General features: G+C 41.5%; 14 protein-coding genes, 1 long non-coding RNA gene and 2 pseudogenes across 19 annotated transcripts in view; 7 read left to right on the top strand and 10 right to left on the bottom strand.

Annotated features, from left to right (window-relative positions):
* The window catches only part of LOC146635582 (uncharacterized), a 2,740-nt gene extending 2,378 nt beyond the window's left edge, over positions 1 to 362 (bottom strand). The window contains exon 1 of the mRNA XM_085350593.1: positions 272 to 362. Within this exon, the coding sequence (XP_085206719.1) occupies positions 272 to 362 (91 nt within the window). The remainder of the gene's footprint in view (positions 1 to 271) is intronic.
* A 43,533-nt stretch (positions 363 to 43,895) lies between these two features.
* LOC146635583 (tripartite motif-containing protein 16-like) lies at positions 43,896 to 45,572 on the bottom strand. Of its 5 annotated transcripts, none has more exons than XM_085347702.1 (2): positions 45,532 to 45,566; positions 43,896 to 45,396 (listed from the first exon to the last, which is right to left on the bottom strand). In XM_085347702.1, the coding sequence occupies exons 1-2, from the start codon at positions 45,564 to 45,566 to the stop codon at positions 43,896 to 43,898; spliced, it is 1,536 nt and encodes a 511-aa protein (XP_085203828.1). The 5 variants fall into 5 exon arrangements, with proteins under 5 accessions (XP_085203828.1, XP_085203813.1, XP_085203822.1 ...); XM_085347687.1 differs by having other exon boundaries at positions 43,896 to 45,337; positions 45,446 to 45,566; XM_085347696.1 differs by having other exon boundaries at positions 43,896 to 45,116; positions 45,234 to 45,566.
* A 6,359-nt stretch (positions 45,573 to 51,931) lies between these two features.
* LOC146635584 (histone H2B 1/2) lies at positions 51,932 to 52,349 on the top strand. Its single transcript, XM_085347811.1, has one exon. It carries the CDS (start codon positions 51,948 to 51,950, stop codon positions 52,320 to 52,322), a length of 375 nt encoding a protein of 124 aa, XP_085203937.1. The 5' UTR covers positions 51,932 to 51,947; the 3' UTR covers positions 52,323 to 52,349.
* A 1,337-nt stretch (positions 52,350 to 53,686) lies between these two features.
* On the top strand, positions 53,687 to 54,031 carry LOC146635585 (histone H4). Its single transcript, XM_085347832.1, has one exon. It carries the CDS (start codon positions 53,704 to 53,706, stop codon positions 54,013 to 54,015), a length of 312 nt encoding a protein of 103 aa, XP_085203958.1. The 5' UTR covers positions 53,687 to 53,703; the 3' UTR covers positions 54,016 to 54,031.
* A 3,778-nt stretch (positions 54,032 to 57,809) lies between these two features.
* Positions 57,810 to 58,230, bottom strand: LOC146635586 (histone H3). Its single transcript, XM_085347777.1, has one exon. It carries the CDS (start codon positions 58,218 to 58,220, stop codon positions 57,810 to 57,812), a length of 411 nt encoding a protein of 136 aa, XP_085203903.1. The 5' UTR covers positions 58,221 to 58,230.
* A 314-nt stretch (positions 58,231 to 58,544) lies between these two features.
* On the top strand, positions 58,545 to 58,951 carry LOC146635587 (histone H2A-like). Its single transcript, XM_085347802.1, has one exon. The coding sequence runs from the start codon at positions 58,545 to 58,547 to the stop codon at positions 58,929 to 58,931; it is 387 nt and encodes a 128-aa protein (XP_085203928.1). The 3' UTR covers positions 58,932 to 58,951.
* Positions 58,952 to 60,839: 1,888 nt separating this feature from the next.
* Positions 60,840 to 61,503, bottom strand: LOC146635588 (histone H1 pseudogene; annotated as a pseudogene).
* Positions 61,504 to 63,018: 1,515 nt separating this feature from the next.
* LOC146635589 (histone H2B 1/2) lies at positions 63,019 to 63,570 on the bottom strand. The gene has a single exon (XM_085347823.1). The coding sequence runs from the start codon at positions 63,553 to 63,555 to the stop codon at positions 63,181 to 63,183; it is 375 nt and encodes a 124-aa protein (XP_085203949.1). The 5' UTR covers positions 63,556 to 63,570; the 3' UTR covers positions 63,019 to 63,180.
* A 10,400-nt stretch (positions 63,571 to 73,970) lies between these two features.
* LOC146635590 (uncharacterized) lies at positions 73,971 to 85,071 on the bottom strand. Its single transcript, XM_085350186.1, has 3 exons — positions 85,002 to 85,071; positions 74,397 to 74,756; positions 73,971 to 74,158 (listed from the first exon to the last, which is right to left on the bottom strand). The coding sequence occupies exons 1-3, from the start codon at positions 85,069 to 85,071 to the stop codon at positions 73,971 to 73,973; spliced, it is 618 nt and encodes a 205-aa protein (XP_085206312.1).
* On the top strand, positions 75,653 to 90,584 carry LOC146635591 (uncharacterized). The gene is made up of 3 exons (XM_085347721.1): positions 75,653 to 76,315; positions 87,469 to 87,573; positions 89,737 to 90,584. The coding sequence occupies exons 2-3, from the start codon at positions 87,543 to 87,545 to the stop codon at positions 90,582 to 90,584; spliced, it is 879 nt and encodes a 292-aa protein (XP_085203847.1). The 5' UTR covers positions 75,653 to 76,315; positions 87,469 to 87,542.
* A 1,525-nt stretch (positions 90,585 to 92,109) lies between these two features.
* Positions 92,110 to 101,026, top strand: LOC146635592 (uncharacterized). The gene is made up of 4 exons (XR_014905119.1): positions 92,110 to 92,742; positions 95,321 to 95,425; positions 99,618 to 99,693; positions 100,410 to 101,026. It is a non-coding gene; the product is annotated as an uncharacterized LOC146635592 (long non-coding RNA).
* A 1,558-nt stretch (positions 101,027 to 102,584) lies between these two features.
* On the bottom strand, positions 102,585 to 105,165 carry LOC146635593 (uncharacterized). The gene is made up of 3 exons (XM_085347756.1): positions 105,093 to 105,165; positions 103,017 to 103,355; positions 102,585 to 102,778 (listed from the first exon to the last, which is right to left on the bottom strand). Exons 1-3 carry the CDS (start codon positions 105,163 to 105,165, stop codon positions 102,585 to 102,587), a joined length of 606 nt encoding a protein of 201 aa, XP_085203882.1.
* Positions 105,166 to 109,437: 4,272 nt separating this feature from the next.
* On the bottom strand, positions 109,438 to 112,285 carry LOC146635594 (ICOS ligand-like). Its single transcript, XM_085347767.1, has 3 exons — positions 112,217 to 112,285; positions 109,971 to 110,322; positions 109,438 to 109,732 (listed from the first exon to the last, which is right to left on the bottom strand). Exons 1-3 carry the CDS (start codon positions 112,283 to 112,285, stop codon positions 109,551 to 109,553), a joined length of 603 nt encoding a protein of 200 aa, XP_085203893.1. The 3' UTR covers positions 109,438 to 109,550.
* A 1,108-nt stretch (positions 112,286 to 113,393) lies between these two features.
* LOC146635595 (uncharacterized) lies at positions 113,394 to 114,928 on the top strand. The gene is made up of 3 exons (XM_085347747.1): positions 113,394 to 113,442; positions 113,546 to 113,905; positions 114,702 to 114,928. Exons 1-3 carry the CDS (start codon positions 113,394 to 113,396, stop codon positions 114,926 to 114,928), a joined length of 636 nt encoding a protein of 211 aa, XP_085203873.1.
* A 14,994-nt stretch (positions 114,929 to 129,922) lies between these two features.
* Positions 129,923 to 130,548, bottom strand: LOC146635596 (zinc finger matrin-type protein 2 pseudogene; annotated as a pseudogene).
* A 393-nt stretch (positions 130,549 to 130,941) lies between these two features.
* Positions 130,942 to 131,352, top strand: LOC146635597 (histone H3). The gene has a single exon (XM_085347790.1). It carries the CDS (start codon positions 130,942 to 130,944, stop codon positions 131,350 to 131,352), a length of 411 nt encoding a protein of 136 aa, XP_085203916.1.
* A 2,314-nt stretch (positions 131,353 to 133,666) lies between these two features.
* Positions 133,667 to 134,006, bottom strand: LOC146635598 (histone H4-like). Its single transcript, XM_085350187.1, has one exon. It carries the CDS (start codon positions 134,004 to 134,006, stop codon positions 133,689 to 133,691), a length of 318 nt encoding a protein of 105 aa, XP_085206313.1. The 3' UTR covers positions 133,667 to 133,688.
* Positions 134,007 to 142,223: the final 8,217 nt, after the last annotated feature.

Genomic DNA, 142,223 nt, shown 5'->3' on the forward strand with positions numbered 1-142,223 from the left:
GAGCAGACACACAACTTTATACAACATCAGAACTGTGAAACACAGCAATAAACGAAGCATCATTTCTGTTATAAATCCAAAGAACTTCAAGGCCCCCACAACACAGCCAGCCATGTTCAGTCGTTCATTCTTTCATAACTCTATATTGTCCTCCTGGTCGTTCTGGCTAGTTTCCAACAATTGTGAATTTGAGAACCATTTTTTTTATGTTTAAACAAAACAACCAAAAATGATCATAGATGAGTTTAAATGCTCAGCAGTCTTTGCTCACCTCTGCAGAGGACGAGTGTCAGAAGCAGCACAGCAGCAGAGAAGGCCGAGGGTCTGTGTGTGAAGATCACACTGATCTCCTGAAGAGCCATCACTCATTACTCTGAAAATCAATAAGCAAAACAAGCTTCCTGTTACTCTCTGCATCTCACAGGAAGCAGCCCAGCAGACTAATATAACATCATGTGTTTTATTCTAAATGTTGCTGTTTCTGATTCTTTAACAACATTAAAGAAATCTCACCTCAAGGTTCTCTGTGGCGCGTTTCTTCATTTGTCTACTCCGAACATCATCTCCAGACTGCAGATCCTGTACTGTGGATCAATGAGTTCCTCCACTCTGTAACAATAACAGGAAAACAGGTTCAGTTCCAGTGAAATTGTCACGGACCTGTGTCTGAAGGACCCAGGGTCTTTGAATAAGTATGGACGTGTATTTTTTGTGCTGCTGTCCTGCTTCCTAATGTTTGTGTATAGCTGGGTGTGTATGTGGGTGTGGCAGAGCACCTCTTCCTCAGCCCTGGTGGGGGTGTCAGCCAGGAGCCTGGCCACACCTGAGGACGAGAAACGCACACACACCTGAAGTTGATCAAGCCTCGTCTGGGAGCTATTTAATAGTTTGTCCGAGCGTTCCTTGACGCTGGACTGTTGCATGAGACTCCACATTAGTGTTGTTAGTGTCAAGTCCAGTGAGTGTATGCCCACAGTAGTTGAGTGTCCTGATAGCTGCTTCTATCGTTTCTTTCAAAAAGAGCCTGGAAAGCCAGCGAGCACGTGGAGAGCAGACACACGGGAGCGGAGAGCACGAGGCACGGACTTATTGGGGAAGAAGACACGGCACGGGAGTCAGGGGAATGCATCGGGATTGTTTGTGTGAATATTTACTGCACTGTAAATAAACGCACTGTTCACCGCAGCATTTGGATCCTTTGCCCAGACAAACCGTGACAGAAGTCACATTCAAGAAGCTGTTTCAGTGTTTAGCTATTAAGCAGTTTCAAAATAGTTTATATGTAAACAGACCATTAGATCATCACTGATTCAATAACAGAGAATGATGATTTTAAATATTCTGGTCAGGCTTGTACTGGGAGAAAAGATCAGCCTGGACCAAAACGTCCAGGCTGATCCCACAGATGCTGTGAGGCAGTGTGTGTTTGTTTGCAGTGTTTCTCTAAACTTTTCTGTCTGTGCAGGCTTCCAGCTGCTCACCAAAGCACACAGACCTTTTCTGTAGCACACATGCGTTGAATGCTGTAGTGTTGTTGTTGGTATTAATATTGGTGGTGCAGCTGCTGAAATGTCAATTATTGGACATATTTTACTGCATTTACCCAGCATAACTAAGGGAGGATTCAGGGTTACCTGGTCCAGCCCTAACTATATGCTTTAGCAAAAAGGAAAGTTTTAAGCCTAATCTTGAAAGTAGAGATAGTGTCTGTCTCCCGAATCCAAACTGGAAGCTGTTTCCACAGATGAGGGACTGACACAGCATCTGTTGTGCTGAACAGAGCTCATTAATATGCACAGCAGTCTCAAACTAGAAAAATAGCTGAAAATCACATTACAAATGAACAATAACTATGAGACACCAACACATTACTGGAATAAGTGATACTGAACATGAACGTCAGAATGAGGCACGAGTCTTTGGCATAGTGCTTCCTCTTGAATCGTTACTATATTTTCTTCTCTAACTTTGATTGACAGAGAGCAGAACAAATCTGATGATTTGATGACGAATTTACCCAAACACCTTCAAACTTTAAGGATTATTTCTGAGGAAGCTGAAAAGTCGTGTTAACTGATGATTGACACAGTTCAACACAGACAGGTGCAAACTCAGTTTAATCTATGCAAATTCAACAAATGTGCTTCATCTTCAGTCGTCTCAGACAGCTGGGCTCCTGAGTTTGTATCAAGCAGTCATTCTCAAAGGAGAAACTGAAATGATTCATGTGAGTTTTCCACCCACTGTGTAAACAGCAGACCAATCAGCAACAGTCTGTTGTCAGCTCAGTGTTTAACTCTATTTGACAAATATATTAAAGAAAAGTGTCTGATGGTGGTCCGTGAAACACTCATCAGAAACATCAATCTGCATATTCAGAACAAAACACTAACATCCAAAATAATTAGGTTACATTTATTTTTCTTAAGAAGCAGATACTGTGATACTGTGTTCACTTGTTAAAATGATCATCTTTAACTGAGATTATTCAGCAGGGTTGGGGTTAGGTTATGGCCTTTTATTTTGAAATTAACCTCTTTCCATATCAGTGTAACTTAAGCTCATAACCATAACTGAAAGCTCAGAGTTTCTTTTAAGTCACCTCGATAAGTCCAAAGTCTTTATAAACATAAATACAGCTTTTCTCACTTTGCTGCTACATTTGGAGCTTTGTGGGAGCTTTTAACAACTGACAGAAACATTTATCATCTTGTATGTGCTCACGGTTTGACAGAGAAACAACAGTCTGACTTTATTCGGTAACATGTAGAAAAAAATCCCTATGTTTTTCCATCACACATTTTTTTTTCATTATTAGTTTCTTGTTTTTTGAGTTCTCCAACTCAAAAAAAAACAAAAAACAAGACTTACCACAGATAAAGACCCCAGACTCCGACACAGTGATCCAAACTGTTGCTGTGAAAGTGAAACGAGTTTGTTGGAGCCGAGTAGGTAACAGGAACTTAGACAAGGATAAACATGTCACTGCAAACCAGACACTCAGGTCGGATCAGTTTCTAACATTCCTTGATGCAAAGCCTATTCATCAGGTAAACACTGATCATGACAAACACAGGGAAGGTTTCACTTTATTACATACTGCGTCAGATCAGTACAGATCATGTGTAAACCAAAAATTAGCTTAAAATGGTTTCAGCAGTTTCTTCTCATCTTCAACAAAAAGCTCACGTTTTTCCTAGCATTTGCATTTCATTCTGTCTGTAAACACAACAGCTCTGAAAGTTTTGAATGTATTCTGATAAAACTCTGTAGGCTGTAGCAGGATCATGTTATAATGATCCAATAAAGTTTGATTTACATCCACCGAGGTCTTCATGGTCAACTTTATGACTTGCTGTTAAAAAATTGACAAAAAGCACTGTGTAATGTCAACATTTACACGTATAAAGATTTAAAACATCATGTCACATTTTACCTCTGAACTCTCCCTAAGGCCAATAGATCAACCTGAAAGTCAAAGCAATTATATATAAAACTGTTTATTTAAAACTATATTTCTTACTGTGTTTGCTGGTGAAAGATGGAACTCCGACCTCTTCTTTAGGGTCAAATATGGTCAAACTTTCATAACATGTATTTTTATCTGTAATTCATTTTCTGCTGCCTCTATATCGGTGACGTTTTTGCATGACTTTGTTTACCATGTGCATTACTGTAATGCACGAAACAAAGATATTTATTAACAGAAATTGATATGAATTTTTCTTAAAACGGGGCGATCGTGGCTCAAGAGTTGGGAGTTCGCCTTGTAATCGGAAGGTTGCCGGTTCGAGCCCTGGCTTGGGCAGTCTCGGTCGTTGTGTCCTTGGGCAAGACACTTCACCCGTTGCCTACTGGTGGTGGTCAGAGGGCCCGGTGGCGCCAGTGTCCGGCAGCCTCGCCTCTGTCAGTGCGCCCCAGGGTGGCTGTGGCTACAATGTAGCTTGCCATCACCAGTGTGTGAATGTGTGTGTGAATGGGTGGATGACTGGATATGTAAAGCGCTTTGGGGTCCTTAGGGACTAGTAAAGCGCTATATAAATACAGGCCATTTACCATTTACCATTTAAAATCAAATGAATTCTGCACAGAAAGGACACAGCACAGCTGGAGCTCTGTGTGTTCAGCCTCTGAAGTCTGCAGGTGAACCAGCCTGTAGCTCCAGGTCATTTGCAGAGTTTCTGACCTCAAACAACAAACATCAGAGGTCTTTGTGATCAGATCACGGTCTGTGTTGGGTCTGTGTTTCCAGAAGCCCCGCTAGTTTAGAGACTTATTCATCACGAATGAAACAAGACATAACAGAACATCTTCAACCCACTAGCGAGGGAAGTTTTTGGTCAAGAACCAGCTCTTGGAGCTCACGCTCCTGTCTCCAGCCCAAAATCCTTCAAAGAGCAGCTTCCCTTGCAGCTATTTATTGACATGATAGTTACAATACAGAATACAACACAAACACCTCCCACCATAAAAGGGACTATGTGTGTGTATGTGTAAGCATATGTATGCATGTGCAAGAAAGTGTGTGTGTGTGTGTGTGTGTGTGTGTGTGTGTGTGTGTGTGTGTGTGTGTGTGTGACCTCCTGCTGACCAAAAGGGTCATAAAAGCAGGAAGCTTACAACAGAAGAAACAGATCTTTCAGGTAGGATGTATCTGCAATAAAACCTCCCCCAGCACAGAGTGGCGGGAGAGGTGGTCAGAGACAAAAGAATGTCTTGATCCTATAGATTGAACTAAGACCTTACAAATTTAAGAAACACAATGACACATTCAATGCACCGTTGTTTTTGGCAGTGTCAGTGTAGATTCATACACAGCTCCTCACGTCATTCACCTCCTATTGCAGCAAAAGTTCACAGTTAATTCATGTAAGCAGTTAACCTGCTTCTCATTGATCTCATACACAGTAAACTACAGGGTGGGCCATTTATATGGATACACCGTAATAACATGGGGATGGTTGGTGATATTAAAGTCCTGTTTGTGGCACATTAGTATATGTGAGGGGGTAAACTCCTCAAGATGGGTGGTGACCATGGTGGACATTTAGAAGTCGGCCATCTTGGATACAACTTTTGTTTTTTCAATAGGAAGAGGGCCATGTGACACATCAAACTTATTGTTAATGTTACAAGAAAAACAATGGCGTGCTTGGTTTCAACATAACCTTATTCTTTCATCAGTTATTTGCAAGTTTCTCTTTGTTCACAGCCATTGACATGTCGAAGAGGTTAACACGTGAAGAGTGGATCGAAATTGTGTTGATATCTGGTGAACGCAGTAACCGGGTCATTGCAGCAGATTTCAATGCAAGACACCATACGAGACCACCCATCTCCCATGCTACAGTTAGCAAACTGCTTGCTAATTTTCGTGAAACTGGTTCAGTGTTGGATTTCTCAAAATGTGTACGCAAGAAAACTGTCACTAATGAAGAAACATCAGTGGCTGTCCTAGCTTCATTCAGCAAGAGCCCACAGCGTAGCACTCGTCACATGTCACTGCAGAGTGACATGTATAAATATATATTTTAACTCAAAAATAGTTTTTAAATTTAATGTTGCTGAAACAACAAAATAAAAAATCTATCTTATCGAGAAATCACTCATCTTTGGAAAAGAGAGTTTATTACAGAGAAATGGCTCTTTCCAAAATAAAAGCTATACTATACGCTTCTTCTGGGCTATATTCTCAGCAGCATATTAAACATATCAGGTCCCCATAAGGAGAATCATGTGCTAACGGCTGTCTAAATGACTCGGGTAAAGTTAGTGGCATGCTTGTTGTTTTTGTCTGCTTCCACTTGTCTTTGCACTAGGATGATGTCGGCGTAAATGTGCAGTCATATTTATTGTGTTCCCACTAGTGCTGTCAGCGTTAATCTCGTTAAAATGACTTTAATGCCATAACGCGGCAAATCTCCATTAACGAGTTACCGCGGATCGCCCCGTGCGTGGGGCTGGATGACGTCAACACATTAACAAGCTAACTGCGCTAACACACTAGTTCCCACCAATGTAATTGAGCACTGCATGGCACATCCGACATACTGTTTTACTTTTGTCCATCAGGGTCATACTTCACATGAAAACCAAAATAGCTCCAAACGCCAGATCCGAATGAGGGAGGGGGAGGTTAAATTCCGGGTAGCGTTGAGGCAGTTGCCATGTTGCAATGAGCTTAGCTTCTGTCTCACTAGCTTGCGCTGCACTCAGTGGACATGTCTGTGTAGGTTCTGAGTCATCCAGGTCATCGTAGTCAAAGGAGCTTTCAAAGAAAAGCGTCTGGACTTCTTTAAGTTGCTTGAAGACGTTTCGCCTCTCATCCAAGAAGCTTCTTCAGTTCTAAGGTCAAATGGTGGGGAGTCCCAGATTTAAACCTAGTGGGAGTATCCCCACACAGAGGGACAAAAGGACCCCCTGATGATCCTCTAATCGCCTGAGCCAAGGTGTGAAAATGGGTGTGGGTCCCAATCAGCCAGGGTAAGTGGATCTGCGCTCGACAGTGCAGCCTATGCGGAGTAGTCGAATGCAGATACACTGAGCTCTTGACACAGACAGCATCGTCAGAAGAAAAGTTGATAAAACAAATTAAAAATTTGGTATTATTTGATACATATGCGTACCGAACTGAAAGCACTGTATCAAACGGTAAAAAAACGGTAAAATGTATTTTATATGTGTTTATATGTGTTTCAAATTGTGCTGCCTTTACACACAGACATGTTTCATGACTTTGCTTATGCATATTTAGCCCGGATGAGAATTTGGGAGCAAGTGGTCATAATTCCCATGGACTAAAAAGCAATAATCAAAAATGTGTTCACAGTTAAGCCCATGTGATGTAAATTTAGCCTGAATGTAATGTGCATTGTAATATGTCACAACAGTAAATGTAGTAAATTAGAGCAACAAAACTAATATGTCAATAATTAAGTGTGATTTCCTACAAACAATAAAAATGAGAATAAAGAAAAAAAGTTTCCATTATGATATCAGAGTTTGTTAGCTGTGATCCTTGAGCCGCAATAATGAACCAAAGCAAAGTCTCCAGAACACGAGAGCTTCATGTTTAACCAGAGGTGAGAAAAATCTGAAAACTAATATTTATTTCATTGAGCCAGGTCTTTTTAAAAAATGTTTTTGCTGCTTTAAAAGTAATTTCAAACTTTTTGATGCATTTGATGCACAGAGTCAGCTGTAATGTGATGCAACACTTCATGCTTTTGTTTATGATGTTGAAGAACTGACTTTTTTTTGTTCACTGTGTTAAAGAAAGAAAGAAAAAAAAACACACACACACTAAGCATGGAAACCAAACACATATTAATTCGAAGATAAAAAGCAAACATACAGGTATATTAAAAAATGCACAGTCTTAAAATAGTGAATAAAACAAATGCATGACAGGCAGCAACACTGTAACACTGTAGTGCACAACAAGCAATATAAACCAACCTGTAGCTCAGTTTTGGATCATCAGTTGTGACCAGCAGTGATTCTGACCTCTGAAAGTTCATAAATGTGAGTGTAGATAGACAGGATGACGTAAGTGCTGGTGCAGGAGTAGTTCCAGCTTTAAACACCGGGCAGAGCTTTCCACAGACATTAATTCAATTCAATTCAATTCAATTCAATTTATTTATGTAGCACCAAATCACAACAGCAGTGGCCTCAAGTAGCTTTATATTGTACAGTAAGAGGTCTTTATAAAAAGGCAACAGTACAATAATTAGTTTAAATTTGCCTCACTCTTTTCCTCACTGAAAGTTGAACTAAATTCCACGCTCGCCCCTGCAGGCATCCTTCAAATTCGGGTCCTCTACCAGAGGAGCGTCTTTTCGACATCTTCTTATTAAAACAGCTTCTCGAGCTCTTCTGAGCCCTTGGTATTTCTCGAGCTTCTCATGTTCCTTCTTCCTGATGTTGCTGTCATTCAGAACCGCTACATCAATCACTACGGCCGTCTTTTTCTGTTTGTCTACCACCACTATGTCTGGTTGGTTAGCGACCACTATTTTGTCCGTCTGTATCTGGAAGTCCCACAGGATCTTAGCTCAGTCATTCTCCATCACCCTTGGGGGAGCAATAACATGGCTGACAACTGCTCCATTCCATAGTCGGTTTCCGTAGCCAGTCTTATCACTGATCTCACTGAGGGGATTCAGGCCTATGCAGAACAGCAGTGGGGACAGAGCATCTGCTTGGTAGATTCCGCACTTGTTGGTGACTTGTGCTATGGATTTGAAGTTGGCTACTAGTGTTGTACGCCACATCCCCATTGAGTTCCTGATGAAGGCTCCTGTTAATCTTGTACAGGTCCATTCCAGGATCCATGCGTGGGTCATTGGCCTTCTTGTAGTCCAGGCAGAGCACAGGTTGGTCAGTCTGGTCTTGCTGGTGTTTTGCACTGGTATTCTTGCCAATCCCTTTCTGTGCCCCACTCATGTATTGACCCATATGTCTGTTCATCTTAGCCAATATGATGCCTGACAGGAGCTTCCACGTGGTGCTGAGGCAGGTTATTGGTCGGTAGTTGGATGGTAGTTGGATCCTCAAGGACCCCGGGACCCCCAGGACCCCGGATCAGGACTGTCCGGCCTTCGGTTAACCATTCTATGTGTCTTTCTTTAACTAGGAGCTGGTTCATTTGTGCTGCCAGATGCTCATGGAGTGCAGTCAGGATCTTCAGTCAGTAGGCATGAACCATGTCAGGGACTGGTGCTGTCCAACTCTTCATACTGGAGATCTTTTCTTGGATGTCTGCCATTATGATGGTTACTGGACCCTGTTCAGGGAGGTCGCTGTGGTCTGCAGTCAGATCAACTAGCCACTGAGCATTGCCGTTATGGGTTGTGTCCTTCTACTATATGCTCTTCATGTATTGCTCCGTCTTCAGCCTTGGTGGTGCTGTTCTCATATTGTTCCCCTGCCACTGAGTTGCCAGCTGTTCTATATAAGGCCTATATGTGTGTGTGTGTGTTTGTGTGTGTGTGTGTGTACTTTTGGGGGCTTTTTTAGCAGACGCGTGAAAACAAAAGTACAGAAACCATTTTACTGTGAATGAAAATGATAACAAGACTTTATTAAACAAAACATGAAGCCCCATCCCGTTAATATTGTTTTCTACTTGCCTTTAACTTTAATTCAAATCATTCTGGGTTTTTTAACAGCTCATGATATTTATATTTCAAATGAGTTGAAGGATATCAATATTGGACAGAAGCCCTGAATTCAAATCTTTTCTCTCTTTTTTATGTTGGGTGTTTTCCCCCTCTGTTTGTTCTCGACGCCAACTTACTGAACATCATCAAACTGAAGACTTCAAATCTGGTTTATTGCCATGATGTGTTATAAAGAGTTTCGATTCACAGTCTGAGATCTGCAACTTCCAGCTGTTGTTGTCGTCATGAGTCTGAGCTAGAAGTTTCACCTGCTGAGAGCTTCTTCCTCATTAACTTCCTGGTTTTGCTTGAGGCGGTCTGTTTAAAAATGAAAGACAATTCAAAGATTCACTGAGTTATACTGAACACGACAAGTTTAAGAAACTTTAAGCTGCTTTAAACTGTGACAGAGCAAATGATATTCTGACACAAACCATAAAAATTTGTTTTCATTATTTTATATTTACAACACTTAAAAGAAAATCCTGTTTTTCTGACAGACTTACGGGTTCTTTGCAATTCTGATAAAGCATAAATCCCCATGAGATCAGAGAGATACAGATGAATACAGCCCAGACGATTGCTAGCCGGCCTGAGAAAGAAATTCCTAAGGTACAAAAACAGTACAAACACAATTTAGTGTTAATGATATAAACGAGCACATTTTAAAGACAGGAAATGGAATTAACCATTAAATAACTAGTGTTACTGTGAGAGGTGAGCACCAGACTTTATTTACATGTTTCTGATGCACAGAGAATTTCATTTATCTCCACTTACAGTCTGGTGACCTCCAGGTTACATCGGGCCTTTTGCCCAATGACAGCCAGGAAAGACTCGAGCCCCCGAAACCCAGAACTGTATAAAACTGATATTTGACATTTTGAAGCAGAACCTCAGTATGTTTACCTGAAAGAGCTGCAGGTTTATGGGAGGATTTTACTTTGTTTTCCAGATTTTCAAAGTAGATCTAAGATGAAAACTGTTTGTATTGTTAGCCTGATGTTTCATTTCCTACCTACCATTACCTTTCATTAAGCCAACACTACACAGACTCAGTTTCACTTCTATAGAATGAGCCTAGTCTTGGATTCCTTTTAGTCTTGGACTAAAAGGAATCCAAGACTAGAAAACTGGTTTTGTGTTTCTGTTCTATATATATTTTTACCTGCTTCTTTGGTATCTTCACTCTGATCCGGCGTCTGAACATTTCCAGGTTGCTGAATTGTTTCTGTCTTCTCAGGCTTTGATTCTAAAATGAAACAAAACAAAACATAATATATGTTTTAATAATATTTTGTATTAACTTAAAAACGGATGTAATGTTATATCAGTGAATTAAGCTGCTCTTGGCTCTGTACATAGTTTTGTTTTACCACGTGGAAATTTACAAAACTGAAACATGAAAACATGAAGACACTAAAAAAAAAAAGTGTTGTGATCAGAGGAACAGTTTGTAGCTCTTCAGTGTTGGTTTCATCACGTCCTGATGAAGCTGCTCAGTAACAGTGTCACTGAGGTTGGACACTGTGGATTTCTGTGGTCGACTCAGACTCAGAGGCCTCCTTCAGGGATGTTACCTGGACCAGCAGCTCCATGAAGAATTAGCCTCACGTGTGTGTAATGCTGGGCTTACACTGTGCGATTTTTGGCCCATTTTGAGCCGATTTTTGAGTCGTGCGACCGTCTTGGCGATCGGCCCGATTTTGGCCTTTATCGTGCGTCGTGCATCGTGTAGTATACGTGGGGTAATGAGACGCGATTAACACCTCACGACCAGCTCCCGATCATCAATCGCTTGGTCGTGAGGATTTCCAACCTGTTTGATATCCTCGCGACCATCGTGAGGGTGTCACCGCAGTTTGTCACACTGCGCACGCGCAAACACAAATGTCAGGGAAAAAGGCGGAGCAGCACGGCAGTGCAGCGTGTGATCTGGACACAAGCGATTGTAGCCGCTAAGACTGGTGGACCTAAATCTTCACCACCACCACCACCACCACGTCTGGTATACATACAAGCCAAAAAGGGGAGTGGGTGGGTCAGCGCTCAGGGCACAGAAACTTAGCTGGCTTCAAACACACCATTTATTTTCCATAAAAAAAAAAAAAAAACACAGCCAGAGTCACAGAATACAAGATACAATTCCCCATATACAATAAAAATAGTGTTGCAATCCGCTAAAAACCCTGCCGGCAGAAATAACTATACACTATTAAAACAAGGCTAAAACATGTTTTCCATATGCTAAAATTACCCTCCCACAGTCCCTTAATCCCACAATCCAGCCACAAATGGGCGAATGGTCCTTATCTGAAAGAGACAGGAGAGGAACTTCTCTTCCGGGATGGGGAAACTTGCCAGCAACAGACCAGGGAGGAGGCTCCTATCACAGACGTGTCTCCTCCAGACAGTGCGTCGCCGCACAGTCCCGCCCCACTCCACACCTGAACACGGCCTCCCTCGTCTCACTGTCAGATGCAGGCAGAAGGGCATCCCTGCCCTGTTGTGCATTGCGGCCATTGCCACCCACTGTTGCCGTTCCTGCCGTTAGGACTAGATCGCCGAACGACTCGCGGTGCCCCACAGTCAGGCAGTAGTTCGTTCCACACACGTGCGGGCTTGCACGCATTCCTTTTTCTCCTGCTCACCCTTCGTGCATCGCTTCTTTCTTCTTTTGTCTCTGCGCTCACCATCCCCTTTAACAGGTCAACCTGGCAGCTGATAGGCCACCTTGGGGAACGCCCCCACCTCACAGGTGCCTACAATTGTCTGTTTAGTCCACAGTGGGTTAAAGGAACATGGTATAACATTAACACAAATATAAATATGAGGATAAAACCATGCAGTATAAATATCAATAAACAAACATGCAATATAAATATCCCAATAAAATCATGCAAATAAAATCAACACTATGTACCAATACACAGATTGATAAAACATAAAAACACAAATTTCCGCTGTGTGACACGATGGAGGTACAACTAGTAGAACTTTGGAAAGCTCATCCGAGCCTTTTCGATGTGGCATCACAAAATTATCACGACCACAACAACCGTGAAAATAGTTGGATCTACATTGCTGCTCAATCACAGCTGCCTGATCAATGTTTTTCATTAGCAATTTAGCAAAGTTGATGGTGGTGGTGTGTCTGTGTGAGTGAAAGACAGAGAGAGCGAGCGACAGAATTTCTGTTATAACCTTCATTTTGGACTTTATGGAGGCACAGTGTGAGCACTCAGGTCGCATCAGAGCATCGGGCCGTATAGTGTGAGACCCTGCATCGTGACCTACCAACTTCTGACCCCTGTGAGTCAATCGTGCAGTTTGAGCAGGAGCTGAATCGCGCGACTGAAAAAAATCGCACAGTGTCTGCCCAGCATAAGCCACAAAGACTCTTGTGTTAAAAAGTCCAACTTAAAGCAGAAATGATCATGTTTACAGTCTTCTACATCAACCAGTGTTGGTCTCCATGGATACTTTTACCATCATATCATCTCTAGGCTGTTACTGTACTCAGTAACAGCTGCTCTCTACCCAGTCTACAGGATATTTACACCTCAAGCTGCATTCGTAAAGGCACTAGCATCATAGCTGACCCGCGTCCCCCCTCCCACCAACTGTTTACTCCCCTTTCATCCAGAAGACGACTCTGCAGTATCAGGAGCCGGTTGTCGACATTGTGAATTAGCTTTTCCCCCCAAACAGTCCATCTCCTGAACACCATGCTGCCCTCCTCCACACTGGAGTCTCTTCTCTACACACTTCTTGGACTACACAACACGATACATAAAACTCTCCTCTCATATCCAATACTTGCACTATTCTGTATTGTACTGTTTGACTCTGTGTATTTAAGCTCATCCTGATTCTTTCTATTTCTTATTCTATTTCTATTAAGGTACCATACTGTTGTATTCATTCCTAGTTCCTCTTATTTCTGTATAGTCATATATTTAAATCTTTCATTTTATTTTTACAGTTTGCACCTTCGATGCAGGAGGACAATATTTTATCCCACTGTATACTTGAGTGTATATTGTTGGGTTGACAGTAAAACTCTGCTTAACTTGGTAACAGAGCTTTCAGTTGCTCTGCTCCTCAGCTCTGGCATTATTTTCCTCCTGATATCAAGAATACTGACTCACTTCCCTCGTTTGAGTCAGAACTTATAACCCATCTGTTTAAACTGGCTCACTCTTCTTAAACATTGACTCCGATATTTGTCTAATGCTGTTTTTAATCCTTGTTACTGTTTGTGCTTTTCTTTTCCTTTTTTGTTTTTGCCTCATTTCTCATCCTGATTGTAATTTGTAAAAATGTTTAACATATTTTCATTGGTGTGTTTTATGGTTTGTTTGTTTTTTTGAAAATCTAATTTCAGGCAAAAAGAATGAGATTTAAAAATAACCACAGGTTACTACACAGACCTACAATCCTAAAGGTGTCAGGGTCCTGGGTCTGTTACGCAGTGTTTTGTTTTTAATTCATATTCTTTGAGTTTTTCATGATTCAGATTCTGAGCTTAATCATTTGTATAAAGTGTGACTCTGCTAAACATCTGTATACTCACCTCTGCAGAGGACGAGTGTTAGAAGCAGCACAGCAGCAGAGAAGGCCGAGGGTCTGTGTGTGAAGATCACACTGATCTCCTGAAGAGCCATCACTCATTACTCTGAAAATCAACAAGCAAAACAAGCTTCCTGTTACTCTCTGCATCTCACAGGAAGCAGCCCAGCAGTCTAATATAACATCATGTGTTTTATTCTAAATGTCAATGTTTCTGATCCTTTAACAACATTAAAGAAATCTTACCTCAAAGAAATATTTCAGTGACCACTGGAAAAGAGTGCTGCTTCTTGAAAAACTTTCAAGTGCAAACAAAGATAAGAGAAAATCTCTTCAAGGATTTCACGTTCAGAGCTTCTTTGTGGTGCGTTTCTTCATGCGTTTCTTCGTCCCTCTGAGCAACATCTCCAGACTGCAAATCCTGTACTGTTGATCAGTGAGTTTCTCCACTCTGTAGCAATAACAGAAAAAATAGGTTCAGTCCCAATGGAGTTGTTTCAGTGTTGATCCCATTTATATTTAAGCCGTTTCCCAAAAATGAATTTTTTTCTTTCCTTTTTTTTGCTCTGACACAAAAAGACCCCACGCCCACAGATGCTGTGAAACAGTGTATGTTTGTTTACGGTGTTTCTCTGCACGTTTTGTTTTTACAGGCTTCCAGCTGCCTTTTCCTGCCCAGCACACCACACACAGCTCTTCTGTGGCACACATGCTCTGAATGTTTCAGTGCTGTTCTTCGAATTAATATTGATGGTGCAGCTGCTTAAGCGTCAGTTAACTTGAACATTTAATTGTATTTATTTATTTTTTTCAGCTCCATCCTGTTTTTGCTTTTGTGTGTCTATATATACCAACCAGTTCTTCCAACAAGGTGCACAAGAACATGGGGACAGCAGGGGAGTAATAAACATGAACCAGTGGGTTGATGGCAGTACTTGTAGGGCTGATTGTCACTCACCCTTTAAGCCAACTGTAGCCTGTATGATTATTTCAATTATGAAAAGATTATATTGACCCATCAGGTAAATGCCTGGTTTGCCAGATTAATAGTCCTGTCCTGAACATAAATGAAGGAGTGAGAGTCTGCTGGATGAACTTGATTCTTATCAGTGGAGGGATAAATACATTCCACTTAATGTACTTAATGATAGTGTACTAAACAGTTGTTGCTCTGTGGTTCGAGTGACTGACTAGAGTCAAATTCCTGAAATTGTACTGTCTGACTATCATATTTCCACAACTAATTAAAGCTGATACACCATGCTGTAAGGAATTCAACCAGTGCTTACCAGAGCTCATTAACTGGCAGAGCAGTCTCATACCAGAAAAACAGCTACAGTCACATTAAAAATGAACAACGTTACTGGAATAAGTGTTATAATACTGTAAGTCTGCACATTTATATTTGTGTGAACAGTGAGTCTTTGGGATAGTTCTCTCACCCCTTGAGCTGCTACAACATTTTCCTTTGAAAGCAGAACAAGCTCTCTAGCTTTCATTAACAGTGTAGAAATAAAACCTTACAGCTTAAAAGTCAACCGGGTCAAAAACCAGGATCTTTTCAAAGTCAGGGGAGGAAACTGACCCTGCCCCAAACAGCTGAAAAGCTCACTGATGATTGTCACAGTTCAACACAGGCACGTGACTACTCAGTTTAATCCTGGAATTATGTTTCATAATTTTAGCAAACGTGCTTCATCTTCAGCCATATCAGACAGCTGGGCTCCTGAGTTCGAAAGAAAAAACAAAGATGCTGCTGCAGTCAGCTCTGTGGTTGTCTCTATTTGCTAAATATATTAAAGAAAAGTGCAAAGACTCTGGCAAAGTTGGTGGTGATCCTTTAAATACTCACCAGGAACACTGTTCAGTTCATACACAACTAAACAATAGCATACAAAAGAATTGGTTTACACTTGTTTCTTTCTAAAGAAGCATCAAATACAATGTTCCATTATTAAATTGGTCCTGTATATTTGAGATTTTATTGGCTAATACCAAAACCTAACCAAGGAAGGAAAGAAATGGGCTGGTCTTGGGTAAAAGATCGAAACACCCTGTGAAGTCGTGGCACACAACGATGTGTCCCGCTGGTAAAGTTTCTGGGCTGCCTTTCCTTGTAACAGTCCTCCCTTAAGATTTTCTCCATTTAAAGCTATGCATTATCAGAGATTGTAACATCTAGTCCTATCACTGAATCAGAGTCACCAGGGTTGGAGTTAGATTATGATATTTATTATGAAGTTGACCTGCTTTTTGTTATAAGGTTCTTGTTTGTTCGTTCTCTGACTCAAAAACAAGACAAACAAAAATAAATAAAAAGACTTACCACAGATAAAGACCCCAGACTCCGACACAATTATCCAAACTGCCGCTGTCAAAGTGAAAGGAGTCGCTGGAGCCGAGCAGGAAACAGGATTAATGTGTCGCTGAAAAACCAGTCACTCCAGTCCAATCAGTTTCTAATATTCATTGCTGCGCATTCATTGGTTGCTTCATGAGATAAACACTGAGCACTACAGACACAGGGATGATTCAGCTTTATCACATATTGCATCAGATCAGTACAGATCATGTGTAAACCAAAAACAAACTCAACATGGTTTCAGCAGTTTCTTCTTACCTTCAACAAACAATACATCTAAAATGTATTAAGTATAAAGTAAGTAATGTGTCTAAAGATCAAATTTTTTTTCACTTGATATTCATGATGTAAACATTTATATGAATTTTACTTAAACCAAATGAATGTTGCACAAGTACTATATTATATTATATTGAATTCAAGATGGCAGCATGCTCTTTGTTTGTTACGTGTCCGTCTAATTAGTTGTTTTTAAAAGATTTTTTAATCTATCTCTTAACGTATTTCTTAACTAATTTTTTTAACGTATTTTTTAACCAGACAGTTAATATTGCATGGATTGTTTGGAAAAACGTGTGGTTGGTAGATGCTTTGGAAGTTGATGGATGCATCTTCCTGGAGCTAACAAGCCTAGCCTGGCCCTGTACCGTCCTCCTGGAGTTATTTGGCCTAGACCCGGCTCTATCCCATCTTCCAGGAGCTAACTGGCTAGGGTCTGGCCCTGCACCGTCCTCCAGGAGTCAATTGGCTTAGGCTTAGGCCTGGCCCTGTGCCATCCTTGTGGAGCTAACAGGCTAAGGACCAGCCTTGTACCATCTCCCATGAGCTAACTGGCTTAGGCCTGGCCCTGTGCCATCCTTGTGGAGCTAACTGGCCTAGGTCCGGCCTTGTACCATCTCCCATGAGCTAACTGGCTTAGGCCTGGCCCTGCACCGTCCTTCAGGAGCTAATTGGCTTAGGCCCGATCCAGCATCTTCCCACAGGAGCAAATTGGCTAAGATCTGCCCCTGCACTGTCCTCCAGGAGTAAACCGGCTTAGGCCTGGCCCAGCGCTATCCTTTTGGAGTTAACTGGCTTAGGTCTGGTCCGGTGCCATTTTCCTGGAGCTAACTGGTTTGCTTCACCCAGAGGTCTGTACTGTTCACTTCTGTTAAGTACTAAAATTGTGGATGATGGCAGTATTTACTATTCTAATTTGCCTCTTGGCCTTTTTGGACCCTCGGATAAGCAATTGCTTATGGACACATAGCAGGGGAACCTCTGAAAATGATTTTTATCTACAAGAGAATTTTGAAAAAGGAACACGCTCTATAATGTTGCAAAAATCAGAGCAGTTATCAACTCAGTTGGATCATGACATTAGTTTCATGCATGTTTTGCCCAGAGACTTATCTAAACTTCAGTCTATTCTGGCCTTGCATACTTATTTCATTTGCCCATTTAATGGAGGTTTCAGCTCGGGTTCAACATATCAAAGCATTGAACCCAAATCAAAGGCGAAACAGAGGTTGTTGATTGTCTTGCTTCTACTTTTGTCAGGAAATGTGCAACCAAATCCTGGCCCTGAACTGCAATATTCCCAGACTCCTTCTGATTTTAAAATAATGTCTGGTGTCAAATATATTCATCTTAATGTGCGCAGCCTACTACCGAAGATGGACATGGTCAAAATTTGGGTTAAATCTACAGATGCAGATGTTGTTATAATTTCTGAAACTTGGTTAACTAAATCTATTACTAATGAAGACATTAACATATATGGGTACAATGTATATCGCACTGATAGGCCAAAAAAAGGAGGCGGTGTAGCTATTTATGTCAAATCAAGATTTAATGCTTCGATTGTTCTGTCCCAATTGATATGCAAACAAATGGAGTTTTTGGCCTTGAATGTAGATATTGCTAATACTTTTTCGATAACCATTGCTGGGTGTTACAGGCCCCCATCTGCTTCAAAAGAGGCATTATCTTCATTAAAGCACCTTTTGGCTAAACTAAATTATACTGAACTACTAATGGCTGGAGACTTGAACTGGGACTGGCTAAATGCAACTTCTGGTGAATTTAAAGAATTCTGCGATTCAATTAATCTTACCCAGCTAGTCTATCTTCCTACCAGGCCAAATCTTAAATGCCCTGAAAAGTCTACATTAATTGATTTGGTTTTAACAAATGTACCTCATAAATTCTCTTAGCTTGGTGTTTTCTGTAATGACCTAAGTGATCACTGTGTTGTTGCTGTTTGCAGAAATGCTAAAATTCCAAAATGTAAGCCACGCATAGTGTGCAAAAGGAATCTTAAACAATTTAATGAACAGGCTTTTCATCATGATTTGTCATTAGTTAATTGGGAAAAAATCGGACTGTTACCAGATGTAGAGCTAGTTTGGACATATTTTAAGGAAAGTTTTATGGGAATTGTTAATAAACATGCCCCCTTACGGAAAGTTAGAATTAAAGGTCGAGAAAATCCTTGGTTTTCGCAGACACTCGCAGATAGCATACACAAGCGTAATAGAGCATGGGACAAGGCGAGACAAACAGATACTTCCACTGATTGGTCTGTTTTCAAACAGCTTAGAAATAAATGTACTTCTCTTATTAAAAAGGCCAAATCTGAATACTTTTTGTCTGTCACCACTGAGAACCTCAATGATCCACAGAAATTTTGGAAAGTAATCAAGTCTTTTTCCGCCAATAAAATGACTCAAACCTTTCCTAAATCTGTTGTAAAAGATTCAGTCTCAATTAATGATAAAACTGAAATTTTGAATTGTTTTAATGATCACTTTCTATCAGTGGGTTCCCTGTTTGCTTCTGCAGAAACTTTTTTAACAAATACTTGCCCAGAACTCTCTATGTTTTCTGGAGACCGTTTTAACTTTGTACCTTTTAGTGTTTATGAAGTGCATAAAGCTTTAAAGGCTTTGGATCACAGAAAACCTCCTGGTCCAGACTTGATGGAACCTTATTTTTTGAAGTTGGCAGCTGATTTTATTGCAGAACCACTCTCAATTCTATTTAATTTTTCAATTAAAACCAAATAAATTCCATCGGTTTGGAAATCAGCTTTCGTTTTGCCTTTATTGAAAAGAGGTGATCCATCGGTATTGACTAATTATAGGCCAATATCAAATTTGTGTGTTCTATCCAAAATCCTGGAATCTCTAGTTTGTGACCAGTTGAAAGAGTTTTTGTACTCTAATGATATTGTCTCCAAATTTCAGTCAGGCTTCAGGAAAAAACACAGTACTAACACTGCCACTATGAAAGTGATAAATGATATTATTGTGGCACTTGATAAGAAATTGTACTGTGCGTCACTCTTTATTGACCTCTCAAAAGCTTTTGACACTGTTGATCATGCAGTCCTAAAAAACAGACTGCTCAGCCTTGGATTGTCAGAACATGCATCAGCGTGGTTCTCAAATTATCTGAAAAATAGAACCCAGTGCATTAAACTTGAAGGTCTTTGTTCTAAATTTGTTGCTGTCCACAAGGGGGTGCCACAGGGCTCAGTTTTGGGTCCCCTTCTGTTCCTTTTATATATCAATGACTTGGGTCAAAATGTCTCAGACACAAATTTGCATTTTTATGCTGACGACACAGTTATTTACTGTTATGGATCATCTCTTGCTCAGGCCATTGAAACTTTACAGAAAGCCTTTGTTGCTTTCCAGCATTCACTTATTCAGCTAAAATTAGTTCTCAATGCTGACAAGACTAAGCTAATGTTGTTTTCCAAGTCAAAGAAGGTCCCAGAGCCTATTGCAGTGGTGTCCACCCTTGAAGGAAATGTCATAGAGATAGTTCATGAATATAAATACCTTGGTGTCTGGATTGATGACTCCTTCACCTTTAAACCACATATAGAGAGACTAGTAAAGAAACTGAGACTTAAACTTCGTTTTTTCTTCCGTAATAAACAGTGCTTTTCTTTTGCAGTAAAAAAACGTCTTGTCACTGCAACCTTTTTATCTGTGTTAGATTATGGTGACATTCTGTATATGAACGCTTCTTCTTCATGTCTTCTAATGTTGGACACGATGTATCATGCTTCCTTGAGGTTTATTACCAATTGTAAATACCTGACCCATCACTGTGATTTGTACTTAAGAGTAAAATGGCCTTCTTTGGCCATTAGAAGACAGGGGCATTGGTACACTTTTATTTACAAAGCTATGCTTGGATTGCTGCCTCCTTATATTTGTACTTTGGTCACAAGGACAAATAGTGGTTCTTACTCCTTGCGCTCAAATGATCAGCTGCTGTTGTCTGTTCCCCTTTTCCGCACAGAGCTGGGTAAGAAAGCCTTTGTCCACTCTGCGCCTTTTTCGTGGAACATGTTACAGAAAGACTGGAAACTAACTGAATTGTTGTCTTTAAATGTTTTTAAAACTAAACTCAAAGGCCTACAGGCTGCCTCAATAATGTGTAATTGTTTTGTGTAATTTTAACTTTGTTTGTTCGTATGTATTTGTCTTGAAATGTGCTGCCTCTTGGCCAGGACTCCCTTGAAAAAGAGGTCTTTGATCTCAACGGGACATTCCTGGTTAAATAAAGGTTAAATAAAAAATAAATAAATAAAATATGCAAATAAATAGAAATTAATTAATTAATTAAATAAATAAATTATTAATAATTATTATTACCGTAATAATAATAATAACAATAATAATAATAATAATAATAATACATGGAGGTCACCACATGATCACAACAAAAAATTAAGCTGACAACAGAGCCAAGTGTGGATTTATGTTCTGAGAAAAAAAGAAAATGCAGAAATATGAATAATGTGATTATTGTGGTTTACATGGGATTGTAGTTTGTGTTCTGTTTTCTAGAACAACCACAGCCAAACCCACCTACGTAAGTGTTCTGCAAAATCTGCCAATTAAAGGACTGGAAGATCATCACCTGGCCTTGTCATTTGCTTGAGGGCCATACTAGCATTTAACCAGTGCACACCCTATGATCAGCACCATAGAAAACTGAACCGTAGCATCAGAAACTAACATAACATTTGATGAAGAAGGTCTAAACATTAATGAAAGCAGCACAGAGTCAGGAGCAGAGAGGTCCTTGAAGCTGCAGATCAGACTGTAAAGATGAATTGTTGAGGAGGAAGAAGCAGATGTGAAGTTTTCAGTGTGACAGCATGTTGTCAGTCAGAGCTGCTCACAGTATAAATGTGGGACTAGAAGGAAGGACGAGAGCAGCCTGATGTGAACAGAAGGAGCTCTGATGTTTGTCACAAACTGTGCAGCCGGCCTGGAGCTACAGGCTGGTTTACCTGAAACCTTCAGACTGAACACACAGAGCTCCAGCTGTGAGCTGCTCATCAAACTCAACACGGGTTACTAAATACGGAACTTGGTGGTGCAGCAGATACTGGAAAACACAATTAAAAACTCCAGCCAGCCAGTAGATGGCAGCGATCTGCTAAACCAGGATCTGAAAAACTGAAGCTGTCAATTCAGCTCTGTGCAGTGGGCAATCATAATGAAGCACTTTATTTCAAGTTGTAGAGTCCTTCTACATATTTTTGGCAACCAAACAGGACCATGTTGAAAAGTTTTGAGTAATAAACTTTAATACATGTTTCAAAGCTTCACAAAGCTTCCTCTGACCATAACGATAGTGCATACGTTTTTTGTTTTTGTTGTTTTCTGTGTGTCACAGTAGTGGGTCTGCAACCCAGTGTTTTGTGTAATTTAATTTCATTCTCTGATTACTGTGTTTTTCTCCATGTTTCCTTTTTTTTTTTTTTGTTGAAAGTCTCTTATGTTCTTTCCTCATTGTGTTGGGTTTTACTTCTCTGTGGTGTCATTACATTTCTTCACGTGTTCTCACTTCCTCTGACGACTTCCTGTGTGTATTTAATCACCTGTCTTCCTCTGTTCATTGTCAGGTCATCTGTTGTACTTGCTGTGTGTGTGTGTGTGTGTGTGTGTGTGTGTGTGTGTGTGTGTGTGTGTGTGTGTGTGTGTGCATGCCATCAAAAATGAAAGCACATGATGAGTTTTCAGTTGAGCACAAAAATGGTTCTGAAGCTGAAGATGAACCTGTAGTTCCTGATTAACTGTTCAGGATTTAGATTGAGGTTATTGTTCCCTCTACATCAACTAGAAAGTGTTTTGGGTCAGTTACCCTTTATCTTAATAAGTGTTTTAAGTATTTGCTACATAAATAAAAGTGATGGCATAAGATGTAACTACAACTACAAAATGATTGCGCTAGCTTATGTGGTTGCAGTTCTACAAGGATTTAAAAGTAGTTGCGCAAAACGGAGCGTGCCTGCTCTGACCGGTTTTAAAGGGTTAAAAAATTATCAAATTTATTTCTGACATCTAGTCAGGTCGTCCCTTTCCTTTTAGCTCACAGATTAGCTATTATATTGACAAACGAATTGTTGTTGTTGTTGTTTTTTTTGTTTCCTCACTGCCAGTTGTATTTCAGGATTTTGAATACATCTGGCAGTATTAGCTAGCTACTGTTTTTAGTAAGCTAATGTGCTCTTCAGAAATTCTAAGCCGCTCAAACTGTGGACTCTAACTAGTGTTAGAGCAATGGCCTCTAACACTAGTTAGGTCTATGACTGGACTCTCATACATCACAGCACCACACACACTCTGTTTATTTGCACACTTCTTATAATTTCTTTCTTAAATTGTTCATTTGGACATCCTATTTTTTATCTTTATAATTTACATCGAACTCTTAGTTTAGTCTTTAATTCTTAGGTTAAATTCTTAATTTATTGTTTACATCTGTTAGACCCTTTCTTATTTAACTGTAATTTTTTTTTTGTAATTTTCTCTAAATTTCTAAATGTAAAATTTGTAATTTTGTAAATCTTGAACATTTCTGTAGTGTAGTTTAATGGTCGGGCATTGCACAGCAATGAGCATTTCACTGCATGTTGTACTGTGTATGATTATGTGTGTGACAAATAAAATTTGAATTTGAGCTTCAACATTTCAAGTCCTGAAGAGTCATCTATGTGCATGGGCAAGACAACCTGTTGCAAGTCCGACTGAGAATCAGGGTGAAGATTAAAGCGCATATTTTCCACAGTGTCTTCTCTTCATTGGCTCCCTGTTAAATCCAGAATTGAATTCAGAACTGCTCATAGAGGGTCATTGGATTGTTGGGGTTTCTTTGTATTATCTCAGAGCCTTTACGGTACAATCTGTCAGTCCACCCCAGGGCAGATGTGGCTACAATGTAGCTTGCCATCGCCAGTGTTTGAATGTGTGTGTGAATGGGTGGATGACTGAATGTAGTGTGAAGCGCTTTGGGGTCCTTTGGGACTAGAAAAGCGCTATACAAATACAGGCCAATTTACAATATAAAGGGTTTTGAGGCGACTGTTAAGCTGCATTGATTCATTCATAGACACTCACAATTTTATACTCTTCTTACTGTACTGATATTCATTCGTGTGTGCATATATGATCTAATAAATGCATCTAATTCAAACGGACACACTATAAAATGAGGAAGAAAGTATAAAGCAATGTGAAAGCTAGGCAATTATTGCCAAAAGCAAAAGAGGAAATATACTTGTCAATTTTCAGTAACAGTTCATCACCCTAACAGCAGCTCAAAGAAAACGCTAGTCAATCGAGCATTTAGCCATTTGTCAGCATTCTGATTTCATTCAGCACAATGGAGACTTTAGTGGGACTGTTGCTTTTGCTTCTCACTTATTCAGCCTCAGCAGGTATGTATGCTTACTACCCAACAGTTTTTACAGCTGCAACACTGAACACAGTATTTTTTTTTTCTAGTGTAAACATCAATGATTTTGTATATCCAAGGGAATTACACATCTTTAAAATGTGCGCAATATAAAGTAAATGTTTAAATGGATGTAGGGTCCGCAACAAGTAAAAAATATTTAATCAAAATATTTAGAATTGTGGATCAGTACCTTGATATTTCTCTCAATATTTCAACAGCTCCATCTGTCAGTGCTACAGCCGTCAGTGCTACAGCCGTCATTACTTCTGCTGTCAGTGCTTCTGCTGTCAAGGCTCCAGCTGTCAAGGCTCCAGCTGTCAGGGCTCTAACCATCAATACTTCAGCGGTGGATGGAAATACCAGTAAGAGCATTTTATTGAACTCAATTTGTATAATTAAATTTAAAAATGTTTTTAAAAATGAATAGAATGAATGAAAATAACATTTATCCAAGGGCGTAGATTTGGTTTTGGCATTGGTGGGGACGGATGATTCAACCACCGAACTCTGCCCTTTTTCTTTTTTTTTTCCTTTTTGTCTTTGCTTCTTGATAAAAAAAAAAAAAGGAGAAATATACTTGTCTACATATGCTTGTGAAATGCACTTCACACACGTACACACACGCTGTTAAGAGATATATTCTAAAACACTTCTTCAGCAGAGAATCAGAGAGGAGAAACAGACAGATTTTCTTGCTAGCAAGGGTAGCCTCCAGAGCTCACACACCAAGAGTGAGGCTCCAAGATTCGCAAATGAGAGACTACCCCGGTCTTTATTTATACTTCAGTGGGTGGTTGTTCCTTACATTGGAATGTGTGTGTGTGTGTGTGTGTGTGTGTGTGTGTGTGTGTGTGTGTGTGTGTGTGTGTGTGTGTGTGTGTCAGAGTGTGACCCCATAAACGACTTCCCTTAACCTGCTGGTCTGGAAAATCCAACAGTTCATCTATATGTAAAAAGGCACTTAGACTAAAACTGACACAGCTACGTTAATCCTACCGTAAAACAATAAGACAAGGTACAACCTTTCCCATGCTCCTAGGATGTGGGGGTGAAGTCAGAACACCCTGGGAAGTACACACCGTTGTTACAGACTTCCTAGGATGAGACATTCTTTAAATATGTCACCAACTATATACTTCTAAACACAAATGATTACATGCAGTGTTCTACCATATGCAAACTTATATAATTAAAAGATTATACTGACTACTAAATACAATTTTCCATTGACACACGCACAGTTGTTTGTCGCCAGATGCCACATTTATTTATAGTTTTCACTTGTTATGACCGACCACCGTCTGACAGCTCCGGTCTCAGCTGATTTCCAGCCTCCCCTCCGCTCCTCTCCCGTCTCACTATAAAAGGGAAGGAAACCATCATCAGTCCAAACGCCATCAGCTGTTCTCACCTGCGTCTCCAGCACAGCCCCGTTGAGCTCACTACACCACTCCTCCCCTGCAGCCGCGCCCGGGACCACACCTCTGCCACAATGCTATTCTGCATGCTTTTAAACCATTTACAATTACAATTCATAGTTTTTTTATGTGAACTATATAATGTTAAATTACTATTAAACAAATGACTGACTAAGTATTTTAGGCTTTAGTTTACTTCCACATTCCATATAAATCAGGTATCATACAAAAATAAAAATAGCTTCAAATACAGTCATGACAATAAAAGAATATGACTTTAAGGACTTAACAACATTACTTCAGTTATAATACACCAACATCTCTGACACATTAGCACTAAGGGAACACTTAATGACCTGGTGGTTTTTGTCCATAAAACTACTCATCTAAGATTACCACAAAGTAAAAGATCTCTTCAGCAAAATTATGCAACATTTTAGGCACTATTGCCCCGATCAAATTAGTCAGCTGGGATTTTTTTATTCTAAACATGAACAACTGTTACAGCAACAGACATGGACTACTGGTGTCCCACACAACAACTCAATGTCCACTATGTGAAGGAACCAAACACATGCCTGCTCCTCTCGGTAACTGAGATAAACTGCTGGCATATTGGTTTTACATCTATACTGTCCAGTCTCTCCTGGTGGACACACAGCAGCATTGTTTAATCTCATTTGAGTCATTGTTGGCCTTAGCCATCCTTTTAGTCTTCTGAGATCACTGCAGTATCTTTCATCCTAAGAACATGCGTTTTATCCTCAGATTAAAATTATTATTCTGTGCTTGATGTGCCTCACCTTTGGCCCTGGCTCTTCCCCTCTGACTGCACTAGGACATATTGCTACCTGATAAAATAACACATTGATTTGTGCCATATAAAAAGTGAGACATGTCAATTCAGATTATTTGTCAAATATACACTAATGAATCAATTTACATCAGCAGCCTAACAATTGTTATGATGATAAATACTAGTTCATCTATAGCACCAAATCATCAGTCAGTCACCTGCGTCTTGTAGCGTAGCTTCTGATTGGGCAGACCACCGTTTTACCTCCCTCGTGGTTACTTCTTCCCTCCGTATGTTTTGTTTATACTGGGGAATGAGGAAGATGGCGTTGTGATCAGAATTCCCAATGAGGGCTGCGCCCAGGTCCTTGTTTTGAAGCGAACTCAGCACATCATGTCCGAATGTGTGTGTGTGTGTGTGTGTATGTGTGTGTGTATATATATATATATATATATATATATATATATATATAAAAAAAACACCCAGCACGCCCCTGCGGGCGGTTTATCCTTCAAGCTCGGGTCCTCTACCAGAGGCCTGGGAGCTTGAGGGTCCTGCGCAGTATCTTAGCTGTTCCCAGGACTGCGCTCTTCTGGACAGAGATCTCCGATGTTGTTCCTGGGATCTGCTGGAGCCACTCGCCTAGCTTGGGAGTCACCGCACCTAGTGCTCCGATTACCACGGGGACCACCGTTACCTTCACCCTCCACATCCTCTCGAGCTCTTCTCTGAGCCCTTGGTATTTCTCCAGCTTCTCGTGTTCCTTCTTCCTGATATTGCTGTCATTCGGAACCGCTACATCGATCACTACGGCCATCTTCTTCTGTTTGTCTACCACCACTATGTCCGGTTGGTTAGCCATCACCATTTTGTCCGTCTGTATCTGGAAGTCCCACAGGATCTTAGCTCGGTCATTCTCCACCACCCTTGGGGGCATCTCCCATTTTGACCTCGGGACTTCCAGGTTATACTCGGCACAGATGTTCCTGTACACTATGCCGGCCACTTGGTTATGGCGTTCCATGTATGCCTTGCCTGCTAGCATCTTGCACCCTGCTGTTATGTGCTGGATTGTCTCTGGGGCATCTTTACACAGCCTGCACCTGGGGTCTTGCCTGGTGTGATAGACCCCAGCCTCTATGGATCTTGTGCTCAGAGCTTGTTCTTGTGCTGCCATGATTAGTGCCTCTGTGCTGTCTTTCAGTCCAGCTTTGTCCAGCCACTGGTAGGATTTCTGGATATCAGCCACCTCCTCTATCTGCCGGTGGTACATACCGTGCAGGGGCCTGTCCTTCCATGATGGTTCCTCGTCTCCCTCCTCTTTCTTGGGTTTCTGCTGCCTGAGGTATTCACTGAGCACTCGGTCAGTTGGGGCCATCTTCCCAATGTATTCTTGGATGTTCGTTGTCTCATCCTGGACTGTGGTGCTGACACTCACCAGTCCCCGGCCCCCTTCCTTCCGCTTAGCGTACAGCCTCAGGGTGCTGGATTTGGGGTGAAACCCTCCATGCATGGTAAGGAGCTTTCTTGTCTTTATGTCAGTGGCTTCTATCTCCTCCTTTGGCCAGCCTATTACCCCAGCAGGGTACCTGATCACGGGCAGGGCGTACGTGTTGATGGCCCGGATCTTGTTCTTACCATTCAGCTAACTCCTCAGGACTTGCCTGACCCTCTGCAGGTACTTGGTGGTTGCAGCTTTTCTAGCGGCCTCTTCATGGTTCCCATTCGCCTGTGGGATCCCCAAGTACTTGTAACTGTCCTCTATGTCTGCAATGTTGCCTTCTGGTAGTTCAATCCCCTCAGTTCTGACTACCTTCCCTCTCTTTGTTACCATCCGACTACACTTCTCCAGTCCGAACGACATTCCAATGTCATTGCTGTATAGCCTGGTAGTGTGGATCAGTGAATCGATGTCTCGTTCACTCTTGGCATACAGCTTGATGTCATCCATGTACAGGAGGTGGCTGACAACTGCTCCGTTCTGTAGTCGGTATCCGTAGCCAGTCTTGTTAATGATCTCACTGAGGGGGTTCAGGCCTATGCAGAACAGCAGTGGGGACAGAGCATCTCCTTGGTAGATCCCGCACTTGATGGTGACTTGTGCTATGGGCTTGGAGTTGGCCTCTAGTGTTGTACGCCACATCCCCATTGAGTTCCTGATGAAGGCTCTTAGGGTCCCATTGATCTTGTACAATTCTAGGCATTCCAGTATCCAGCTGTGGGGCATTGAGTCATAGGCCTTCTTGTAATCAATCCAGGCAGTGCACAGGTTGGTCAGTCTGGTCTTGCAGTCTCGGCTGATTGTTCTGTCTACCAGTAGCTGGTGTTTTACGCCTCTGGTATTCTTGCCAATTCCTTTCTGTGTCCCGCTCATGTATTGACCCATGTGCCTGTTCATCTTAGCCGATATGATGCCTGACAGGAGCTTCCATGTAGTACTGAGGCAGGTTATTGGTCGGTAGTTGGAGGGGACCGGTCCCTTCTTGGGGTCCTTGGGGATCAGGACCGTCCGGCCTTCAGTTAGCCATTCCGGGTGTCTCTCGTTAACTAGCAGCTGGTTCATTTGTGCTGCCAGACGCTCGTGGAGTGCAGTCAGCTTCTTCAGCCAGTAGGCGTGAACCATGTCGGGCCCTGGTGCTGTCCAACTCTTCATACTGGAGATCCTTTCTTGGATGTCTGCCATTATGATGGTTACTGGACCCTGTTCAGGGAGGTCGCTGTGGTCAGCCCTCAGATCCTCTAGCCACTGAGCATTGCCGTTATGGGTTGCATCCTTCTCCCATATGCTCTTCTAGTATTGCTCCGTCTCCAGCCTTGGTGGTGCTGTTCTCTTATTGTTCCCTTGCCACTGAGAGTACACCTTTGCTGGTTCTGTGGAGAACAGCTGGTTTATTCTCCTGCCTTCTATCTCTCTGGTGTACCTCCTCAAGCGGCTGGCCAAGGCTGTGAGTCTTTGCTTGGCAGTTTCCAAGGCCTCAGGTATGGACAGCTTGCTGTATTTCTTAGGCACCTTATTTGTCGCACCTTTCTGCAACTCCGTTAGTTGGCTAACCTCCCTCCGTGCTACTTTGATCTTGCCCTCTAGCCTCCTTCTCCATGGAGGGTACTGCCCCTTGTCGCTGTTCAACTTGTAGCCAAGCATCTCACTGATCACTGTTGCCGTATTGTAGATCAGCTTGTTAGTGTCGGTAATCGTGGTTGTAGGTATTGCCCGTAGTGCTGCATTAACATCATCTAGCAGACCTTCTGAGGGAACTTCACGTAATCTTGGTAACCGGCTACGCGGGAGCCAGGTTTCAAGCTTGGCCATGATCCTATTTTTCAGGTCAGTTCCTCTCGCACTCAACGATCCTTCTCCTATCGCACTTGGGGCTATGTACCCAATCTCGGGTGGGGGTGATGATATCTCCCCCCTGACCTGGCGTCCTGACTCCTCCTTGCCGTAGCATTTGTGTTGTACCTCGTCAATCTCTAGCTGTGAGAGCAGTCCCTTCTTTCGAATGTTGGAACACTGAGCTACTAGTTGTTTCGCCGTCATTGTGGATGTTGGGTATCGAAGAATCCATAGGTCCCTCATCCTATTCATGTAGCCCCTTCCGCCGGGGTTACTTGCATAGTAGCATTCCAACAACGCCCTGTTTTCGTCTCTTGCCCACCGATGCCTTCTTGTTCCAGTAGCCCACTTTTCGTCAGGGTGCCCTGGTTCCTCAACACCTGACGCGGACCTTGTTGATCCGGGCGACGTCCGAGCCGGCATGCCTTCATATTTATCTGTCTCGCTCATGTCTGCGGTAGGCTTGCTTAGCATAGGGGGCCTAGCCTTAGGACCCTTACTGGATACAGACGCCCCAGGCAGGAATCGAACTTGCGATCCTCTGTTCCAAAGGCGTGTAGTCTAACCACTACGCTATCCAGCTGCTGGCACTGTGAGCCATATATATATATATATATATATATATATATATATATATATATATATATATATATATATATATATATATATATATATATATATATATATATACATATATATATATATACATATATATATATATATATATATATATATATATATGACTCGTGAATCTCAACCCAGCAGCAGCGGTAACGTTTGCACGTCCTCTCCCGTTAATGCGGCAGGTAAATAATCAACTAACAGTGCATATTGTGTTAGCGCGATCTGCCTTATTACAAAACCTGCCATTACTGTGCATTTAGGTGACCATGATAAGAGAGACAGACAGAGTCTGGCTCAGATGCTGGCAGTTGTCGCTGCAGTCTACCGGTAGCGTCTCCTTTCAGGCCAGGATAGACGAATGTCACCGAGCAGTGACTAAGTTTGTGGTAAAAGGCTTGCACCCATTTGCCACAGCAGATGCCCCCGATTTTCGGTAAGTGAATGTGTTTAATTGTAGGCAGGGACATTACTGGATATTCTTGTGTAATTGCTACAGAATAATTTATGTTATACTTTGTTATTGCTACAGACGAATATTTATTTTATTATTTTACATTTACAATTTTTGTTTCCTGGGGACCCTGTGACACCCCGTTGAAGAGCCAGGCTGTGGATCTCTTTGTAAGGCTGTAAGGCTTTGTAAGGCCATGTTACTCCTAAATGTCTGTCTTGTTCAAAGAGAAGATATAAAACAAAGTTCTAAGCTAATCGACCTTAGTGTTCTCCTTTTTAAAAAAATAAGAATCGATAAGAGAATCAATAAAGAATCGAATCGTTAAACAGAATCAAAAATGGAATCGGAATCGTGAAAATCTTATCAATACCCATCCCTAGCTTTAAGTGACTTACAGGTTTCTTTGAAAAATACTTTCTTATATCCAGGTTCTTCCTTTTTGCTGCCGTCCTCCTCTCCTCCTCGCAGCGCAGGCTTTCTGCTGCTAAAGCTAAACAGAGCTCCCTGAAAGCCACAGCCAATCACATTGTCCATATTTGTCACATGAGGTCGGACTCCAGTAGAGAACGTAATTAAACTCTTTCTGCACCGCTGGGTGAATGAGACGCTGACAGATCGTTTTTTTCTTTCTATTGGGTTTGTTTTTCTTTACTCGAAGAGATCAAATTATTGGTGGGGACAATTCAATAATCGCTGAATATTGGTGGGGACATGTCCCTTCCGTCCATGCCAAATCTACGCCCTTGCATTTATCCATGTTTTACCAGTTATCTGGGTCGAAGTCCCAGGGGCAGCAGTGTAAAGCACTCAGCAGGGGTTGTAAATGGGAAATGGTGTGTGTGTTCGCAGAAGCACATTTTTTCCAAGTGCTTTCCTCACTATTATCCACATGCATCCATACACCGATGGATGCATCGGAGAGCAATTTGGAGTTAGTATCTTCCTCATGCCCATTTGGTATTCAGCCTAGGGGAAGCCAGGAATCGAACCACCATCCTTCCAATCGGTAGATGACCTGCTCTACGGCCTGAGCTACAGCCACAGAACAGAATGAAGGCTGAGATAACCTTTGGGGAAAACTAATTCCCCACTAACATCTAACCTTATTTAGTTATATTGTTAGACTACAAGTAGTTCAACAACAGATGAGAGTAAGAAAAGGATTTTAGTAGTTAAACATTTCTGACATTGTTTCAACAGCTCCAAGAAACATGTCAAAAAGTCTAAATTTACTCTGATTGTGGTATTTTTATTTTTAAATATTAATAGAGCAGTTATGACAACAAATTCTTCTTTTTGTGAAAAAATATTATTTTACTTTCAGTGTGATCCCAGCAGACATTAAACAGATGTAAGTGTTTCAGTTGGTGATCCAAAACCAACAGGAAGTTTAAGTAACTATGTTGGGAAACCACATTATTTATATATTGAGGCTAAATAAAAATAGCAATTGCAAAGTTTATTTATTCAAATAATTATTAAGGAAAATATACTTGGCATAAACTGAATGTATTCCAGTAAAGTAAATATTTAAACAGAAACCAGAATATTTGGTTTCATTTGATCCGATTCCAACAAGTATAATATTTGACATTGTACTTTTGCTACAAAATTACATAGAAAATTTATACGTAATCAGATTAATTGCATTTAAGTAAAAAGTTTATTTTCAAGCCATTTCTTGCATATATTTTTTAGGTTCTCAAGCTAACACACGCCTTGCCATCATTGCTGGCACTGCCATTGCTGCCGTTGTGGTCGTGATAATCTTCTATGTAATTGCCCGGAGATGTGGTAAGTTTATTCTTGCATTAGGGAGTTGTTGCTGTTGTTGCCGTTGTTGTGTGCTAAATGTGTGCATGTTAACTACTTTGTTATAAGTAGAATTAAACAAGCTAAAAAGGAAAAAAAAACATGCAAAAGATATACAGGATTATATGCCATGATATCAAATACACAAAATAATACATATTCATATTTTACCAATATCACTAATATGACAAAAATACATCAAAACAAAATCACTAAGTTATTTTGTGATTATTATAAGGTAACTTCTAAAAAGTATCCAACTGTGCTAACCTGCAACACAGTGAATTTTACCTTTAGAACCTGTACAAACTAAAATACATCGGCTTCTTTGTTGCAAAGTAATATTCACCTTTTGGCTAAATTTGACATTTTTAGCCTTTCAGATAAATCTCTCATTTTAATTGTGCTATGAATGATTATTTTTAAGCTTTCTGTTTATCCAAAATAACAAGCTACTATAAACTGTCCATCCACTTTTGACTGTCTGTCTGTGTGTGTGTGTGTGTGTGTGTGTGTGTGTGTGTGTAGGTGCAACGAACGAGCAAATCTTTGAATCTTGTGGCAAACCCTTTTTTAAGCTCGCAATGGCATGCTCTGAGCTGCTTCAAAAAACGGAATAAAAGGGTTTGATTTTTTGTCTTTTGGATACTAAAGATTTTTCATTCATACTGTTTTTAATAGCTTTTAGCACACTTGTTATATCTGTCTTTCTTATATCTCTTTTGAAAAAAAAATCTGTATGCTAGAATGTTGTAGTCAATCGATTTTCTGTTTATGCTTAAAAAATGTTCTGTTTAAAGATATTTATGAAATTGGGTGGTATGTATAACCTGCTTTTCTATAACTAATGAGCACTGTGGTGAAAATGGTCACTTCTGCTTGCATGACATGTTTCATCAAATAGACCAAATCAGATGTTCCTCACATTACATATGATCAATAAGACTGAGATCCCTCGGCTCAGACAAAAGCTTGTATGTGTGTTAGGATTTAGCCTAAACAGCAGGCACAGATACACAGAAATAGGAAGGTTTTTGATTTGATTATGTATAACAATGGGAAGAAGTAATTTGTGTTGTGATTGATAAACACTAATGTTCAAGTAAAGTTCAATAACGGGTGTTAAAAAGATAAAGATAGAATAAGTACTCAGAAATAAAAAAAAAATGCATTGAATGACGGAAGGGGAATAATAAATTTCTGTTTGAGATTATAAGAAATCATGAAATGCAGTTATGCATAAAATGGGGGGGGGGGGGGGGGGGTGGATGATTGTTAACATCAGATGTTGTTCGTATCATAAAAACCTCTGCAGTTAATGATTATTCGCAGTTTCCCTGGGGGCATTGTCAAAGTGAGCAGAAGACTGGAAGACTCTGGTTGACATAGTCTTTTTTTTTATACCCACTAGAGATAATTTTTTTAAACTCTTACATTTTGAATGTGAATATTATTAACTGATTGAGCTGTTTCATTTGTTGTTTCTAAATTGCTTAATAAAGTATCTTTTTTTGCGATTAAAGTACATTTTGTGGACATTTCATTCTTTTGACGTAAAGATTGAACTTGGGCATGATTATTAACATCTACTTTTTTAAGGTTCTTATAAGTTATTCTAGTGTTTTAAAACTAACAGATCCCTGTGGTCTATTTTAGACCGGGGAGGGGGGGGAAGGTTAATGAATTATGCTAATAGTGAGTAAAAAGTAAACAGTATAATACAGATAAATAAAAAAAACACTCCCAAAACAGAAAAAAAATTATTACAAATTATTAATAAAAGAACTATAAAAATGGAGGCAACTTTGCCTGTGGTAGAATGTATACAATGTATGAAAAAATCTTTGCTGCAGATACTAATTTTGTGTTTTAAGATTTATGAGTTTCATGCTTTCATAGTGGCACATGGAAGAACTGACATTTTCTCAGGTGGTACACACTGTAAAAAGTTTGAGAAACACTGATAAGGTAAGTGTATGTGTGCTTTTGGAAAACATTTACAGCTGCAGTATAGAATCTTTGAAACAAGCTAGCATAAAACATTTTTAGAATATAAAAAGAGCACTCTGCTTCTCTTTACAGCTCCTCACTCCACCAGGGAACCGTTTGGCATTTTCTGTGCAAATGTGATGTATGTACTGCGGCAGTCATAAGTTTTAGTAGAGTTGTTGCTGAACCACATAAAAATATATCATTAATTTTAAACTCCCCAATCAATGATAATGTTATGTTGGAATGTTGTTAAAGAGGGTCAAAAATGTTTCAACCCAGTTTGTTTTGCAGATTCTGTAAAGCAGCTTTAATATAGGAAGGACACAACTTCCAGATTGTACGAGTAAAATAAGGTTTTTTGTCTTTGTCAGTTTAAGTGATCTAGGTAGCTCTGTTTTGGAAGTTCAGTTAACGCTAGAAATGTGTTTTGGAGTTTGTACGTGCTTTGTCTCTAGGGGCCACCGTAAATATTTATATATAAACATATGTAAATAAAATCACTTGTTTTTACATTAGTAATTCCTTTTGTGCATAATTTTATATTATTGTTAATAATAAATTAATTAAAGCAACAAAACAACCTGAAGAGCCGGTTGGGAGCCGAAAGAGCCGGTTCTCTAAAAAGAGCCGGAAATCCCATCACTAATCGCTCTGGCAGCAACACCGCTAGAGCCAGAGCAGGGGGGAGCTGGAACAAACCATTTTGGGAGGGGGGGGGTTATCTATACATTTGTTGTTAAAATGTTATGGCTCAACCAGGTATTGTATGCTTTTTATGTTTTTAGTAGTGTGTCACACAAATGGCAAATATTGTCAAAAAAAGTAAGAAATCTTTGGGGGTGCTTAAAATGTGCTAAAATCGCCCCTGGTCAGAAGCGCTCCGTCTTCACTGGACTCAGTGCAAAAAGAGATACAAACTATTAAAATAATGGTAAATGGTAAATGGCCTGTATTTATATAGTGCTTTACTAGTCCCTAAGGACCCCAAAGCGCTTTACATATCCAGTCATCCACCCATTCACACACACATTCACACACTGGTGATGGCAAGCTACATTGTAGCCACAGCCACCCTGGGGCGCACTGACAGAGGCGAATAATAGAGAACAAAGAAACATTTCACGAAGAGTGAAAATAATATCACAACCAAAACCTTGATCTTGGGAATGTTGCTACCTGTAAACTTCATGTATTCAGTGGTTTATACAGTATGAACATTGGATTTAATTTTACTTTGTGTATGTTCATTTTTTTTTTTGCCATATTGAAATTAACCTTATATATTTTTAGATGATTGGTTATGTCTCCTACAGAAGAAAAGTTTAAAAGATGGATTTAGTCATAATTTCAACACATGCAGTGATAAGTAGGATGTATTCTAGATGTTGTGGTAAAAACTACAATTACGGACAAAAACTTCTACATGCATGGGCCACTTTATTAGGTACAACTGCACATTAAACTATACTGGTAGTCACTCTCAATTTGCCTATAAAAAATATAATTGCACCTGTCAGGGAAAACACTTACTGTGCAAAAAAAACCCAGACTGTTAAAACACATAAATAAAATAATAATAATAATAAATACAAATAAAATATATAATAAAACTTTTCTTCATAGTCAGCAAAGAACAAAAATTATTGGAAACATAGTCAAATTAATGAGCATGAGAGTACAGTATATTCAGCTTTGCAATATATATGAAATATATTCAGTTTTAGAATTTATATTCAGTGTTAAATTTAGCTAGGCTCAAAGTGTTAATTCTAGTTTATTTAAATAAACGACATACTCACATGCAAAAGTGGGGAGGCACCAAGGGTGGAAAGAAGTTAATGTAAGGTGGCACATGCCACCACTGTAGATCTGGCCCTGCTTAGTACATTAGATCATGTTTTAGCTACAAATTTGCTCTCTTGCTGGAACGTTTGGTGTTCATGAAATGTAGTAAATGTGTCTGTTTGTTTACCAATTTATGAATTCATTCATCCTATCATTGAAATAACCACATGAGAGATGATATTGCAAATTAACTGCACACAATAGCAGCAATTTTAGTTGTGCAATATTTCCCATCACTGCTTGCCTTTAGTTTCTCTAGTGTGTATACAAATGCATTGTAGAATAATTTGGGTTTTAGATTGTTACACTCACACTTGTCCATTTTCTAACCAGGAATAGGCTAAACATCTTATTCCATATTTCTCTAGTTTCCTGAATAGTAGATCATATCAGATCTACTGTATGAAAAGCTTTCTGTAGGTCAAGATAAAAACCATCGCAGAATTCATCATTTTATTGATTTTAAAAGACTATGAAACTTAGATTTACTCTCATCAACACAGCGTCAAAGCAGTTTGAGAATTATTCACAACGTTTAATCTATCAGTTAATTTCTGCCACAAACTCCCCTCCATCAATCTTACTCAGTTCACGAGACATCACACACTGGACTGACTGAGAGACATGAACTACTTTTTGTGCAGGTCTTCTTGTATTAAAACAATATTTTCTTCTATGTAAAGGAAGTAAATAAACAACAGAAAGGAAGAGAAATCCTGCCAATTCAGAAAATAGAACAAACTACATAATATGTAGTTTGTTCTATTTAAACTACATAAGACTGGCCACCTATAAAATCCAAATCTTTAAGAAATAAAAATAAATAAAGTTCCAGTGTTATTGTCGTTTAAGCAATGTGTTGGGGGAAAACTCTGTAAAAGACCCAGGAGAAATAAAGACACAATGAGACAAAGTTACTTTCTTTATCAAACGTGTACACGGGTGAGCTGCTAAGAACAACTCACACCATGCACAGTGGCTTGGTAATTTTTATAGGCACAGAGCACAGAGACAGTGAGAACAGGATAACAAATAATAAACAGATAAAATAAAACAACTCCATATATGGTGCTAGTCTCGTCAGCAGAGAGCTAGGGAAGATAAAACAATCTAAAACAATATGTCCCAGAAACAAGATGTGTTTGCTGGGAAAGTCTAAAAAGATAATTCTAAACTAATCTAACCATAGGGAGAGGGCAGACAAAAGGCATCTTTGTACATTTAAAAGAAGGTAAAGAAACATAGAATCATTTTTCCTGTAACATTCCCTCCTGTTTTAACTTATTTTAAATGTATACAACAATTGTCTGTGAAGGTTAGTTATTAAGTATCTTAAGCAATTTTTTAATTTTCAAAATGTCAGCATAGCAGAAATGGAAGTCATCTGGTCTAAAGAATAAAACAAAAGAAAATAATAAAAAGAAAAACATAGTAAATGAAAATCATAGTAATTGAAATAACAAGTGGAATAAACAAGAAAAAATAATAAAACTAAAACTACAAAAAATAAAAGATAAAAACCTTATATTTTAAAACGAAAACTTACAAAAAATAAAAGGATGAAAAGTAAAATGAAAACTTTATATTTAAAAATGATGAAAACCTAATATGTAAAATGAAAACTTCAAAAAATACAAGGATGAAAACCTTATATTTTAAAATGAAAACTTCAAAAAATACAAGCATGAAACCTTATACTTAAAATGATGCAAACCTTAAATTGAAAACTTTATATGTAAAATAATGAAAACTTCATATTTAAAATGAAAACTTCAAAAAATAAAAGCATGAAAACTTGCATAACCTACTAATGTTTTAATCAGTGCATGATCACTTGACAAGTCATTTTTAATCACCACGTCATTTATTAGCAGCTAGTACAAGTTCTCCTCTAACAGAATTGCAACGGGATGTTGTTCTTCTTCAGGCACGGCAACATAAGCAGTCATTGTAGTTGTTATCATCTGTGAAATCATTACTCTTAGGCATGGCAACACACACAACACTAATATGAGCAGTGCTATCATGATGAGACCTAGAAGGAAAAATCGCTTTGCTACAGCAGCCAGCCATGAACCGCTGAACAGCCAGTCCAGCCAGCTTTGTGCTGTAGCTGCTCCAGGTGTGTGGTCAGTGACATATTTTTGCAGAGCGGTCAAATTCTGCAAAGCTTCATAAATGTCTCCTCCAGTTTCGTATCCATCAGGGATAAAAGTGCAACATGTTTCCCCGATCAGCTTGCAAACTCCTCCTTGTGATGCTGTTAGCAGGTCTAGTGTCAGTCTGTTCTGCAGCACCATCGTTCTGATGGCCTGCTGTTCTCCTGCTAAGGCGGTTCCCAGGGTCTTAGTCAAGTTGATGTGTCGTAGCAGAGCATATCGGTTGATTTCCACATGATCCCGCACCTCGGCAACTCCAATGCCGGGGATCAAGCTCTGTAAGAATTTCACTCCTCCTCAGATGCGAAACTCTGGTTCCTTTACTGCTTGGTGCCGTCCGTGCACATCCTGTCTGGTAATGAGTCTTTGTTTGTAGTATCATTCGGTAGCTGTAGTTGGAGCGACAGTTGAGGCTCATCAGTGTCGCGTTACTGGCACAGGTTTCGTTGAGTGAACAGTCCATACACTTCCTCTCGTTCCTTGGTGGGCAGAAAGTGTATATGTATTTGCATAGCAGTCAGTTTTATTATTCAAGTAAGCTGTAGTGTTCATAAACTGCCACCAGAAATTAGTGGCATAGCCATGGGGAAACTTGGTGTACTTTCCTTTGTCATACAGTGTCTGCCTTTTCTCCATATAACGTGACTTGTTGTCCCTCACGGAAGCAAAGGTGAGGAGCCCGGCCATGGTCAGGGCCGCTGCAGTTGTTAAGAGCCACCACCTCATGACGACGGGACACACCCTCCTGTCGCGAGTAGACCCCCCGGCCAGGAAAGCTGACCCCTCCACCGGGCGAGATCACAACAAGTGGGCAAGCCTGCCGTCAGCTGTGTTTAGATGGCTTCACTTACTGGCTCTGATGGATGCAAGATGGTCGTTCCGCTATTTTGCAAGCTCCAGTTTTTCCTTTGGAGCACTTTGATCAGAACCCAGTCACCGGGCTGTGATCTGCAAGACACTTGATAGACATCATTACATTCTTCGTCATTTACAATCATCTCTTTATTTTCCTACAACTTAGACATACATTTTGCTACTGAAATTGTATCTGCCTTTTTCACTGGGTAGATTTCTGGCCACTTTGAGAATACATCTATAACCACTAGGGTGTATTTTTACCCTTGGCATTCATTTAGCTCAATAAAGTCCATGTGGATTGTGTGGTCTCAGGTTTCCCTGAGCATTACATTTTTGACACGTCATGCATGTTCTGACAAATTGTTTTGCTGAGGTTTCAAAATTTACAGTGTAGAATTTACAGTGTAGAAATGAGAGTATTGTGTAGAATTTACAGTGTAGAAATGAGAGTTGACAATACTGGTCAGTCCCCCCGTTGACAAATGCGTACAGCCATGAGTCACTAATGCCGCCATTTTGTGGGGGAATTTTGGCAACACTGGCTTGCCATAACACATCATTAAGTCGTTTGTCAGAACTGCACCGTGTTTTAGCCATTTTGCCTGCTCTGCTGTGCTTGCTGCTTTTTGTTCATTTTTCAACACATCCAGTGGAATCTGATGTGTGTTTACTGCCATCAATGTGATGTTTGCCTGTTGTGCCGCCTATTTTGCTGCTCTGTCAGCAAAATTGTTGCCTGTAGTAATGAAAGAGTCAGTAGGCGTTGTAAGAGGTTGGCATGCTGGTTTGCCAGTTGGTGTAATCATTCCTCTGGTTTTCCAGATTTTTTGCAAAATGATGCACAGCAGAGAAAACATACTGGCTGTCTATATAAATGGTTATTTGTTTATCTTTGTGTATTTCACATGCGCAACAATCTCGTGTGAAGTGACCTTCCTCTCCACGGTTCTAGCAGGCGTTGTCTCTATGTTATCTGCTGTTTCTGCGTGGCTGTCTGTGGCCTTGGTGTTTGTGACTTTGCTCGCCTCTCTGTTCCTGATAGCCACCTGAGAATTAGTGTTTTAGTCTGTTGTCAACAGTCAGCCTTATTTTTAAGTTACAGAATGCTTCTCCCTTTTTTTGTTTTTTGTTTTTTTGTTTGGGAGAATAGATGCAACTCTACATTTTCACTTAAGGCAGTTTTAGATAATTTCTAGTTCTTCAAACAATGCATGGATCTCACACATTTCAAACTTTCAAGTTACGGTTGTTTCCCATTTATACAAATATATATATATATATTTAACTTTGCATTGCTCACAGCTCATAGCTCACAGCTCTAAACCTAGGCATTTTTCAATCATATGCCTAATCACTATGTGTCACTGTGATTCTCAAGTATTGTCACAAGTTCGTTTAAATTCGTTTCCAAAACCAACAAAATAATCAAACAAAAACAAAAAAACATAAACGTGTCAGGACACAAAAGAAAAAAGAAAAAATGCTGCCACCCGAACAAGGCAGAAGTCTGCATATGTTGGCTTGTAATAGCATGCAGCTTGTAACATGGTAGACTAATGTGCCTGTGTTAATTCAGCTCCATATTATTGTGTGAAGTTGCACTGGGTTGGGAGTGGTTTTGTGGTTGTCACATTTTTGGTGAGCCAATGGCTGGAATGGGGTTGGACTAATTAGAGGCAGGTGTACTTGATTGCACTGATACACTGGTCTACATATAGCCCACACTACAAACACTGCTGTGTTGTTTTGTCTCTCTGTGCAGTCCAGGGCCTATTATATGCCACAGCCTAAAGGCAGCAGAGTTCCAGAGGCTTGAGTGACCACTGACTATATGCTTGCAGGGTGGTGGGTCTCCAAGGACAACTTCTAACCCTGTTAAAGGCAACATGTGGAGTGCAACTTGGCTGTGTGGCATAGCTGGCTCTGGCCTTGGGACTGTGTGTTTTTATACAATTCATAAGTGGGACACTGGACTGTTTTATCTTTTATCTCTTGATATATTTTTTGTCAACAAATTATCTTTTAGAATTTTATTGACTGACATCTTTTTGCCCACGACTGAGACGGTTGGTCAGACCTAGAGTCTTTCTTTGGGTGTGTTACAGCAGCTTCTGCTCTAAAAGAAACAAAAAAGAAAAAGAAAAGAAAATGTGGAACATGCTCATCAGCTTAGCAGTGTCTACATATTTAATTCAGCTTCTCAATCCTGTAGTTTTAGCTGTTCTCTACAGGGTTTTGCTTTTTGGTTGTTATTATAGGTGTGCTCTATATCTCAGCAATGTGTCATTCTAGGATGATAGGTTTCAAGCTGGTCAAGTGCCTCTATGCACTTCATTAGTTTAGTTATTCTCTGTATTGTCTTCATCTCACATGTCATTACACTGAGTTTCAGCAAACCTTAAGCTTGATGCAGACTACTGCTTAACAATTATCCACCTCACATCATAACCGATTAAGGTGCCTCTTCATATTAATATTATGTCATTGTTAATATTATCCTCTTTGTCTTATATAACAGCAATAGCATATTATAATATTTTATTAGTGTGTACCATTATACTACTACTGAGCCAATTTGTTAGTTAGGATCATCTTATTCAGCAAACAGATAATTTAGAATTCATCCAATCTGCGGTCACATTTGTTCTCTCTGTTGCATGGCGGACCAGGCAGTTCTATTATAATATATTATTTATATTTTATTTTGTATCCATCAAGGGCTTCAGATGACCTGCAGAATCATCCTTTTCCCAAGGTGGAGACAGTTACCTTTTCACACACTGTCCTTGGCTGAACAATGACACAGCCTTAATATACCTTATTTATTTTATTAAAATATTTTCGTGTGAATTATTTGCTTTATATTCATTTTATACATTGTGGGCATGGTCATCATGCCAACTGTGTTTCATTGATAATATCACTTTACAGGTTGTTATCCTTGCTATTATTAATTTCAAATACTCTAAAGATAATTTCTACTGTAATTTTCCCTTCATCTTTATTTCGTACTTTTTATATTTATATCTACTCAGTGGGGTCTGTTTTCAACCCTTTTAAACTACTTCAAACTACTTTGATCTCTAGTTTTCACCTAATAAGGGATTATTATGTTCTTCCTGATATGGGTGTTGCTGCAGATGCGGCTGCAGGAATGAGTGTTGGTTTACTAAAAGGATTGTGGGAACTGCACAGTGTCTCGTCTTCTGGTTTTACTAAACTGGCAGTTGAGTTCTATTCTTCTGACTGTTTATATTTTGTTTTCTTAAATCTCTCAGTTTACAGACACTGTTTTTGTCCGGCGTCTGGACTTTTCTTTTCTCACCACTGCTCGTCAGCAGGAGTGAGTTTTAATTTCACTTGCTTGATTACCCATCTTATTTATGTATTTACTTATTTTTGTTTAAGTAATATATACACAATACAGCTGCTATCACCTTCGCTGGTATTAGAGACGAGAGTGGTTGCTCACACGCCCTTCTACTTTCGGACTATTTCCAAAAGCGGTGTGAACTTTACGAGACGGAACTCGACCGTTCTCTCAACTCACCAGCACGTCAGTGAATAGCAGTAAAAGAAAAACACAGTAGGAGCAGCTCAGTCTCTTATTGGACCGTGAAAATTCAGCTTGCTCCGTTAGTTACAACAATACACACGCATACATTCACATTCACACTTATTCGCGCGATCGGAACCCTTATAATAAAGGGGAGCTGCCAGTCTTTCTGTAGACGAGCTACTTATTCCCTTGACCCAGCTGGGGGAGCTACCCAGAGCTCCAAACCTAACCCACAAGAGTGGGGAGCTTCCAGTCGACGAGCTCCAAGCTACCAGCCGACGAGCTACTTTAAACCCACAGAAGTGGGGAGCTTCCAGTCGCGACGAGCTACTTTCGCTATTTTAAATTCCCTGAATTTAAAATACGATTTTACGCAAGATTGTGTCAGTGTGTCTGTATCTACCTGGTCAGTGTCGCCGGGTCTGGTCCACCTCGATCGGGCCCCACCACCGTGGGTCGCTTTCTAAGAACGTTGGCCAAGACTCGAATTTAACGCCCTTGGTCTTTGACCACACACCTAGTGTGTGGGCTGTCGACAGACGAACAACGTGGACTGGTCACGGAGATGGGACACGATGGAGGCGCTCCGGCTCCGAAGGACCAAGAAATGTTGGGGGAAAACTCTGTAAAAGACCCAGGAGAAATAAAGACACAATGAGACAAAGTTACTTTCTTTATCAAACGTGTACACGGGTGAGCTGCTAAGAACAACTCACACCATGCACAGTGGCTTGGTAATTTTTATAGGCACAGAGCACAGAGACAGTGAGAACAGGATAACAAATAATAAACAGATAAAATAAAACAACTCCATATATGGTGCTAGTCTCGTCAGCAGAGAGCTAGGGAAGATAAAACAATCTAAAACAATATGTCCCAGAAACAAGATGTGTTTGCTGGGAAAGTCTAAAAAGATAACTCTAAACTAATCTAACCATAGGGAGAGGGCAGACAAAAGGCATCTTTGTACATTTAAAAGAAGGTAAAGAAACATAGAATCATTTTTCCTGTAACACAATGAAACCCTAAAACTGTTGAATTATTGCTTGATTATGTTTATGATAATTACTTACTTTACTTACTTTGGGGTCTAGTGGAAACTGTTTTGAAATAAATTTCTCTCATGTCACTCTGATCTGTTCACAAAGATTCAACAGAGAAAAAGTGCTGCATTGATTTGAATACAATTTCAAAGGTCTATTTGACTTTAATGAACTCTGCAGTGGCTCCATTTCCCCAAATATAAACTCCAGCATAGAGCGGCTGAGTGAATGTGGTCTGGACTCTGTGGAGGAGAGTCATGGTTTCAGAGACGCTGTAGAAAGACAGAATACCTGCTCTGTGATCCAGGTACACTCCTACTCTGGAGGACCGAGGACCTGAGAGGTGAGTTTGGACATTGTTGTGAATAAATGTATAACTGTTTGTGTAACAATATAATGCCCAAGATTTGTCATTGTTTCCAAATCCACATTCATTGCCCGTCCCTGCTCTGCTGATATTCTTGTATGCGACTGCTACACCAACTCTCCCTCTCCACTCCACCTCCCAGTAACAACGTCCAGTCGGACTCTCTCTACTCAGGACCTGAGGCCATGCAGTGAATCTGTCTGGATGATCAGAATAAGACTGTTGTTGTTTCATTCGTGTTACTTTTCTGTTCCCCTCAGATAATAACAGACGTCTGTTTGCTGTGTTTGGATCCAGTGTGATTTCACGTGAATATTTTAAGAATCCAGCTCTGGTCTTTGGCTCTGCTGGTGACAGTAAAACATCCTCTTCAGTGACTGTCAGTGAGATGTTTGTCCATTCCTCTCTCAGAATGTCCTGTAGTTTATCTCTGGTCTCTGACACAGCTGCTGTCACATCCTCAAAGTAGCTCAGAGGAAGAATATTGATGCTGGATGAGTGTGTAGACTCACTGAGTGCTGACAGTGAGGGGTAGTTGTGTAGAAACTGGTTGTGATCCTCTGTGTGTGAGAGCTGCTCCAGCTCGCCGTCTTTCCTCTTCAGCTCAGCGATCTCCTGCTCCAGCTTCTCCTGAAGCTCTTTGACTCGGCTCACTTCAGTTTCCTGCTGGGATCTGACCTGCTGCTTCACATCAGAGCTTCTTTTCTGGATGAGACGGATCAGCTCAGTGAACATCTTCTCACTGTCCTCCACTGCTTTATCAGCAGAGCCATTGATGGCCTCCACCTCCTGTTGAAGCAGCTTCACATCTTTCTCTCGCTCCTGGATTCTCTGCTGGATGTTTAGTCGTCTCACCTCGAGCTCCTTCTGCTTCTCAGTCCTTTCTGCTGCAGCTGGGACTGTTTCATGGCCTTTATGTTCATCCATTGTGCAGAGATAACAGATACTCTGCTGATCAGTACGACGGAAAATCTTCATCACCTCATCATGACGAGAGCAGATGTTCTCCTGGAGCTTCACGGAAGTTTTAACAAGTGTATGCTTTTTAAAAGCTTGAGATTCATAGTGAGGTTGGAGGTGTTTCACACAGTAAGAGGCCAGACAGAATAAACAGGACTTGATGGCTTTCAGCTTCCTCCCAGTGCAGACATCACAGGCCACATCTTCAGGTCCAGCATAGCAGTGATCAGCTGGAGCAGCTTGGAGTCCAGTCTTCTTCAGCTGCTCCACTAAAGCTGCTAACATGGTGTTTTTCTCCAGGACAGGCCTCGGTGTGAAAGTCTTCCTGCACTGAGGGCAGCTGTGGATTCCCTTCCTGTCTTCTTCATCCCAGAAACTCTTAATACAGTTCATGCAGTAGCTGTGTCCACAGGCTGTAGTCACCGGATCTTTCAGTAGATCCAAACAGATGGGACAAGAAATTGTTTCTTTGTCCAGCTGAACTCCTTTCTGTGCCATTGCTCCTCTCAGTTTCTCTCTGGCAGAAAGGAAAGCATTCTGACCTCTGATCTCATAACATACTTTTCTGTAGTGAATGGAGCCTGTCGGCTCTGAAACGTTACAACATGTTTGTTATACCCATCTTCAAACTGCAGATCTAAAGGGGAGGGAACAAGGAAATACATTTACAGTGTTTCAGGAAGAAGAGGGAGGAGTTATCAGGCTTTGACACATTCCAGGAAGTGGAGCAGTTTGACGTAGACACTGTTTAACCCTTTGAACATAAACAAAGGAAGCAGATCAGTTTTTACATTCATAATATACAAATGATGAGCAAATAAAAAAGCTGCCACATTGTAACACCATGGCACATATTATACCATGAATTGTTTTTCATTTCAAAAATGTTCACATTCAGACACAAAAATCATTAAATATCACACAGTTATTAATCCTTCAAATATGAGACATTTGGCTTTCAGACACAGAGCCAGTGACTTTATCTTTACTGCAAGTATTTTTGTGTTTTACACCGTTGAATATCAAGTTAAATATGCTGCAAAATGTGAACATTTACAGAATAAAAGTCAGAATGTGTAGAACAGGGGTTTTTTTTCCACTTATAAAATGTTTTCACATTCTTGTCTTTTAAACTCGCAGATACAGGAAAAAATATTTGCAATCAACTGATATTTTCACAGATATATTGAGAGCTGCAGACTTGCAATTCAAATTTTACTCTTATTTATTATTTTTACTACTTGGAACCACAACTCTGTGATTCCAGCCTCTCAGATCAGTGAATACAAGTGCTGGTGTCATGATCCGGGGTGTCGGTGGTGTTTTGAGGAATGTTTTCTTACTCTGTTCAAAGCTCAGGTCCTTCCTCCAGGTGAAGTTCTGGGTCTACATCTGCCTCTCTCCACATGCGGCTCATTGTCTGCAATCAGCGATGAAGTTTTAAGGACCACCTCAGAGTATTTATCAGATTGTCATCTAAACAGTAGTTTTAAATCAGCCTCCATGTTCTGCTTGCTCCAAGTGTTCCTCTGTTTAATTTCACCTTCTCATTATCCACTCACCTCCACGCTTATCTGGATTTCTTCTGTCACATTGTGTTCTGTCGCTCCGTTTCTCCCAACTTCCTGTGGAGAATCTGGAAACCCACCTGCCTGCTTTCCTGCTCACTGTAACCATCCATCAGTCCAGAAAAGAAGGTCTCCCTCCCTCCAAAACCCAGATTCACCAGCCTGCCAAGGAAGCAATCTTCTTTACTCTCCTTGCAATACAACTCACCTGCACTGGAAATAATACCGGTCTCCTCTGTTACAATGGATCCAGCCTCTCAGACGTTTCCTCCTTGTAACATTTTACAGCTCTCTCTCTGTATTTAATAAAATCAGCTTGAGGTTGAAACAGCCGTGACTTGAGTCTGCTTGTGGGTTCACTTTCATGCTGGCCTCTCGGCCCTGAAAGCCTGACTTCTCCCTCTCGAGTCACAAATTCACACATTGTGAGCTTCCACTTTGCAGCTCTTCTTAAGAGAAATCTGGTACAAAACTTGCACTTCTAGCTGAAGAGGGACAGGTGGTGGTGAGGGAATTTGTGTGGTTGAAAGCAGAGACAATAGGAATGGAGGTCAGCCAATCAGAATATTGATAACTGGTACGTATTGCAGCTCTTTGTATTGTGTCTTTCTGGGGGTGTCGATCAGAACAAGCAGCAGCCAATCAAATGCAGTGCAGTCATTTATTTCGTTGGCTCAGATATTTACACAGCACAGTAATGAAGGGCACAGCACAGGTTTTACAGTCTTTGTAATCTGTGAGTGTGCATTGAGCTTTGCTCTGAAGAGGAAATAAAAAACAAGAAATAACATTTAGTTTCATGTCACGTCTGTAGGTTTATATAACAGTTATAATTAATTAAACTAAAACTCGTACACATATTTCTGTGTTAAACTAAGTACATCCTAACTTCACAAAGACAAACACAGTCCAACATCACCATCTACTGACTACACGGGTTTACAGCAGAGTGATCATGTGACTACATTTGCACAAACATGAGTATCAAGCTAGTTGCAAACTGTCTGTATCAGTGTTTCCATTCTGAAAGATGTGGAGAGGTTTTAAAAAATAAAATACATATGAAATAAAATAAATTAAGAAATCATAACACTTTTAGATTCAAATATTTGATTGAATAAGCAATTCAAGATTTCCAACTTATGATGACAACATAAAGTCTATTCATATATTTTAATGACACAGTAAGTATGTTATATTACTGTGAACATTTAAATATTTAAAGACATAATTAAAGAGATCATCAAGAAATCCTTATTGGACCTCTTTTAAATGTAAAAATGCTGCAGATGTTTGGTAAAAGTAGATCCACAACGACTGCATCCCTGCATCTGTTTCTTTCCTGGTAAAAATTAAAGCAACAATAATGATGACAAAACAGTAAAAACAAACCAAAAAAACGATAAAAACAGAAATGCTACTCAAAACATAAACCTGCTTAACAGATGCTGATCAGTACGACAGAAAATCTTCATCACCTCATCATGACGAGAGCAGATGTTCTCCTGGAGCTTCTTGGAGGGGGCCACCAGCTTGTGTTTCTTTATTGGAGCTGCATCATAGTGAGGTTGGAGGTGTTTCTCACAGTAAGAGGCTGGACAAGATAAACAGGACTTGATGGCTTTCAGCTTCCTCCCAGTACAAACATCACAGGCCACATTTTCAGGTCCAGCAGAGATCAGCTGGAGCAGCTTGGAGTCCAGTCTTCTTCAGCTGCTCCACTAAAGCTGTAAACATGGTGTTTTTCTCCAGAAAAAAAAAGTTTCCTACACCCTACATTTAAATATGTATCACTCTGAACTTTGCCAAGATGTGTCACCCTCATTTAAATTGTAGAAGACTGGACTTTGGTTATATAAGACGATAAGAGAAAATAATGTATTTAGATTTACTGCCATGCATTTGCTCTTTTCTGCCAACAAGTAACACTGATAAACCCAGCTAAACAAACCATGCAAACAAACAGTAACATCTCCACATAAACTAACAACACCTGCACAGCAAATTCAAAAGTGTTAAATGTTTTGGTGTTAATAGTCTTCTTGCAAAAGTAGAGTTAATTTTACTCTAAGCAGAGTCACATTCTTTTAATGTAACTCTGAGGTGTAAAATGATAGTAGTTAAAATCGAGTGTTAAAAATGAGTGTTTCTCTGTCAAATCTGGAGGTGTTAAAATGGAAACATTAACTCTTGACCTCTTAACTCTGAACTCCTAGAGGGGCTATGACACCAACAGAGTAAATTCACAGACTCCGCCCCCAGCACGGCTCCAATCGAAGCTGAAGTGAAGCCGTTTCAGAACATTTTGCTCTACATATTTGAGTTGTTTGCCATGCTTGGTAAGTCATTTTTTCAAAGATTGCTTCAATTGTTATTATGAGCTTTTACTTCTGTGGCTCTTTGGAGTTGAGACAAAGCTGTGTGAAAGGCATTAGCCATGTTGCTCGCTGATAGCATAATATTCAGTTTTAGCTAGCTGAAAGGTATTGTTTGCGGGCAAATACCACAGCCTTGAAAAAAAGCTTGCATGTGAATTTTCAGTCAAATCTTTGGTCAAATACACCTAAAACAATGTGTAGAATGTGAAACGTTGGTATAATGGTGCTACTTGAAGCCTGAAAACGATCGCCCATAAAAAAAACAAAAACGAGCAAACAGCAGTAGCAGGCGTCCTGACTGGGTTCTACGTTAGCATAGATCCCTCCAGAGTTTTGTGCACACGGTTTAGGTAAAAATTAAAAAGGTTGAGGTTTTACATTTAGTTCAGTATTACCTGTTGCCTGTGTCTTTGTCTTTTGGGAAAATACTTTACACAAGTAACGGCTCAAAGAGGATTCCTTTTTTTTTTTTTTTTACTGTGCTGCAATTGTTTACTGGATTATTTGTGCCATTAATTAGTGTCAACTAATTTTTATTCGATCTCCGCACAGGATATGCTTGTGAAGATGGAATATGGGGGAGAGCAGAAGTGCGTTGAAGTTCCACAAAGGGATGAATGAAGGACATGCATATTGTATTGAAGAAATAAGTGATGAGATGCTGTTATTTGCATTTACCAGCTCACCTATGTCAGACCTTTTGATAAACAAAATTCTAATGAAAGTGAGAACATGTATACTGTTACATCTTTCAGAAAATGTTTTGAAATTGTGGTGCACAGTTCAGAATAAATGTTTTCAAAAACCATTGCATCTTTTTAGTAAATGTTTATTTCCAAAAGAAATTTCTAGAAGTTCAGAACAGTAACATTCCCGCTTTTTAGAATGAATTATATATATATATATATATATATATATATTTTTTTTTTTTTTTTTTTTTTTTTGTGTTTTAGTTATCAGTTTGTTGTTTGTTTTATGTTTGTTTGTCTGTTTGTTTATTTTTTGGTTTTGAATTGTACACTGTATTATGTTATGTAATTATGTACTATTTGTGAAAATAAAAAGGAAAAAAGTTAGAAAAATAAAAAAATTAACACTCTCTGGTGTGGACCCATATAGACACTTTAATAGTGTTGAAATCAAATCCGACAGTGTTAATTTGGACATGCTGGATTTGCTGTGTGCAATTAAATAAACCTTAAACCATAGCAATACCTACAACTGCAGATCACAACGTTTGCATCTTAACTAAACCCTTAAATACAACACTTAAAACACAAGACAGGAACTCCTAAAGCTGCCTGTAATAAACCACCTCAGGAGCTGCAGCACCTTCCTTGTAGATTTTGCAACTACTGCAACATATACAATGAATCACTGGAACTATTTCCACTGAACCTGCAAATGATAACGCTCCAGATCAACCGTGCAATCATCAATGCAAGAAGAGAACACTATCACTTCTGCAACAAAATAACTCCTAAAACCAGCAATCTTAACCAAAGGTTGTCCTGCATTTATCTTTACAGAATATCGTGACCTGCTCAACCTGTAAGCCAAACCAGCGCCCCACGCTTCTCATTTATGAGTTCTCAGTAGTGATTTTTTATTTTTCTGAACAACCATTGACAGACTCTGCCACACAGTGACACATGTCAATGTTTTGATCACCAACAATGCTGAGAGAACATAAAGGAAGAAGGTGCTAAATCTGGCAGCTTAGTGCTTGAAAGAACTTCTGCAACTAAACAAACTTTGGTCAGCTCAGTTCTTATGTTCAAAACTTAAGCTGCCATTTGGCAGCTTAAGTTCAAAGTTATGTTTAATGTTTTCACTGATCAATAATTTTAGAACTGACTCTGTGTGTGTGTTTGTTTGTTTGTTTGTTTGTTTGTTTATTTTACCGAGTTTTTATTAAATACTAAGGTAAAAAGAAAAAAAACAGTCTATGAGCAATACCTCATTAAGAATCATTCAAAGCTACATGTGCAGTACTCCGTACAGCTTACATCCTTAGAAAGTAACCACTTCAAGCATTAACCCTTTGAGGTTCACACCAAGAAAACTGCAATTTAAGAAATAATTCTTTGCATTGTTTATTCCTTTAGAACAACAGCAACAAAGTTTAGATATTTTTTAACCAACTCCAGCTTCTCGTGTTCCTTCTTCCTGATATTGCTGTCATTCGGAACCGCTACATCGATCACTACGGCCGTCTTCTTCTGTTTGTCTACCACCACTATGTCCGGTTGGTTAGCCACCACCATTTTGTCCGTCTGTATCTGGAAGTCCCACAGGATCTTAGCTCGGTCATTCTCCACCACCCTTGGGGGCATCTCCCATTTTGACCTCGGGACTTCCAGGTTATACTTGGCACAGATGTTCCTGTACACTATATATATATAGAGAGAGGGGGTTCAGTCTAATATGTGTGCTCCAGTGAGACATTAGACTTCAGTAAAACTATGCAGTTACCTAATTATGCCCAGTGTTTAATCTCCACTGAGAGCTAAAACTCAGTTTTAAAGCTGTGTGCTGGTGAGCGTAAACTGTGACTATCACCATGTTACATGGGCGCTACAGAAACATGAAACAAGGCAGAATTGTTATTAAAATGATTGCATTGTTGTCCGAAGACATTACTGCTACTAACACATCCATATCTGCCACACAGAGCTCTACATGTACTGCTCATTTAGAACAAATGACTGTCAGCAAACGAGGACACAATCACACAGCCCACTGTCTTTGTTAGATGCGCGCCTGTTTCAGCAAAGTTCACAAACTCCCTCCAACACAACGTCCGGCCCACTGTGCGGCTCCACCAATGAGATCCGAGGGCCCGCGCAGTGGTATTAGCATACAGCCTGTATAAAAAGCGCCGCTCTCGGTCAAACAGCTCATTCGTTACTGCAGAGTATCGAGGAGAGAAAATGCCTGAACCCGCCAAGTCCGCGCCCAAGAAGGGCTCCAAGAAAGCCGTGACCAAGACCGCCGGCAAGGGCGGCAAGAAGAAGAGAAAGACCAGGAAGGAGAGCTACGCCATCTACGTGTACAAGGTGCTGAAGCAGGTCCACCCCGACACCGGGATCTCCTCCAAAGCCATGAGCATCATGAACTCGTTTGTCAACGACATCTTCGAGCGCATCGCAGCCGAGGCATCTCGCCTGGCCCACTACAACAAACGCTCCACTATCACTTCCAGGGAGATCCAGACCGCAGTGCGCCTCCTTCTCCCCGGTGAGCTGGCCAAGCACGCAGTGTCTGAGGGCACAAAGGCCGTCACCAAGTACACGAGCTCTAAGTAAACTGACTGCATCTCATACGTCAACACAACGGCTCTTTTCAGAGCTACACACTAAACTGACGAGCAGAATTCCAACTGTTAAACATGCAGCTCACTGTTACAACTACTGTAATCGCGGATGTGCACCTTTGTGTCACTGGGTGCTATCAATCCGCTGTACCGACCCCCAGTCAACAAATGTGTTCCGGTTTTTACTTTGTAGTCACTTTGTCTTTCTACGAACACAATTAATGCGACTTTTTATTTAACACTTGGTTTTAGTTCAAAGTATACTTCTTCTGATATGCAAAGTTGAGCAGTCATTAGATTAAAATGCTTTGGCACAAAATTAGTAGCAACATTCATGTTGCAGCTTTTCATTGCATGGTCGTGTCTGTATCGTTTCAGTCGTCTGTATTCATCTTGTTGCAGTTTTCTGCTTCTGTGAGGTCCCACCTCCATGCACTTACACAATTATTTGCTAGACGGGTATTTCTTATAAATGATATCATATTAGGGAAATTTTCCTATACATATCTTTGACCTGGAGTAGAATTGATTATGAAATGGAAAGAAAAAATGCTTATGAACTTACAAATTAGCAACATGATCCGTTTAAGGTAACCCTTTTCCATTTTTATGGAATTTGGAATTAAGAGAATTTGTTCCACTGTGCGAAAAGGCTGGAGTGCAGAAAAACTGGTACAGATGCAGTTACAGTCTACCTGGGCCCCACCAACTATCAGCTAAAGAGAAGAAATAAATTCAATTGCTGCACATTTTCTAGACCCATCTGTGGGCCTGTCTGTTATATGCAGCACCATGCTCTTGCTTCACTGTTAAAAGTTATCAACTACATTTTAAAATATGCTATTAAACACATAATACATTTATAGATGCATATTATTATTCATGTATGAAATATTGAGTTCTATTGTTATTTTTAAAGCCTACACTGGCTGTTGTAGTGGAGGGACACATTTTATTCCAAGCTGAGCGCGTACTGCTATTTATTTTACCATGTATTTATTTCATTACTCGTTTCATAACCATTTTGATTCATGTACATTTGAACATATGGAGTTCTGTAGTGTTAAGGCCCTCCCAGCTGGAGGAGAAGAGTCAGTGGCTGCCCTGTGTCCCCCTCCTCAGTACTTTTCCACTAAAGCTGAGGTTGAAAGTTGCGATTTGGTGTGAGCCTCCCTTCGGTTAGACTTAATTTGTCATTAACAAAAGACAACATTTCCACATTTAGAGAGTAGAAGAGTGGGCGGGGCCACTGAGCTTCGAGCGGTCCAGCGAACCGTCTGTTTTCTTTTACGTCCGCCGAGCACAGATAATAACACGGCTCCGTGGGGTTGAGATTCATTCGACTTTGTTCGTTCAGACAAGAAACAATAACCATGAGTGGACGAGGCAAGGGCGGCAAAGGACTCGGCAAAGGAGGCGCCAAGCGTCACCGTAAAGTTCTCCGTGATAACATCCAGGGCATCACCAAACCGGCTATCCGCCGTCTGGCTCGCCGCGGCGGAGTGAAGCGTATCTCCGGTCTGATCTACGAGGAGACCCGCGGTGTGCTCAAGGTGTTTCTGGAGAACGTCATCCGCGACGCCGTCACCTACACTGAGCACGCTAAGAGGAAGACTGTGACCGCCATGGATGTAGTGTACGCTCTGAAGAGGCAGGGCCGCACTCTGTACGGCTTCGGCGGTTAAACTCCTTCACCCCAATCCATCAAACGGCTCTTTTAAGAGCCACCCACTTTCACTTTCAGAGCTTTGTTCTGCGATCTTGTTGGGGTTTTTTGTTTTGTTTTTAAATCATGATTCAGGCAAGTCCTGAAAGTTATCAAAATATCTGCCAGTATCCCCCAAGCAACTTCTGAAGTAATACGTTAAGTTATAACAATTACCAACTGAGATTCCTAAAATTAACTCTTCATTTTTCTAGAGTCTATAAAATTAAGCTGTTTATCATGTGTGCTTTCCTTTCTCCTTAACTGACAGAGCCACAAACTGAACTTAAAGTTACAGACCTATTCAATACCACTATTTCATTAAACTTCCCTATAGCAGGAGTGTAGACCAAAAGAAAACTGAAAGATTTCACTGATTAATCAGTTTATTTGTAAATGCCTTTCTGCCACAAATCCGCTTAAAGCAGAAGTACTTATTAGTGATGGGATTTCTGGCTCTGCTAACTAAAAAGAGCCAGCTCTTCAGGTTGTTTTGTTGCTTTAATTTATTAACAATAACAAGAAATTATGCACAAAAGGAATTACTACTGCAAAATAGTTTTTTTTTTTATTTATATATGTGTGCAGTGGCCCCTGGAGACAAAGCATGTACAAACTCCAAAGCATATTCCTAGTGTTAATTGAACTTCCGAAACAGAACTACCTACATCACTTAAATTACAGAAATGAAAGCATATGTGTATTGTTTGTGTATTTATACACAAGCACTCATATATATTCAAGTAATTTTTTAAAAAAAGTTCATTTACCTGCTACTACCACACACCAAATCCGGTCGTTAGTACTTCCTGGCTTGTGTAGCCACTAGGTAACAAAAGCTCAACACCGCGCCGAGCATCCTGGAGCACTTCTGTTGTGTTTTGTACGTGTTTTGGAGTTCGTATGCGCTTTGTCTCTAGGGTCCATCGTAAATATACTTTTATTTATTCACTCCTAATAAAATGTAATAAATCATATATTACAAAAACCAACTATTCAGTTCAACTTTTAACTATTTACATTTTCATCTTTTTCCTTTTAAACAAATTTAAAGTGAAACAACACCAAACACTGCAAACCACAACACAATTAAATATAAATTCTAATATGAAAACAAAAAGATGCATATATTCTGTCATATGGACCTGCATGAATAAACTTTCTGAATCCTTTATCATCTGCAACTAAAAATAGTTGTGGATGATTACTACACCTTTCTAATGTGACGTTGTTGTCCGTGGCTCTCTTTCCCCCTCTCTTCCTCCTGATCTGTTCCTGTGCTACTGAGATTGTGACTACCGCCCTCCCCTCCTTCCCAGCGCAAAGCACAACCCACAATCATAAGAAAAGTGAAAGAGAGAGAGAGAGAGAGAGAGAAAACAACCCACATCTTGCGATAAGGAGCCGGCTCGCATCGTTCACGTCAAAGATCCGGCTCTAAGAGCCATTTCGTTCGCAACCGACACATCACTAGTGCTTATGTAGTATGTCTTTTTTTTTTTAAGATAACCAACCCACCTTTGATCTAGTACAGCAGGGGTCCCCAATCCCAGTCCACGAGGGCCGGTGTCCCTGCAGGTTTTAGATCTCACCCTGGATCAACACACCTGAATCACATGATTAGTTCATTACCAGGCCTCTGGAGAACTTCAAGACATGTTGAGAAGGTAATTTATCCATTTAAGTCAGCTGTGATGGATCAAGGACATCTAAAACCTACAGGGACACCGGCCCACGTCAACTGGGATTGGGGACCGCTGTAGTAGAGGGTGGACATGCGTGGATGAAGCCCTATGAAGCTTTTGAAGCCTCTTCCTGATGTGTGCCTGAAATTTTATTTTCACCAACATGTCTGTTTAAACTGCAAACAAAATATCAAAGGCAACTGTTAATGCTCTGTGATGAAATGACCCACATCGCAAACAAGAAGTTTTGCCAGATTGTCTACGTTGACGTGCTTCCAGGTAAAGAAAAAAAAAAAAGAAAAAAAGGAGAAATATACTTTCCTACATTTGCAATTCTACATGCTTTTAAACAATTTAAAAAGTACAATTCATAGTTTGTGAATTACTTAATGTTTAATTACTATTGAACAAATGAACGACTAAGAATTTTAGACTTTAGTTTACTTCAGTCATATTCCATATAAATCAGGTATCATACAAAAATAAAAAAAAGCTTGAAATACAATCATGACAATAAAAGAATATGACTTTAAGGACTTAACATTACTTCAGTTATAGGACACTGTGTTGGTTCTGTCACCTGACAATAGGACATAGATGACAAGAATAAAATGGGTAGCTGCTTCAGTGTTTCTGTCAGTTTGTGCAGATCTTGATATTTGTCTCAAAAATGAACCCTATGAATATGTGAGTACCATTAGGATGAAATTGTGTCACCAACATGTTAACGTTAGATAACATTTTAACAGCCTCTGCAAACCAATAATAACATGTGTAGTTTAGAGTATTTTATAGCACATTTAAACAATAGGAGTCTACGCTTTATACGTCAGAGCACTTGGCCTATCATATCATCTAGTACAAAGCACTGAAATGTGATGAGCTTTGGAAAATAATTAATGAAACCAAAAATGAAGGTGTAATTAAGATAAGATAACTCTTTATTGTCATTGCACAGTCATACATAGTACAGTAGTACAATGAAATTGGAAAAACTGTCCTACGTCGGCACTACATATAACACAACACGACACGATATGACACATCACAACGTAACAAACAACACAACACAGTATATTAACTTAGTATAAAAAAGAAGAATAAGTGTATGTGTATTGCACACTGTTATTATTGCACATTAATTATTATTGCACCTTGTTATAAATATAAATATTATTGTTATCGTTCAATTCAATATAAGTATGCAAATGAAGATGAAAACCTTTCAATAGTTAAAAATATACAAGACAAAATATTATCTGAAAGCATGAGAGACGTGGTATGGCTCATCTAGCTCGGGCGCCTCCCTGTGAGGGCGGTGGTACAGTGGAGTTGTTTTGTTACCACCATGAAATGTCCTATGACAGACTGTGATGAAGATGAGACCCTAGAACATCTTCTATTGGATTGTTATAGGATAACTGAGATCAGGCAGAAGATGACAGAGATTGGCTATGATGTGGATGTTAATATTAAAGCAGTTAAATATGGTTTGTTTAAAGAAAAAATGTGTGACGACAAAAGGAGACTCTTTTGGTTAGTAATGTGTGTAATAAACACATATTTGGAAAACCCGTACCAAAGGAGTACTTGAACAAAAGATAAGTAGTGATGTGGTGAGTAAACATATCATTACAGACCTGCGGAGAAGACGAACAATGGACCTGAAACTTGGGAAAGTTTTCCCCTGGAACGAATTAAAACTAAGTCTTGTGAACGCTGTGTGGACTCAGATTTTCCTCCTTGTTGTATGTGCTCATGGTTTTGTATATGTAATTGTATGTGTATGTGCATTTTATATGTAAATAAAGTTAAAAAAAAAAAGAAAATAATACGTGAATAATTAGAGGAAGCCATTACAACAGCATACAACAATTCATGCTTTTAAAAAAAGAAAAAAAAAATTAAAAAAAAAAACGTTTTGTAATGGAAGTCGGTGAATTCCATGTTCATGCCGACTGTAGTTTCTACAATAGAAAGAGCATGAAGATATAAGTGCGAGTATGAGCTGCTACTACTGCTGGACCGAGCTCTTGGTGTGAGTGAAGTGGCTCTGAAAAGAGCCGTTGTTGGTAGCAGAGCATGCAGCTTAAGCTCTCTCTCCGCGGATGCGGCGAGCCAGCTGGATGTCTTTGGGCATGATGGTGACCCTTTTGGCGTGGATGGCGCACAGGTTGGTATCCTCGAAGAGTCCGACCAGGTAAGCCTCGCTGGCCTCCTGCAGAGCCATGACAGCAGAGCTCTGGAAGCGCAGGTCGGTCTTGAAGTCTTGAGCGATCTCGCGGACCAGGCGCTGGAAGGGCAGCTTGCGGATCAGCAGCTCGGTGGATTTCTGGTAACGGCGGATCTCGCGCAGAGCCACGGTACCAGGCCTATAACGGTGGGGCTTCTTGACGCCTCCGGTGGCCGGGGCGCTCTTACGGGCGGCCTTGGTGGCCAGCTGCTTCCTGGGGGCTTTGCCGCCAGTGGATTTGCGAGCGGTCTGCTTGGTTCTTGCCATTCTTCCTTACTTTTCTTTCCCTGTGATAAGAGCAGAAAATGTAGCGAACAGAGGAGACTCGCTGCTCTTATAGTGTGTGACTGGCTGTGACGCGGTGCCGCTCCGGCTCGTGATTGGTGACGGGCTCCACGTGGAGCACCGCCCGCCTCGGTGTGTGCTGCTGATTGGAGAAAAGTGCATTGATGTTGCGCGCTGCCGCAAGTCTCTCTGCGATTGGTGCGTGACGAAGCTGCGCGCGCTCTGCGGAAATATAAGCGAGGCTTTGAGCTGATCGGACCATATTTTCTCTTAGTCTCGATACTACGAAGAAAAGAACCTGTCAAAATGAGTGGGCGCGGAAAGACCGGAGGTAAAGCCAGAGCTAAGGCCAAGACCCGCTCCTCCCGTGCCGGGCTTCAGTTCCCCGTGGGTCGTGTCCACAGGCTGCTGCGTAAAGGTAACTATGCCGAGCGTGTGGGAGCCGGCGCCCCCGTTTACCTGGCAGCTGTGCTCGAGTACCTGACAGCTGAGATCCTGGAGCTGGCTGGCAACGCAGCCCGCGACAACAAGAAGACTCGCATTATCCCACGTCACCTGCAGCTGGCTGTGCGCAACGACGAGGAGCTCAACAAGCTCCTGGGGGGAGTCACCATCGCTCAGGGTGGTGTGCTGCCCAACATCCAGGCTGTGCTGCTGCCCAAGAAGACCGAGAAGCCCGCCAAGGCCAAGTAAACGCAAAGCGCTCGGCTTCACCAACAACAAAGGCTCTTTTAAGAGCCACACACTTCTCTCTGAGCAAACATCCTTCTTTCTGTTAGTGTTTGTAACAACTTGTGTCCTGGGAAATGTAGATTATGCATCTTGATTTACTTTGAAGTGTACGTTCATGTCATCTTAGTCACGGACTGAAATCCACCTTCAAAAAAAAACTAGAGCTGTGTGCGTTTGTTTTATTCACAAAAGAATAGACTAAACTTTAGGTCTTGATATAAAACTACAGCAAAAAGCTCTGTCTCCTGCGTTGTGGTGTGGGGTCGTGTTCAACCTCATTGCTCATCTTACTAATTAAGAATACATTGGATGTCACTAATAGCTTAACTGACTGGACACTCATGGTTCACTCGCTTTATAATTAAAACAGTTTCTAAGCTCATGGAAACAGACAACACGCAGTTCAAACCTTGTTAAACACAGGAAAATATAACAACGTGAGGTGGAGAGGGACAGGTGGAGGAAAATGTGCAGCTGTTTGCGACGTGTTCAGCACTGCTGCTGAATTTGGGACATTTTGCAAAGTCACATCTACGCTTAGGGTTTAGTGTCTATTGTGAGTAGAATAAAACAATTCGAAGAATGGAATGTGTTTAGGTTTACTTGGATAATAGGGGGCAGCTGGTGATCAGAAGAACAGGAAATGATTCCTAAGTGTGGGTTTTGTTAGAATGTCTTTGTCAACCTGTTTTAAGGACAATAGTGGATTTTTTTTCTCAAAGCATTTCATGCGACCTTAAAGCTCTCAAGAATGACATTAAGTTGCTGAACCCTGACCTCTGACGTGCCAAATCAGTTGGTTCAGCTATAAACTTTGGTGTGTAACTGTATAGTATGAAAAATGCATTGACAGTGGGGGTCTGCCTGTTATAAAGTGAGTGAAATCTGCCTCAGCCAAGAACAAGAAGCCACAGTTACTAACCTGGGAAGAGGACAGTGGAGGGGGACACAGGGCAGCCCCGGACTCTTCTTCAGCTGGGATATCCAAAGAATCGGTGAGGTCAAGAAGTAAACTCAAGACTATATTTTGAAATAATATATAGTTTTTTAAACCTACAAATGATTAACAGAATGGTTTTATTGTGTTATTATAGGAGTTGTGTCGCCAAATAACAACATAAATCGCCTTGAGGCGACTTATGTTGTGATTTGGCGCTATATAAATAAAATTGAATTGAAAATAATTTAATTCCCCTCATCCTTCACGCTACAGAGCTCCATGGTAAAATAAATAGCAGTACGGGCTCAGCTTGGAGTAAAATGTGTCCTTGAAATCACACAATATCAATTCAACTGGCCTAGATTTCGTCAGGTAAAGTTGTAGATTAGAGCTTTTCAAGTGGATTATATTAGCTAGGTATCATTAAAATATACAGTGTACTTCCAGTACAACAGCCAGTGTAGGCTTTTAAAATAAACAGAACTCAATATTTCATACAAGAATAATAACATGCGTCTATGAATGTATTGTGTTGTTTAATAGAATATTTTAAAATGTAGTTGCTAAGTTAAGTTTATTGCTTGTATTACAAAGGTGTGATTGTAAATAGTTGTTAATATTTGTATTCTTGTAGTTGCAGACTTGCTTAGACAGCACTAATGTGCACCATGATAAGATAAGATAACCTTTATTAGTCCCACACGTGGGGAATTTGTTTTGTCACAGCAGGAAGTGGACAGTGCAAAAGTTATGATAGTAATCCAAGTTGTAATTGTAATGAGGACAATGGAGGGGGGGGGGAAAGCGCTTTAATAATAAGGACATTATTGTGAATGACAGAGTGGTGAGTGAGTGAGAGGAAGGAGCTCTTGTGTGTTGCTGTGGTGGCTCTGAGAAGAGCCGTTGTTGAGTGTGAGAGTGGTGTCAGCTCACTTCTTCTTGGCTGCTGTGGCCGCCTTCTTGACTTTGGGCTTGGCGGCCTTCTTGGCGGGGGATTTCTTTGTTGCGGGAGCCTTCTTGAGCACCTTCTTGGGGCTCTTTGCTGCTTTCTTGGTGCTTTTGGGCGCTTTCTTGGCCGCCGCTGCGGGCTTCTTGGCCTTCTTTGGCGACTTCTTAGCGGCTGCGGGCTTCTTAGCTGCTGCTGCCTTCTTGGGCGACTTCTTAGCAGCTGCTGCCGGTTTCTTGGCTTTGGCCGCGGCGGGCTTCTTGGCTTTAGGAGCGGCTTTCTTTGCGGGGTTCTTGGCTTTGCTCTCAGTAACCTTCTTGTTCATCTTGAAGGATCCGGAGGCCCCGGTGCCCTTGGTCTGCACCAGAGTGCCCTTCGCCACCAGGCTCTTGATGGCGGTCTTTACGCGGGCCTTGTTCTTGTCCACATCGTAGCCTCCGGCAGCCAGAGCCTTCTTGAGCGCGGCTGCGGACACGCCGCTGCGCTCCTTGGAAGCGGCCACGGTTTTCACAATCAGCTCGCCCACGCTGGGGCCGACCTTCTTGGGCTTGGAAGCCGTCGTCTTTTTCTTCTTGGCCGCCTTGGCCGGGACGGCAGCAGGTGCGGGAGCTTCCTCGGACATTTTCCTCTTTCGCGTCTGATCGAGATTCACGGTACAGTGATGGCAAGTCGGAAGCGCCACGCTGCACTTAAACGCATCATGAGAACCGTGGAGAGTGAAGGCAGCGCGCGCAGCTCTCGCGTGTCTCGCAAAGCTTCATTTTGTGTTTCGTGTCTCGGGATCAAAGAGCTTAAAGTGAGTGTGTGAGCAGCACTGCAGGTCGACAGTGGAGCCGTCCACAGCGGGCTTGTGTCTCCTCGTACAGGCCTCGTGTCGGGCTCTCGTGCTTTCTGCTCTCGGTTCGTGGAGCTCCCAAAGCTCGGCGACTCGGTGCGGAGCTCAGCGCTGCTCGGCGGCTTCTTGGACTCTTTTCTCTGCTAAAACCGGTGGAGCCGCAGCAGAGCTCCGTAAAAAGCCTTTTCCAGCTGATACACATGTTTGTTCACGCACTCCGAGTTAAAAGCAGCATCTGGTGAGCGCAGCTGTGGGACAAAGTGACGCTGCGAGCTCCCAGCAAACACACCGATGCTGCTGCAGGCCCACGGAGCAGCGAGACTTGTGTGACAGCTGCTCACTTCTAACCAAAGCACAGTTTCACTCACATTGTTGTACAGAAGCTTCATTAGTGACCTTACAGCAGCTCGCTTCCACACTTTGGCTCTGATCTCTTAGTCTGCATCCACAAACTGATCACTGAGTATCTCAATGTGTAATACTCAACACCTGCTAAAAACACACAGCCATCTCACTGTTAATCACTCTTTCGCTATTAGTCAAAAATTATTTTATCCTTGTATCTATTCTATTTATTATTATCATAATATAATAAGGTTGTTGTTATTATTTGTTATTTATTTTATCCTGCTCTGCCCATGTGGGTGCATTTCCCAGCTCTGGCACTAATAAAGCTCATGCCCAGTATATCTGCTCCTCTTTCTGGAGGATTCTGTTATTATCCCACCTACTGAAAAATATGTGACCACAGTTTTTTTTGTGCATAAGTCAAATCCTGAACAATACCCCTGACCCACACCATCATGTGCTGACCAGTCACCAGAGTGTGTTTAGTGAGAGACTGAGATGACCAAAAATCCCCTCTGAACACCACAGGAAATCATTCCTACCTCCTGTACAACTCCTCCATCTTATGCACAGCACTTACTACAATAGTTGCATTATATAAAGGCAGATAAAAAGGTGGCTATGGAGCCATCAAATTAGGAGTTAGATTGAAGAAAGCTTTGATGGAAATTCCTCTGGGAATTGCAGAAAGCTGGATGTGAAGGACACAGCAGGGCCTGCCTGTGGCATAGGCAAATGCTAACAGTGCCATCCATCCAGGGGCACCACAAGTGAGGAAAAAAACAATTAAAATGCTTTGTTGATGCTAGTTTTGTGCCAAAGCATTTTAATCTAATGACTGCTCAACTTTGCATGTCAGAAGAAGAAAAGTATACTTTGAACTAAAACCAAGTGTTAAATAAAAAGTCGCATTAATTGTGTTCGTAGAAAGACAAAGTGACTACAAAGTAAAAACCGGAACACGTTTGTTGACTGGGGGTCGGTACAGCGGATTGATAGCACCCAGTGACACAAAGGTGCACATCCGCGATTACAGTAGTTGTAACAGTGAGCTGCATGTTTAACAGTTGGAATTCTGCTCGTCAGTTTAGTGTGTGGCTCTGAAAAGAGCCGTTGTGTTGACGTATGAGATGCAGTCAGTTTACTTGGAGCTCGTGTACTTGGTGACGGCCTTTGTGCCCTCAGACACTGCGTGCTTGGCCAGCTCACCGGGGAGAAGGAGGCGCACTGCGGTCTGGATCTCCCTGGAAGTGATAGTGGAGCGTTTGTTGTAGTGGGCCAGGCGAGATGCCTCGGCTGCGATGCGCTCGAAGATGTCGTTGACAAACGAGTTCATGATGCTCATGGCTTTGGAGGAGATCCCGGTGTCGGGGTGGACCTGCTTCAGCACCTTGTACACGTAGATGGCGTAGCTCTCCTTCCTGGTCTTTCTCTTCTTCTTGCCGCCCTTGCCGGCGGTCTTGGTCACGGCTTTCTTGGAGCCCTTCTTGGGCGCGGACTTGGCGGGTTCAGGCATTTTCTCTCCTCGATACTCTGCAGTAACGAATGAGCTGTTTGACCGAGAGCGGCGCTTTTTATACAGGCTGTATGCTAATACCACTGCGCGGGCCCTCGGATCTCATTGGTGGAGCCGCACAGTGGGCCGGACGTTGTGTTGGAGGGAGTTTGTGAACTTTGCTGAAACAGGCGCGCATCTAACAAAGACAGTGGGCTGTGTGATTGTGTCCTCGTTTGCTGACAGTCATTTGTTCTAAATGAGCAGTACATGTGGAGCTCTGTGTGGCAGATATGGATGTGTTAGTAGCAGTAATGTCTTCGGACAACAATGCAATCATTTTAATAACAATTCTGCCTTGTTTCATGTTTCTGTAGCGCCCATGTAACATGGTGATAGTCACAGTTTACGCTCACCAGCACACAGCTTTAAAACTGAGTTTTAGCTCTCAGTGGAGATTAAACACTGGGCATAATTAGGTAACTGCATAGTTTTACTGAAGTCTAATGTCTCACTGGAGCACACATATTAGACTGAACCCCCTCTCTCTATATATATATAGTGTACAGGAACATCTGTGCCAAGTATAACCTGGAAGTCCCGAGGTCAAAATGGGAGATGCCCCCAAGAGTGGTGGAGAATAACCGAGCTAAGATCCTGTGGGACTTCCAGATACAGACGGACAAAATGGTGGTGGCTAACCAACCGGACATAGTGGTGGTAGACAAACAGAAGAAGACGGCCGTAGTGATCGATGTAGCGGTTCCGAATGACAGCAATATCAGGAAGAAGGAACACGAGAAGCTGGAGAAATACCAAGGGCTCAGAGAAGAGCTCGAGAGGATGTGGAGGGTGAAGGTAACGGTGGTCCCCGTGGTAATCGGAGCACTAGGTGCGGTGACTCCCAAGCTAGGCGAGTGGCTCCAGCAGATCCCGGGAATAACATCGGAGATCTCTGTCCAGAAGAGCGCAGTCCTGGGAACAGCTAAGATACTGCGCAGGACCCTCAAGCTCCCAGGCCTCTGGTAGAGGACCCGAGCTTGAAGGATTGACCGCCCACAGGGGCGTGCTGGGTGTTGTTGTTTTTTTATATATATATATATATAGAGAGAGAGCGCCCACGGGAACATGGGCAAAAGGGCAAAAGTATTCATTTGGTGATTTATTATAATATGTAAATGCTGTTCTGTTTCATTTTAATCTGCTGCCGAGCTTTTTTCACCAATACCTACAGTAAATAATATAAATATATAAACAGTGCAAACAATTTCCAGTGACAAGCTATGCTGTAAACTTTATATTCATTTTTGCTCCAAATGTCACAGCAGCCTCAGAGAAAACATTAGAACGAGGCATCTTCAACATATGTTCATACAAGGCAGCTCAGTTTACCATAAGTTTTATGGGTGTGCATCTATTTCTGCATATTTAACAAAAATGTGCCCTTTCTTCACTCAGTGAAGTGATGGTTAAGCATCAGCAGCAGTTTGCTCTCAAGGTTCTACTAAAAAGTTACCGGAAACTCCACTGGCGGCATGTTATCTAATGTGTTAAACTTTTTTTTTTTTTTAAGTAACGAGTCGAATTTTGCAAATGTAGCGGAGTAAAAGTACCGTTTCTTCTTCATAAATGTACTCAATTAAAAGTAAAAAGTATCGTTCAAAAAGGTACTTTAAAAATAAATTTTTTAAAAAAACTTACTCAAGTAAATGTAACGGAGTAAATGTAACTCGTTACTACCCACCTCTGCCTATGAGCAAGCACTTTGGCGACAGTGGGCAGGAAAAACTCCCTTTTAACAGGAAGAAACCTCCGGCAGAACCAGGCTCAGGGAGGGGCGGCCATCTGCTGCGACCGGTTGGGGTGAGAGAAGGAAGACAGGATAAAGACATGCTGTGGAAGAGAGACAGAGGTTAATAACAGATATGATTCAATGCAGAGAGGTCTGTTAACACATAGTGAGTGAGAAAGGTGACTGGAAAGGAAAAACTCAATGCATCATGGGAATCCCTGGCAGCCTACGTCTATTGCAGCATAACTAAGGGAGGATTCAGGGTCACCTGGTCCAGCCCTAACTATATGCTTTAGCAAAAAGGAAAGTGTTAAGCCTAATCTTGAAAGTAGAGATAGTGTCTGTCTCCTGAATCCAAACTGGAAGCTGGTTCCACAGAAGAGGGGCCTGAAAACTGAAGACTCTCCCTCCTATTCTACTTTTAAATACTCTAGGAACAACAAGTAGGCCTGCAGAGCGAGAGCGAAGTGCTCTAATGGGGTGATATGGTACTATAAGGTGAATAGTAGTATAATTCATTCTTAATTCAGAATTATACTTTCTGTTACCTTTTCTCTCCAAACCTCTATGCTTGCTGATCACAATATACTTGATACCATTTCTTCATTAAATCATACATTTTAAAAGTAAGATTATCTGAAATCACTGACACTTTTGTGCCATCTTCACTCCCATCCCCCCATCCGACATTAACAAACACGCTCCAAGGTCGAGCCAAATACAAAATTAAAATCATCAAATTTTGCCAATAGGTGAACTTTATCTATAAGAGACTTAATAAAATTCACTCAACTTTTTGATGAGAACCTGGACCAGATGTAATTAGTAGAAGAGGGGCCTGAAAACTGAAGGCTCTCCCTCCCATTCTACTTTTAAATACTTTAGGAACAACAAGTAGGCCTGCAGAGCGAGAGCGAAGTGCTCTAATAGGGTGATATGGTACTACAAGGTCATTAAGATAAGATGGGGCCTGATTATTTAAGACCTTGTATGTGAGGAGCAGGATTTTGAATTCAATTCTGGATTTAACAGGAAGCCAAAACAGCAGAAATATGCTCTCTCTTTCTAGTCCCTGTCAGGACTCTTGCAGCAGCATTTTGGATTAGCTGAAGGCTTTTCAGCGAGTTTTTTGGACATCCTGATAATAATGACTTACAGTAGTCCAGCCTAGAAGTAATAAATGCATGAACTGGTTTTTCAGCGTCACTCTGAGACAGGATATTTCTAACTTTAGAGATGTTGCGCAAATGGAAGAACGCAGTCTTACACATTTGTTTAATATGTGCGTTGAAGGACATGTCCTGGTCAAAAATGACTCCAAGGTTCCCACAGCGTTACTGGAGGTAGCATAAAGGTAATGTAAAGGATCTCTTGTATACAATTGAAAATGAACTGGAAATTTTGAAGATATGGTTTGATATCAATAAATTGTCCCTTAATTTCAAGGAGACTGAATTCACGCTTTTTGTGAGTAGAAAAGAATATGAATGAATATGAATATTTCTACATAATTTACTTCAACTTCTGCTAGCAACACTACTGAGGTGACTATAGGTCAGGAGGTGGAGCAGGTCATCTACTCCATCTTAGCCTTCAGCTCCTGTCAAGTTAAACCGATTTTAAAACAAATGAAAATAGCCACCGGTGTATAAGGACCTCGGCCCAATAGCCAGAAATCCACCCAGGCAAAGCAGCAGTTCGGCAATCTCTAAATTAAAGCAGGACATCACTTACACTGAACAGCTGACCTCAGCAGGAATATCCCTCCCACCCTGCTTCATATCTAGGGTTAGGGTCACACCCTAATAAGTAACGGCAAGTGGTGGCTGGAGTCTACTACAAGCTTCTCCGCAGGAATAATGTACAGGACTCCAGCAAAATCAAGGCGATGGTATTTTCCGCTGTTTGGCATCTCAAATGCCTGGCTTGTTCACAAGAGGGACTGTGCCCTACTGAATGTGAAACCGCTCCCTGTCAAAAGGTTTTGTCTAGCAGTTTCCATCAAAGGTTGGTCGACCATCATCTTCTTCTCCACCTCAAATGTTGCCTCAGCAGAAACATTTCACCCCAAGACCTTCACATCCACAACAAGATGTGCGTTATGACAACTTGGGACACCTGCCACTTCACTCTGACAACCGAGGCCGGTGTAACCTCTGTCCAAAGGGAGTGTCAAGGTGAAATTGTCAGAAGTGCAAAGTGTTTCTGTGAAGAATGCCCACCAGCAGTGCTTTGTTGCATATCACCGGAAATCTAACGCCTCTAAATCTCAATGGCAGTGGGTTCTATAGCACTACAACTCTCTTTTATATGTTCAGTGTACTCTGCTGCGAAGTTGCAGAAGTTTATAAGTTTTATTAAACTTAAAAAAAATATTTTTTGTATTCTGAGTTTTGCCATGAATGAAAATCTCTACTGTTTGGTAGAGGACTATGTTTAAAAAACTATAGAGTTGGTTAAAAAAATATCTAAACTTTGTTGCTGTTGTTCTAAAGGAATAAACAATGCAAAGAATTATTTCTTAAATTGCAGTTTTCTTGGTGTGAACCTCAAAGGCTTAATGTTTGAAGTGGTTACTTTCTAAGGATGTAAGCTGTACGGAGTACTGCACATGTTAGCTTTGAATGATTCTTAATGAGGTATTGCTCATAGACTGTTTTTTTTTTTTTACCTTAGTATTTAATAAAAACTCAGTAAAATAAATAAATAAATAAACAAACAAACACACACAGAGTCAGTTCTAAAATTATTGATCAGTGAAAACATTAAACATAACTTTGAACTTAAGCTGCCAAATGGCTGTAATCGGTTTCAGCATGTAAATACAGTTGTGGCAAGAGACAGAAAACACGCTGCTGTTTGCACATATTCAGTCCAGTTTACTGAAGAACACCTCAGGCTGTCAGGTTGAAACAGTCGGTCGTGGTTTTGTAACATAAACACTGGACCTCCTCTCAGCGTCCCCGCTCTATCTGCTATTCCCAAACAGAAAGGCTCAAGTTTCTCTGTGACTGCAGCTGCCAGTTAAAGCTGACGTCACAGCCCAATTTAACAGCATTATGCTAGTAATTAGAATCAAACATGTGATAAAGGAGCGCCTTTGAGGACAAATATGCATCATGAGAACTGCTGATAATGAATGAAAAAATCTTTAGGAAAATTTATCTGAGGAGAATTTTTTTATTTTAGTCTGGCTCCAGTCCCATCTGCTATCATGAAGAAGGCGGGTGTTTAACCTATGCTGCAGCGAGACACCGGGTGGCGATATAGACTGGCTTCATTCTTTGGGAGCTATTAGGTCATCTACGGTTTTTTACAGTCACTGGTGCACATGAAGAGAATTTCATCTGAGTCGGTTGTAGAGGAAAGCCGGACTGTAGCCACCCTACAAAAAGAGCAAACTCTCACAAAAACATGATGACACTACACAACAAAGCATGCACTTATGGTGACTCTTGTGTTTAAATATGTTTTTGTACCTTATCGTACCATAAGTAGTGCAGAGACAACCCCCCCCCCCTTCTCTAAGGAACTGGGCGGGGGGGTTGTCTCTGAGGCACTGGTGAATGGGATTTACAAGACTTTATTTACAAAAGAGTGTAATAGCGATGGCTTGACCGTCAACTGTGAATCATGGTGTGACGTGACCTGTGAGAGATGTGTGATTTACTTGAAAGCAAGTATAAAACATGAACTGTAAAAAATAACATAAGGCACTAGAATAACTATGGACACAGGGATTCTGTGAGGTGAGGGAAAAGGGAGTTTTCGGGCCAGGGAACGAAACCAGAAGTTTCTGAATGCCTGCAATGAGAGGAGACAAAGTTCATAAGGTGTTTCTGTGAAGAACGGTTGTGAATGAATCATGAACTATAACTGTACTTATTGGCACAGGAGGGGTTAGTGGCCCGGGTGAGAGGATGAGGGTTCCAGCTAGTGATCATCTACAGGTTGCAGTGTTGCCAACTCCTCAGTAAGGAAAATCGCTTTTGGCTGTCCGAAAAGTCGCTAAAAAAAACATCACGGCCTAATTTTCATAATTGATCATGCTAATGTAATTGTAAACTACATTGTTGGAGAGAGAAATAACATCGTGGAAGTACATAGAGTAAAAGACGTCCTAAATGTAGTTTAGAACTACAACTTAAATTCCTTTCTAATGTCACAATTCCAAACCTTATCCGGGCCTAGACCGGCAAAGGTAACCCGAAATCGGCACTTTGGTGGCGTTACTTTGTGTGTGAGAGTGGGTGTTTAAACATAGTTTTAAACCTTGTGATCCACAAAACAGCATAAAACTAAATGAACTGACTGTGTTAGTCAGTGCGGGAGCAGCGGCTTTGCTCATGCGCGATTCATTTGCCTTTTGGACGCGTAGGGGTGAAAATTTCCTGCCCTGATAGCAGCTTGGGGAGGACTATCCGTCATAAGTAAGTCTCCAATAATACCAGAAAAGGTCGCTTGAAAAAAAAAGAAGAAAAAAAAAAAGGGGGGGGGGGGGGGGGAGTGTCTGAAAACCAAGTAAGAAAAAGCTAAGTTTGCAGTAGTGATCGATCCTAAAATATGGATTCCTCCGATACCAATCATTTATGTTCTAGAATCGATTCTCGCATTAAAATATGGATATTTTAGTAATTTAGGGTAAATTTGTAGTTTATCATTAACAGGAACACAGTGGAAAGAAACTATAACATTCGGATTGTCTACATGCAAAGGAACTACTTCCTCTTCTGCCTTTCATAGTTATGTGCGAAATACGGCTGTATAAATGTCTTGCAGCCGCTGGTGTGCGCACTCACAACAATGGTTGAGCGTAGTTGGACGTATTTTACCTCCACAAACAGCAGACGTCCAAATTCATGGGCTGCATCCTCCTGAGGCCGCATTTGTAGACCGATTACGTCACAGCGACGCGCAGAAGGCTGTCCAAATTCGTAGGCTCCTCAGAATGCAGCCGACAAATGCGTCCTCCTTTTCCCCGAATTTGAAGGATGGGTCGGGTGTGTCCTTCGTGGCCTACCATATCCCAGAATTCATAGCGCGGCCCAGCCAAACTCCAGTTTCCAACAATAGCGGCCGCTACTAAGTTTTAAAATTACTCATACTAATCTTTCTGGTTCACAAAATAAACTTTTAACATATTTTCAGTACCTTTGTAAACATCAAATATCTGCTCGGTTTATCAAGATATCGCATATTTGCAAAAGTGCTTTGACGTTTTCGGAGGCTTCTGCTACCCAGAAGCCTAGCTCGATAGCTAGCCGGGAGCTCGAGGGTTACTGATGCGGCCGAGAATGGCACATCATTTTCAGATCACCGCGGACTTTCGCTGCTCGGGTTAAACGTAATATATAAGTCACTTAGACAACCTAAAAATGTTATTGTTGGGCTTTTTTTCAGTGTTTTGTTTGTTCGTGAGTAAATCGGTTTGGCTGAGATTAAAGTTATTTGATTAGATTAGATAAAATAAAACGTTATTAATCCCCCGACTGGGTTCCTCCTTGGTTTTTACACAGCTGACTAAACGTCAAACAGAAAACTGATTAAACAGAAGTATGAGACAGTCGAGAATTTACGCCAGTGTCCTGTTATATTTTAGATAGCAAGGAGCAGACGGCTGAGTTTATTAAACTCCACCGAGACAGCGATAACGCTAATCAGAAGGCTAGACCGTCCAATTTCACGGCCGTTTACTTCCGGCCTACCCGACCTTCTGAGGACCCGGCCCACGTAGACCGCGAAGGCCGGGTCCTCAGGAGGATGCAGCCCATGAATTTGGACACGGCCTCTGTAATTAGGCGCCATTCTTCTTATTTTACGGCGCTGTTGCTCAATCGGGGGACGCTCTCTGTTGAGGAGAAAAGCATGAATTTCTTTGTATACGGATTATCCATTGTTTAAATGTCCCGGGCAGTCGAAAAGGAGGCAGAGCTGTTGAGAAATGCTAGGAGCTAACTGGGCGCTAACCGCATCATTCAAATATATTGAATGTCGCAATGTTGGCAAAGAGAGGAAGTGACGTAAGATTTGCGCATGCGGGGTACCGATCGGGTTTCCGGTACGGATCGGGTAGTGACACTCACTCACTCACCCCCTCCCTCCTGGCTCACAGCTTCTTATTCTTCTTGGTTGGCAACCAATGTTAAGGCGCATTACCGCCCCCTGGCGCACATTTCAGTGGACATTTAGATGAGAAAATATATATTTAACACATTTAAGGAGAATACTAATAAAAAAAAATAAACAAAATAAATGTTTATTAAGCAATTTTGATAGGAAATTGCTTAATTTTAGAAATGTTTTTGCTCTTTTTTGCTCTATAAAATAGTTGGGTTTTTTTTTTTTTTAGAATCATTCATCTTAGCAGTAGGATATACATGAAAAGAGAAACAAATTAAGTTTGAGTGAAAATGTACTTTTTTTTTTAACTCTCTGGTCAACTGACTCAGTGAATCAAATGACTCAAAAACCCGATTCACTTTGGTGAGTGACTCATTAAAACTCGATTCAGTAAAAAGAATCAAATTTACCATCACTACTGTAGTGTAGTTCACACCTGAACATAGTCCTTGTTCTAAGCCAGGCTCTTCCTTCCTGGCTCTGCTCTTCTCATTGAATCAAAGTAAGAAACTCCACGAGGACAGACTGCAGTTTTCTCATCTTTGCTCAGATCCAAAATCCAAACAAATCAAATCCACTGCAGGCTGTAACTGTCAGATTAACAGAATCCAGACTGTCCTTTAAACTCTGAAAACCTTGACAAATGATCACAAGTCATTATGTTGTTATCATGTTTTGCTGGGCGACCTTTAGAGTGAATTGTTGTTGTTTTTTTCACAACAGTCCTCTCACATTCAAACTCTAAGCTTAATTCTATGAGTCAGGCCAAGCACAAGCCATGTTTGTACAGTCCTTGCCTTCCACTTTGACCTAACAGTTTTTGCATGAAATGTAACTAGTGTTACATTTCAGACAGACAGAGTCAGGAAATCATTGTTTTAAATCCCTGAATTACAAAAGGGATCAACATTCTTTCCCAGTTCAGCTACTAAAGTTTCAACAAATCTGTTCTTTATCAATTATAATAAATTATTTGTAGACGTTTTGTTATCTGCAGCAACAACCTGATGTTTTTATGCTGTAAATGTTCTCTTTGAATAGTAAAAAAAATCCATATGTGATTTATTTTGCCTGCATTTTGCGTTTTACCGTGCAGACAGTGATCCTGCAGAGACATTAGTTATGGATGACATCGTCACTAAAGAGAAGCTTACAGTAAAAGACGCTGCTCTTCTTTTAGATGATAAATCTGTTTTCAGACGACTGTTTCCAGCTGCTGCTCTCTAACTGGTCCACACAGCAGCTCAGACCTGACATATTCACTGTAAACACACTGGTTTATATTCTGTTTGTTCTCCTCATGATGTTACCCTCATACAACCACACTTTGATGAGTGTTCAAAGGAAACAGGAAACACTGTAAAGTCCTGTTGTGCTGCTCAGAGAGTCACGGTCATCAGGCTGGAGCAGCTGAGCCAATCCTGTGATAAGCAGCTGCTGGTTAACCAACCAGAGAAAGTGGAGTTAGATCCAGTTTACACATCTGCTCAGTGAGGTTTGTTTGAGTCCAGCTCAAATTATTCAGCTTCAGTTCAAGATTATTCATGAAGCACCAGAAAACAACAACCATCTGAAGGCTCTTTTATAAAAAAAAAACATTATAAACAGAAAATCCCTGAAAACTGCATGAAATGAGTCAACAGGTCAGAAAGTTTCTGATGAAAACAGATTTATTGTTACAGAAAGAAAACGAAACAAGATTCCTGCTCATAGAAATAAATATATTACATACAGTGTGCAATAATAAAGTAAAAAAGTGTGCAGTGCTTAAAGCTAAATATAATAAACATTAGAAGCTTCTGTGATATAAACATGAGTGTTTTATGTGTTTAAAGTGAAGCAGCAGGTAGTTTGATATTAGCTCAGCAGGAGGTCGAGAGCAGGAAGTAGCAGCTACAGCTCACAGTATAAAGACAAGTTTAGTCTGATAAACTAAACTACTTATGAAGACTTCAGCTGGTGTTCATGAAGGTCGATGAGCGAGTGAGGAGCTAAAGGCTCAACTTTAACTTTGGGACAGTTTTCTACTTCTTAAAAACTATTATTATTGGTCATTCAAGATGGCGCCGTGGATGGCAGCCTTGGTACTGCGCTCTCTCGCACTTTTCTTGTTTCTGTTTATTATGTACATTCTGTAGTATTCATTCCACCTCATTTCATTTCTGTATTTTATGTATATAAGTTTAGATGAGTTATTTATAGTTGGTTTACACAGCTTTGTGTATGCATGTGTAGTGTATATATAGACGCACATAGTGTGTGTGTGTGTGTGTGTGTGTGCGTGCGTGCGTGCGTGCGTGTGTGTGTGTGTGTGTGTGTGATTTACATTGCTGTGCTTGAGAGCCACCATCTACCAGAACCAAATTCCTTGTATGTGTCTGCATACTTGGCCAATAAACACTATTCTGATTCTGATTCTGATTATTAAAACTATTATTATAACCTGAATGCTCAGTGTCACCTTGGAGAAGCTGGAAGAGAAGCAAGAGACTCAGATGAGGAAAAAAAGAAGCTCTAACACATTTCAAACAGGCTGCTGTTCAGCTCGAGGAGGCTGGTAGGAATCCTTATTCTGTTGTTGTTTATGTTTTCTGTAGATCAAAAAACCAACAACAGCAGCAACAAGAAGCACAGCGCAAATAGACAGACCGACTATCAGTCCAACAGATCCATCCTCCTTCCCTCCATCCTCTGTGTGTCCTCCTGTCTGACCTGCAGGTGAGAAACAGGTGTGAGGTGTCAGCTGTCAGGTAGGTGATGAGTGAAGAACAGAACAGAATCCATTTCCTCTTCAAACTGCTGTCAGACATTATCTACTGCACTCTGATCACATCACTCAGACCAGCTGCTTTCTACAAAGTCTCATCAACAACATCTTTAGAAACAAACATCAACAACCAGGAAGCAGCTTCACCTCTGATCACACACACACTCAACTCTGCTCACTCACCTGGAGGATCAACAACACTCAGGTGGATAATGCTGGTGGGAGGAATCTTTGACAGGGCTCTCTTCCTGCGCACAGTTCCTCTGTTGAACACACGACACTTGTATTTTCCACTATCAGCACTCGTCGCATTATTCAGAATCAAAGACACGTCTCCATCCTTCATCTGTCTGTCCTGCAGATCCACTCGGTTCTTAAAAGATGGATGCTGGTGATCTGGAAGGAACTGTCCACCCTTGTAAACAGCAACATGTTCTGGCTCCAGATCAGCTCTGCTCCACTGTACAAGTGTGAAGTTGTTGTTTGGAGCTCGACATGTCATCGTGGCGTTCTGTCCAGACTGACCCGTGATGGTTTTCTGGTCTGAAAGATGTAACAACAGAGCAGAGAGGAAGCGGTCACTTCAACATCAGCCAATCGGAGTGGGGAACAGACACAACTGCTCTCTGGTTTATGCTGGTTGAATCACACAAACGTGACCATAGACCTGTTAAAATCTGTTAAGGAATCACAGAATTCAGACGAACAACAAAGCGATAAATTCTTGATAAAGAACAAAGTCTAAACATATCTCAGTGCAAACAGAACAACTTGTGTTTAGCTCCCAGTGTTAGAAATCAAACAAAAACACAATTTGAAAGGATTTTTTTGTTTTTTAAAAAAAAGATGTTTTGCAAACACCTTTGAACAGCTGCATATTTGTTGTTTTTGTTCTTATGCTCAGAAATATGCAATGTTTTTCAGGTTATTATTTCAGGTTGTTTTTCTGGTGACCACAGAACGAAATTATGATAATAAGTTTATGTCTGTATAGGCTGTCAGTCAGAGTGGTCGCCCCATGATCGGAAAGTCGGGGGTTCAAGTCCACTGAACGGCTACCCTGAAGTATGTCTGAGCAAGGTACCGTTCCTACACACTGCTCCCCGGGTGCCTGCTCAGTGGCTGCTCAGTGCTTCACTGAGTGAACAGGTCAAATGCAGAAAGAGTAATTTCCCCACAGGGATCGTTAAAGTAAAATATACACATAATCTTAATATTGTGGACTTTAGCTCATCAAACATCTACATCAAGGTTTCTCTGTGTCCAGGTGATTGTAGAGCCAGGCTCTGAGCACGCAGATCACATGGATGACACGGGTGCATCCTTACTGCTGTAAGACTTTGTGGGTTTGTAGACATGAAGCCATGTTGTAGGTCCACCTCTGTTCACATAATCATCATCTTTGTGAACACGACATGAACTTCCTGGACATGTATTGTTGTAGGGTCTACCTTAGAGTATAAAGCACCTTGAGGTGACTGTTGTTGTGATTTCGCGCTATATAAATAAAATTGAATTGAACTTGTGTTGACCAGGCCAACATTCAATTCAACCAACATTCGTTAGTTTTTGCTCCTGATTTCACCATCAGCTCTTCATCTACTACACTGCTCCCTCTGAGAAATCAGTATCAGATAGATGCAGGTGACAGGGCTGACTAAATGATGCAATGAGCTCCCAGTTCAGACATCAGGCCCACGACTCCGTGCCAACCTGGGCGCGCTGTAGTATGTACCATACTGTACACTGCCCCCTATCGGTCATCGGCTCGCTCTGCAGGCACACAGGGAACGCGCTTCCGCTGCAATCTTTGTGAGCTCGCTACACGGTTTCTCTCCGTGAGAAGAGAAGCTGTTTGTGTTATTAACGTTTGTGTTATCGTTCGTGGACGGTGGAAAACAGCTTTGCTAGGAGCTTTAAACAATGATGCCCTTTACTCGAAATCGACGTGGGCTTAACTTTGGATATTGGAGCCTGTTTTTAATCGTGACGTCGACAAAAACGAAGCTTATCAGCAGCTTTCACCGTCTTCATGTTTGCTGACGTGTGGGATCAGGCACAAAGGAGCTGCTAGTATGTTTTTAGAGCCTCTGCATGTCGGGGTAAGTAAAACACAGACACGCAGAGTCATAAGAAGGTCGTGTTTCACGTCTGGTTGTAGCGCTGAAACATGGCTGCTGCTCTGGTTGAGCGTTGTGCCATTTATCACCGACGGAGCGTTCCCCAGCGTCGGGAGCGCGCACTGGTCAGGATCCAGGTTACTCCGCTTTCTTTACAACCAGCTAGTCAAGTAGTGATGTTTTAATTTGGTGACAAAGTTACAGTTGGATGTCGTTACATTGCCATAAAGTGAAACCTCCTAGAAAAAGAAGTTATAGTTTTAGGAAGTCTTACATCCTTGTTGTTGGTTCAGAGGTTGTTTCAGCAAATTGCTGCGGAAATGTTAAAGTTTGAGTGCATTCTCAAGTGAGGGATGACTTCTTATTGGAACAGGCGGAACGAAGCCCAAATATCAACAGGACCTATTTTCTTTTATCCCTGACCAGGGGCGGATCTAGAGAAATTTTCTTAAGGTGGCAAAGAAATCAAATGTGCGGCAAAATCAAAGTCTTTTTTTTCAAACACAAAGGGATGGGTTACATATGGTTAAAATGATTCAATATACATGCTATTCATATAAATATAGTCTACAACTTAATTATTTTCTGCAGTCCACGTAACTATACAGTTTAGATAAACACGTGAAATTTTGGGTTTATGTACCGTGTAGTCCGTATAATGAATAAATCTGTAGCCCAATAAATATAAAATCCAGAAAGCTTAACAACATGGGGCGATTTTTCCTTCCTGACTGCTTTGGAGAACAAGCTCGATGACCTAAGAGCAAGAGTCACCTTCCAACGTGACATGAGGGACAGCGACATTGTGTGTTTCACGGAGACATGGCTGACCCCACCGTGCCGGACCAGGCAGTGGCGTGTCTAGAAAATTTTTGTTGGGGGGGGCCAGGTAGGGGCACAGATTTGGAGAAGGGTGGCAGATGTAATTGGCAGATAATGTTTAAAAAAAATTATACCAACCATTAACCATAATTCAATAATCCTGTAAACCTAATAACCGAATGCGCTTTTAACTCTTATTAGAATGAGATTTTAACCACTACGGTGCAAAGTTTTTAGATACTGCGTTGATAAAGTACAAGAGATACAATCAGTGCTTTGTCAGTGTTTACTCAGCATTCAAGGACAGCAATATTTGCATAGCATTTTTACTGACATGTAGTGCACATATGTTTTGGGCAAAAACATTTTTGAATATTAAAATACGAACATTTGTAACAAACAATTGACAAATTAGCCAGTTCCAATGTAAAACTTTATCTGCCTGTTAAAAAAAAGAAGATAATCTTCTCACAAACTGGTGTTTGATTTTGAAACAGGAAAAAAGTGGGGAAACAAATGAAAAGACTAACATTTGAATAAAACCTGAAAGCAAGTAAATACTTTCTCTGCTGCCTTATGGTAAACTTTGGTAATATTGATGTATAAAGAACAACACTGGCTGATGATGAAATACAGTCAACTGGCATGGTGACACTGCCAGTATTAACCTGCAGGACTGGACTGGGACAGAAAATCGGGCATTTTGACTAGAGACCGGCCCCCCAGGTAGTAAAACCATAAAGACTTTGAATGAAAACAAATGCTGTTGTGACAGTGATGTACACAGTCTTGTTGGTATATGTATGATTTCTATACATTTTATGTCAGATAAAAACTTTGGTTGTAAGATTTAGATAATTATTTAATAAAAGCAAGATATTTTAAATGAGAATAAGAAAGAAAAGTATTTCTTTTTGCCCCCCTCTCCCTGTTAATGCCCTACCTGCCCCCTGGCAACACTTTGCTAGATCCACCCCTGCACAGTTACCAGCTGTCAGCTACATAAAAAAGGATCCTGGTGTTATTTGTGTCTCAGAAACAGTTCATCACTTCAACTCATTCATGTCACCTAAAAGGTAAACCTGTTTCTCCATCACCTGTTCAGCTCTGATGATTCAGTAAGGACATCTCCTGGTTTCATCTTCATGTTTCCCTCTCACCACATATCCAAACTGACATCATGACCAGCAGCTTTACAGCTGTGGCTCCAGCAAACATCAGCTGATACTAGAAATTAATATTAAATAAATTCTAACAACAGCTGATTAAGCTTAAATGTGCTGCTGTTGTTTAGCGCGACATCTGCTGGTTTCCTCTTTCTGGCGCAAAGTGGGCGATAAATAAACAAGAGAGACGATCAGCTGATCATTGATGAGTTTCATGATTGAAGTAGCAACAGGAGAGGCAGGGGGAGAGAATGAGAGAAGAAGAGGCAACTGACAGCGTAACGACATAATAACTCCAGCTTTGTGCCTTTTCCCATTCTAGCTAAAGTCCGGGACAAACTGTGTCTCTTCTCAGCTCAATACGAAACGTGTAATATTTTCTCTGAATGAGGGACCATTCCATGTTTTTAAGGAGCCGTTGGCAACTCTACTAACTAACCTTATGAATAAAATAAAGTTCACTATCAGTAACATCATAGAACCCACCCACCTAAAAACTCCATCAAGCTGGCTAGAACGCAGTACGAGTTATTGCAACTGACGGTAAAAAGTCAGCACAACTAAAATAAACTCCACCTAAACTTGGTTTATATCTGACCCAGATAGACTGCAGGTCATAACTTCTTACCTGAAGTTCAGTTCACCTGACACTCGGACTGGTGTTCCAGATCTACTGGCGTTTAGATCAACTGGCGTTGGTCGAACAGATGTGTGGCAGTCTTGCGTTTCAGGAGCTGCTACCGACAAACCAGCAAAAAAACGCCAAATGTGTCATCTGTGACACTTGTGAGGTTGTCTCAAACACACTCCGTCAGTCTTGATGCTGTTGAACAACAAAATGTCTAAAAATGTGGCAAGTTTACCTGGTGATATCCTCATGCGCGACGCGATCGCGAAAACAGCAAACAAGTAACACCACGCCGATGTTGTCCACAGGACAGCAAGAGTAAACGATCGGGAGACTCTTGTCGTCGTTATCGTTCCCCTCGCACGGTTTATTTCTCCGGTTTCAGCGTTTTTGCTTCACAGCTAAAGCGAGCAGTTTACTTTGTGCACTAACATGGAGTCGAGTCAACCAGCGCCACCTCTGGCCAAGTGCCACAGCCTACAGCCAGATCAACCTGTGACACACATCTGCACCACGTCTGAATTCGTGTCATGCACATTTGTACCTTTCAAATTTGTCTGTTTGTGCGTCATGCAAATAAACCTTTGAAAAGAATGAAATGACACTAATATTTCACTAGTGTTGTAACATCACATGTCGTTAGTGTAGTCTGTCTGCGTCTTTTCTCTGCGAACAAACATTTTAGAGTTGGTTGTTATATACAGTCTGCATAAGTGTGGTTAATCTAATGAACATTTGTAAGGAGATGGCAGTTACTGTGAATGTACAGCAGTTACACAGTGATTAGTAATAAACAGTCAGACAATGACCCTGACAACCTCATTCAATCTTGCAGATTGCACCTTCTGTGGAAAGTGGTACCACACGGTGTGTGTGGACTTCCCTTGTGCAGAAGGTGACTACAAATGTTGTGGGTGCTAAATAAACAGAAAAAACTGATCCCTGTTGTCTTTGCTTACTGATTGTTTTTAGTGTTGACAATCCACATTGCTGCCATTGCATCTTTCAACATGTTTGTGGGTAGATTTGGATGTACCAGGGGTAAGTGCAGCCACTCAGCCTCTACTCAATGTGATCATAGCAGCAGGTGTGTCACAAGTTAATCTAGTAGTGGGCTATGGTACTTGGCCACAGTTGGCAGCATTGGACTGACCTCCATTTGAAACTGCTCCAGCTGCTGTGTGATAGTGGATCTGCTACAAATTGAAGATCATAGGCAAGTTTTGGAAATGAACCCTTGTATCATGTTGAAGAACAAAAAAATGACATTGATTTTGTTGCAGGTCATTTTGACCCGTACTGTGTAAATCCACTCAGAATTGTCAAGAAACTGCAATGAAACAATAGCAACTTTATTTTCCATTAGATAAACATGTAGAACACAGACATACAACATAACTATTTTAGGAACAATTTGGTTTTTCGTTCTTACAAACACATTTCTTTTGAACTTGCCCAACATTCTCAGTTTTCCAATGTTCAACATTTACAATTTTGTCCTCATGATGGACAGAATGTAACTGTGTGCTTTCTGCAGATGTACTTCTTGCATTTCTCACAAAAAGTTCTTGTTTTCAAACAGGAATCTTCCTAACTAAGATTTAAAACAAAGGATTTCTACGTCTCCTCCAGTCTCACAAACAGATGACAAACCAAGCGACACACCTGAGTCACTGACTTTCTTATATCCACCCACTCTCACTGGCTGTTTATTACTAATCACCTGCTGTACATTCACAGTAACTGCCATCTCCTTACAAATGTTCATTAGATTAACCACACTTATACAGACTGCATATAACAACCAACTCTAACATGTTTGTTCGCAGAGAAAAGACGCAGACAGACTACGCTAACGACATGTGATGTTACAACACTAGTGAAATATTAGTGTCATTTCATTCTTTTCAAAGGTTTATTTGCATGACGCACAAACAGACAAATTTGAAAGGTACAAATGTGCATGACACGAATTCAAACGTGGTGCAGATGTGTCACAGGTTGATCTGGCTGTAGGCTGTGGCACTTGGCCAGAGGTGGCGCTGGTTGACTCGAGTCCATGTTAGTACACAAAGTAAACTGCTCGCTTTAGTTGTGAAGCAAAAACGCTGAAACCGGAGAAATAAACCGTGCGAGGGGAACGATAACGACGACAAGAGTCTCCCGATCGTTTACTCTTGCTGTCCTGTGAACAACATCGGCGTGGTGTTACTTGTTTGCTGTTTTCGCGATCGCGTCGCGCATGAGGATATCACCAGGTAAACTCGCCACATTTTTAGACATTTTGTTGTTCAACAGCATCAAGACTGACGGAGTGTGTTTGTGATAACCTCACATGTGTCACAGATGACACATTTGGCGTTTTTGTGCTGGTTTGTCAGTAGCAGCTCCTGAAACGCAAGACTGCCACACATCTGTTCGACCAACGCCAGTTGATCTAAACGCCAGTAGATCTGGAACACCGGTATGCCCGATGGCCAGTCCAGCTATGTTAACCTGCAACCAAATCTGCAGCTCCATACAGCAATGTTACGACTTAGATTATATCTTATAACTCATAACTCTTATGTTAGCTCCCCTCAGTAGCTACTGTCTGAAATATTCGACGGCTGCAATAATTCTTCAAGTGTTATTTTTTCCTTGGTATTCTAATTTCACCGAAGTTTACTAAACTCAACAAACTTAATATTACTTACCGGGACATTTATTCTGTCCTCATTTTCTTTCACCGAAAAATTGTTTCCTTCAGTGCCGTCCTTCGTGCTTGGCTCTCCTACCTTTGCTAACGTGATGCGCATAGCGCAGAAGCCGATGCTGCATTCACTTACACTCGGATATCTGAACTTCACCGTGAAAACATAATCGTACATTTGATATTTGATTGAATTTTATTGTTTTACCTTTGGGGTGGCACCTGGGGTGGCCAGTCTGGTTGGGGGGGTGGCCTGTGCCCCCCCTGGCCACCCCGCTGGACACGCCATTGGGACCAGGCCGTAACTCCGTCGGATTCATTCTTTGTGCTCCGCGCGGACAGAACGGCAGAGTCAAACAAAACCAAAGGTGGAGGAGTGTGTTTCATGGTAAACAGAAAGTGGTGTGATGCCAGGTGCATTTCTACTCTTTGCAGCGGCTGCTCGCCACATCTGGAATTCCTGAGCATTAAGTGCTGCTCTTTCTATCTGCCCCGTGAGTTCACCTCGGTCATCGCCACGGTGGTCTACATCCCACCCCAAGCGGACACAGGTATGGCTTTGTCCGAACTACATGATGTGCTGAGTTCGCTTCAAAACAAGGACCCGGGCGCAGCCCTCATTGTAGCAGGAGACTTTAATAAAGAGAACCTCGGACAAGTCATGCCGAATTTCTACCAGCATGTCTGGTGTCCGACGAGGGGGGATCGGATTTTGGACACTGCTACACGCAGTACAAGCAGGGCTACAAAGCTGTCTCACACCCGGCTTTCGGGAAGACTGACCACAACGCCATCTTCCTCATTCCCCAGTATAAACAAAACATACGGAGGGAAGAAGTAACCACGAGGGAGGTGAAACATTGGTCTGCCCAATCAGAAGCTACGCTACAGGACGCACTCAACGATGTAGACGGAGCATGCGCAGTCGACATCAACGAGTTTACGGAAGAAGCAGTATGTTTTGTCAATATGCTAGCGGAGGAGATCATCCCCACTGCGAGAAGCTTGCTGCATACATGCTACTACTGCACATTCACCAAATGTGTATATATATATATATTTATTTATAATGTTCTCCCCCTCTCCCCCCTTTTGCACAAGTCAAGGAGCGTTTATATAACACATTTCACTGTGTTATACTTGTATAATTATGCATCTGACGAATGAAGAACCTTGAATTTACACAAAATGTCAGAAATCTGCATTGCCATGAACAAAGATTTAAACCTAATTTTTCATGATTTCTTGTGTTCACCCTCTGAGGTCCAACATATAACTGGCCATTTTAACTGCTTTTGATTTAACATGTGTATTTCACCTTTAAATTGTTTCTTTTTCCCCGTGTCTTGCTTGGTGTCATTCTTCTCAGCTCAACCTCATGTGTCTGAATTTAGCTTTTTTTTTTTTTTTTTTTTTTTTAAATTGGCATACTGTATTAACACAACTCATCTGAAATCACGCAAAAAACATAAAATTCGAGTACTATTTTTTTTTAATGCAAATATATATTGTACATTTTGTAAACATTTTCAACTATTTATCTAAAAATGCAGCCAATACACCTGCTGTTTTTTTTTTTTTTTTTAATTTTCTACAACCATTTAAAAATACTACTATAACTAAAATGAGAGAACAATCAGGTGTTGCAATAAGTTTTAACACTGTCTGAAATAGAGACTGAGTGTGGCTGCAGCTTGTTGTTATGTCAGCTTAAATCAGTCATGTGATTTGGAGGTGCAGCGTGTCCGTGGACCCCAGAGGGTTAATAACGATAAATGTCTTATATCAGGATATGAAATTGTGATCATATCGTACAGCCCTAGTGTAGTCAATAGTTTTGTTGTGTGTGTCAGAACAATAAGGCGACTGCTGAATGTTACAGGTGTTACAGGAGTGATACATCCCCTGTTGTCAGGCCTGCAGGTATCAGGTTTGTGATGTTCTCCTTTATTTCATAGTGGACAGAAATTATTTTTTGGAGTGACACAAATAATTTGTGTGGCATCAGATTTGACGCAGAACAGCTGATTGTTCTGTAAATAGTTTGAAATGTTTATTTAAAACTCAGTAACTTTTTTGAAGAAGTAACTATATTATTATTTGCCCAACATCGGTCATTATTTACTGTATTTTGCAGACAGAGTTACAGGACTCTCCCCCAGACCACAGACTCATACTACAAGTCAGAGCTTTATAAAAAAAAAAAAAAAAGTTGTGTTTTCAAAATTGGAGTTCAAGTTATTTTTACTTTCAATAGTGTTAACATACTACACAAGTCATGAACGAGATTTTTTTTAAATTGCATTCTAAAGCAGTTAATTAAAAGTAGTCTAACATAAATGTAAATGTTGTAATGTGATTATTTTAATAAACCATGTAACTTGGATGGATTCGATGCCGGCGTGACCACAGTGCACACGCCTGCTGTTGCTCACAGCGGTCCAAGGGATCGCTCAGGGAGTTTGTGTGTTCGCTCAGACACATGAAACATTAGAGGGAACATTGGGTAACAGTAAGCAATAGATTCAGTTTTAGAACTTATATTCACTGATAACTGTAGCTAGGCTCAAAGTGCTATCTTACTTTAGTAAACAACATTGTCATGTGCAAAACTAGGGTGGCACTCGGGGTGGCAGGAGATTACTTTAGGGTGGCACATGCCACCTTCTAGATCTGCCCCCGACCTTGCCAGGGATTCTGGATGGGGACGACTCAGATAAACTTCAGTGATGTTCTCAGCAGGTACTTGATGCAAGAGAAAAAAAGGCTGTTACCTTACCAGGCTCTGATGTTTAAATCAACCACACACAATATAAGCAAACAGTGCTACAGCTGTGCGTCTCCTCGAGTTTTAGTACTTCTTTAGTGGCTTTGTTGTTCTCCTGACATAACGCGGTCAAGTGAACCGTGATTTGTGCAGCCAGGGGTGAAGCCAGCCGACCCGCCGCGAACATTAAGCCTCGCGGCGGTAGCGCTTCTCCTCCTTTGCTGCTGATGGCTAGCATAGCGCGACACGGTGTCGAAAAGTATCTTTCGAGGTTTTTTTTTATCCGTAAATTTCTCCCGTTGTAGGGCACTGCACGTGTTAATAGAATTATATTAGTACCGACTTCAGGTTTCCCAGACTAAAATCCCCTGTTATAAATGTGAAAGTAATTCGGGACCAGTCCGCTTTTGCCGGCTACTCTGGTTTGCACCGCCATGTTAACGTTATGTGTCGCTTCGCTATCGCTAGCCGTACTTTGAGCGAAGTGAATGTTTTCTGTTATGTGAGGTTTCAGCCGAAATATGATGTCCGGCGAGTCTCGGTGGCTCTGACGGCAAAGTAATTCAGCAGCAATCTAAGAGTAACATACTCACCTGTTGATGCAAACACGTTATAACGGAGGAAAAGAATCCCGAAGAGCGACGTAAGAACTCCGGTATCCATCTTGTCCGGTGTCCCCGCTGTGACGACGTTCGCTCGGGACGGTAACGGCGCCAAATACGGTTGTGCCCCGAACTGGTTTCCGGTATTTGTATAAAAGTGATTGGCCAACACTGCTGTAAATGACTTGTTGGTGTATAATATGTGAAATGTGTCAAATAACGTAGTATTTAAGATACTTTACTAAACAGCTCATTTCTAAATTTTATATATAACTCGTCATAAGTCATGTTCATTAAACTCTACTTGTTAGGTATTTTAGTACCATGGGAGCATTTACTGGATATTGTTTTATAGTGACATTATACAGGAAAACTCTGTCATTCAACAAGGTTGAAATACCACAGAGATCACTCCCTCAGCTACATTAGTTTCTTAATCTTTTAGACGCCTGTTGAAGGCCAAATGGTTTGTTTCAGATTTCACTAATGTAAGAACTCTTTGTTTTGTGCCTTGAAAATATGTCGCTGAGATAATCACAATTGTAGCTGAACTGATACACTACACAAAGGATGCTTCTTCACCCAAGGGCAGGAAGACGCTGCCTTATCTTGGTCTGTACTGGTTTAAACTGATAAATCTGCTGTCTCATGAATTTTACCCTCTATATAAACTGTTGTACTTGTGAATAAAGTTGAGTCACTTTGGGAAGACAATCTAAAGCAGTCTCTGTTTTCTTGTTCTCCCAAGCTGCTCCCGAGCTGCTCGTACTAACACGCTGAATGGCATGCTTGAATATTACTTGAGAATATATTTGACTGTGTTACAGACTAAGGTACATTCTCTGCTGATAGACGTCCACGCCTCGGAGGAAGCCGATCCACGGAGTAGGCCCTGGAAACAGTTTCCTTCACTACTTACCAATATAAGTAAAGACATTACACATAGAAATAAATAGAAACATTAGAAATTACTTCTTTAGAAGTTTAGAAAAAACTGATCATTCATAAATTCATAAATGCATTGATCGGCTCTGTATAAAAATGTATGTTTGGTATTATTATTATTATTATTATTACTTATAACTGTTCATTTGTTTGTTTGCTTTAGTTTAAGTTTTTTTTTAACATTGCATGCTAGTCAACAGTCAGATCCTTAAATGTGTTTATATATGTTGATAAAACAGAATTAATATTCCAGTCAGTTATTTTATACCTAATATTTTGTCTTCATTGTGTTTCCAGTCACATCATAATTGAGTTGTTGAAGACTTTCAGAAAGGACAGAATGAGACTGACAGGTGAAAATCGATGATGACAGCTTAAGGATTCACTGTCGTTAACATAAGTGCACTGACACTTAATAATAAAAACAAAACTGTAAAATTAGAGTCCAGATGAGAGTTACAGCTGACAGAAGTGGCATTATAACTTTTATTTATTATTTTTATAGTTTACATGTTGTGTATATTTAAAGTACCTAAATACATTTTTAAGAGGGCCACATGGTGACACTGAGCGTTTGCATCCACCACCTGGTCGGGGAGTCTCTGTGGGGGGTTTGCATGTTCTCCTTGTGTTTGTGTGGGTTCTCTTCAGGTACTCCAGCTTCCTCCCACAGTCCACAGACATGCAGTCAGTGGGGTTAAGTTCACTGGTGATTCTCAATCGCCCAGAGGTGTGAATGTGAGTGTGAATGGTCATCAGTACCTGGTACCAGGTATTTCTTTAGTACCTGCTAGGCCGGGTTTCCAAGCGATCTGAGCAGGTAGTAAACTGTGATGTCACCGATTGGCTGGTCGGTGGCATCGCTCGATGAGTCGTAACAGCGTCATGTGTCCCTGAGACAGACTGAAGTGGATGAGAGTGGATGGGTTCATTTTAGTTTAAACATCTAATGTGAATGTGAAGAGAAAGCAGCACTTCTTCTTCATGTATGCAAAGCAGAAACCGCAGCCTGTTATTTAAAGAAGTAAACAACATGTTTAAGCTTTTCATATATATGTTCATCTGTATATGTTGGCTTTGTACAAATATCACTTCTCTGTTCCTGACATCAGCATTATAAATCCAGGGATGGAACTTTTTTCACTAGTAGGATAAGAAATTGTTGGAGGACTGCTGCATTTTCTTCTTTTTTCTCCAACTCTTAATATTTACAATGTTTTATTCTTTGAGAAAATGATTCATAAACACAAAGTTTTTCTTGTTAGAAAGTCTAACAGGGGTACGCAGGTGATGCTGAAGAGGTTCATCAAATGGACACTGGTGTAACATTCATGATGTCGATCAGACGTCCATCTTGGAAATATTCTTTAAAAAAAACTATCTGTGTGTTTTTGTAGCAACTTTAAGTAACAGGGCGTTCATACCACGTGTTAGAAGAGAGTAACCGTTACAGTGTGTTAATAGTTGTATATATTTCTAATGTATCTGACCTCGACTCTCTTTGTACCAACAGGAAGGAGGAAGAGGGCGACTTTACTTGGTGTCAGAGACAGAAATGAGAAAAAGCTGAAATGAGTGAGAAGGACGATGAAGGAAACATCTGTGCTGTGTCTGCTCTGTAAGTAGAATCTCCTGCACTACAGAGCAGGTTTATTATACCCAGGGTATATTTCTGTTATTCAGATTAGTTGACGCTAACATTGGTAATCAGGATATTCTGTCATATGAAGCTGATATGAGTTGATAAAACTCACTCAGTTAACCCGGGGTTTCCCTCCCTGCACCTCCACATGTGCTGTTTTCACACAGTTATGGATAAATGTATCAACATCAAAGAGACTGTCTGCTGCTGATGAAGAGTGAGTGTGTGTTTGTGTGAGCAATATACAGTAATGTAGTACTAGCAAACCTAGTACTGTACCAGTACTCTGTTGCTTTAGTCGAGTTTTATTGTCAACCAAACAATACACACTCGGGTAACAGTGGGACAAAACATCGTCCTCCTTCAAAGGTGAAAAACACTGTAAAATGACATGAAAATATAACAAATTCAAATATACATGTTTACAACTATACAGAAGATAAACTGAGAATAAGTTCAACAGTATTGTGCTTGGATAGAGAGAGTAAGGATGAGGGCTGTTCGATATAACCATATATATCAGATGACGATATAAAAACGTCTATCGTTTCAGTTTACGCTATCGTTTGTTTCGTGGTGTCGCAAAATAAACTGTTTACGTCAATATTTTTTCATGGTTTTGACGGTCGCTGTAGTGGCTATATTCATTTCTTTCTCTTATATTCAATATAACCACACTACGGACGCACAAGCGCCTGTTTTTATGCGTCGTCGTTAGCAACAACAACTGTAAAACCATCGTGTGTCCGCTTGTTTATGTTCCACATAAACCTTTCACAATAAAGCTCAAGATCCTGTTGAGACTTTTCAAAATAAACTGAATCACGTGAAAGAGTATGCAGTGTTTACGGATGAGAAGCAAAACAGCTACAACTTATGTCTAAAAATGTATCGTTTCATCGGTTAAAACACTCGACTCCAGGTACACGACGTGCAGCTGGAAACACTTCAAGCAAGTCGAGCTGCCCGAGATTCACAGAATTTACAGAAAATGTTACATTTTTGTGATTTATATCGTTATCGGACGATAGATGTTTTATATCGGGATATGAGATTTTGGTCATATCGCACAGCCCTAGTAAGGATAGAAAAGGATGATAATACATAAATACAATAGTACACAGAATAAATGCACTGCTCCAAAAACAAAGGGAAAACTTACACAACACAATGTAACTCCAAGCCAATCACACTTCTGTGAAATCAAACTGTCCACTTAGGAAGCAACACTGATTGACAATCAATGCCACACACTGTTGGATTAGACAACAGGTGGGAATTATTAGCAAGACATCCCAATAAAGGAGTGTTTCTGCAGGTGGTGACCACAGACCTTCTCTGTGCTGATGCTTTCTGGCTCATGTTTTGGTCACTTTTCAATGCTGGCTGTGATTTCACTCTAGTGATAGATTGAGACAAAGTCTACAATCCACACAAGTGGCTCAGGTAGTGCAGCTCATCCAGGATCACATCAATGTGAGCTGTGGCAGGAAGGTTTGCTGTGTGTCAGTGTAGTGTCCAGAGCATGGAGGCACTACCAGGAGACAGGCCGGAACATCAGAAGGCCGTAGGAGGGCAACAACCCAGCAGCAGGACCGCTGCCTTCACCTTTGTGGAAGGAGGAACAGGAAGAGCACTGCTAGAGCAAAATGACCTCCAGCAGGCCACAAATGTACACGTGTCTGCTCAAATGGTTACAAACAGACTCCAAGAGGGTGGCATGAGGGCCCGACGTCCACAGGTGGAGGTTGTGTTTACAGCCCAGCACCGTGCAGGACGTTTGGCATTTGCCAGAGAACACCGAGATGGCAAGTTTGCCCCTGGCAATGAAAGCAGAATCACACTGAGCACATGTGACAGATGTGACAGAGTCTGGACACAGCGTGGAGAACCTTCTGCTGCCTCCAACATCCTCCAGCATGATGGTTTGGCAGTGGGTCAGTTATGGTGTGGGGTGGCATTTCTTTTGGGGGGGGGGGGGGGGGGCTGCACAGCCCTCCATGTGTTCATCAGAGGTAGCCTGACTGCCATTAGGTACTAAGATGAAATCCTCAGACCCCCCTGTGAGATCATATGTTGGTGCGGGCAGCTCTAGTTTCCTCCTAATGCAAGACAATGCTGAACCTCATGTGGCTGCAGTGTGTCAGCATTTCCTGCAGGACGAAGGCATTGATGCTGTGGACTGGTCCAGCTGTTCCCCAGACCTGATTCAACCCAGCACATCTGGGACGTCATGTCTCGCTCCGTCCACCAACTGCACCACAGACTGTCCAGGAGTTGGCAGATGCTTCAGTCCAACTTCCAACCACTCCATCCCTCTAGCCACTTCTGCCAACCACTCCATCCCTCTAGCCACTTCTTCCAACCACTCCATCCCTCTAGCCACTTCTTCCAACCACTCCATCCATCTAGTCTCCACTGCCAACAACTCCATCCTTATAGCCACCCTCGCCAACCAATCCATCCCTGTAGCCAACACCGCCAAAAGCTCTATCCCTCTAGCCACCCATGACAACCACCCCATCCCTCTAGCCACCCCCGCCAACCACTCGATCCCTCTAGCCATCCTCGCCAACCACTCCATCCCTCTAGCCACCCTCGCCAACCACTCCATCCTTCTAGTCTCCACTGCCAACAACTCCATCCTTATAGCCACCCTCGCCAACCAATCCATCCCTATAGCCAACACCGCCAAAAGCTCTATCCCTCTAGCCACCCACGACAACCACCCCATCCCTCTAGCCACCCCCGCCAACCACTCCATCCCTCTAGCCACCCCCGCCAACCACTCCATCCCTCTAGCCACCCTCGCCAACCACTCCATCCATCTTGTCTCCAACACTAACAACTCCATCCCTCTAGCCACCCTTGCCAACAACTCCATCCCTCTTGCCACCCTCGCTAACAACTCCCAAGACAACTCATTCCCTCCATCCTCCTTCCCTCCTGCCTCCTTCCCTCCATCCTCTGTGTGTCCTCCTGTGTGACCTGCAGGTGAGAAACAGGTGTGAGGTGTCAGCTGTCAGGTAGGTGATGAGTGAAGAACAGAACAGAATCCATTTCCTCTTCAAACTGCTGTCAGACATTATCTACTGCACTCTGATCACATCACTCAGACCAGCTGCTTTCTACAAAGTCTCATCAACAACATCTTTACAAACAAACATCAACAACCAGGAAGCAGCTTCACCTCTGATCACACACACACTCAACTCTACTCACTCACCTGGAGGAACAACAACACTCAGGTGGATGATGCTGATGGGAGGAATCTTTGACAGGGCTCTCTTCCTGCGCACAGTTCCTCTGTTGAACACACGACATTCGTATTTTCCACTATCAGCACTCGTTGCATTATTCAGAATCAAAGACACGTCTCCATCCTTCATCTGTCTGTCCTGCAGATCCACCCGGTTCTTAAAAGATGGATGCTGGTGATCTGAAAGGAACTGTCCACCCTTGTAAACAGCAACATGTTCTGGCTCCAGATCAGCTCTGCTCCACTGTACAAGTGTGAAGTTGTTGTTTGGAGCTCGACATGTCATCGTGGCGTTCTGTCCAGACTGACCCGTGATGGTTTTCTGGTCTGAAAGATGTAACAACAGAGCAGAGAGGAAACAGTCACTTCTACAGCAGCCAATCGGAGTGGGGAACAGACACAACTGCTCTCTGGTTTATGCTGGTTGAATCACACAAACGTGACCATAGACCTGTTAAAATCTGTTAAGGAATCACAGAATTCAGACGAACAACAAAGCGATAAATTCTTGATAAAGAACAAAGTCTAAACATATCTCAGTGCAAACAGAACAACTTGTGTTTAGCTCCCAGTGTTAGAAATCAAACAAAAACACAATTTGAAAGGATTTTTTTGTTTTTTAAAAAAAAGATGTTTTGCAAACACCTTTGAACAGCTGCATATTTGTTGTTTTTGTTCTTATGCTCAGAAATATGCAATGTTTTTCAGGTTATTATTTCAGGTTGTTTTTCTGGTGACCACAGAACGAAATTATGATAATAAGTTTATGTCTGTATAGGCTGTCAGTCAGAGTGGTCGCCCCATGATCGGAAAGTCGGGGGTTCAAGTCCACTGAACGGCTACCCTGAAGTATGTCTGAGCAAGGTACCGTTCCTACACACTGCTCCCCGGGTGCCTGCTCAGTGGCTGCTCAGTGCTTCACTGAGTGAACAGGTCAAATGCAGAAAGAGTAATTTCCCCACAGGGATCGTTAAAGTAAAATATACACATAATCTTAATATTGTGGACTTTAGCTCATCAAACATCTACATCAAGGTTTCTCTGTGTCCAGGTGATTGTAGAGCCAGGCTCTGAGCACGCAGATCACATGGATGACACGGGTGCATCCTTACTGCTATAAGACTTTGTGGGTTTGTAGACATGAAGCCATGTTGTAGGTCCACCTCTGTTCACATAATCATCATCTTTGTGAACACGACATGAACTTCCTGGACATGTATTGTTGTAGGGTCTACCTTAGAGTATAAAGCACCTTGAGGTGACTGTTGTTGTGATTTCGCGCTATATAAATAAAATTGAATTGAACTTGTGTTGACCAGGCCAACATTCAATTCAACCAACATTCGTTAGTTTTTGCTCCTGATTTCACCATCAGCTCTTCATCTACTACACTGCTCCCTCTGAGAAATCAGTATCAGATAGATGCAGGTGACAGGGCTGACTAAATGATGCAATGAGCTCCCAGTTCAGACATCAGGCCCACGACTCCGTGCCAACCTGGGCGCGCTGTAGTATGTACCATACTGTACACTGCCCCCTATCGGTCATCGGCTCGCTCTGCAGGCACACAGGGAACGCGCTTCCGCTGCAATCTTTGTGAGCTCGCTACACGGTTTCTCTCCGTGAGAAGAGAAGCTGTTTGTGTTATTAACGTTTGTGTTATCGTTCGTGGACGGTGGAAAACAGCTTTGCTAGGAGCTTTAAACAATGATGCCCTTTACTCGAAATCGACGTGGGCTTAACTTTGGATATTGGAGCCTGTTTTTAATCGTGACGTCGACAAAAACGAAGCTTATCAGCAGCTTTCACCGTCTTCATGTTTGCTGACGTGTGGGATCAGGCACAAAGGAGCTGCTAGTATGTTTTTAGAGCCTCTGCATGTCGGGGTAAGTAAAACACAGACACGCAGAGTCATAAGAAGGTCGTGTTTCACGTCTGGTTGTAGCGCTGAAACATGGCTGCTGCTCTGGTTGAGCGTTGTGCCATTTATCACCGACGGAGCGTTCCCCAGCGTCGGGAGCGCTCACTGGTCAGGATCCAGGTTACTCCGCTTTCTTTACAACCAGCTAGTCAAGTAGTGATGTTTTAATTTGGTGACAAAGTTACAGTTGGATGTCGTTACATTGCCATAAAGTGAAACCTCCTAGAAAAAGAAGTTATAGTTTTAGGAAGTCTTACATCCTTGTTGTTGGTTCAGAGGTTGTTTCAGCAAATTGCTGCGGAAATGTTAAAGTTTGAGTGCATTCTCAAGTGAGGGATGACTTCTTATTGGAACAGGAGGAACGAAGCCCAAATATCAACAGGACCTATTTTCTTTTGTCCATGACCTTCGCTGTCATCCAGTTTCTGGATGGGGAAAACTCAGATAAACTTCACTACAGTGATGTTCTCAGCAGGTACTTGATGCGAGACAAAAAAATGACTGTTCCTTAACCAGGCTCTGATGGTTAAATAATCCACACACAATGCGCGCAAACAGTGCTCCAGTTGTGCGTCTCCTCGAGTTTTAGTACTTCTTTAGTGGCTTGGTTGTTCTCCTGAGATAACGCGGTCAAGTGAGCTGTGATTTGTGCGCCGGGGTGAAGCCAGCCGACCTGTTACCCGCCGCGAACATTAAGACTCGCGGTAGCGCTTCTCCTCCTTCGCTGATCGCTAGCATAGCGCGCGTTACGGAAGTGCGACACCGTGTCGAAACGCCTGTTTCGAGCTTTTTTATCCTTAACTTTCTCCCGTAGCAGAGCACTGCACATGCTAATAGCATTATATTAGTACCAACTTCAGGTTTCCCGGATTAAAAACCCCTGTTATGACGTGAAAGTAATCCGGGACCAGTCCGCTTTTGCCCGCTACTCTGATTTGTACCGCTATGCTAACTTGACGTGTCGCTTTGCTGTCGCTAGCTCGGCAGGTAGCCGTGCTTTGAGCCAAGTGAATGTTTTCTGTTATGTGAGGTTTTAGCCGAAAAACGATGTTCAGCAAGTCTCGGTGGCTCTAACAGTGATCACTTAAACTGCACACAAATACTAAGACTAAGCAAAACACACAGAAAACTCACACCACACAGAGCCGCTTCTACTTCGCAACTAGCGAGCTAACTTGCGCTCGAAGCCCGGTAACCGGCGAGCTTCGCTAATCACGCTTACGTCCCGGTTGCGTGTGTTTAATATGCCAATAACGGCAAATCAATTCATCAGCAATCTAAGAGTTACATACTCACCTGTTGACGCAAACGCGAAATAACAGACGAGAAGAATCCCGAAGAGCGACGTACGAACACCGCTACCCATCTTGTCGCCGTGAAGACGTTCGCTCGGGACGGTAACGGTGCCAAATACGGTTGTGCCCCGAACTGGTTTCCTGGTTTCCGCATTAAAATGATTGGCCGTATTTACATTGTTGTAAATGACTTGTTGGTGTATATGTGAAACGTGTCAAATAACGCAGGATTTGAGATACTTTGCAAAACAGTTAATTTCTAAATTTTATATAACCCGTCATAAATCATGTTCACTGAACTCTACTTACCAATATAAGTAAAGACAATACACATAAAAATAAATAGAAACATTGGAAATGACTTCTGTTTAAATGATCAGTTTTGTAAAAACTCCAATAATCCATAAATGCATTGATCGGCTCTACTTTCTAAAAGACTGTATGTTTGTTATATTTATTAATAACTGTTCATTTGTTTGTTTGTTTTTTTTAAACATTGCAGTCAGATCCTTAAATGTGTTTATATATGTTGATAAAACAGAATTAATATTCCAGTCAGTTATTTTATATCTAATATTTTGTCTTCATTGTGTTTCCAGTCACATCATAATTGAGTTGTTGAAGACTTTCAGAAAGGACAGAATGAGACTGACAGGTGAAAATCGATGATGACAGCTTAAGGATTCACTGTCGTTAACATAAGTGCACTGACACTTAATAATAAAAACAAAACTGTAAAATTAGAGTCCAGATGAGAGTTACAGCTGACATAAGTGGCATTATAACTTTTATTTATTATTTTTATAGTTTACATGTTGTGTATATTTAAAGTACCTAAATACATTTTTAAGAGGGCCACATGGTGACATCCAGGCTTTGCATCCACCACCTGGTATTTCTTTAGTATCTGCTCGGCCGGGTTTCCAAGCGATCTGAGCAGGTACTAAACTGTGATGTCACCGATTGGCTGGTCGGTGACGTCGCTTGATGAGTCGTAACAAGTCTGACAGGGTGACAGGCAGGTGATGCTGAAGAGGTTCATCAAATGGACACTGGTGTAACATCCGTGATGTCGATCAGACGTCCATCTTGGAAATATTCTTTAAAAAAAACTATCTGTGTGTTTTTGTAGCAACTTTAAGTAACAGGGCGTTCATACCACGTGTTAGAAGAGAGTAACCGTTACAGTGTGTTAATAGTTGTATATATTTCTAATGTATCTGACCTCGACTCTCTTTGTACCAACAGGAAGGAGGAAGAGGGCGACTTTACTTGGTGTCAGAGACAGAAATGAGAAAAAGCTGAAATGAGTGAGAAGGACGATGAAGGAAACATCTGTGCTGTGTCTGCTCTGTAAGTAGAATCTCCTGCACTACAGAGCAGGTTTATTATACCCAGGGTATATTTCTGTTATTCAGATTAGTTGACGCTAACATTGGTAATCAGGATATTCTGTCATATGAAGCTGATATGAGTTGATAAAACTCACTCAGTTAACCCGGGGTTTCCCTCCCTGCACCTCCACATGTGCTGTTTTCACACAGTTATGGATAAATGTATCAACATCAAAGAGACTGTCTGCTGCTGATGAGGAGTGTGTGTGTGTTTGTGTGAGCAATATACAGTAATGTAGTACTAGCAAACCTAGTACTGTACCAGTACTCTGTTGCTTTAGTCGAGTTTTATTGTCAACCAAACAATACACACTCAGGTAACAGTGGGACAAAACATCGTCCTCCTTCAAAGGTGAAAAACACTGTAAAATGACATGAAAATATAACAAATTCAAATATACATGTTTACAACTATACAGAAGATAAACTGAGAATAAGTTCAACAGTATTGTGCTTGGATAGAGAGAGTAAGGATGAGGGCTGTTCGATATAACCAGATATATCAGATGACGATATAAAAACGTCTATCGTTTCAGTTTACGCTATCGTTTGTTTCGTGGTGTTGCAAAATAAACTGTTTACGTCAATATTTTTTCATGGTTTTGACGGTCGCTGTAGTGGCTATATTCATTTCTTTCTCTTATATTCAATATAACCACACTACGGACGCACAAGCGCCTGTTTTTATGCGTCGTCGTTAGCAACAACAACTGTAAAACCATCGTGTGTCCGCTTGTTTATGTTCCACATAAACCTTTCACAATAAAGCTCAAGATCCTGTTGAGACTTTTCAAAATAAACTGAATCACGTGAAAGAGTATGCAGTGTTTACGGATGAGAAGCAAAACAGCTACAACTTATGTCTAAAAATGTATCGTTTCATCGGTTAAAACACTCGACTCCAGGTACACGACGTGCAGCTGGAAACACTTCAAGCAAGTCGAGCTGCCCGAGATTCACAGAATTTACAGAAAATGTTACATTTTTGTGATTTATATCGTTATCGGACGATAGATGTTTTATATCGGGATATGAGATTTTGGTCATATCGCACAGCCCTAGTAAGGATAGAAAAGGATGATAATACATAAATACAATAGTACACAGAATAAATGCACTGCTCCAAAAACAAAGGGAAAACTTACACAACACAATGTAACTCCAAGCCAATCACACTTCTGTGAAATCAAACTGTCCACTTAGGAAGCAACACTGATTGACAATCAATGCCACACACTGTTGGATTAGACAACAGGTGGGAATTATTAGCAAGACATCCCAATAAAGGAGTGTTTCTGCAGGTGGTGACCACAGACCTTCTCTGTGCTGATGCTTTCTGGCTCATGTTTTGGTCACTTTTCAATGCTGGCTGTGATTTCACTCTAGTGATAGATTGAGACGAAGTCTACAATCCACACAAGTGGCTCAGGTAGTGCAGCTCATCCAGGATCACATCAATGTGAGCTGTGGCAGGAAGGTTTGCTGTGTGTCAGTGTAGTGTCCAGAGCATGGAGGCGCTACCAGGAGACAGGCCAGTACATCAGAAGGCCGTAGGAGGGCAACAACCCAGCAGCAGGACCGCTGCCTTCACCTTTGTGGAAGGAGGAACAGGAAGAGCACTGCCAGAGCAAAATGACCTCCAGCAGGCCACAAATGTACACGTGTCTGCTCAAATGGTTACAAACAGACTCCAAGAGGGTGGCATGAGGGCCCGACGTCCACAGGTGGAGGTTGTGTTTACAGCCCAGCACCGTGCAGGACGTTTGGCATTTGCCAGAGAACACCGAGATGGCAAGTTTGCCCCTGGCAATGAAAGCAGAATCACACTGAGCACATGTGACAGATGTGACAGAGTCTGGACACAGCGTGGAGAACCTTCTGCTGCCTCCAACATCCTCCAGCATGATGGTTTGGCAGTGGGTCAGTTATGGTGTGGGGTGGCATTTCTTTTGGGGGGGGGGCTGCACAGCCCTCCATGTGTTCATCAGAGGTAGCCTGACTGCCATTAGGTACTAAGATGAAATCCTCAGACCCCCTGTGAGATCATATGTTGGTGCGGGCAGCTCTAGTTTCCTCCTAATGCAAGACAATGCTGAACCTCATGTGGCTGCAGTGTGTCAGCATTTCCTGCAGGACGAAGGCATTGATGCTGTGGACTGGTCCAGCTGTTCCCCCAGACCTGATTCAACCCAGCACATCTGGGACGTCATGTCTCGCTCCGTCCACCAACTGCACCACAGACTGTCCAGGAGTTGGCAGATGCTTCAGTCCACGTCTGAGAGGAGGTCCATCAGGAGACCATCCACCACCTCATCAGGAGCATGTCCAGGTGTTGTAGGTCATACAGACACGTGGAGGCCACACACACTGTCGAGCTTCACTTTGACTTGTTGTAAGGACATTACTGTAGAGTGTTTTTCCTCTTTGAGTGTGACTCCAAATCCAGACCTCCATGGGTTGCTACATTGGATTTCCACTCATTCAACTATCTAAAGTATTTAATGAGAATATTTCATTCATTCAGATCTGGGATTCTTATTTTTGAGTTCCCTTTATTTTGAGCAGTGTGCAACACAGAGTCAACAGTGCAAGTGTTGGAAATGTCAGTCGTCTCAGGAAGGAGTGTGTACTATATTACTCTTTAGGACATTAGTCCTTCGCTACACCAACGAGTCCTCAGCAGCTGTTTATTTATTGATGGTACAACTTATTTTATTACAACACTGGTAGAATAAACAGTTTTTACTGAATAAAGTTACAAGTTTAAGAGTCAGTAACTCACTTTAAATATTGTTTGTATTTGATATTGATTGAGCCTCGTCTTCATATTTGCTGCAGCCATGATTGTGACCCTTCTGTTATAATCCTGACTTCAATAATATGAAAATTATTTAAACATTATATTTAGAACAATGTAAATGTGTGAAATGAAGAATACATTGAAATGATATAAATAATGTAACGTCAAAGATGAATTATTGCTATAGAAGATTTAATACTTAACTGGTCGCTTCATGAAGGCTGAATATGAAATATTTGCTCTGTAGGACATAACATAGCATCTATAACACTTTCTAACAAACAAACATATTCTAATAATAAACTAAACAAAGGAATTCACTTTCACTCGTTCATCAGTAAAGTCAGAGGTTGAGCTGGAGCTCGTGTCCCGTCACAGCCGTCACTCACACCAGATGTGAGAGTAGTGCGTTTGTTCTGTGCAGCATAACAAACTGGCTAATTAAAGTCTATATTTACACTTTTTATTTGAATACTTTATTTAATTCTATATGAGTAACAATAACAAAGTGAGCTGCACTGAAAACAGGAGAGCGTCTCAGTGTTCACAGTAATATTCACAGGAAATCTTAACACTTGTTAGACTTTTTAAGCCATGAGGAGGTTTTGCTAAACTCAGAATCTCCTCTAAGCTGCACTCTGACAACAGTCCAGCTCCATCAATGATCCCATTGTAGTTCTTATTAGTTACATGCTGTTTATAGTGAGTGGGCTTCTTTGCATGCTGCTCAGTGTCTTTGTCCCTTTGATGGGGTGTTGTTGTCACCCTGCTGGGTCCATAGGAGCCTCTACCAGGAGGCTGAGGGGCAGCGTTGGAGGTCATCAGTGTTTTTAGCCTGAAGTTAGCAGAGAGGCTAAACTTGACTCTTTGTTGCATTATAGAGACAGAAGTTTAAATAGTGTTTAACAGGACAATCGAGGCTAAAATGGTTTAAAAGATGAACTCATTAAAAAACACTAACAAATCTTCATGATTCAAATACTGAGAAGCTTCAACAACAAATATGTGTTCAAGCCAGCATGATGTTTGCTCCTGTAACTGATTGTTTTTCCATCTTGTTCTCTGAATATTTACCAAAGGGCTCCATAACTAATGTCATTCATTTTGTTTCTTATCATTGAAACTGTTGTAGAAAATCCACTTTGTTAAGAAAACAGAGAAGCGACGTCTTTATATGAGACTTCAGAAAAATGTTGTACAGGACAAACTGAACAACATCAGAGCGACATCACGACTTCCTGTAACTTTTCTCTGTCCAGCTAAACATGAGTACCTTCCATTTTCTCCTGCAGAGGATTCTGGGTAAAGTCAATCGTGCACTGACGTCCTGTGTGTGTGTTTTATTGTGCAGATGCAGCTGCAGTCGGCTCAGCAGTGAGAACTGAAGACGTCAGTCAAAGAGAAGGAAAAACAGTCAGAGCTGAGAGGTACAGCTGCTCTTCTTTTAGTACAAACACCATAAATCTGTTGCTCACAATCAAACTTTTCCTTTACTTTTAAGTTTGTGTCACTTTTCAAACCATCGTTACGAGTGCTTCCCAGAGACGATGAGTGAAAGAGCAAAGAGTAAAATATGAATCAAACTACGGCCACACAGACTCAAAGTGTCATGTGGTGAATAACTTCCAACAGCTGGATGAATAAGATGAGTTAAAGTTTATATATTAGTCTTTAACAAGGATTTAAAAGACGACACTGATGAGGCGAGCCAGATTTCTTCAGGCAGGTCATCCCAGGATCGAGGAGTCCTCACAGCAAACATTCAGTCGTCTTTAAGTGTGAGCTGGGAACAGTGAACGGGTTTGTGGCTGCAGCATCTCAGGATGTACACACTGACTGGGACACAAGCACCAGTTCCACTAAATATTCTGGTGCCAGTAACCTGTTAAGATGGAGCAATTTGATGTTATTTAATCAGTTTATTTTTCATCCTGCAGTTAAAATGTATCAAAACAAGATTGTGTGTCTCTGCAGATGCTGTGTGATCTGACACACCTGCACAAAATGTGTCAAAGTTCAATAAGTTACATTATTGTAACTGTGATGCGTTCACTGACATGTCCTGATGCTTTGCTGTATCTAAAGAGAACAGAGAGGCTCTGCTTTGTGCTTATATTCTCCTCCTGTGTGTTTGTGTGTGCAGAGTTTCTACCAGAGCCAAATGTCATCTACTCCTCACTGAAGTCGTCCACCAGTCCAACCACTGGGATCCAGCTGCTGCTCTCTAACTGGTCCACACAGCAGCTCAGACCTGACACATTCACTGTAAACACACTGGTTTATATTCTGTTTGTTCTCCTCATGAAGGAAACCTCAGAAGATCTGAAATGTGAGTGTGTGTCTGCCCCTCATTGGTTGTTTCTGTCTGATGGAAACATGAATTCTTGTGGCTAACAAACACACCTGTCTGAGATAACAAAGAACAAACATGAGTCGACTTCAGCCACAAAGTAAAACCTGCAGGAACGTTTGGTCAGTTTTTGTCTCAGGAGTCATAAAGAGAACATCTGTAACATGTGTCCTCATTCTCAGCCTGAGAATCCTGGAGACTCAGACGATCATTTTAACCTCTGCTTTATAACTAAAGTGCTCAGCAGCAAGTTTTCATGAAGTCAGACTGAAGTGAAAGAAGGACTCAGACAAAATCTCTTTAATGTGTTTATTTAAAGTTCATAGAGGAATGAATCACTGTTTATGTGATGTTTGATGTTACAGCTGTCTGTGTCACTGTGAGATATGAATGAATTTACATTTCTCTATTTTAACAGGTTCAAATGTGGTTTGTTTTATGATGGAGATACTTTACTTCATTAATAAACGTCCTTCATCTGCAATGTGTCTTTTTGAGTGAAATTGTTTTCAGCAGACACGTGTTAATGTTAGCGCGCCCTCCAGGGGAGTTGGACTGTGCTTCTGTTTCTGTTTCTCTGTGCATACTCAGTACTTATTCTTCACTGACCCACAGATTTGAAATCAGGTTGTTGTTCACATACAAACATTTGTTTTTTTTTCTCCAAGTTTTATTCTTTAATAAGAAACTTAACGTGAGTTTTCAATTTGATCCAGCCAAGATGAAGTGGTCTGTGCTGCCATCTACCCACATTAAAGTGCAACAACAGGCTGCCCACCTCTGAGTCTGCAGCACTGAAAACTTAATGTCTACACTTCACACACATCACACAGGATCAGGAGTGCTCAGCTCTTTACAAGAAAATCTCTGTCACACACTGAACACCACAAAAATATACAAACAAGTTCGCAAGTTTTATTTCATTACAATCATATACACTCACTGGCCACATTATTAGGTACACCTTCCTAGTACTGAATTTGGTCTTTTTTTTCTTCTTTTTTTTTTTAACTTTCAGAGCTGCTATAATTCTTCACAGCAGATTCAACAAAGTGCTGCAAACATTCCTCTGATGTTTTGTACTGAACTTCAGCACCAATGAACCCACAGAAAAAGTAATTGTACAGTCATCATCCTCTCAGAGTGCAGACGGCTTTGACTCTCAGTTACTCTCTCACACCTCAGTGCTCTGTGGATGAGGTCAGCGCTCAGCCTACAAATATGTACAGTACAGACTTTAAATACAGAAGTCCTGTTTCTCATCCATCAGTCATAACATCATCGTATAATCCACACTGATGTCTATATCACAGCCAATGTGGGCCACAAAAACAAAAGATGAAATTCTGAGGCCACATCTGGAGCTCACGGGGTGGAAGCAGCTTTCTGATACCTGAGAAACTTTCCTCATGTCTCTGTCTGCTTTTAGATGAAGTCCATCTACACTTACAAAGACTGTGAAACACTGAAACACAGAAGAACATTTAAACTGAGTTTGACCCGCATGTTTAATGTCAAACAGACTTTCTGAGTTACTGATTCCCACATACAGTGGGGCAAAAAAGTATTTAGTCAGCCACAGATTGTGCAAGTTCCCCCACTTAAAATGATGACAGAGGTCAGTAATTTGCACCAGAGGTACACACTTCAGGAACCAACCAAACCAAAGTTTCTTTGCTTTACATAAATCTCCAACCAAAACTTATCAGATGGTGTGGAGCTGTTACCATCTGGGTAATGAAATGTCACTCAAACAGCTTCTGATATTAAACTAAAATAGTCCACACAGCAGCTCCGACCTGAACACATTCAGTGTGAAACACACTGGTTTATACTCTGTTTGTTCTCCTCGTGATGTTACCCTCATACAACTATCTATCTATACGTATAAATGTGTCATTTTTATAGTTAAACGTTTTTAACTAGTTTAATGTATTCGCTCTCTCTCTTGTTCCATGGTGCTTTGCTTCAGACCATTTCCTTCTTTGCTTCTTCATCAGGAGGATGAAGAGGAGGATCTTTCTTGTGTTTTTTAGAGATCACAACTGCAAAAACAAGAATGATCACAGCAAGTAATAAAACAGAAGCCATCAGTCGACCATGATGACTTCTACCAACTCCATCCTCCTTCCCTCCATCCTCTGTGTGTCCTCCTGGCTGACCTGCAGGTGAGAAACAGGTGTGAGGTGTCAGCTGTCAGGTAGGTGATGAGTGAAGAACAGAACAGAATCCATTTCCTCTTCAAACTGCTGTCAGACATTATCTACTACACTCTGATCACATCACTCAGACCAGCTGCTTTCTACAAAGTCTCATCAACAACATCTTTAGAAACAAACATCAACAACCAGGAAGCAGCTTCACCTCTGATCACACACACACTCAACTCTACTCACTCACCTGGAGGATCAACATGAAGGTTGATGGTGCTGCTGATGGATGTCCATGAGAGTGTTTTTCTCACAAAGACATGACACTCGTATGTTCCAGTGTCACTGACCGTCACATCCCTCAGAATCACAGACACGTCTCCATCCTTCATCTGTCTGTCCTGCAGATCCACCCGGTTCTTAAAAGATGGATGCTGGTACTCTGGAATAGACAGATTGTCCCGGTACAAAAGAACATATTCTGACTCCAGATCAGCTCTGCTCCATTTTACTACTATGTTGTTGTTGTTTGGAGCTCGACATGTCAGAATGACGTCGTGTCCAGACTCAGCTGTGACGTTTTTGTGGTCTGAAAAGGAAACAGAGCAGAGAGGTTACAGATGAAAGTTTGATCTGTTCACTTCTACACCAGCCAATCAGCAAAGAGTTGTACACACTGGGTTCAGCACATTAGGCTAAATGTTCATCACACACACACAATATGAACCTGCATCTGTGAAACAAACTGTGTCCTGATTGTTCTCACATTAAGAAATGAATCAAACAAACATGTTGAGGTAGTCCGACTCGAATGTCAAGGAAGGTTGTAGGGAAGGTTGTAGGGAAGGTTGTAGGGAAGGTTGTAGGGAAGCAGACTACACAGAAATTTCAGGTTTGCAGAGGTGAGCAATTTATTTACAATGAACTCCGTTTAATGTGTAACGTAATGTGTAACGTAACTTAACAAAACTTTCCCCAAAAGTAACTCGATTAACAAAACCCATCAGTTCATGGACCTGGTAACACAGCTCACCTCTCCTCTGAATCTGGCTTTAAATAGGGCCATCAATTTCCCTCCAATTAGCCCAGCCTGCACCTCTCACTTAAACTGAGGGATCTAAAACTCTACACAGATGATTAAAAAGACACAAAACCTCCTCACACTTCTAATTGACACATTTACGTAACTAAATGGCTCCGTTTACATAAACAAGATTCAACAAACCCCTTCAGAACTTGAAACAAACAAAATGAAGCATTTCTATGGAAAAAGAAACCCCTCCGCTTGATGTCACATCAGCAGGACTTAAAACAACAAAATGCTAGGCAGGCGTTTCCCACCTGCACACCAGTTGGTGGCGATAATGCACCATTTGCACCAACCGGCAATAAACCCTATACAGAAGAAGGCGGCGTTTCCCACACGAAGACTGGAAAGAAACAACAAAGTATGAACAAATGACTTAATCTGTGATGAAATAAAATATAAAGAAACATGTAACTGGGTATTTGTCTCAATTTGCAGAATGTTTGTTTTGCCGGCAACAGACAAACCCGGGATAGTGAGTGCAGCAATGTTACTCAACAAATGGCAAATCAAAGCAAATAAATAGAAACAGAGAAACGTGCAAAAAAAAAAAAAAAAAAAGGTCAACTCACATGGGACAAAGGGAGAGCATTGCAACTGCTCATCCACTTTGTTACAGCACCTAATAAAATATATGACATATTTGTGAAATTTCATGTGTTATTAGCCTTTATCTGTGTGCCCAAACTTACTAAAATGCTCTCAAGGTGATGATGAGCTGTCATGTCAGGCATATGAAACAAACATACACATACCTGCATATACTGTGCCTTGAAAAGGTTTTCATACCCCTTGAACTTTTACACATTTTGTCGCCTTACAACCACAAACTCAAATGTTTTCACTGAGTTTTTCTGTGACAGACCAACACAAAGTAGCACAAACTTGTAAAGTGGTACAAAAATGATACATGGTCTTTAAAAAATAAACAAATAAAAACTCTGAGAAGAACTTTTAATCAATGAATCAATAATAAACCTTTACAGCAGTTTGTCCATGTTTATCTGACACCACTTTAAAGTTAATACAGTAATAAAATCTCTTCTCTTCACAGCTTCATTATACAAACTGTTATGTAAACGTGTGTGAGTCTAAACACTAACATCCACTTTCTAACACGACAGAAGAGGTTTGGTGACAGCTGAGACCTGCGTCCTCTGTGAGCAGCTGAAACTAAAGCAGCTCGAACATCTAACAGCGGGTAAGAAATAGATCGATAGGATTTAAAATAAAACTCACCTGCACAGGTAAAGCCCACGAGGGAGACAGACAGTAAAGTCCAGCAGAGCCACGGAGATGTTACAGCAAACATGTTTCATTAGGCACATTCAAAGTGCACGAGTGAATTAATGTGGGAGAGTGGAGCCGGCTGTTTTTGTTTTTTTTTTTCCTTTTTTCATGCTTCACGTCCGCGCTTGTTATTGGATAAGCCTGCTGTCAATTATTCACTGTTTCGCTAACACTGGCTGTGCCTCCCCGGTAGACGAGTGAGTCCTCCCAAAGGCGGAGTCACTCCCAGAGGTTTCGGTGTCAAACTAACTTTAGTGAAGTGAGCCGGAAACGCAGCTAGAGGTTCCACACATATCCACTGTACAGTTGTGACTCACGGCTTCAGGTTTCCTTAAAGTGCCCGCTACAGCATTGTTTGATAGACATGAAGAAAATCTTTCTTTTATGTGAATTTAAGATTAGCAAGTAAACAACAGTTAGCTAATAAACTTCATGACATCACACTTTAATAACATAATGAAAATCTAATATGTCAACAGTGAAATTTATCTCACTGCTATTTATTTATTTAAATCAAATTTTACAGCAGTGAAATTTAACTCTGTTTGAAATGCTGATCTTCAGGAAACATTAAAGGTGCTTTTATTTCTGTTTTCTATATTCAAATGTTGTTCTTTTAATATACTGGCACCACTACATTTATCTGAAAGCTGACTTATAAGAGTAAACTTTCAAGCTGTGATTAATTGAATGAAGACTGGACCGATATATGAAATATTCCCTTATTGTGAATCATTCCATATCATAACTGTTTGAACTCAGATTGAAAATAGACTTAAAAAGGCTGATTGTTGTAAATGAGTCTGACGGGTCACATTTACACAGCACGACTGTTGAAACTGAAAATCCTCATTCTCTCACCAGCAATCATTTCGGCACTCAGCAGCTTCTTGTTTGAAAATTATTTTAAAAGTTAGATTTGCAGAGATTCTTCTTGAACGTCACCTATAAAACACTCAGGATCCCTGTAGTTATATTTTTGTTTAATTTGACATTTATACTTGTATTTCTTTTTGTTTTTAATTTCATAAATGAAGCTGCATGTGAGGCACGACCCCTAGTGCCAACAGTGAACGCATCACTCTTTCACTCTCTCTCTAACAGCAGCTCTAGTTCACTCTGAATAGGGTGATGACATCATTGCTGTAACGAGTTTGTCGATCTGAAGCTTTTGTATTTGCTTCAGGGAAGCTTATCACTGTGGTCAGCATGTGTTACATGAACGGAGTGCTCAGTCACAGCTTGTATGAGTCGTACATGCTGTCTGACATTTGAAGACTTTTCCTAAAGTGACCAAAATGACAGATTTACACATTTATATCGTTCTACAGATGTTCCAGATGTTTACACATTGAAGCTGTTCCTGGTCACTTTTACCTGAATCTGTTCAGATGTTACATCTCAAATCAATGAGACAATGTTAGTTTTAGGGAAAACTGAGGTGACAGAGGTCAACTGAGAACCTGAGGTTGTCATGGGAACGGTCTTTGAAAATCATGGGAAAGTCTCTAAACAGTGAAACAGCAGAGGTCACACAGAGGTCATACAGAGGTCAGAGCATGTTTGGAGAGGTGGTGCTTTAGCACAGACCCAGTTTCTGTCCCCTCAGAGCAAAAAGGTTGCTGATTCAAATCCTGCTGGGCTCTTTGTGTGGAGTTTACACTCAGCTCCTCCAGAGTGGATTTCCTCCATCTCTGCTGTGTACATCCCACCCTGTACTAATGCCAGTACTAATCAGCTGCTGTATTCTCTCTAAAGGCCACCAGATGGCGATAGATGTGGTTGTAAGAAGACACTTTACTGCTGAGTTCATGGACTCAGTCACTTGTTTTCAGTCATATTGAATAAAAGATTATTTTGAAAATACTTGTATGTTTAAAAATGGAGGAATACCTGAGTGTTATTGTTGAAGTCAGAGTCTCCTTCACCAAAGAAGTGCGACCATGGAGACCAAGGTTTGGAAAGGCAAATTGAGTCAGATGGTTCATGGAGGGTAAAAGTACCTCCTCTCACTTCTGCAGACACAGTCAAGTCCAAATTTGTTGCCTTTTTTCTGTGCTTCACGATTTTTGTGATTCTTAGTTTAAAAGTGACTTTTTCTTTTACTTTTTCTTGTAACCGGAAGGTTGCCGGTTCGATCCCCCTGCTCTCGCTATCCTGGTCGTTGTGTCCTTGGGCAAGACACTACCCTACCACCTACTGGTGTTGGCCAGAGGGGCCAACAGTCTTATTGCACATGTGGGTTTGATCAGCTGCAAAAGTCTTTGTTGAGGAATCTGACAGCAGTGGGGAGGAAAGACCTGCGAAGTCTCTCCGTCCCACACCGTGGGTGCCGCAGTCTCCCACTGAAGGAGCTGCTCAGTGCTGTCAGAGTCTCTTGCATGGGGTGGGAGATGTTGTCCAACAGGGATGACAGCTTAGCCGCCATTCTCCTGTCACTCACCACCTCCACTGGGTCCAGAGGGCATCCCAGAACAGAGCTGGCCCTTCGGATCAGCCTGTTCAGTCTCTTCCTGTCCCCAGCAGAGATGCTGCCGCCCCAGCAGACCACACCATAAAAGATAGCTGAGGCCACCACAGAGTAACTGAAGGTTTTCAGGAGTGGGCCCTCCACTCCAAAAGACCTGAGTCTCCGGAGCAGGTACAGCCTGCTCTGCCCTTTCCTGTAGAGAGCGTCTGAGTTATGAGTCCAGTCCAGTTTGTTGTTCAGATGAACACCAAGGTACCTGTAGCTGTCCACAGCCTCAATGTCCATACCTTGGATGTTTAGTGGTTGCAGTGGAGGATGCTCGAGCCTCTGCCATTGCTGCACGTATTACCAGAGCCTGTTCTTTAAGAAAGAAACACTTGTGAACTTCTAAATCCTTCTTGCTTGTTGTCTCATTTGTTGTGTGCTGGTCTGTTACATTTTCTAAAACTACACTACACACAACTTTACATTCAGATTGAAAGTGTGCACACATGTAATGAAAACAAATTCCATTAAATCATTATTGTCATCTCCAATCTTTTCCTTGTGCAGTAATACAAGGAACGATTTGCTGTCAGCTCATTTTAATCTGATGTGTTTGAAAGTTTAGTGATGACATCCTGTCTGATGGCACTTTGTTTACAGACAGCGTTTTAATCACTATTTTAAAGACACTGTGTATGAATGTAACAGCTCAGTGCTGTCTGACAGCATTAGCATTGTTAGTTACCTTAAACAGGCTGAATCCACCGCTGCACTGTGAGGATAAAGACTCTGTGTCGCTCTCAGAAAACCGACATGCCACTAAACAGAGGAAATTCCCTTCACCAACTCAAATCAGGGTGGAGTCCACAGTTGTGCTGCAGCTGTAGTGCTCACACTTGAACATAGTCCTTGTTCTAAGCCAGGCTCCTCCTTCCTGCTTCTCCTCAGCTCCCAATCAACCAATCCTGTGATAAGCAGCTGCTGGTTAACCAACCAGAGAAAGTGGAGTTAGATCCAGTTTACACATCTGCTCAGTGAGGTTTGTTTGAGTCCAGCTCAAATTATTCAGCTTCAGTTCAAGATTATTCATGAAGCACCAGAAAACAACAACCATCTGAAGACTCTTTTATAAAAAAAAAACAAAACATTATAAACAGAAAATCCCTGAAAACTGCATGAAATGAGTCAACAGGTCAGAAAGTTTCTGATGAAAACAGATTTATTGTTACAGAAAGAAAACGAAACAAGATTCCTGCTCATAGAAATAAATATATTACATACAGTGTGCAATAATAAAGTAAAAAAGTGTGCAGTGCTTAAAGCTAAATATAATAAACATTAGAAGCTTCTGTGATATAAACATGAGTGTTTTATGTGTTTAAAGTGAAGCAGCAGGTAGTTTGATATTAGCTCAGCAGGAGGTCGAGAGCAGGAAGTAGCAGCTACAGCTCACAGTATAAAGACAAGTTTAGTCTGATAAACTAAACTACTTATGAAGACTTCAGCTGGTGTTCATGAAGGTCGATGAGCGAGTGAGGAGCTAAAGGCACAACTTTAACTTTGGGACAGTTTTCTACTTCTTAAAAACTCTATAATGGACGTTAAACATGAAATATGAAAATGTTTGTTGATGTTTTACACCAAAGAAAAAGAAAATACAAAAATTCATGAAAATCTTATTTTGGCACTTCTTGAAGGCACAGTGGTCTGTCTGTCTGCTCCTGTTTCACTTATAATAAATAATTTAAATTTCCTGAAGCACAAAAAAATCTGTTTGGAATAAATAAATGTTTAGTCTAATTTCAGATACTTAACATCAAACCTTGGATGTCATGGAAATTAATTTCAGGACATTTTCAAATGTCTTTACCCTGAATGCTCAGTGTCACCTTGGAGAAGCTGGAAGAGAAGCAAGAGACTCAGGTGAGGAAAAAAAGAAGCTCTGACACATTTCAAACAGGCTGCTGTTCAGCTCGAGGAGGCTGGTAGGAATCCTTATTCTGTTGTTGTTTATGTTTTCTGTAGATCAAAAAACCAACAACAGCAGCAACAAGAAGCACAGCGCAAATAGACAGACCGACTATCAGTCCAACAGATCCATCCTCCTTCCCTCCATCCTCTGTGTGTGTCTGACCTGCAGGTGAGAAACAGGTGTGAGGTGTCAGCTGTCAGGTAGGTGATGAGTGAAGAACAGAACAGAATCCATTTCCTCTTCAAACTGCTGTCAGACATTATCTACTGCACTCTGATCACATCACTCAGACCAGCTGCTTTCTACAAAGTCTCATCAACAACATCTTTACAAACAAACATCAACAACCAGGAAGCAGCTTCACCTCTGATCACACACACACTCAACTCTACTCACTCACCTGGAGAAACATTTAAGCTGATGGTGGTGATAGGATCAGTCTTCAGAAGAGCTCTCTTCCTGCGGTTTGCTCCTCTCATGAAGACACGACACTCATATGTTCCACTATCAGTAGTCGTCACATTCTTCAGAATCAAAGACACGTCTCCATCCTTCATCTGTCTGTCCTGCAGATCCACCCGGTTCTTAAAAGATAGATGCTGGTGATCTCGAATAAACTGCTTGTCTCGGTACAAAAGAACATATTCTGGCTGCAGGTCAGCTCTGCTCCATTCTACTACTATGTTGTTATTTGGAGCTCGACATGTCAGAGTGACGTTCTTTCCAGACTCAGCTGTGATGTTTTTTGTGGCCTGAAAGAAAAACAACACAGAGCAGCAGCCAATCAGAGTGAGGCAGAGCTTATGAACTAGACGAGAGAGAGAAGTGTACACACTGGGTCCAGCACATCAGGCTACATGGCCCACCAGACAGCTTGCACACATGCACACACGCCAGTGTATTGTTCAAAATACAGAATATGAACCTGCATTTTTGTGTAAACAAACAAACATTTTCTTAGAAAAAAAGATCGAGGGTGACATATATTTGTTGTTGTTTTATTAGCTTCCCTCTATGTGGCCAAACTCATTCAGACCATGTAACAGAAAAGTTGAGACGGGAGGCTGCAGACAGAGTTATAATCAAAGGTGTAGGAAGGAAAGTGATGTTCATCTGAGAACAGCTGAAAGAGTGGCTGATCAGTTAGTGTGAACACTGTGGGACATCAAGATGCTCTCAAGGTGATGATGAGCTTTTATTTCAGGCATATATGTGTATATATATGACCAACAGGACTCAGAAAGTTCGGGTCAACAACTCTCTTTCAGGTCTCGATTCCACCTCCACTGGCTCCCCCCAGAGCTGTGTGCTCTCCCCCCTGCTCTTCATCCTCTACACTGATGCCTGCAGATCCACACAGGCCAACTGTCACCTGGTTAAATATGCTGACGACACAGTTCTCCTGTCACTGCTGTCAGGCCCCTCACAACACCACAGGCCCGCTCTTCAGGAGTTTGTAGAGTGGCGTGACAGCTCCAAACTTGAATTGAACGTAGGCAGAGGGATCTGGCTGCTTCAGTCACCACCACCATCCATGGGAAGCCAGTGGAGGTAGATGAGGAGTACAAATACCTGGGAACCATCTTTGACAACCTTCTGAGATTCTCTGCCAACACAGAGGAGATTCTCAGGAGGTGCCACCAACGGCTATACCTCCTTAGGAAACTCAGCTCCTTTGAAGTCAGCACAACCATCATGATGACTTTTTACTACGCCTTCCTGGAAAGCATCATGACCTTCTCCATCACCTGCTGATTCCACCCCCTCAGCCTTCAGAACAGGAACAGACTGCAGCACACTGCATCAGTGTGCTCAAAAATCATTGGCCTGCCTGTCAGAATTCTGGCACAGGTTTTCAGCCAACACGCCCTTAGACAGGCAGCCAACATCATCAATGACCCCTCTCACATTCTTCACCCCGCATTTCAATGGCTCCCCTCTGGGCGACGCCTCCGCTGCACTTCCTGCAGGACTGAGAGGAGGAGACCCACCTTTGTCTCCAAAGCCACCCTGCTTTTTAACTCCAGCCAAAGGAGCATTTCCCACACCAGAAACTACTCTCTTCTTATACTGCCGACACTTTATTCACTTTTACTCAGTTATTTATTCACCTTTCAGTCACTTTAATTTTAAACTGCGTAATTTTAAAACTGTATATTCTGTGTATTTATTATCTCACTCTCATTGCCTGTTCTTATTGTCTTTCATGCTGCTCTGTTGTATGTTAATTTCCCCTTGGAGATAAATAAAGTCTTTCTGATTCTGATATGAAACAAACACACCAATATACACACACATACCTGCATATACAATGTCTTGAAAAAGTTTTCATACCCCTATAACCCTTCCACATTTTGCTGCCTTACAACCGCAAACTTAAATGAGGTTGTAAGGGAGGATGGGTAATGCAGTTATAAACTGTTTCTTTTACAGCAGACTCTTCTCTTCACAGCTTCATTATACAAACTGTTATGTAAACGTGTGTGAGTACATCTAAAAACTAACATCCACTTTCTCACACGACAGAAGAGGTTTGTTGACAGGAGACCTGCGTCCTCTCTGTGAGCAGCTGAAACTAAAGCAGCTCGAACATCTAACAGCGGGTAAGAAATAGATCGATATGATTTTAAAATAAAACTCACCCGCACAGGTAAAGCCCACGAGGGAGACAGACAGTAAAGTCCAGCAGAGCCACGGAGATGTTACAGCAAACATGTTTCATGACGCTAATGAAGCACACTCAGACTGCACGAACGGGTTTATGTTGGAAGACTGGAGCCAACATGTTGACACGCCTGTTATCTTGCCTTAGATTTGATAAGGCTGCTGTCAATCACTCACTAGCTCGCTGACACTGGCTGACACTTGAGGAGACCATCCCCCGGAAGTGTGGTAACTAACACTTCCGGGTTTAATTTTGATTTTGACTGTTTTGGCGGTACGCAGGTAACGGAGTTTATAAAAGTTTATTTTGTTATTAGCAGCCCCCCTTCTGCTCCTTTACGTTGGTTGCCAACCGCCGTTAAACACAAAGAAGAAGAAGCACCCCCCTATACCACAAGGTATAGTTATGATGTAAATAAGTATATGTTTAAATATTTTGGGTGAAAGATCTTTGTTTGCATTTGTTAAGTTTGGGAAGTTATTTTAGGTTGTAAACGTTTATGGTTGTGTTGTAAGATTTTAAATTGCACCGCTGTTTTTCTCTCTCTCGGCTATTACAGTGAGATTGAGGGTTTCTCGCCATTAAACCTAAAGATCAATTTGTAAAGTGTTGTTTCAAACGTATGTAATTAAAATTTTACAGCAGTGAAATTTAACTCTGTTTCAAATACTGAGCTTCGGGAAACATTAAAAGTGCTTTTATTTCCGTTTCTATATTTAAATATTGTTTTGATGCATTTTCAATCATCCAGGAAAGTAAATCTCCAAAAGTTGATTCTGTTCATCTGGACGTAGCGTTTTGTGGGAGAAACGTTTCGTCACTCATCCAAGTGACTTCTTCAGTCTCAGCTGACTGCAGGTTTCCCCGATCTTATAAACAGGACATTTGCATAATGACTGTAACCAGCTCAGTGAAGGAACAATGGGCTGGGAGGTCAGTTCCTTAATCTTACTGTACTCATGGCCATTGATCAGTGGGTTTTGGTCAGTGGTTGTTGATCAATGGTCATGAGAATTTGCATAATTAAGATTAAGGAAAATCTAAATTTGACTTTGATGTTCCTGCAGGTTCTCATCTGCCTGTTTTTGTTCCTGTTGTAACTGAACTTTGACCTCATGTGTTCATGACTCTTCACCTCTGTCTCCTCACAGGGAGAAGATGAACTGCAGGATCTCGCTGGTCCTCATCCTCACCTCGTGTGTCTCTGGTTAGTTACAGTTCACTTCATGAACTCCAAATTAAAACCACAACAACAGGTTTGTTCCAGTTCTCAGAGTGTCTGCTCCTCTCTCTCTCTGTCTCCTCAACAGGATCATTTGTAGTGAATGTGACTCAGACCTCCTGTCAGGCAGAGGAGAACCACAACATCACACTGGAGTGGACGTTCACAGTAGAAACAGGCAGATCCCCCACATATCTAAACATCTACTGTGAACTGATAACTGATGATAAACTCTCAGTTCTGTATCATGTCCACAATGGTGCTGAAGTCTCAGAGTCTCAGGATGAAAAGTTTTCAGGACGAGTTCAGGGTGACAAAGACGCCCTCAGAGAAGGACGAATCAGACTCCAGCTGTGCAAACTCAGGACTGAGGACTCTGGTCAATACAAGTGTCAAGTAAACACAGATTATGGCTTCAGCTCTGCGAGCTGCAGACTCAACGTCACTGGTAAGTTTTAACAAGTCAAAACTGAACAATCACTTTTATATTTATGGTCTGTTAAACTTTTATTTGCCATGTTTATGATTTATGACTGAAAAACATGATGTGTTGTGTGATATTATTCTGTTATTATATGTTACCTTATATATGTAATCAAAGTAGTTGAAGGATGATACTGCTGTAGATCATATTATACCCTTTAATATAGAGTGTGTGATCTGTATGTAGTTTAGTTCTCATTATACTTTTGAGTTAAAAGAACATATTCACTGATTAGTTTATTAGATAAGTGTGCATCACTCTGTATCCTTGATCTGCTGTGAATGTATTACATGCTTAATTGTTGAATCATGAAGAGAAAGGTTGTAAGCAGGAGACTCTGTGTCTAAGACAGGGGAGATAGACAGACCACATTCCACACCCCCACCTTACAGAAAGCAGAGGAACAACTGCCGAGGTCATAACTTAGGCGCCGTAAGAGAGAAAGAATGTTAATGTTTGGTCTTTTACGACTAGGTGGGGGCCACTAGAGACTATAAAAAGCTGAGCAACCCGTCACCATTTTGAGACTTGCTGTGACCCTCTTCAGGCATGTCTCCCCATCATGATGGTCCTTATGCTCTTAAGTGTTGAATTGTATGGAAATAAATGATTGTTGATTGAGCATAAATACACCGAGTATTGTCCTTCCTTCAGCCCAAAGATTCAAAGAATTGGGAGATTTCAACAGTTGTTCATGTCAAACATCCTGATGGTTCTTATTTTATTTCTGCACAAGTAAATATGTTAATGTCTTTTACAGCAGCTGCTGATCAACTCACATCCCAGAGACCAACTTCACCACCACAAGAAGAGAGAAAGGACTGGAAGATTATTGTAATTGGCCTGACAGCAGCAGCATTATTCGCTCTGATTGTGTGCACTTTACTTTGTGTCGTGCTTAGAAAAGTGCCAAATTTCTGTACAGCTGTCAAGTTTCATGAACTCTCAGGGACAAAGTCACTAAACCAAGATACGTCCTGCCTTTGACGTCTACTTGATCTAGTTGATACGAACTCTGTAAATGAACTGGTTCTATATGTTGCTTTCATACACTATTCAACTTACCTCATTCACACAAATTCACAAAAACATTTTTTGTATGTTTTTCTATGCAAGTCATTTTTGTATAACACAAATAGATCGAAATATATGTAGATATTAATAATCTATATTTTACAAACCGCATCTTCAAAAACATTGGCAAACTTTCTAAAACTGTAATAAAAACTAAAATCTGTTATTTGGTCATTCACTTCAACTTTGATTTAACAAGAAAATTAACAGAGAAACATTTTCAGTGTTTTCAATAACAAACTCATTTCTATTTGATAAAACATTAAAAAATCTATCAACGCAGTTGGGACAGAGGTAAATTTAACACTGGGTCATTTCACCTTTTCTTTTAATTTCACATCTTAATCTTTCTAAAAGTGAAGAAACTGGTTTTTACAATTTTATAAGTAAAATTCTTTCCTGATTCTTCTCTTCATGAGGGGATGGGAGCAAATGTAGCTCCTGTTTAAGCCAAAATCAGTAGTGCCTTCACATATGTGCAAATCTCTGTGTCTCCTTGCTTTAATCCTGCTGAACGATTGTCAGGGAACAAACAGTCTCTTCATGTCTGATAAAAAGATGGCTGCTGAGTAATAAAGTGAATTCCTTTCTGCTAATTTCAAGACCCAAAGATTTAATATCTGCTCTCTAAAGATGACTTGTTGACTTTTTGTACAGTTTAATAATTGATCTTGCATCAGCCCTGTTGAAGAAAGCTCAGCAGCGCCTCCATTTCATGAGGGTTCAGAGATGGAACAGGCTGCAGACTGACCTACTAGTGTCCTTCTATCGTGCCACAATCCAGAGTGTGCTGGTGCACGCCATCCCTGTGCGGTACGCTGATTGTACAACAGCCAATAAGAAGAGACTCTAGAGGGTCATCAAAACTGCAGAGAAGGTGATCGGCTGTCCGCTCTCCTCCCTGGACTCCATTTCCAGCTCTAGATGTCTCTCCAGATCCAGGGCGATTATGAAAGAGCACCTTCATCCTAACCACCACCCATTCAACATCCTGCCCTCTGGAAAAGGGTTCAGATCCATCAGGTGCAAAACCAACAGACTAAAGAGCAGCTTCTTCCTGTGGGCTCTCAGAACAATTAATGCAAATTAAGAGTGTGAGCAGATCTCTCCCATACAATCATACAAGCAATATGTTGCTGCTTTCTTGCTTTTGTGCAATATTTTGTTCTTCTGTTCAATACTTCAGCAGATGTCCAATCTCCATAGGCCCCTCCATTCTTAGTTATTATTTATTGTATTTTACTACAGTGAAATACTATATACTATATATATAGTTTTTCCTTTTAGGTCTGATGATTGTCCTGTGAGCAGCTGTGGCTCAGGAGGGTCGTCTACTGATTAGATCAGGACAGCAGTTTGATTCCTGACACCTTTAATCTGCAAGGACAAGAAACGGAACTGTGAGTTGGACCTGATGGATCCACCTGAGTGTGAAAGTGTGACTGTCAGGTTAAACACACTTAGATAAAGGCACATGAGAGTCAGTCTTGTAGTAAGAAAGTGCTTACACAGTAAAAAAAAAAATGGCTGCCGGTCCATGTAAGACTTGATGTTGTACGAGGCTGCTGTTGTCATCATCCTGATGACAACATCTCTAAGGTTAAGCATTACATACTGCGAATGGATCTTGAAGAACTTATCCATGCCTTTGTTATTTCAAAATTAGACTACTGCAACTCCCTTTACCTGGGCCTCCAGTCCTCCCTTCTTCATAAACTACAACTTGTCCAAAATGCAGCGGCGCGCCTTTTAGCTGGTACTAGAAGGTTTGATTCTATTACCCCGATCCTTGCTGCCCATCAAAAATCGGACTGATTTTAAGATTTTATTGCTTACATTCAAAATCGTAAATAATATTGCTATTTAACTGAACTTCTCAGCCTGTCTACTCCTAGGAGAGCACTTTGATAATCAAGTCAAATGCTCTTGCTGCAACCTAGGTCATGGCTGAAACCCGGAGGTGATCGTTGTCAGGGTTACATTTTTGGGTTGTCATTTATACTTAGAAACATATAATACTGTTTGGTTTGGCAGTTGGGAAGCTCATCTGTAAATGGGAGGTTGCTCTCGCTATCCTGGTCGTTGTGTCCTTGGGCAAGACACTTCGCCTACCGCCTACTGGTGTTGGCCAGAGGGGCCAAAGGTGCGATATGGCAGCCTCGCTTCTGTCAGTCTGCCCCAGGGCAGCTGTGGCTACAACTGTAGCTGCCTCCACCAGTGTGTGAATGTGAGAGTGAATGAATAGTGGAATTGTAAAGTGCTTTGAGGGTCTTGAAAAGCGCTATATAAATGCAATCCATTATTATTATCATTATCATATATGCTTAGAGGTATATAATCTATTGCATATTGATAGAATGTCTCAGGGCAGCACGGTCTTTACTGTTGTCGCACAGCAAGAAGGTCCTGAGTTCAATTCCACCATCAAGCCGGGGTCTTTCTGTGTGGAGTTTGCATGTTCTCACCATGTTTGCGGGGGTTCTTCCCGGCTTCCTCCCACAGTCCAATGACATGCAGTGGGGGATAGGTTAATTGATTAATCTAAATTGCCCATAGGTGTGAATCTGTGAGTGCAAATGGTTGTCTATGTCTCTGTGCATCTCGCCCTATGACAGCTGGGATAGGCTCCAGCGACCCAGGAAAGGATAGGCGGAAGTGAATGGATGGATGCATAGAATGTCTGATCCTTAGTAGTTGTTCACAGACACACACACACACACACTCACACACACACACACTGGTACTCTTTGTTCGCATATATGCCTGTGTCCAGTGCTTTGCTAGTTGCAGTAGAATTGTCTCGGCTGTTCCAGCAATAGGTTTGTGCCTAGATAAACCTTACAATCGTGCCTCTGCCATTGCTGCACGTATTACCAGAGCCTGTTCTTTAAGAAAGAAACACTTGTGAACTTCTAAATCCTTCTTGCTAGTTGTCTCATTTGTTGTGTGCTGGTCTGTTACATTTTCTAAAACTACACTACACACAACTTTACATTCAGATTGAAAGTGTGCACACATGTAATGAAAACAAATTCCATTAAATCATTATTGTCATCTCCAGTCTTTTCCTTGTGCAGTAATACAAGGAACGATTTGCTGTCAGCTCATTTTAATCTGATGTGTTTGAAAGTTTAGTGATGACATCCTGTCTGATGGCACTTTGTTTACAGGCAGCGTTTTAATCACTATTTTAAAGACTGCTGTGACACTGTGTATGAATGTAACAGCTCAGTGCTGTCTGACAGCATTAGCATTGTTAGTTACCTTAAACAGGCTGAATCCACCGCTGCACTGTGAGGATAAAGACTCTGTGTCGCTCTACTGTCACGTCTTATTCTTCATATGTCACAGCTGAAGATTTTACAAGTATGAATAACACGCCACGTGCAGAAACAACAGCCTGTACTCTGCAGCGCAACAAGAAACCAGAGCCTAAAGTAACTCTGGTGACGCGCTTTCTCTCTAACCAATCAGAGAGCTCCTTACATCACTGCATAGCTCACATTCCTCCGTCAGGTTGTTTCTACTGGAACGTCCTCAGCAGAACCAATAAAAGGAAAGTAAACTGCAAAGTAAATTTTTATTGATAACATAAAAATATGATCCCTAATTTGATTTTGAAGTTTACTTATTTTTAAAACTACATTAAAAAACATTTTGAAAATCCTGAAAAATATCAGAATTTTACTTTTTTGAATGGGGTTTTTAGTGAGTTATTGTTTTCCACCTTTTTCATTTGAAAGCAGTGCTCCACATTTCACATTTTTTGGATGTGAGTTGTTTCAAACTGTAGACACAGATCTGTCTGTTGAATTGAATCGTTCAATACTCGAGAATCACTTTACTGACTAATGAATCATGATTCACAAGCCCAACGGACTCACTGACTCATCCCTGTTGCTGTTAGCAGCAATGTATCTAGCTTATAATTAAAATTGTGGAGAAAAAACACAACATCCAGTATCTTAACAAAAAATTTCTGCTCTGAACTGGAAGAAAAAACCCTGAGTAGAAGCTCACATCAAGAAAATAGCTCCTCCGTTCACAGTAGCATCGCTCTGCTAACATGCTAACAACACATTTGAGCTACTCACCCCCTCCCTCCTGTGCTGAATCGTGGTGGTTTGCGATACATGTGGCAAAAAAGTGAGGTGTTGTGGCCATACTTGCCAACCTTGAGACCTCAGAATTAGGGAGACATTCAAAAGGACTGTTGGGGGTGATAAATACATTTTACAGTTTTTATTTATCGGCTAAAATACGTTAAATGTCACCATTATTATTGGCCGGCCCGGAAACAGCGGGACCCGGCCTTTGCGGTCTAAAGAAAGCCGGGTGCTGCAACACATTCTCACTCCCAAAGCATACCATTTTATGCTAGGTGACAAATCGTCAACATATTACGTTTTCTTTTTTTTTTCTTTTTTTTAATTCTTTATTTAAAGTAAACAAACTTACATATAAAATGTACATACACTTACAATTACATATACAAAACCGTGATCACACACCACTCATTAATGAAAAAGGAGAACAAGGAGGACAATCGAGCATCTGAGTCCACAAACCACTTTTAAAACTTACAGTTTCAATTCGTTCCAGGGGAAAACTTTCCCAAGTTTCAGGTCCATTGTTCGTCTTCTCCGCAGATCTGTAATGATATGTTTACTCACAACATCACTACCTATCATCTTTTGTTCTAACACTCCTTTGGTACGGGTTTCCCAAATATGTGTGTTTATTACACACATTACTAACCAAAAGAGTCTCCTTTTGTCTTCACACATTTTTTCTTTAAACAAACCATATTTAACTGCTTTAATATTAACATCCACATCATAGCCAATCTCTGTCATCTTCTGCCTGATCTCAGTTGTCCTATAACAATCCAATAGAAGATGTTCTAGGGTCTCATCTTCATCACAGTCTGTCATAGGACATTTCATGGTGGTAACAAAACAACTCCACTGTACCACCGCCCTCACAGGGAGGCGCCCGAGCTAGATGAGCCATACCACGTCTCTCATGCTTTCAGATAATAATTTATCTTGTATATTTTTAACTATTGAAAGATTTTCATCTTTATTTGCATACTTATATTGAATTACACCTTCATTTTTGGTTTCATTAATTTTTTTATAGATATTTTTCATATTATCTTGGAGAATATTTAAACTATAATGTTCCCATTGACTTGATAAATCACCAAACATAAGTCTGTGGTATGGAACACCCGCTCTGGCCCTGCCTCTTTTCTTTTGCCACAATTCCTCTTTCCCTCGAACCCACGGGGCACCCCGAGAAATTGCGCTTTGAGTAATTTTAATAAAAGGGATTCGCAAGACAATCTCTAAGTCTCGGGCTCCCAAACCCCCGTGCTTCCTACTCTTGTACATAAATTTTCTCTTAGTCACTTCTCGATTGGATCCCCAGATAAATTTAATGCACATCTTACTTATTTTCATTACGGTTGTTCTCGGAGGAGGAAGTATTGCAACAAGGAAAAGAAGTTTTGAAATTGTGTGTGTTATTACAATGTTAATACGTGTTTTATAATTTGTATCTTTATTTTCCCATTTCATAATTTCCATTTTGATTTCATTTTCTTTCTTATTCCAATTTAGTAAAAGAGAGTCAGTATTATCAATCCATATACCCAAAATTTTAATCTCACTACATAGAGAGATCATCATTTTAGGTTGTCTGGACTGATGTCCAAGCCACACCCCTTCAGTTTTTTCTTGGTTAAGCTTAGCACCTAATGCCTGTTCGTAGTGGTGTAATATCTCCATAACTGAAGACAGTTCGTTTTGGTTTCTGATTATCACCGTCACGTCATCTGCATATGCCAAAGCTGCGATTATATGGGATTTGTCAAGGACGTATCCCTTAATCCGCTTATCATCATTTATCCTTTTCAATAAGGAGTTAATTGCAAGGACATATAACGCAGCACTCAATTGAATAATAGAAATAAATTGGTCCGGGAAATTATAAGCTTTCATTACTTTCCATAAATAAGAGTGGGAAACAGAATCAAAAGCCCTCCTTTGATCTAAGCCTAGGATGCAGAGTTCTGAATCCTTTCCATTATAAATAATTTCTCTTAACATACTTAAATTATCCCACATCAGTCGTCCCTTAATTGCGCATGTTTGTTCTTTTTCAATGATAATATCTAATACACCCTCTAGTCTGGACATAATTATTTTAGCAAAGATTTTATAATCTACATTCATTATTGTCAGTTGCCTATAATTGTTAATGTCTTCTCTATCACCTTTCTTATATAATAAACACATAACTCCTTCATAAAACGATTTACCCATTGTTTCTCTTTCTATTCCTTCATTAAAATACTGAGTTAACAATTCAGACAGTTCTTTACTCACAATTTTGTAAAATTCAGAGGGGAGTCCATCCAGACCAGGTGTTTTATCGGTACTAAGTTGGTTAATTACTGACTCCACTTCGTCTCTTTTAATTTTTCCAATCAAAGTTTCATAAATGACAGAATCTAATGGTTCAACCTCACTCAAAAAATTGTTAATAACATCGCTGTTTGTAGCTATGGATGAAAACATCTCCGCACAATAGTCTCTAATTACTTGTCTTTTCCCCTCTTCTTTAAAAACAGACTTTCCATGTTTATCCTTAATTGAGACAATAAAGTCATTCCGACTTTTCTTTTGATTATTAAAAATCATATAATCACTGTTCCCGTGAAAGTCAGTACGTCTCAACATATTAAATAAAAATTCTCTATTGACTCGATCAATGTCCTCTTTAAGAGACATCATTTGATTTTCCTCCTCCTCTTCTTTCTCCTTCTTATTTCTTAAATATATATATCACATCTTCATTATATTTCACATTCTTTGCATGGTTTAATTCTCTCGCTTTAAATTAAAAAAAATGACACATAGTTTAAGGAGCTCCCAGAGTTCCGAGAAAGAAGTAGTAAAAATCTTAAGATGTAATATTTTCTTAATTTCAGATTTAACTTTGGACACAAGCAACTCGTCTGCTAACAAGGATGTATTCAATTTCCAATAGTTCAAAAATTCATGGGGACAAAACGATACTGTTGCCATAACCACCGTATGATCAGAAAAGTCTGTTAAAAGAGTGTCATATTTCAGACCTTGAACATTATGTGATATGTAGAATCTATCAATCCTTGTTTTAGTTAATGAATCGAATATAGTGTAATGGACGGTATGTGGATGCAAGTGCCTATATAAATCAGGAAGTGCTGCTTCCTTACAAACTTTAACCAACAATTTGCTTTCTCGCAATTCTCTAAATTCAACCTTGTATATTCTGTCAGTTGCTTCAGTAACAATGTTAAAATCTCCACACAGAATTATATTAAAACCAATCTCTAATAAATACTTAAGTTTTTTCAACAATTGTATCTTTTTCGTTCGTTCGGGTGCATTATAAACATTAATAATACGCAACCTTTGCCCGTAATAACAGCAATCAACAAGGAGGAGTCGTCCCGGTATTATGTCTCTTCTTTTGATTATATTCACCGTATCTTTTTTAAAGAAAATACCCACTCCGTCAGAGCTGTCTTCCCCTATCGATATTATTGAATGGGCAGTGTTCCACATTTTATTTAATTCACATACATCTACGTGTGTCTTTAATCTCATCTCTTGAAGGCACAAAATATCATAATCAAGTCTTTTTAAGAAATCAACCTTCCTTTTCCTGCTCTTATCTGATTGGAGACCTCTGACATTAAATGTTATTATTTTGATGTTACTCATAGGTTGACTAAAGGGGAGACCATCTCAGAAATATTACCAATATTACCAGACCAACTATTATCCTTCCGCTTATCTCTTCCAGAGCTAGAAGCAGAAACGCTCCTTTTTCTGCTTCCTCTCGTATCCTCGTTGACGAGCTCGTTGAGGGCCGGGTGACTTCCACTAAAGAAGGTCTTCCGTTTTACTTTCGTTTCCCCGGGCAGCGAAGCAAGAGCCAGAGATGCCGCCTCTGTGAGAGGGAAGGATCCATGGTCCTCGCTATCTCCGTCGTCATCAGGTGTCTGCTCGCTGTCAATTTCTTCGTCGTCACTATCGCTTTTATTCTCTTTTTTTACTTGACTGAGACAGTGGAGATGGTAACTCATTTTGAACAGGGCTAGACTGGTTATCCTGATCATCCACTTGTGGGTTATCCAATCCAAGCGAAACTGGGAGTGACAGTGAGGCAGCTGTCGGAGGAGGGAGGGGGAGGAGAGGGAGGGGGCTCTCTCACCTGGTCATTCACGGGGGGATCCATAACTTGAGAAGGATCCTCCAAGGAAGAGAAATCCATGGTGTCAGAAAGTCGGGGTTGTTGGGAAGATTTAAGTATATTCACGAAGGACTTGGGGCATTTAAAGAAAGTGTGCCCTTTCGCACCACAGAGGGAGCACTCACTTTCGTTTTGGCAAATTTTAGCCTTGTGGCCCAACTCACCACATTTCCAACATTTGACAGTGGGGCATTCTCTCGCCTGGTGGTCTGGACCTTGGCAGATGAAGCACCTCACCGTTTGGCCAGGATAAATAATCCTGCCATTATAGGGGCCCAACGAGATGGAATTAGGGATGGAGATTATATGTCCAGCTTCATCTCTACGCATCCGAACTTTGTATTTTCGGACTCCATACCAGAATCCGAATTTATCCACTGGCTTGACTGGGGGTTGAAGAATCTCGCAGTACCTTTTAAGAGATAGTTCGATATCTTGGTCTGGAATCCTTCCAGTCCAGAATTTAACAACAAGAGTCACTACCTCGACCTGGACAGAAGACTCCACTTGCCAGTCTTTCCATTTCGGATGCGATGCGTTGGAAAGAGAGATCTCTAAGAAGCGACGTAAAGGCGCCTCTTGGGTGAAACACAGCTCAAAATCCCGTTTACTGGGCAGAGCAATGAAAGAGTATATGTCCTGCACATTCAGCCATGATGTTTGCAATAACAGCTCTTCAGCAACATAATCACGGGTTGGGGGGTCCCCGTTTCCGATGTACTTAAGTCTCACCCATAGACTGCTGAAGTTTGAAGCAAACGATAATGGGGCATACGGGGGCATGATTACATAACCAACTACTCCTCCGGTTTTTCCGCGTCCACTCATTTTGGCAGCTTAAGTGATACTGAACCTTAACCACACAGCAGGAGACAGAGAGCATTTTGCTTTGGTTTTATTTTGACTTTATATTAAGACCCTCTATTTTGGTCTTGTGAATAAAACAAACACTCTGCTTAAGCACTCACAGTATTTTTTTGAAGGTGGATTTCAGTCCGTGACTATGTAAGATGACATGAATGAACGCACATTTCAAAATAAATCAATATGCATAATCTACATTTCCCAGTACACAACTTGCTAAAAACACATTAACATCAAGAAGAATGTTTGCTTAGAGAGAAGTGTGTGGCTCTTAAAAGAGCCTTTGTTGTTGGTGAAGCCGAGCGCTTTGCGTTTACTTGGCCTTGGCGGGCTTCTCGGTCTTCTTGGGCAGCAGCACAGCCTGGATGTTGGGCAGCACACCACCCTGAGCGATGGTGACTCCCCCCAGGAGCTTGTTGAGCTCCTCGTCGTTGCGCACAGCCAGCTGCAGGTGGCGCGGGATGATACGAGTCTTCTTGTTGTCGCGGGCTGCGTTGCCAGCCAGCTCCAGGATCTCAGTGGTCAGGTACTCGAGCACAGCCGCCAAGTAAACGGGGGCGCCGGCTCCCACACGCTCCGCATAGTTGCCTTTGCGCAGCAGTCTGTGGACACGATGAGCGGGTCTTAGCCTTAGCTCTGGCTTTGCCTCCAGTCTCTCTTTTTTTTAAAAACAAAAAAACAAAAACAAAAACTGTTTATTACAATTTGAATTTCCCAGCATGCCTAGGGGCTGATACAGACGGGGATCAAACTGTCTGAGCTGTGCTTTAAATAAAGTTTTACGTTTTGTGTGTTTGAATCAAAACTTTCTGTGAAGAAGCCCAAACACAAACCCGAGGAAATCAAACACCTCACTGCTGACAGCTACTTCCTGTCCGACCTCTGACCTGTTGTATTTACTGCTTGCAGGATTCAAGAAACACTTAATCAGCATCCAGTAAGCGGCAGGAAGCAGCTGATTACATCTGAATGGACTAACAAAATAAAAGTCTGGCTGTGAATAATGTTAGCAGAGACGGGTCTTCCAGCAGAATCTGCATGAATATTGAAGATACTTATATTGTCTAGATGGAGGAATAATCACACGTGGGGCATCGGCTTTCACCGGAACATCACACCAAAAGGTGACTTTGTTTATTGAACTCTCGCGTGCACTCTGCAGCATAACAGGAAGCATCCTTTCAAAATAAAATCACAACAGATGACAATGAGGGCATACCTATTAACTAGCTCAACACCCCCACTTGCACTCACATTGTCAGCTTTACATGCATTCCAAAAGAAACAGTTTTTCTTTACTATTTGTTTACACTCCAAACATATATTTCTCAAACTTCAATAACTTCCCCTTTGTTGCTGGCTTTGTCATAACATCGGCCACCATCAGACCTGTCGAACAATATTCCAATATCAAATTTCCAGCATTAACTGTTGATCTCACAAAATGATATTTGATATCGATATGCTTACACCTCTGTTAGTTAACAGGATTCTTTGCCAATGCAATAGTCCCTTGATTGTCCTCAAAAATCTTTGGTGGTCCCTTTTGATGCTCATACATGCTTTGCAACAGTTGTGTCAAGTACAAACATTCTTGTGTTGTTGCTGCCAAAGCTATGTACTCTGCTTCACAAGTTGACAAGGCAACAGTTGGCTGCTTCTTTGTTCGCCATGACACCAAAGTACCTTCTTCATTCAGGCTTACGCAGTAACCTGTAGTACTCCTCCTGTCAGTCACATCTGCAGCCCAGTCTGAGTCACTGTGACCTTGTACTCTCAAATCTTTGTCACTTTTCCTGTAGCACAATGTCTTGTCTTTTGATTGTTTCAAATACCTTAGAACATGTTTCACAGTAGTCCAATGTTCCACAGCTGGTTCTTTGAAGTGCTGTGACAGCTTACTTACAACAAAACTCAAATCTGGTTGTGTGCAAGAGGTCAAGTAAATAAGGCTACCTACTGCCTCTCTGTACATTCTGACATTGTTCATTTTCTCAGCATCATCATTGTAGTTCCACTTTTGTTCACAAGGAGTTGATCTTGGTTTACAGTCTTGCATTTGAAATCTTTCCAGTATGTTTTCTACATATCTCTCTTGTGACATTTTTACAGTCTTTGGTTTGCTCAAAATCAATACCAAGAAAATGTTTGAGTTTCCCCATATCTTTCATTTTGAATCTTGCAGTTAGCATTCCCTTCACAGTTTTCAGAACCCTTTCATCACTGGCTGCAATAATAATATCATCAACCCATATGATCATGATCACTTTTTCTTTTCCTGTTTTCCTTGTGTAAACACAATGATCTACAGGACTCTGCATGAAACCGTTCTCTATCAAATAGTCATGTAATGTCCTGTTCCAGTTTCGGCCTGACTGTTTAAGCCCATAAAGTGACTTTTCCAGCTTGTAGACCAGTTTCTCATCTGTTTTTCCTTTTACTTCATAGCCGTCTGGCTGCTCAACATAAACTTCAAAATCTATTGGTGCATGCAAGTATGCAGTTTTTACATCCATCTGATGCAAAATCAGGTTTTCTTGTATTGCACACTGCATCAATACTCTTATGCTTGTCAGGTTAGCAGTCGGAGAAAAAGTTTCATCATAGTCTATCCAAAAACAGTGGTTGTAACCTTTAGCTACGTACCGTGCTTTATATTTTTCTGATCCATCACCACTGTTTTTCTTTTGTTTTTTTTGTTTTTTTCTTCACATATACCCATCTACCCCCCACTGCTTTCTTTCCCTCAGGTAGGCTTGTTAGGGTAAAGGTGATGTTCTCTTTTAAGGATTGCATTTTCTCATCCATAGCTGCTTTCCACTCTTTACAGTTGGGTGACTTTACAGCTTCACTGAATGTCACGGGTGAGTTACTTATCAGTCTGTAACAGTAGTCTATGTTAGTCAGCACTTGATCATCAATGTCTTCTCCTGACTCATAATCATTTAGATAATCTGGTTTCTTTCTTGTTCTAGAAGGATACCTTCTGGAGTTTTCAGTCTCATCACTAAGTGGCATCTGACTGTTCACTTCTGGTTGGTTGTCAGTATCTGGTTCCTGTGAACTGGTACTGGGGCTTTCCCTGTCCATGTTTGGTCTCTCCCTCACCTGTATGTCCTCATCCTCAGATGTCGTATCAGTTTGTGTTTGCTTTTCCTCATTGTGTTTGGTTACAAACTTAACCAGCCTAAACTTTTGCACTTTAGCGCTGTCTGGGAAATAAACCTTGTATGCTGGGCTGTTTTTGTCATAGCCTACAAAAATCCCTTTTGTACACCTAGAATCCAGCTTACCCTTGTCTTGCTTGTAAGCATAACACTCACACCCAAACTTTCGCATTCTGGATAGATTGGGCTTCCGCCCAGTCAGCAAAAAGTAAGGTGTCTGTCCTGTCCGGTTGTTAAAGCACCTGTTTCTCACAATAGCCGCTGTTTGAACTGCATACGTCCATAATTCTTTTGGTATGGCACTCTCAATAAGCACGCACCTTCCCATATCAAAAAGTGTTCTCCAGCCACGTTCTGCTGTACCATTCTGGTGAGGGGAATATGGGGCTGAAGTTTCATGTCTTATTCCATGTTTGTTTAACAATACCTGGTAACTCTTTGCCATGAACTCTGTGCTGTTGTCTGACCTGATACACTTTACCTTCCCGTGTGGGGCTGTATCGGCCAAAAAGATTTCAGTTGCTTGCATTGTTTCACTTTTGTTTTTGAGAAAATATACAAATACTGCACCGGAAAAGTCATCGGTAAACAATAATGCATATCTGTGTCCATCTCGTGATTCTGGATCTATCGGCCCTGCTAGATCCGTATGTACCAGCTCGAGAGGTTTCTCAGCTCTTCTGTCAGGGTTTCTATTCCTAGTCTGGACAAATTTTCCCTGAATACACACCTCACAGTTCAAACTTTGGTTGTCAGTTTTCCCTTTGATTTTCATACCTTCAACCACATTTTGTAACTTCAGAATGTCACTATGATTGCAATGTCCCAAAATTTCGTGCCATGTCTGCACATCAAAACAATTATTACACTTATCATCATACTCACTTACGGTCTCAAGGTAATAAAGTCTGTTGTGCTCATGGATGTAGAACTTTGTACCGTCTCTGTGTTGAAGGACGTTCCTTCCTTTCTTAAAGATGATAGTGGCTCCATTCGTGGTGGCCGCTCTCACAGAGAAGATATTCTGTGGAAATGAGGGAATGCATAGAGCGTCTTTCAGTGTTGTTTTACACTGTCTCCCTCTGCTGTCAATCAAGCACACCTCTGCATCTCCTCTGCCTTCAGCCACTCCTTTACACCTGGTGCCATCAGCTAATTCCACACAATGTGTTCCCGGCTGGAAGTCGTCATTAAATTTCTTGAATGCTGTTTTATCATTCAGGATGTGTGATGTTGCGCCAGTATCCACCATCAGGCCTTTGGTCCTGATGTCCTGTCGCTGTTGAGGTTCCTCGTAGTCATCGCTCATCCGGAAGACATAGGTGTCGTCGCTCTCTGCGTTGCCGCCCTCCTCCGAGGCTGTGCGTGCTTCATCATTCCGTTGTCGTCTCCTGCAAGTCGACTCTCGATGGGTGTTGCTCCTACAGTGACCGCACCATTGTTTGTAGCGGCATGCTCTGGCCTTGTGTCCCCGCTGGCCACACTTAAAACAGACTATGTCTGACATGTCTCTCCTGTGGTCATTAGCAGCTGCTGCGGGTCTCGCGCTGGGTTCCACTCTCGCCTTCATGATGTTATCCTCTTGTTCCACTAAGCGCATTTTCTCAGTGTCCTCATAGCTGCGGAGTTTCGTTTTAAATTCTGCAAACTTGATTTCTGATTCACTTTGCGTAATGTGAACAGAAAAAGGTTTAAATGCTTCTGGTAAACTTTTTAACACCATCGCTACAAGCAGACCATCACTAAGTGTCTCTCCAGCATTTCTCAGGGCTGTAATAAATGTCTCTGCGCGTATGATGTACTCCGTGACGCTCTCAGTGCTTGCTTTCTTCAGAGAAGTCAGTTCAGTATAAAGGCTGATAATTCCTGGTTTACCTTTTCCCGCATAATAATCTCTTAATTTTCAGTGCCTCGTGTCCATCATCGGCAGCTTCTCTCATCACGAGCGATAAACTCTTATCATCCAGGAACTGTATTAACTCTGCAAAGGCCTGGGCATTCTTATCGTCGTCCTCATCACTTTTCAATATTGTGTCTTTTAGACCTTGTAATCTAAGATGTCCCAAAAATTTTGTCTCCCAAAGTTCATAATTCTCCTCATCTCCGTCAAAAACCAACCTTGCCCATCGGCCACTGGGTTCACCAGCACGCTTACTCATGGTGCTAACTTAGCATGCTAGTCCTCACCGAACACGCTGTACTTTGCGACTTTTCTGGTGGTAAACTTTCCCCTGGCGTAGCTTCAATGTTTTCCTGGGCCCATAACCTGTTAGCAGAGACGGGTCTCCCAGCGGAATCTGCATGAATATTGAAGATACTTATATTGTCTAGACGGAGGAATAATCACACGTGGTGCATTGGCTTTCACCGGAACATCACACCAAAAGGTGACTTTGTTTATTGAACTCTCGCGTGCACTCTGCAGCATAACAGGAAGCATCCTTTCAAAATAAAATCACAACAGATGACAATGAGGGCATACCTATTAACTAGCCACATTAATGCCACTCCGCCTAAGTCCGAACCTCCGCCTGATGTAGAGAGGGCGGGGCAGAAACCTGCTTCCTGCCTGAGAGAGGCGGAGCTTCAGTGGCTCTTCTTGGACGAGCCGAAGCCAGAGAAGCCCATCACTGCCGCCATCTCTTCGTCCTCCTCGAAGTCCACGTCCTCCTCCGCCCGTCGCTTCCGCTCCTTCTGCTTCTCCTTCTTGTACACCTTCGCCTTCTCCTCCTCCTCCCGCAGCTCCTTCACGCGCTCCTCGAAGTCGTACTCCTTCTGCTTCTCCTCCAACTTCTTCTTGTTCACCTCGAATCTCTTCTTCACCTGATCAAGAGACGAGCGCTCCACCCGCATCGACATGCCCAGGTTCCTCTGATGTTTTTTGCCGTTGATGTGATCCAGGAAGTTGATGGAGTCTTTGACCACACAGTCGCACACGTTACAGTAATACCCGCCCATCTCGGCCTGCGGTGTGGTCTTGGTGATGATGATGGTCTTCCCCAGCTTGGACTCCAAGTCCACCTTGTAGTCCCGGTGATGCAGGAGGTCCCGCTTGACCGGCGGCGCAGTTTTTCCATCTCGCCGCTCGTACTCCCTCTCCTCCACCAGACGTTTCTGGGCGAGGTTCTCGTACTCGTCTTTGTCCCATTTCCGACGGAAGTCGTTTTTACTCGACCCGCTGTCTGACGCCATCTTGTTTACTTTTGACCGGAAAAAATCTCCGGTCTTGCCGCAACCACTCATTTTGACAGGTTCTTCTCTTCGTAGTATCGAGACTAAGAGAAAATGTGGCCCGATCAGCTCAAAGCCTCGCTTATATTTCCGCAGAGAGCAGCTTCGTCACGCACCAATCGCAGAGAGGCTTGCGGCAGCGCGCATATTCAATGCACTTTTCTCCAATGAGAGGCACACACTGAGGCGGGGCCGTGCTCCTCTGAACGGTGCTGAGCACCACGTGGAGCCCCTCACCAATCACGAGCCGGAGCGGCACCGCGTCACAGCCAGTCACACACTTTAAGAGCAGCGAGTCTCGTCTGTTTGCTACATTTTCTGCTGTTAGCACAGTTAAAAGAAAAGAGACGAAGAATGGCAAGAACCAAGCAGACCGCTCGCAAGTCTACTGGCGGCAAAGCCCCCAGGAAGCAGCTAGCCACCAAGGCTGCTCGTAAGAGCGCCCCGGCCACCGGAGGCGTCAAGAAACCTCACCGTTATAGGCCCGGTACCGTGGCTCTGCGAGAAATCCGCCGTTACCAGAAATCTACCGAGCTGCTGATCCGCAAGCTGCCCTTCCAGCGCCTGGTCCGCGAGATCGCTCAGGACTTCAAGACCGACCTGCGCTTCCAGAGCTCTGCTGTCATGGCTCTGCAGGAGGCCAGCGAGGCTTACCTGGTCGGACTCTTCGAGGATACCAACCTGTGCGCCATCCACGCCAAAAGGGTCACCATCATGCCTAAAGACATCCAGCTGGCTCGCCGCATCCGCGGAGAGAGAGCTTAAGCTGCACGCTCTCCTACCAACAACGGCTCTTTTCAGAGCCACTTCACTCCTATCAAGAGCTCGCTCCTTTATTGTTTTTATATTAATGTCGTATTCGCACTTAAATGTTTTTGCTGTTTCTATACTAGAAACTACAGTTGGCATCAACGTTGAATTCATCATAAGTGTCTTAATGTGTGTGACTGGGTGGATGACTGAATGTAGTGTAAAGCGCTTTGGGGTCCTTAAGGACTAAATAAAGCACTATACAAATACAGACCATTTACTATTAAGTTCTCAGTCTCCCAGAGTAGCATTTCTAATTTTGATTGAACTGTCAGAGAAAACAGCAGCCTCAAGCCAGGCTATTAGTTTACGGAGGCTGTTAAACTTATGTCTAATGTTGGTGACTCAAGAATGTCATATTTATATTAAACCTATATTTGCATTTCAAGTTATAAACATTTACTCAACATGTCGTTTTTTTTTTGTTTGTTTTTTGTTCTTTATTGTAAAAAAATACTACTAGGATTTTAAGATCCATGTGATTTCAGTAATACTAATGCAGTATGTCAGTGAGGAAAAACCACTAAATCCAGTTGAGCTGAAAAGAATGACACCAAACAAGGCAAGGGGAAAAAAATAAAATGAAACAATTTGAGGGTGAAATACAAACGTAAACTCAAAAGGAGTCAAAAATGGCCGGTTGTATTGCAGATCTCAGTGGGTTAATCCAACAAATCATGAAAAATTAGGTTTAAATTTTTGTTCATGACAATGTAGATTTCTGACATTGTGTAATTTAAGCATGTGACAATGTGATTGTTTTCCAAAAAATAATTTAAACCATATGTAACCACCTGCATGTGTTTGGGGGAAAAAAGGCTTTGATTTTGCCACAACATTTAATTTCTTTGCCACCTTAAAAAATTTCTCTAGATCTGCCCCTGTTATAGATTAACTAGTATTTATTATCGTGACAATTGTCGGGCTGCTTTCAGTCATCCCAGTATCCTCGGCTGAGGCTGAAAGAAGCTTCAGTGCTCTCACAAGACTAAAAACATGGCTAAGGTCAACAATCATCATCATCATTTATTTATTTATATAGCACTTTGGTCTACCAGGTGTGTTTTTAAAGTGCTGTACAATACTAATATGCACATAGTAACAATGACTCAAATGAGATTAAACAATGCTGCTGTATGCCATGTCCACCAGGAGAGACTGGACAGTAAATATGTAAAACCAATATGCCACCAGTTTATCTCGGTTACCGAGAGGAGCAGGCATGTGTTTGGCTGCTTCACATAGTGGACATTGAGTTGTTGTGTGGGGCACCAGTAGTCCATGTCTGTTTCTGTAACTGTAGTTCATGTTTAGAAGAAAAAAAATCCCAGCTGACTGATTTGATCGGGGAAGTAGTGCCTAAAATATTGCATAGTTTTGCTGAGAGATCTTTTACTTTGCGATAATCTTAGATGAGTAGTTTTATGGACAAAAACCACCAGGTCATTCAGTGTTCCCTTAGTGCCAAAATATAACAGATGTTGGTGTACTATATCTGAAGTAATGTTGTTAAGTCCGTAAAGTCATATTCTTTTGTTATGGCTCTATTTTTATATGGAATATGGCTGAAGTAAACTAAAGTCTAAAATACTTGTCTGTTTGTTTAATAGTAATTTAGCATTATATAAGTCACATATAAAACTATGAGCTGTAATTTTAAATGGTTTAAAAGCACGTAGAATAGCATGTAGGCAGGATCGTCCCCCGCCACCTGCAGCTGGCCATCCGCAGCGACGAAGAGCTGAACAAGCTGCTGGGCTGAGTGACGATAGCTCAGGGTGGTGTGCTGCCCAACATCCAGGCCAAGAAGAATGAGAAAGCTAAAGAAAATCCAGCGACTGTCCTCAACCAACTAACGGATCTTTTAAGAGCCACTCACAACCTCTGAGAGTACACTTGCTTAAAGTAATGAAACTAAATATTTAATCCGAACTTATGTTCACACTAGAACTGAAGTGGGCCTGTTAGTCAGTGTGTGCAACACATTTAGCTGTTTTACTACATGAATACAAATCTGACTGACTTAAATTGTAAAGTTATCACCCAAACTTTTGTTTTATAAACCTGCTGTAAAAACAGACATCTGTGTACTAAGAGCATAAACATTCTCATTGTTTGTACTTGCACTAAAACTTAAAAACAAGACAGCTGAGCAGATTAAAGAAGTTCAGACTAATAATAATTATAGATCACTACAAACATGACTAAAATAACACAATCACAGAAGAAAGCTCTTAAAGTGAAGTGTGTGGCTCTTAAAAGAGCCGTTTGGTGGATTGGGGTGAAGGAGTTTAACCGCCGAAGCCGTACAGAGTGCGGCCCTGCCTCTTCAGAGCGTACACTACATCCATGGCGGTCACAGTCTTCCTCTTAGCGTGCTCAGTGTAGGTGACGGCGTCACGGATGACGTTCTCCAGAAACACCTTGAGCACACCGCGGGTCTCCTCGTAGATCAGACCGGAGATACGCTTCACTCCGCCACGGCGAGCCAGACGGCGGATGGCCGGTTTAGTGATGCCCAGGATGTTATCACGGAGAACTTTACGGTGACGCTTTGCGCCTCCTTTACCGAGTCCTTTGCCACCCTTGCTTTTTTTTTTTTTTATCATTTTATTTAAATATCAAAATTCACAATTACAAATACACATAATACAAGCACCATGCACAAATTATTCGCATCTTATTTTACATATTACAATAATAAAAGCTCCCACGGCAAGTCATTTCCTAATTTCATATCTCTCGTTTTTCTTCTTCTCAGCTCCGTTACAATGTTTTTACATACGGTGAAACTACTTAACACTTTTTGTTCTATAACACATTTAGCTCTTGTTTTCCATATGTGTACATTTATAACGCACATCGCCAGCCAAAACAATCTTCTTTTATTTTCACTCATCTTTTCTTTAAACAAACCGTATCTTACTGATTTTATATTATTTTCAATATTAAAACCTAGTTTTTCCATCCTCCTTCTTATTTCAACCGTCCTGTAACACGATATCAAAAGATGATCAAGAGTTTCGTCTTCATCACAATTCTCCATAGGGCATTTCTTAGTAGTAACGAAGCAACTCCACAGAACCACAGCTCTTACTGGGAGACGTCCGACAGAGATAAGCCACACTGTATCTCTCATGTTCTCGGATATTACTTTGTCATATATCTTTTTAACTATTTTCTGATTTTCTTCTTTTTCCACAGCCTTATATTGTATCATACCTTCATTTTTTTTAGATTGATTTTATTTTATATCTGTTTTGAGTTTAATTGTAAAATATTTAAGCCATCCAATTTCCACTGATCCACAAGATCCCCAAACACAAGTTTAAAGTATGGCACTCCCGTTCGGGCTCCCCCTTTCATTTTTTTCCACAAAGCTTTCTTCCCTTGGATCCAGTGGGTGCTCCGCTCTGCGGTAAAGTGAGCCGTCATTTGTGAGCCGCGGTCAAGCCAGCCGCCTCCTATCCGCCGCATAAATTTCCTTGCGCTTTTACACCAGTCTTTACGGTAGCGCCTTTTCGCTTTATATTCTGATTGAAAGCCTAGACTCGCGCACACACGCACGCGCGTGAACAGTCACACGCACGCGCGCACACAAATTACAATGGAACAGCTCAATACAGCCATCGTGACAGTCTGGTTGCATATTCAAAAATTCATTAAAAATCATTCTTAAAAGTTGATGCCAAGCTTTCAACACAATCCTCTTCTCGGACACCTACTTTACCTCTGGGCCAGTTTTTACCCAGATTTACTGTAATATTACTCAGAAATCACAGTAAACTCATATTCAGTGCAATACAGTCAATGCACTACAATTATGTTTATTTCAAAAATTCATTAAAAGTCATCCTGAATAGTTGAGGTCCAACTTTCAACACATCCCTCCTCTGGGACACCTACTGTACCTGTGTGCCAATTTTCATCCAGATTTACTGTAGAATTCCTCAGAAATTAAAGGGTACTTGTATTCAATGCAATACAGTCAATACAATAGAATTATGTCAATTTTCAGAAATTCATTAAAAATCATCCTGAGTAGTTGATGTCCAACTTTCAACACATCCCCCCTCTGGGACACCTACTGTACCTGTGTGCCAAGTTTCATCCAGATTTACTGTAGAATTCCTCAGAAATTAATGGAAACATTTATTCAATCTAATACAGCCAATGCACTACAATTGTGTCAATTTTCAAAAATTCATTAAAAATCATCCTGAGTAGTTGATGTCCAACTTTCAACAGATTCCTTCTCTGGGACACCTACTGTACCTGTGTGCCAAGTTTCAGCCAGATTTACTGTAGAATTACTCAGAAATTAATGGACATTTATATGCAATTCAATACAGCCAATACACTACAATTATGGAAATTTCAGAAATTCATTAAAAATCATCCTGAGTAGTTGAGGTCCAACTTTCAACACATCCCTCCTCCGGGAAACCTACTGTACGTCTGGGCCAAGTTTCAGCCAGATTTACTGTAATATTCTTCAGAAATTGCAGGGAACTTATGTTCAGTGCAAGAAAGGCTGAAAGACGACCACCACTGAACAAGACACACAAGCTGAAACGTCAAGACTGGGCCAAGAAATATCTCAAGACTGGTTTTTCTAAGGTTTTATGGACTGATGAAATGAGAGTGAGTCTTGATGGGCCAGATGGATGGGCCCGTGGCTGGATTGGTAAAGGGCAGATAGCTCCAGTCTGACTCAGACGCCAGCAAGGTGGAGGTGGAGTACTGGTTTGGGCTGGTATCATTAAAGATGAGCTTGTGGGGCCTTTTCGGGTTGAGGATGGAGTCAAGCTCAACTCCCAGTCCTACTGCCAGTTTCTCGAAGACACCTTCTTCAAGCAGTGGTACAGGAAGAAGTCTGCATCCTTCAAGAAAAACATGATTTTCATGCAGGACAATGCTCATCACACGCGTCCAAGTACTCCACAGCGTGGCTGGCAAGAAAGGGTATAAAAGAAGAAAAACTAATGACATGGCCTCCTTGTTCACCTGATCTGAACCCCATTGAGAACCTGTGGTCCATCATCAAATGTGAGATTTACAAGGAGGGAAAACAGTACACCTCTCTGAACAGTGTCTGGGAGGCTGTGGTTGCTGCTGCACGCAATGTTGATGGTGAACAGATCAAAACACTGACAGAATCCATGGATGGCAGGCTTTTGAGTGTCCTTGCAAAGAAAGGTGGCTATATTGGTCGCTGATTTGTTGTTGTTTTTTTTTTGAATGTCGGCGAGGATTCCGCACGGCACTCCCCTCCATTCACCTCGCGAATCTCCGCTCTCTTCCAAACAAAGTCGACGAATTACTGCTCTTAAACCGGACTAACAAGGACTTTGCACGCTCTGCTGCCCTCTGCTTCACTGAAACCTGGCTCAGTGAGCGAGTCCCAGACGCTGTCTTAAATCTGCCGGGCTTCCAACTTCACCGGGCGGACCGCGAAACAGAGCTCTCAGGGAAAACAAAGGGTGGTGGAGTCTGCTTCTACATTAATGAAGGTTGGTGTACTGATGTCACAGTGTTACAGAAACACTGCAGCCCACACTTGGAAAGTTTTCTCATCAACTGTAAACCTTTTTATTCACCGCGGGAGTTTTCTTCCTTCATGCTGGTCGGAGTTTACATCCCTCCACAGGCCAACGCGAACAACGCACTGTGCGAGCTGGCTGACCAGATTACTACCCTGGAGAGGAAATTCCCGGATTCCTTTACAATTATTCTTGGGGATTTTAACAGAGCAAACCTAAACCACGAACTCCCTAAATACAGACAGCATATAGTCTGCCCCACCAGGGACAACATCATACTGGATCACTGCTACACCACTCTAAAAGATGCCTATCGCTCTGTGCCCCGGGCAGCTTTGGGACATTCTGATCATCTTATTCCAGTTTATAGGCAAAAACTCAAACGTGCCAAGCCTGTAGTCAAAACTGTGAAGAAGTGGACTAACACAGCAAAGCAGGAACTGCAGGACTGTTTCGACTGCACTGATTGGACTGTTTTTGAAGCTGCATCTGAGAACCTAGATGAGCTCACGGACACTGTGACATCATACATCAGTTTCTGTGAAGACGTGTGTGTGCCAACAAAGACCTTTTGCACATACAACAACAATAAACCATGGTTCATTCCTAAACTCCAACATCTTCGTAAGGCCAAGGAGGACGCCTACAGAAGTGGTGACAGGGTCCTGTACAAGCAAGCCAGGAACACACTGACCAAGGAGATCAAAGCAGCTAAAAGGATCTACTCCCAGAAGCTGGAAGAACGGCTCTCAGCCAACGACCCTGCGTCAGTGTGGAGGGGCCTGCAGGAAATCACCAGCTACAGACGCCCCCCACCCCCTGTGGAAGCAAACAAAGACCTGGCCAACGAGTTAAACACTTTCTATTGCAGGTTTGAGACGGACAGACTCCCACGCCCCACCCTCCCCTCCCCAGGGACATTGCTTCAGACATTGACCCCCAACACACCTTCCACCCCCCCCCCCCCCTTCACCCTGCCCCTCCCCAATCAAGACTCAACGACCACCCCCACCCTCCCCAATCCAGACTCAACGACCACCACCACCCTCTCCATCCCAGACTCAACGACCTCCACCACACCTCTCACCCCCCTTTCCTCCTCCCTGAAACTAAGAATACACACTCAGGATGTGAGCCGACTATTCCAGAAACAGAAGCCCAGGAAAGCCCCCGGACCAGATGGCGTCTTCACCCTCCTGCCTCAAAACCTGTGCTGAACAGCTGGCTCCCATCTTTACTCGCATCTTCAACAGATCCCTGGAGCTGTGTGAAGTTCCCTCCTGCTTCAAACGCTCCACCATCATCCCTGTTCCCAAGAAACCCACCATCACAGGACTGGATGACTACAGACCTGTCGCCTTGACGTCTGTGGTCATGAAATCCTTCGAACGACTGGTGTTAGCCCATCTGAAAGACATTACAGGCCACCAGCTGGACCCTCTGCAGTTTGCCTACCGGGCAAACAGGTCAGTGGATGATGCAGTGAACATGGGGCTGCATTACATCCTGCAACACCTTGACCGCCCGGGAACTTATGCCAGGGTCCTGTTTGTGGACTTTAGTTCGGCTTTTAACACCATTGTGCCTGAACTTCTTTCCTCCAAACTCTCCCAGCTCAGCGTGTCACCAGCTACCTGTCAGTGGATCACTAGCTTCCTGACAGACAGAAAGCAACAAGTGAGGCTGGGGGAGATCACCTCTGAAACCCGGTCCCTCAGTATTGGTGCCCCTCAAGGATGTGTCCTCTCACCACTACTGTTCTCCCTCTACACTAATGACTGCACCTCCAATAACTCTGCTGTCAAACTCCTAAAGTTTGCAGATGACACCACTGTCATTGGCCTCATTCAAGATGGTGATGAGTCTGCATACCGGCAGGAAGTTGAGCGGCTGGTACTCTGGTGCAGTCAGCACAATCTGGAGCTGAACACTCTTAAGACTGTAGAGATGACAGTGGACTTCAGGAGACATCCCTCAACTCTGCTCCCCCTCACCATATCAGACAGCCAGGTGTCGACTGTGAAGATCTTCAAGTTCCTGGGTACAACCATCTCCCAGGACCTGAAGTGGGAGACCAACATCAACTCCATCCTCAAAAAGACCCAGCAGAGGATGTACTTCCTGAGACAACTGGGGAAGTACAGTCTTCCACAGGAGCTGCTGATCCAGTTCTACACTGCAGTCATTGAGTCTGTCCTGTGCTCCTCCATCACAGTCTGGTATGGAGCAGCCACTAAACAGGACAGGAGCAGACTGCAGCGGACTGTACGGGCAGCAGAAAGGATCATCAGCGCCCCCCTGCCCTCCATCCAGGATCTGTACCTCTCAAGAACCAGGAAACGGGCAGGGAAAATCATCGCAGACCCCTCACACCCTGCACACAGACTTTTTGATCTGCTGCCCTCTGGCAGACGGTACAGAAGCCTGCAGACCAGGACCACCCGACATAGGAACAGTTTCTTTCCCCTCGCCATCTCCCTTCTTAACAGTTGACCTGTCACACTGCTCCCACTGCCAGACTGCAACTGCACCTTATGTACATTTTGTAGTATTCATTCCACCTCATTCATTTCTGTATTTTATGTATATAAGTTTAGATTCGTTATTTATAGTTGGTTTACATAGCTTTGTGTATGTATGTGTAATGTGTATATATAGACACTTGTGTGTGTGTGTGTGTGTGTGTGTGTGTGTGTGTGTGTGTGTGTGTGTGTGTGTGTGTGTGTGTGTGTGTGTGTGTGTGTGTGTGAGATTTACATTGCTGTGCTTGAGAGCCACCATCTACCAGAACCAAATTCCCTGTATGTGTCTGCACATATACTTGGCCAATAAACACGATTCTGATTCTGATTCTGATTCTGAGATGTATATTTGTGAATGTGGAGATGTTATATTGGTTTCACTGGTAAAAATAAATAATTGAAATGGGTATATATTTGTTTTTTGTTAAGTTGCCTAATAATTATGCACAGTAATAGTCACCTGCACACACAGATATCCCCCTAAAATAACTAAAACTAAAAACAAACTAAAAACTACTTCCAAAAACATTCAGCTTTGATATTAATGAGTTTTTTGGGTTCATTGAGAACATGGTTGGTGTTCAATAATAAAATTATTCCTCAAAAATACAACTTGCCTAATAATTCTGCACTCCCTGTAGGTCTGTTGACAGAGCTCTGTACAGGTCTGCTCGAGCTGACCTGAAAAGGGGTCCCACCTGTCCAGCAACAACACATGGCATGGAATAATAGACATCATAAACCACAGAGGCAGAACTGTGAAAACAGAAAACCTGAGTGTGCAGCTAGCAGAGGACATAAACAGCTTCTTTGCCCGCTTTGAAACACCACAACAGCAGCATTCATCTGCCTCAGCCCTGCTCCCATCCTCATCCTCACCTGGTTCCTGCACCGCTCCATTCACTGTAACGGAGCACGATGTCAGATGAGTGTTCCTAGCAGTGAACCCCAGGAAGGCGTCCAGACGGAATACGTGGTAAAGTGCTAAGACCATGTGCCCACCAGCTCACCCTCATCTCCACCAGAATCTTCAACCTCTCACTGGATGAAGCAGCCATCCCATCCTGTCTAAAATCAGCCACAATCATCCCAGTACCAAAGAAGTCTCCTATCACCAGCCTGAACTATTATTGCCCTGTGGCCCTCACACCGGTAATCATGAAATGCTTTGAGAGACTAGTCCTTCAGCACACCAAGGATTACCTCCCCCCAGAATTCGACACCCACCAGTTTGCATACCGTGCAAACAGATTCACAGAAGATGCCATCACCCTCCACTCGGTGCTGAGTCACCTAGAACAGCGGCAGAGCTACGCCAGAATGCTCTTTGTGGACTACAGCTCACCCTTCCACCACTCGCCCATTGAGAGCCTACTAACTTACTGCATCACAGTATGGTACAGCAGCTGCACTAAGGCGGATAGAGCCACCCTCCCAGCATGTTTGCAATGAGTAGGAGATGCTCTGTATCTCACTGTACAACTGTATAGTGACAAAGGTATTGGGTTCTTTTCTAAAAATTGCTATAAACAGAGGAACCCAAACTGATGAAAAGTGGCGAATATTTTTTTTCAAATGACTATTTTTAGTGGATTTTTGATATAGAAGCAGAATGACAGAATGTTAAAAGAAGTTACTTTTAGTCATTCTAAGCTGGGCATTGCGTTCTCTGGCTGTTCAAAGCCATGGAACTTTAGACTTTCCAAGCAAATAATGATGGCCATACTGATGTTCTTTTCAGTACATTTTACTTTATGTTCATTTTCATTTTTATGATGTTTCTATTTTTACATAATTCCTCCCACATAGCAAAATTGGTATGGCCTGGATCTGTCCCACACAATGTGCTTACACATGGCCTGCGTACCGCAAAGAATGACGGCCCTATGGTGGCCCAGATCTGGTTTACCAGAGGTGGCCCACACATGAGCCAGCACAAGGCCAGTTGCAGACACACTGCTGGCCCTGTGCTGGCCCAGAACAGTTTCAGCTCTGGCCCCAGATGTCAGCCTAATGTGTACCTTAGCCATGTAAGCCATGTAATAACAACATGTGCTGGAACATAATAGTGCAAAAGTAACATGACGAAACTCTGTTCAGACAGTGAATGGACTGATTCTTATACAGCACTTTTTTACTCACCCATATTACTCAAAGTGCTCTATACAACATGTCACATTCACCCAATCAGGCCAAATGTGGCATGCCATCACATAAACAGTGCCATCTTACCATGCCAGAAGTCAGCCAGCAGTGCCGGCTTGACACCAGATCCAGGCAAGACCCGTCTGCTATGTGGGATGACTTGTTCTTTTGGCATTTTAGTTGTGGATTATGTTTGGACTGTGTCTCTTGCTCTTTCAGTATTGTTTCCTTGTGCTTCTAAGTGTCCCTTTGTTTCTTTTTAGGTTATGTAGTATGGGTTAGAGATATTTTGTATGTTGTTTTTGTTTAATAAATCCGCCTTTTGGATTATTCCCTGATGTGCCTGAGTTCTGTTATTTAGTGTCACTTTGAAAGGACACACATCCAGCATTGACATATAATTGTTCTTTCAATTTTTGATAAAGATTACAGTGAATTGAGATGTAACTTGGCCCAGAGGTACAGTAGGACGCCCAGAGTAAGAAAGTGTTGAAAGTTGGACCTCAACTATTATGGATGACTTTTAATGAATTTTTGAAATTTCCATAATTGTAGTGTATTGGCTGTATTGAATTGCATATAAATGTCCTTTAATTTCTGAGGAATTTTACAGTGA

This window comes from Diplotaxodon limnothrissa, linkage group LG3, assembly GCF_057381915.1.
Source record: "Diplotaxodon limnothrissa isolate DT_005_m linkage group LG3, D_limnothrissa_male_GT1.1, whole genome shotgun sequence".
NCBI classification, from domain to species: domain Eukaryota; kingdom Metazoa; phylum Chordata; class Actinopteri; order Cichliformes; family Cichlidae; genus Diplotaxodon; species Diplotaxodon limnothrissa.

What these genes read in the sequence shown, in the direction of transcription:
- LOC146635593 (XM_085347756.1), bottom strand. Translation starts at nt 105,165, where the DNA reads ATGTTTGCTGTAACATCTCCGTGGCTCTGCTGGACTTTACTGTCTGTC. An exon ending in CGTGGGCTTTACCTGTGCAG is followed by an intron (nt 103,356 to 105,092) that starts GTGAGTTTTATT and finishes TTTCCTTTTCAG; the next exon opens with ACCACAAAAACGTCACAGCT. An exon ending in CCTTCATGTTGATCCTCCAG is followed by an intron (nt 102,779 to 103,016) that starts GTGAGTGAGTAG and finishes TCTCACCTGCAG; the next exon opens with GTCAGCCAGGAGGACACACA.
- LOC146635597 (XM_085347790.1), top strand. Translation starts at nt 130,942, where the DNA reads ATGGCAAGAACCAAGCAGACCGCTCGCAAGTCTACTGGCGGCAAAGCC.
- LOC146635584 (XM_085347811.1), top strand. Translation starts at nt 51,948, where the DNA reads ATGCCTGAACCCGCCAAGTCCGCGCCCAAGAAGGGCTCCAAGAAAGCC.
- LOC146635586 (XM_085347777.1), bottom strand. Translation starts at nt 58,220, where the DNA reads ATGGCAAGAACCAAGCAGACCGCTCGCAAATCCACTGGCGGCAAAGCC.
- LOC146635598 (XM_085350187.1), bottom strand. Translation starts at nt 134,006, where the DNA reads ATGATAAAAAAAAAAAAAAGCAAGGGTGGCAAAGGACTCGGTAAAGGA.
- LOC146635594 (XM_085347767.1), bottom strand. Translation starts at nt 112,285, where the DNA reads ATGTTTGCTGTAACATCTCCGTGGCTCTGCTGGACTTTACTGTCTGTC. An exon ending in CCCTCGTGGGCTTTACCTGT is followed by an intron (nt 110,323 to 112,216) that starts GCGGGTGAGTTT and finishes TTTTTCTTTCAG; the next exon opens with GCCACAAAAAACATCACAGC. An exon ending in CAGCTTAAATGTTTCTCCAG is followed by an intron (nt 109,733 to 109,970) that starts GTGAGTGAGTAG and finishes TCTCACCTGCAG; the next exon opens with GTCAGACACACACAGAGGAT.
- LOC146635587 (XM_085347802.1), top strand. Translation starts at nt 58,545, where the DNA reads ATGAGTGGGCGCGGAAAGACCGGAGGTAAAGCCAGAGCTAAGGCCAAG.
- LOC146635595 (XM_085347747.1), top strand. Translation starts at nt 113,394, where the DNA reads ATGAACTGCAGGATCTCGCTGGTCCTCATCCTCACCTCGTGTGTCTCT. An exon ending in CCTCACCTCGTGTGTCTCTG is followed by an intron (nt 113,443 to 113,545) that starts GTTAGTTACAGT and finishes TCTCCTCAACAG; the next exon opens with GATCATTTGTAGTGAATGTG. An exon ending in CTGCAGACTCAACGTCACTG is followed by an intron (nt 113,906 to 114,701) that starts GTAAGTTTTAAC and finishes TGTCTTTTACAG; the next exon opens with CAGCTGCTGATCAACTCACA.
- LOC146635585 (XM_085347832.1), top strand. Translation starts at nt 53,704, where the DNA reads ATGAGTGGACGAGGCAAGGGCGGCAAAGGACTCGGCAAAGGAGGCGCC.
- LOC146635589 (XM_085347823.1), bottom strand. Translation starts at nt 63,555, where the DNA reads ATGCCTGAACCCGCCAAGTCCGCGCCCAAGAAGGGCTCCAAGAAAGCC.
- LOC146635583 (XM_085347709.1), bottom strand. Translation starts at nt 45,566, where the DNA reads ATGGCACAGAAAGGAGTTCAGCTGGACAAAGAAACAATTTCTTGTCCC.
- LOC146635591 (XM_085347721.1), top strand. Translation starts at nt 87,543, where the DNA reads ATGAAGGAAACATCTGTGCTGTGTCTGCTCT. An exon ending in ATCTGTGCTGTGTCTGCTCT is followed by an intron (nt 87,574 to 89,736) that starts GTAAGTAGAATC and finishes ATGTGGCTGCAG; the next exon opens with TGTGTCAGCATTTCCTGCAG.
- LOC146635590 (XM_085350186.1), bottom strand. Translation starts at nt 85,071, where the DNA reads ATGGATACCGGAGTTCTTACGTCGCTCTTCGGGATTCTTTTCCTCCGT. An exon ending in TAACGTGTTTGCATCAACAG is followed by an intron (nt 74,757 to 85,001) that starts GTGAGTATGTTA and finishes TACATCTTTCAG; the next exon opens with ACCAGAAAACCATCACGGGT. An exon ending in GAGTGTTGTTGATCCTCCAG is followed by an intron (nt 74,159 to 74,396) that starts GTGAGTGAGCAG and finishes TCTCACCTGCAG; the next exon opens with GTCAGACAGGAGGACACACA.